Here is a 140053-nt window from a genome sequence, read left to right on the forward strand (position 1 = left end):
TGTGTGTGTGTGTGTGTGTGTGTGTGTGTGTGTGTGTGTGTGTGTGTGTGTGTCTTTCTCAGTCCGCTTTGTGTTGCTGACATGTAATTGTCTGATTCATATTTTGCATCAACGAGCTGCATATACTTCTGTGGACTTTTTGCCTGTTTTTGCACATGCACATTTGCTGTTTTGATTTCAGGAATTCTCTAAAGTTTCAAATAAATCCGCTGCATTTCACTTCTATGTCTGAACTTTTTTCTTAACTTTTTTTTTCTCCACAATAGGCATTTTAAAAAAAATGGTGCCCAAGTCTTAAAACGTTGTTGGTGTTAAAATGTTTTCATTCATTGATCGGAGAGCTGATGTGAAAAGGGTGAGTCTATGTTGTGAAAAATACCTGAGTTATGAAAACTGTTTTGAGAAAAACGTGTCAAGTGATCGAGAAAATGTGTGCGCTGTCTAAAGCTTTTGTTTTGAAAATACAAGTGCGTCTTCCGTTGACGTCGCCTAGGTGTTTTCCAGGTAAATTTGGTCGGTTGTACGCGCTTAGACACATGCCGGAGTAGGAGCTGTTAATGATGTGAGTCCGCTGATATCAGCAGATTTGTGGTGAAATATAAAATATTTTTTATAAGCTCGCAGATGAGAAATTACACGTGTTGTTGTGACAAGTCTGTTTCTCGATGAGGGCAAGTTGACGTTTTATTTGCCTCCTGGGCTCTGAAGAGGAAGTTTAATTTAAATAGTCGCTATCACAGCCTCGAGGTCGGAGCGATGTCTCTGAGCGATGAGTTGACTGTTCTGTTCCTTCTGATCAGCGGGGTTTCTGCTGTGATTGGTATGTAGACCCTTTTAAGTACTTATCTTAGAATCACTGTTTCTTCAAACCTTGGGTTCAATAAAATTGACAAGTTTATACACCGAAGAGTACATACAAAGTTGATCTGTTTTGCGCTGTTTTAAGGGCAATCATTAATCATACGTTCACTTAATAAAGTTTTATTTATGTCACCATGTAATTTAAAGTTCCTGGCATGTGTCTAACGAGCTGAGCACAAAAGGAGAAAAAACTGGTAAAATGTGGACATTGTTGCACGTGACAAAAACATGGTGATAAAAGTAACAATCAAACTGCTACAAATATGTAAAGACTATGACTTAAAAGTTATTACAACACCCAAACGACGTGAAGGTTAATGAAATTGGCATGCTAAAAGCATAGGTAACGTGTTTATGCAGTGTGCTGTCACTTTTCTAATACATTTGAATAATCAAACACTTTATCCTCTTTGAGGTGAGACATTTGACCAAAAATCTAAAGGAAAATCTTTTATTAAATGAATTCAATTTAATTGAACAAAATGTTACACTGGTCTTTAATGTCACCTGTTGGAGTTTTGGACCTCTCCCCCTTGATTTCTAAGATGTTTGAGGGTTTTCTTACGTGTGTTCTCCTTTCCAAATTTCCCCAACAGTGGGACTTGTGTTGACCAGGCCATTCCATAACCCTGAATGTATTTTTTTGTTGTTGTTGGGAAATTAAAATGGGAATTTTGTGCTGTTCTTGAGAGCACCTCATCTATTTGACAGGTGATCTCTCATTATCCTCAAACACTTTCTGACATGATGTATTCATGGTTAAGGGAATGACTGCAAGCTGTCCTGTTCCTAAAACAGAGCATTTACAGCCCTACCTTTGACTCGTCTGTCCATAGCACATTCTGTCACCACACCTGGTCTTTTCCTGTATGGTTGCTGGAACGCTGTAGTTTTCCTCAGAGTTCTTTTTGAATAGCAAATTTTTCTAGTGAAGGTTGGATTCATGCCCCTTTTTTCTGTGTGTACTATTACTCTAACAGTTACAGAGCTACCTGTAGATGTCTTGCTGACATTTGAAGCTCTTAAAGATTTCCATTTCCTTCAAGCATCTGCTGTTCTGATGAGTTTGCTTGAGCAAGCAATGCTGTTCAGACTGGACGTCTTTTTTTGTCGTTGTTGTTGTTGCCACGCACCCTTTCTCTGGAAGACTGCTCCAGCCATTATCTATAGGCAGTACAGTGTCCGTGAGATGTCGTTATTATTATTTCAAATCACTGTTTCTGGGAACTCATCTCCAGACCTGCTAATTTTGATAGCAGAAGCTAAGTTGATAGTGATTTGTTAATGATTTAAGGAAAAGGTGGGTGTGGGTGTGTTTGGGAATGTTATGTGTTTTTAGACTTTGTGATACTATGAAAATATAAAGTTATAAATGTGATCAAGGTCCAGGCTGCTGCTGAGGTGATGTTCATATAATTGTGGCCATTTTACAATCAGTTTAATTAGTAATCAGGTAGCTCTGTCCCTGCTTGCTTCGAATCTTTTCACAGAAACTTTTAAGAACAGTTTCATTTAGTGGAAAACCTTTTGCTTAAGTTGTCATTTCCCTCTCAGATGCTTTGTCGTTCTATTTATAGGAACACAGCTAACCGGTCCTGTTGTGGCGCACTGACATTCTTCAATGCTGAACCACATATCAGCTAATTTTGATCAACTGCAACACTAAACTTCCCTTATAAAACAAAGGTCAACTATGGGCACTGTGAGTGTTTGCAAACTGTACTGTGAAAGAGGGTGAGGTCTTGATAAACCTGCTCTGTCTGATAAAGGACGGTACCAGCTACAGTGCGTATTCCACAGAACTGTTCAAGTCAGTTGATGACACTCCTCTGATGTCCTTGTCCTCAAACTTTAATTCATCAAATCAAATACGTGTATGTTTGTTTGTGGTTGGTTTGGTGGCGTTCATTGGAATTTCAAACATTATAACTATTATATGACCAACCCAGGTCCATCAAGAAAAATGTTTTCTCTGAAAGTTGACCTGCACAAACAATCTGACCTCCACCACATCCTACACATTTGAGATGAGGTTGTTTGGCTGTGAACTGCAGTCATTAACTTTCAGTGTGTTCACATCAACATCACTTTATTGTTTTTCTTTTTCAAAGAGGTCTCAAATATCACCTGAAATGACAAACAGCAATGTGGCAAATTCTTTGATTTAACCTTGTGTTGGGCCAAGTCATCATCAATGATGACCGCAAAAAATACCCCCTAACCCTCTGACCCTATGGTATCAGAATATGTTTGTTTGTGTTGTTTTTTTTAGCTTTTAAAAGGTTTAGATGTAAGGTTTACAGCTGCACTTTAGGGCAGTAGTATGAATCAAGCAACAGACAGCAGACAATCTTTAAAACTGATCATTTCTATAGTCGTCCAACTTTCTTAAACACGGGACCGTCTCATGTTTCCACCATCCGTCAGACACATGAACTCTGTGCAGGATTATTAAATAACATCTAATGGGATCGGAAGTGGCAGGTTAATTCTTGCCCTTTTGGAATGATTCATTCATTTAACTTTAGCTGTAACAACTCATATTCCTAGATGTACAGTAATTTCCCATAATAGCATGACAGAGTTCTACTACTTTTAATAGGAAATAAGACAGCCCCCAACAAGAACTCTAACTATGATCTAACTAACAGTTCAATCCTTGGAGAGAAATAGTAAAGCTCTATTACTTTTGGATTGTTCTTTAGCCTTCTACACAGTTTCACCTCAGACGTCTCTCACAACATTTAAAGATTTAGAATAACAATCTCAAGGCCTGGATTCTTGACTTTCTAACTAACAGGAATCTGAGTCCAGATTAATAGAACTCGTTTCAATCAACTGGTTCCCCACAGGGATGTGTGCTATTGCTATTATTTATCCTGTACATAGCTATGTGCCACAGCAGGTATGGCAACAGGATCATGTTAAAAGTATGCAGATGACCCTGTTGTTAGCTGACTCTAGGACAAAGCGATCAGCTGCTGCAGAGTCCGTGATGACTTTGTGAATGGTGTGATGAGTTGTACGTTCAGGTAAACATATTCATGACAAAAGATGCCGTTAAATTTAGAAAATCTACAGAACAGGTCAAGTTAACTGAAGGTCAACTGCACACTTAACTTTGAAGCAAACGCTGCAGCCGTGTGTGTATTTATTCTTTTTTACGGCGCCTGACACCTTTGATTGTTGTCTGTGGCTGTTTTGAAAATGAGCATTTGAAGATGGATGGCTCATCTACTGCAGATGGAGTCAAGGAGCTTGAACCTGAGCTGTTGTCCTGAGAAGCACACACTCGCGATATCTTTCAACAAAGATTATATGATTTTGCAAAACGTTCAAAGACTGATAAGTTGTTAATACCAGCAGTGAACACAATAAGCTCTAAAGATTTAGCAGTTTATACATTTTGGTTGGAACCTGATGTGGAAGTGTTTGATACTGGCTGTAGTTCTCCAGTCGCTAAACACTTTCTGCAGTGTGTGTTTCCTCTGGACTGTAGTGCCGTTTATCTAACTAAATTACTGTTGTGTGAAATTTGTATAAAAACGCATAGAGATGATCTTTTCTTGAATATAATTAGAAAGCCCAAAAAAAAAAAATGTAAAAGTTTCTGTAGTGCCTACTTTCTGTGGTCCACACAGTGTCATTGTTTTGGTTGGTAGTTATGGACAGCATCATGTTCCTGGTGTAATTAACTTTCACTATTTCTGCTTTAAAGTTATCTTTGCTTTCCGAGTTTGGTTTTCATTTTGCATGGATCAGTAAAGGCTTTAATGTAGCTTTTCCGCCCACACCAAACGTTTTTGACAATTACCTTTGGATCCTTGTTTTGCTTAAATGTTGATGTTCACGCCCTTTAAGACTCAAAACAGGTGAGACAGATACTGAGTAACAACGTGAAATGCTGGAGAGAAACCAGAAAAACAACAGCTACATCTGCCACTGTAAGTTTACCTTGAGACAGAGTATGTGTTAACACTCCCTCTCTTGTGAAATCCGACACAGGAGCAGCGGCACGGTAACTGCGTAGACTGTTCGTGTCTGTGCAGAACTGATTGGCTCCAATGATAAATGTGTTTATCCAGCTCTGACAGCACGTATGAAAGTTGAAATTTTAACAAATGTTTTCTTTGGTGTAAAACTAACAAAAAAACCCAACTACATCCACCCCGCTAACAACATCCACCCCGCTAACAACATCCACCCCGCTAACAACATCCACCCCGCTAACAACACGCAGCAAGCAGAGGTGTGGATATGATGAAACTTCAGTTCCTGTGTGCAAATTTCCCAGAAGAATTTCCCAAACAAAACAAAACAACATTGTAGGTGGCAGATTTTTTTTTTTTCTTATGTCCCCTCAGCTCTGAGGGTGTAACCAGGCAACCCTATAATGAGGCTCGATTACATGATTCAACCATGTAATCAGTGGGAGGGCCACTGATGCAGTCAGGTGTTTCTATTATTGTGTCCACCCCATTTATAGTAATGATGGTAAGCTGAATATTTCTGTCCTTCATTTCTTCGAATTTCTGAAAAGTTCCCAAAGAAAAATAAAGTCTGACTTCTGGTGGAAAATGCTCTGAACAGGATATATGAAATAAATGTCTCTTTCCTCTTTTTCTTATTTGCAGTTTTACCTCCAACAAATGTAAGAGTGAGCTGCCAAAATGTAAAGGTCTCTGTCCGCTGGGATTACAGAACCCAACCACAAATCTTTAGAGGAACCCTTCATCCATGGTAAGAATGAGCTTTTATAATACATTATGTTCAAACTTATTTGGATTTTACTTTGTGTGATACAGGTGCCTAAATGCACTGCTGTGCTTGTTCTGTTGCTTTGTGCGCTCCCGTTTGTCAGCATTAGACTCTGGAAAGACTTTTATTTTTGAGAAACTTGAACTTTCCTCCACTATATTTAAAGTATTATTCATGGGATTAATCTGTCTTTGTTCTTTTGTTTTTTATTTAGGAATTGTACATTTGAAACCACAGATCACGAGTATGACCTGAGCAACTGTATCTGGAAATCTGGGGATGAGAGATATCTCAAGTTCATGTATGTCAGTGTAGCAGCTGTACAGGGAGGCATCAAGTCTGAAGCTGAGAAGTCAAATACTTTCTCCTTTAACAGTTTCGTCACAGTCGACACAAAATGTAAGCAATGCTGCTAGTAAACATTTGCAGAGCCTGGTTTAAGTGAGAGAGATGGAGATTAAGCTTGGATATCTCTTCTCTTCTTCTTAGGTTCTTTAGAGTTCCCTCCTGTAGAAATAAAACTGAAGGAGAAGATGTCCACAGTAAGTTTCCAGAATCCCCTCAAGTTCTACAAAGAGATGGCACAGAAGGACACGCGTGAATACCAAATCGACTTTACAGTTAAAAATGAACAGGTAAGGGGTGGCTGGCATATACTGCTGAAAATTGTTGTGTGTTTTTATGTGTTTTGACAAATGAAACCGTGATGATACTTATAAGATGTAGTGATTTCATTTTAAACCTTGCATATTCTTTATGAGGAAGAAAATGAATCAACACATTAATAAACATGAAAGCTGCATGCTGCACGTGTTTATTGGCTATAACAGAATACAGAATTTTAGTTCAATCATTTGATAAATGTGCGATAAATGCAGGCTATCTGCTCTCCAAGTGAAGTGTATGTCAGTATAGCAGCTGTACAGGGAGTGAAGTGAAGTGAAGAAGTCACTTGGATGAGTGACGAAACGTTTCCCCCACAAAACGCTACGTCCAGATGAACAGAATCAACTTTTTGGAGATTTACTTTCCTGGATGATTGAGAATGCATCAAGACCATGATAAGGCTCAAATGTTTCTCTGGGTCTGTACAGATGTTTCTTTTTCTTATTCCTGACCAAAATGAGTCTTGATAGTGAAGATTTTGATCAAATTCACATCCTTGTGCTCTGGGAAGCAGTTATGAGTCTGTAAGATCATTTTCAGGAAGCTTTTTGGGACGCAAAAAATATTTTCGTGTTTTTTATTGCAGACAAAAGTTTGCTGGTTGTAAACTACATCTGAAAAATTTAGAAGTGACAATATTAACTGCCTCCTGGAAATCAAGAATAAAGATGTTGTATATTATATAGTACTTATTTAATACCTGGAGCCAGATATGAGCATGAGCAGTCCACCTGTTGGTAATAACGCACCAATGCGCTACGTGTCACAACCACCATGATCTGCATTATTTCTGTTAATTAACTTGAATAATCAAGACATTAATAAATTCCTCTGTGACTTTCAGGGAGAATTTACAACGTCATGCACAGATGAAAAAATCTGCCAATGTGATAATGTGTCATTCAAAGAGGGTGTGAAGAAGTGCGTCAATGTGAGTGGAACGTTGTTTGTCGGGGTCGGTGCTCAGCAGGTGGAGTTCAAGGAGACAGAGACATGCACGATCTGGCCCTCTGCAGTATCACCTCCCCAACGTAAGTGTTTTTATTTTTTGTTTTTTATTGGCGGTGTGGGACAGAGACGAGTGGTTTTAGGATCAACAAAGTTGAGAAACTAAAGGCACAGGCACATCTGTCAACAGGAAGTAGTTCAGTATTTGCACAGGCCTCATGCAAACTCTGGGTGGGAACTCATTCATTCTATTATTGCAATGTGACTAAAGGTCCAGCTATTCATGAATTATTTTTGTACCCTTAGCGATTTGCATCTCATACAATATTCAGATTGTTGGGATACAAACACTGAAACACTGATGTATGTAAACTATATTATTATGGTGACGCCTAACAGTGTTTACTGCAAATGAATTTCACTGTTTACCAAAGTTTTCATGAAGCAGACCTAGAAGGAATACGTCTAAATGTTGGGGAATATTATACTATATTATATATTTAAGGGCATCAGATTTGCATAAAGAGAACAGGTTGGCTGGTTGGGTCACGTTTTAACTGGTCAAACTTTAATGTAACTGCTGAGATCTGGGGCTTGTTTTTTTGTTTTTGGTGCTGTACTGGTGTGAAAAATGGTCAGAATTTGCTAGCGTGACTACATGTTAAATAGATTTCCAAAGGACAGTAAATTTGTAGATAAAACATTCTTTCAAGTAGTGTCCGAGATATTTGAATGCTCTGCGTCTGTGAAGGTTCTCATGCTCTGCGTTCAGTCATCATAAGGCCATGGTTTCTACATGATTAACTTGATGGGAGGGCATTCAGAAGAGAAACACCACAAAAATCAACATAGAAGCTTGAAAATATCCGCTGAGTACTAGAGTTAGGGGTGCAGAATGTCCTGGCAGAACACGTCTCTAATTTGTGAGTACATGTCCTGAGCATCTGTTGCATGTGATCGCACAGCAAGCATCTCATTGGGGTGGTAGATCTATAGTAACTGCAGGCTGAAGATGTTTAAAAATGCAGCCCTGTATGAGTTTATGGGTTGGATTTGTAAATTAGAACCAACTGATGTCGTTTTTGTTTAGTTTGGTTTTAGCTTTACTTTGTGCCTGAATTAACCTTTTGTATGTTTTGTTTTTTTAGCAGGTTCCAATGAGGTGATACTCGCAGCTGTGCTGTCAGCCTTGCTTTTATTTGTTCTCATTGTGGTAACAGCTTGCATCTGTAAGCTAAAGGCATGGACATTTAACCCCTCAGATACTCTACCATCATCTCTGGTAAGGTGTCAAATAAAAAACTAAACTAAAATAAGCAGATTATGATGTTGCTTTAGCTGTTTTTTGTTTTTTTTAACCTTGTGCCAAATGCTTTTTCTGTTCCTGTACCTTGCAGAAGGACAGTGCAGGGAATCAGAGCAAGCATCCAACCAACCCAACCAGACCACACATTAGTCGAATCTCTGTCAAAAGCTTAGGCAGCAGTCAGGACGACCCCGAGGAAACTGTTCTTCTCAAGGACACCGGTCAGTCTGCAGACAACAGCAGTGCTGGCTCTGACTACAACCCTAGCAACTCCTGCTACGCAGAGAGACCGCATTTGGACAGCAGCGATTCTGACAGAAGCGGGACGGATGATGACTCTGGAGATGACTCGGTAAAGACGGAGTGTGTTTCAATTGAAGAAAGGTCTGCTTATGACTGCCCACATGTGATGATGGACATGGGTGGTGGAGACATGGTTACAGGTTACACTGGGAAGTAAGTCATGACTCAGAGGACTGAAGCTGTTTTTTTGTTTAAACTCAGGTCATCAAAGGTTACAGTCTAAGCCCACCTTTGGAATGTGAGTTTATAACAATATGAAATCTTCACTATATTTTTGCCTTTTGAACATATTCGGCCAGTGGTTAACACTGCACTGACAGACTTGGCTGTCTCAGGGAAGCAAGCTGGACATCTTTGTCTTCCAGCTGTTTTCTGTCGGGTTACAGAGGCAGCTAGCTGGATCTCTGCTGGTTTCTGCCCCTGCATCAGATACAAGGATAATAGGCAACTTTTATATACCGTCTTTTAATCTCTGCTTAACATGTATGTCTATATATAAAGTGATCCGCCACAATATTAAAATCACCTGCCTATTATTGTTTCGGGCTCAGCAGTGCTATGTGACAGTGTTTCCTTTCACTGTGGAGTGGAGCTTCTCTGCATTGTGCTTTTTTCGCTACATGCTGCAGAGAAGTGATCAGTTTGGACGTTTTTCAGTGTAGTGAGGTGACTGACTGATGTAGATTAATCCAAAGGAGGTTGTTGGAATATTAACTACTACTTTGATCTATTGAAAGCAGTTGCAGTGAAAGGTGCAAATATCTACTGATTGTCAGGGGCAACCATATTAACTAATCTAAACAAATATAATGTATTTGCATCTTTTTGTATTGTGCTCTACAACAATTGCTTCCATTCATTTTCTAAATTTGTGTTGGGGCTTATCAAAGCAGCGTCATAGCGTGGCTGGAGCCTATACCAGCCGACGGTGTGTGTGAGACATTTGGGACAGGGGCGTCCGTCCATCTGTTCTCTTAACTTTATATCTAAGACAATGGAGCCTGTCTGAGACTCACCCTGGGGGAAAGTCTATCACCAGGCCAGTGGCTCAAATAAAACCCAACTATCTATAACAGGGTAAATAAACATGATTGTTTTTCTGTCTTTTTGTTGTATTGACCCTTAAACACTCTTAAAATGCCTTAGAGCCATTGTAAGGGTTTTGCATGAATAGTCAGAGATAAACCAGCAATTTTCCACACCTGACAGCAGATCTGCAGGTGTCACAGCTACCTTTCAGTGTTGCTGACGGTGCCACACCTATGCAGCCGGCAAAACCTGCTCTGTAGGCCATGGGTTAGTGCCTTTGTTCTGCTTGCCTCAGAAGCACGCAGGTTTGTTGTTTACTTCAGGGTTGATGTTTTGTTTTTTTTCTATGATGTGGGAAGTGTAAAATATTGTTGTATTTTTGTACAGCTTATATGATCACATTCTCTTTAAAGGTCGGACACTGGAATGATTTTTTAAGTTTTTTATGTGCATTGACCAAGAATGTTTGCTTCCAGCATCACTAATAACATGAAAACGTATCAAACATGAGTTTTTCCTCTGACTGAAACATTTAGGCCTGCTCTCAGCACGCGGTCCTTTATTGCATAACAAGAAGGAATGTAAACACATTTTGTCCTGTGGGGATCAGACGGCACGTTAAAATCGGCAGGAACCCGGAAAATTGCTTCTGTCTTGTTTTGATCATTTATTCAGAACTTTTATGATTTTATCGCCAGCAGTGACGACTGTTTATGGCTGGGTGTGACTTGAAGTGTTCCAATACAAATCAAATGTAAGGGGATGCATTACAGGTGAAAAGAAGGAAAGAATTTTCTAATATAACTATTAATCTTCCATTGTGGATTACTTAAAGTAAGAATATTTGTAATATCTATTTTCTGAAATGTAATGATTTTGCATTATCATACATATTTCTTCCACGACACGATCCTGACCAAATACAGTGCTTTTTTCATTTTGCTCATATTTTAGTGTAAATGCTGTCGTCAACAGTTGCCATGCTTTTTAATAAATTGAGTGAAGTGCTGCTGAAGTGGACATTTGAACTGGCCAGAAAATGTGTTTTTGTATTTTTTAGTTTTTGTGAAGCATTATTTAAGTTTATATAATATCACATTGAAACTTGCCAAGATAACTTCTTCGATTATGATCCAACCAACAAAAGTAAGAAATACTGGTGTTAAAGGCAACGTGTAGATACATCAGTATTAGGCTTTTGGTTGCTGTCATGTTTTATTTTACCTCAAGTCATATATTTGGATAAAAACAACAAGGTTCTTACTTGCTCACTAAGTTACAGGCATAAATTGCAGGGTACAATCAAAGATGGTAGAAAACACATAATCCTGCTAATTAATAGACTAATAAAAAAATTGAACTACTACTCCAAACTGAAGCAAAAATGTCTTGAACAGCAAGCAATCATTTCTTTATATGTTTAAAATTCTTCAGACTCATGTATTTTAGATCATGGTTCATTAAAGCCTTAAAAAGGCAACACTATTCAAACAACTTGGCAAAGAAACCATTTAAAACGTTGTCTAGGCACTAGTAAGATACTTTTTTTGCACCACTCAGGTGATTTCCTAAGAGCCAATAACTTGCCATATTTCAGCATGATGTGTTCTTGGAAAAAAAAAAAATACCCGCTCCTTTTGAGAAAACTGAACAAGTTTTTCTCAGTAGCAGGCCTGAAAAGCTTATCTGCAGATCAGCAGATGAACTCATGTAAAAGTGATGTGGTAGTTCAGAGCAGGTTAAACTGGTTTGCAGTTCAGTGGTGACGTTTACAGTAACAGTGCTGCGTGGTGTTCACTATCAGTGTAACAGGGAACATGTAAATTTTAACTGATTATTCAGTCGCCTTTATGTATAAAGACAGCATGATACATGATCTGCTCTAATCCTGTTGAAGTCAATTAAATCTGGATGTCAGAGCAGCACAGCTCAGCTGATCACAGCCTGCACTGGCCCTGTAGAAATAGAATCAATAGAAATTACTGCAACTTAAATTAAGTGATTGTTTTCTTCCCCATACCCACTTTAACTCCTGACTTTAGTCATTTTTCTGTTTAAGTATGAAGGCAGAGACACACATCTACAAAGAGCCTTTTTTTAATTTCCTGTTATTCTCTGCTTGTGCTTCACAAAACTTTACTTCAGGCTCAATCTCACATTCCACCAGTAAAGATGTGAAATCAACGTAGCGTGGAGAGAAGCGCGTTTCCTTTATTGTTGCAGGTTAGGTGTTTAAAGTGACCCTCTAAATTGTTCTTGTTTGTACTCCACCTCGTTATCCTTATTTGTTGCTCACAGCTCAGTTTAGACACGTGGCTAGCAAACAAGTTGCCATAGCAATGTTAGTAAAATTTGTGCTGGAGCTGATCCCTGGTTTGCTTGATGGGCAGGCCGCCTCCAGCTGCCTGCGTCAGAGCTCATCTCTGTTTGAAGAGGAGGACAGCACTTTCTCCTGTTTCAACTACAGAGCTTCATCAGCCCCTGCTGGTGATTAGTTGGATCTACAACAGCACAGAAGGACTTAAGTCTTGTGTAGCAATCAGTTTAATTCAATTGTATTGATGTTGTTTTTTCTTTTAATTATGCTAAATGTGTTGATATCTCAGCCCTTCAGTGAACACCAATGAATTAGTACAAAATGTAAAGTTTATGAAATGCACAAAAGATAAACATCTTGTATTTACAGTAATAGTTTAGAGATGTTATTAAATGTGTATCTTAAGTTTGTGCACAGACACATAAGCTTTATCAATGTAAGCTTATTTCATAACATCATATAGTGACCAAATTACAATTATAATCATAAAAATGCTCAAACTACTCGTACAAACTCGGCTCTTCAGACCGGACGCATCTCATTCACTATGAGACAAACAGGCCCATAAGAAAGTAAGTGTACAACTAAAATGCAGACCTGTTAAACATTATATACAGTGAGTTTTTTTTAAATTGCTGATAATAACCATAATAAAATTAATATTGCTGCTTAGATATGATTAACACAGAATCAGCCACTGAGTCATCCACCTTATCACCTGTGGTAAAAGTACAGCATGACAAGACTTACAGAAAGAATCTCAGAAACCTGGATTAAAGTACTTTTAATAAAGGCGCAAAATTCATATTTGACAGGCATGACTGAAGCGTGACAGCCTGTCCTTCAGTATTCCTTCGACAGCACGATATCCTGAGCCGGATTACTGGAGATGAAATTCAATTTTTGCTCTTTCCTGAATGAATTGGATGATTTGGGGAAACCAATACTTCCCAACATCCCCTCAGACCTCTCATTTGCCATGATTTCCTGTTCTGGCAGCTCCACTGAGGTGAAGAGCAACATGTGACCAGTTGAAAAGTCAGTGTCGGCACAGGCCTGGCAGGCAGCTGCTAAAGCTTCAGGCCTTGAACATTTGTCCTCAGGTTCAACATCTGCTTCTCCTGTCGGGCTTTTTCCTCCTTGAATGCCATTTTATTGGCTTTCTTTTCAACTCTTCTTTCCTAAAGAAAAAAAAAAATACAATAAAATCAAAAATATCAGGAATCAAAATGTAAAACTGATATTCTACAAATCTCTTCATGGCATAATCACAGCTTCCTTTCTGTGGGAAGGCTTTGTAACATCACATATTTCATCATTAAAATAAATAAATAACTGAGCCTAGTCAGCACAGGATACCAAAGTATTTACCCCAGTTTGCACTTGGATTAGACTCCTTTCAATGACTTCTTCAGCTCGTTAATCTTAGGCTGGGTTAAAGAATTAGACCTTTGTCATTCTGACTGTCAACAAATTCCAAGAAAAGAACAAAACCAACATTGACTTGGTCCTCAATAATCTGTCTCCCCAAACAGGCTCCTCGCTCTCAATTTTTACAAACACTTCATAAACACTTGGTCTAAAAAACAGCTGGTCAGTGTCATTTTATTCTGTTAAAAGGAGAATATTTTCAGCAGTGTACTAATCCACATTTGGGGCTCAGCAGTACAGAGAGACTAGGTCAAAATTAACTCGTGCTGATGATGGAGACAGACAGCTGATTTTAGATGGTGCTGAGAGGAGTCGTCTCTGATCCACTGTCACAGCAGTGACTTCAGATACAGCCCGCTGACCTGCTCGTGTCAGGTCACAGGTGCTGTGACTTCATCATTTGGTTCTAAACAGAGGCCGGGACAGACTTCCTCACCTTACGTTCTTCCTTGATAGCCTGTTTCCTGGCCTTCCTCTCTCCTTTGCTCTCCTCTTTGCTTCGAGGCTGAGCGGAGACACGAGGCAGGTCTGTGTCGTTAATTCTCGTCATGCGCTCTGCCTGCTTGGCTGTGAGGCCTCTGGCTGGGAGCACATCTAGAGGGATGCCCGTCTTACTGGAAACACGGATCGGCTTTGGCTAAAGAGAGAGACAATTCAATTCAGACCACACGTGAATAAACATGAATAATAAACCTTAAAAAAAAATGACACATTTTCTAAGCGTTTTATAAGAGCCTATCCCAGCTGTCTTAGAGCGAGACAGCTGGGATAGGCTCCAGCACCCCCTACGACCCTGAAAAGGATAAGCAGAAGCAAATGGATGGATTCATAAGTCACATTACTGACAACAACAACAGGATTAAAATGAAATAGATTCAAGAGCTTTTCAGAATTTTGAAGGTCTGACTCTGATTCTGGACGAAGCGTTTTCAGTGGAGAGACCACTAAACGTTTCTCGCTACGTCCAGATGAACCGAATCCACTTAATAATCAGGAAGATCGAGCATGCATGGCTATATTCTTTAACATTTGTAAAAACAAAATCCAGTCTTTGTTTTTTACCTTTTGAGGTTCTTCGATGACTTTGGGTCTGTTATACATGTTGGAGTATGTACCTGGAGGAGAAAAGAAATGGATCATCTGTAGAATAAAGATATTTTACACTTCCCACCACTACTGAACAATAAATTAAACCAACACCATAAAGTAATCTCAACAGTCTCAGTTTGTTGGAGCTGCACTCATCCATAAAGGATACAGCAAGACTTCCAAAATAATTGTTTTATACTATTTTGCACAAGTCTGTAGATTCTCACTGTTGTACCATCTCAGACCTCCTGCCAGTGATCTGAGCCAAAGGTCTCATATTAAGACCTGCCACTGATTTTCAGTCCAGTTCTTGTGTACTTTGGCTTTTCTTCACATTTTTTGACAGCCATCCTTCCACTGAATCCAGTTCTAATGAGGCTAAAAACTAGATGCTTCAACATAGGAGCCAGATGCATCATTCAGGCCTTTGTTGTGCTGTTGTTTCCTTTGTTGTCCACATGTCCTTTTCCCTTAACATATTAAAGGCACTGCTCACCACACTGTGTCATACCAAGTTTTGGCTGATAATGCTTTGAAAATCACGCTGCCGGTACAATAAATATTATTTTATGCCTGTCAAACTTATCTATGGCATTTTTGTAAATGCAGCTAAAGAAATGGGAAGTTGTTTCTTTGAAAAGGCTTGTAGTGATTATATCTTTAGGCAAGAGGCAACATGCCTAAAGAGATCATCTGAAGCAGTTTTGTCATTTCATTCCTTCAGTTAGAGGGATTTTATAGCCTTCAATGCTTCACAGGTCAGTGTTAAATTTTCTTTATTTTAAACCACCGGCACGTCAGCAGGGCCATTTCACAGCTCCTTTTAAATGAGTGTAACTCTGTTACAGGCAACATTGAAACGTGTCAGTAAGAACAGAAGCTGAGCTTTACAGGCATATTTGGTTTGTCATGGTAGCACAAAGCATTCACAAGGTAGTGCTGTCTGAAGACAGATTGATTTTGTCACTTTACAGCCAAACTTCCAGGTGGATTGCATCACCTGGGTGATAAAGGGTTCAGAGGCTAAACACAAAAAAGACATTCCTATGAAAATGCTCATGTATGAAAAACTAAAGAAACACTTTGAAAAAACCATCAGAGAATCAGGAGAACTTGAAAAATTACATTAAAAAAGTGGACGTGAAATACAAAGAAATGAGGGCTCAAGACTTTTACGCAGTAACATTCTGCATTTAAATATCTCTGGAAAGACGAATGTGTTTGTTTGTTCTCCCGAACGATGTCACAGATCAAGAAATCTGTTTACAATGTCAAAAACTTGGATGAATAAAAGAGCTCAGAATAAAACTCAGTGATGAGATAAAAATAGAACTTTACATAACATGATATAAAAACTCACTGATGATTGTTTCACAGTCCCACTTCTCTTCTGGAGCTTCAACAACAACGGTTTCCATCTCTTCTTCTTCATCCTCATCTTCCTCCTCCTCCCTCACAACAGGAAGCTCTTTGGGACCTAAATCTTCCGGCCTCAGAAACCTGATCCACAAAACAGAGGGGAAAAACCCCACACACAATACAGGGAGTGCAGAATTATTAGGCAAATGAGTATTTTGTCCACATCATCCTCTTCATGCATGTTGTCTTACTCCAAGCTGTATAGGCTCGAAAGCCTACTACCAATTAAGCATATTAGGTGATGTGCATCTCTGTAATGAGAAGGGGTGTGGTCTAATGACATCAACACCCTATATCAGGTGTGCATAATTATTAGGCAACGTCCTTTCCTTTGGCAAAATGGGTCAAAAGAAGGACTTGACAGGCTCAGAAAAGTCAAAAATAGTGAGATATCTTGCAGAGGGATGCAGCAGTCTCAAAATTGCAAAGCTTCTGAAGCATGATCATCGAACAATCAAGCGTTTCATTCAAAATAGTCAACAGGGTCGCAAGAAGCGTGTGGAAAAACCAAGGCGCAAAATAACTGCCCATGAACTGAGAAAAGTCAAGCGTGCAGCTGCCAAGATGCCACTTGCCACCAGTTTGGCCATATTTCAGAGCTGCAACATCACTGGAGTGCCCAAAAGCACAAGGTGTGCAATACTCAGAGACATGGCCAAGGTAAGAAAGGCTGAAAGACGACCACCACTGAACAAGACACACAAGCTGAAACGTCAAGACTGGGCCAAGAAATATCTCAAGACTGGTTTTTCTAAGGTTTTATGGACTGATGAAATGAGAGTGAGTCTTGATGGGCCAGATGGATGGGCCCATGGCTGGATTGGTAAAGGGCAGAGAGCTCCAGTCCCACTCAGACGCCAGCAAGGTGGAGGTGGAGTACTGGTTTGGGCTGGTATCATCAAAGATGAGCTTGTGGGGCCTTTTCGGGTTGAGGATGGAGTCAAGCTCAACTCCCAGTCCTACTGCCAGTTTCTGGAAGACACCTTCTTCAAGCAGTGGTACAGGAAGAAGTCTGCATCCTTCAAGAAAAACATGATTTTCATGCAGGACAATGCTCCATCACACGCGTCCAAGTACTCCACAGCGTGGCTGGCAAGAAAGGGTATAAAAGAAGAAAAACTAATGACATGGCCACCTTGTTCACCTGATCTGAACCCCATTGAGAACCTGTGGTCCATCATCAACTGTGAGATTTACAAGGAGGGAAAACAGTACACCTCTCTGAACAGTGTCTGGGAGGCTGTGGTTGCTGCTGCACGCAATGTTGATGGTGAACAGATCAAAACACTGACAGAATCCATGGATGGCAGGCTTTTGAGTGTCCTTGCAAAGAAAGGTGGCTATATTGGTCGCTGATTTGTTTTTGTTTTGTTTTTGAATGTCAGAAATGTATATTTGTGAATGTGGAGATGTTATATTGGTGTCACTGGTAAAAATAAATCATTGAAATGGGAATATATTTGTTTTTTGCCTAATAATTATGCACAGTAATAGTCACCTGCACACACAGATATCCCCCTAAAATAGCTAAAACTAAAAACAAACTAAAAACTACTTCCAAAAACATTCAGCTTTGATATTAATGAGTTTTTTGGGTTCATTGAGAACATGGTTGTTGTTCAATAATAAAATTATTCCTCAAAAATACAACTTGCCTAATAATTCTGCACTCCCTGTAATCAAATAGATCATTTAAAGCCACACCACTAAAAGAATGAAATATCACTCACTCCTTCTCTTTCTGTTTGAAGTAGTCTTTGAGGACTTCATCCAGACGAACACTGTCTGGTTCGATGAACCCTTCCAGCTCAGCGTTGTCCAGCGGACCGATCTCAACATCATCAAATTGTTCATAAAACTGAAACGGCACCATACAGGAAGTGTGAGCTCTGTTTTATCTCAGGTGCTTCATTTGTCACTGTACTTTTACATGAAGATGGGGAGAGTTCCTGACAGAGAAAAGACTCCATACGAATGCAAAAATGTTCACCTTTTCAAAGCGGTCGTCCAGCAGGGTGAGCTGCTCGTTCCTCCTCATCACAGACGAAGTCAGCGAGTACTCAGTGAAGCGACTCTTCGTCTCCTCGTCCATGAACAGAAACTCTCGACCTCGGCCGTCCCCTTCCGCGTCCTCGTTGCTGGAAAAACCGCCTTCAGAGTCAAAGTCGCCTTCCTCATCTGTGTCCTCCCACTCGTCATCATCATCGTGACCGTTTCCTCTATCACAGGTTACACAAATACAAACAATTACAACAGGATATGACAGAATTTTTGCAGCCCCGGGGCTGAGATAGATTTTGGTCGCCCGACCGGAGATATCGCTAGCACCGGGACGTTGGGCTAGCGATTTTGCGAGCCCTGGAACAAAATGCGTTTTAGCAGTAAGGAACAGTGAGTCTCTGTCTTCCTGTTTTATTCAAAATGAATTGAGATACAGCTCAAGTTTTAGAGGTGTTTTGATGATCAGAAAATACTTTTCTGATTGTGTTATAAAAGTTAAGGCACCAAAAGTCACATTTAAACAATGTTGCTGTAGCGAAAATGAATTTTTAGGCATAGAAATCAGCCTTGCAGTTACAGTTTCATTCGGGCTTTACAAAAGTCTCTAAATGTCTAGAATCACAAATCTGGAATAATCTCGTTTTTTAAAAGATACAAAAATAACCTTTGAGGAATAAAAAGAAAATTTTGACTATTGAAATTCTTACTCCACAGCTCCAGTCCCACTGTTTGCTCTGATGATGAAATCATCATCCAGGATGTTGTTGGGGTTCTGAAAATCAAAGTCATCGTCGAGCGCAGCTACAATGTCCGGATCCATGTCGAGCCGGGGTCCTGGAGGAAAGTGTATAAGACAGTTTCACTGTGACGTCAGGAGCCGAAGGTTGGCTTTAGGTTGCATCACATGTTAGAATTAACACATTATCTTTAATATGAAACAAAGTATATTTATGTAAATGTTTATATTATTATAGTGAAACAAAATTTTGCACAAAATATCGATGTATTGAGCTCTACGCTGTGCTCACTTTACTGCAGAAGCAGAAACGGGTCACGGAGAGGGGTTTGTGTTGGTGTGTGGGAGCTGCAGCCTGTAGGTTTCTACTGTTAACTGAAGTTATGAGACTGTGTGTTTCAGATCAGTTTACAGAGTAAAATAAAAGTAAAGTAACGAGTAGTATAACGACCGTCTTTCTCCAGGGAGTAATTAAGTAACATACTGCATTACCTTAAAGTATTCCATGTGTTAGAACTTTATTTTTATCAATGACCAGAACAAAGAGGGGAAACAGCAGACAACATGTAATTAATTTGCATGAATGTAATGTCTTTCATATGTTGCTTAGAGATGGCGGCGACTCTCAAAGTGGAGCCAACGAGAATCGATAAGAGATATCGATAACGGAATCGGAATCGCTAAATTCTTATCAATTCCCGTCTCTAGATATGACACCACAAACTGACTCCCACCACATGACTCATTTTTGCATATTGTGTTGTAATTTGCATGTTTGACAAGCACGGCTCTAAAACCTGCTGTTCTGCTGCAGGACCCAAATCTGCTGATGAGACGCAAAATTTCAGTTTTGTTTGGTTTTAGAAAAATCTTCTAAATCGGGTCACACAGTAATTAGTGTGGCAAATCTTGAGCGACAACATTCAGACAGTATTTAATGATGATTTATATCCAAGTTATTAAGATAACTATTATTTTAGAAGCTTGATAAAGGTCCTAAAACACATTTAAGTGATGGGCTGTTTACCTGAAATGGGAGCAGCTTTGTTCAAAAGTCCCACCTTCTCTTCAAACTCTGAGGCGAACACTGAAGAAGGCAGGTTGATGGAGGCGGCCTGCTCGTTGAACAACACAGGGATCATTTTAGATCAATTCCTCAGAGTAACTAGATGGTGCACAAGTCTGTTAAAAATGTTTCACAGCAACTCACAGGATTGTCCTTGTGCACGGTTTTTTCCCCCTCATTCTCCTCCTCTTCACCTTGGAGGGAAAGAGGCTGTCTGTCAGAGTACACCAGCTCAGATGGGCCCGACGCCTCCTTCAGGTGCTGAAGGTAGTTATAATCATCATCAAAGAATACGCCAAATTTCCGCTGCTCCTCACGCCTCTTCTCCGTTTCCACCTAAGCAACAACAAACACATGATCACAGCATCACATTAACGCGGCATTTCTGAAATGAAGTGAAATATTAGCCACCGGGTTGTAGCCCCTTTAGTTTGACCAAAGGAAATCAGAGCAGAAGAACGTGATTGGACAAATACAGAAGAAGAAATAACAACTCTAATTATGACAAATGACTTTGCTGATTCCTTTTTCATTGTGAAGTCCTGAACAGTTTAACCCCCTTTAGGGTTCTTAAAAACCAACAAAAGCTAAAATCAGCTATAAAATCATTAAACACACATCCTGTGAACATGAGTAAAAAGACTTATGATCAGAACAGCAAGGTTGTACCTTTGTGGCAGGCAAGAGGACATGCTGTGGCGCTTTCTCATCTGCAGCCAGAGGGTCCTTTTGACTCCTGTGGACGAGGTGAAAGGTCACAGCCTTCTTCTTGTCAATAAATGCCTTCTTCTTTCGATGGGGCTGAAAGAAACAGAAAATAAGCCAGAGAGAAACTTTGAAAGACTTCTGAAAGCCTAAATGCGCATTACTCAAGACCACTTTCAACAATACAACAAAGTCTGGCTGATTGGAAACAAAATATAAATAAACTAGAGCTGATTCAATGCTCAGTACTGTATTACAATACAAATACAACACCGTGGGGATCGTCACGCAATAGTGTTCTCAATAAGCAAACGTAACACGGATTCCTTATGGCTGACGCCATGGCAAACTTGGTTAAATTGTCAAAAATCAAAACTTAAGCCATTTCCTTTGTTTGTTTGTTTTAAAGAATAGTTTTTACTTCAGTCAACTAATATGTTTCCCCCCACCTACCTACCTACGTTAAGTTTTTAATCCTGCTGTAGTAAACACCTATAACAACTTCGTTTTGTAATGTAGTTGCTAATGCTGTGTGAGATGCCACTTTACTACTTACGTCCAACTGTTTGAGCAGGGTACAACAAACGCTGACAATGATTTTAGAGACTCTTTGAGATCATTTGAGTTCATGGGTAAACTCTCTAGCTCACATGAATAGGATTAACAAGACACTTTTCATTTAACTTACTTTTAAGTTTTCAATGTCTACTTCTAATTATAAAGCTATCACAACCTCTCGCTCACCAATTTTTTTTACCAGTTTCTTGGGGAATTGGCACGTTAGCCACTGTTAGCTAACAACATTAGCTGCCGTAGCCTGGCAATATCTTACCATTGTGTTATAGAGTCTCTCCTGTTTTCCGACGGGTCAAGCGAAAAGGTCTTCAAATCTCGATTCACGGGTAGCTGTTACAACATGTAACCGTTTAAGTGCTCACTCCTTCTCCGTTGTTTATACACGCTGCCTTCACCTTCACCACGCTGATGCTACCATTACTGGAAAGAACCATTAGCAAGACTAAGGGGGTTATAGGCATCGATATGAAAGCATTGATATGCTACGATGAGGTTTTCTTTCCCACAAAAAATAAATAATGTTGTAAAATATTTAAAACTATGTTTATATTTATAATATTATTCGTGATTCCTGCGTGTCATGTATGTGTAATTTAATTCCACGACATTATGGAGTTAGTATATTCCAACAATTTTTTCCCCATGCAACTTTATTTATATAGTGCCGAAAAACAAAAATATTTTTCGGTCCTTTAGGGGTCGCCACACCGTATTATGTGTTAGTGATGGGCAAAGGAAGCTTTTATGATACACTGAAACGTTCGAAGCAGAATTGTATCAAGGTTTCAAAACAGTTTCACGTGTCTCCACAGTGACATCTGCTGGACACAATGTGCAGACAGGCGTTCTAAGTGCACTTACATCAACAATTATGATTAACACTTGTTCTGGAGAAACCACCGTACAAGCAAAAAAAGAAAGAAAGACAGAAAAGAAAAGAAAAATGCTGTTATCGTTGAACAATTCGTTTCAGCAAATACTATTAAATTCTCATGTTAAAATACAAAAGGCTTTTTCATGTACTAAATAATTCAGTGCAACGCAGGACAAACCAATTTATAAAGAACTTTTTTTTCAAAAAAAGATGGCTATATCTATTGATGAACAGGTTTTCAGCTGTTTTGAGGCTGAGCTGTGCTCCATCCTTTGTTCAGTATTTGAATAATCTCCACCTTGCCTCGGCTCCAAACCATACATTAGGTTTCACTACCGTTAAGTAAACCTGCTTTTTCACTCTTGCTGCTGTCCTTCTGTAACCAGTCAGCCTTGGCATTATTTTCTACCTGTACTCTCTTCTTCAGTGTCTGTTGCTTTGTGTGGTTGCGACTCTGTCTCGCATACTTTCACATACGCAGGTATGCTTCCATCTTTTCCACTACAGATCACAAAGCTGTCAAACATCGTTGTCAAGCTGCCTGACCTCGTCTGTCAGCCTGTTCATCACCACTGCAAACAAGAAGTAGCTCACAGCACAGATCCCCTTACCAACCTAGCGGTCACTTCTACTGTCTCGCTGTCATCATACATGTCTTGCACCATCCTCACATACTTCCATACATCCTCATGCCACTGCTGACTTCCTAAAGCAGCTGATTTTCAAATGAAGGCACAGATATGCCCTCAGTATGTCTTTAAATTTCTTTATTTCTTTCTTGTGTATAAAATTATTGAGGAAACATGAATGAGACACATTGTATGCATTCTCCACAGCTCCACTGTAGTTAATACTATAAAGTAATATTTTTTATTGTATGTGTGTGTGTGTGTGTGTTTCAGCTGAGTCATATTTCAGTGACTGTTTGGTTGGTGTGACCACACCTTCATTCAGTTCTACACGTACAGTTTGAGTCGTTGCGAAAGAATCCAAACAACACAAGAACTGAAAGCTGTCACTCCACTGTCACAATATCTCACACAAAAGAAGTAATGTCTACTTTTTAGTAGAAAAAAAAGAAAATGTCTCATGTAAGCACTTAACATCACAGAGCACGGAGTGTTTTGCAGTTTTCTTTTTTGTTTGGTGTCTTTAAGAAAAGACAGAGAAACCTTGGCTAGATCCAGTCTCTGTGCACCAGGAGGTGATATTCCACTTCCCCGGAAATTGTTTTGATACAAGAATCGCAGTGCAAACATTTTTGTTTTAGATCACTCTGATATTTTTCCATGTCTTATGTTAAACATTACTGGTTGTCAATCAGCAATTTTTGTCTTTCAAAACTTATCTCTACCCAATTTACACTCCAGGCATTTTTTACAGTGATTTTCTTGTATTAAGTCTTTATTATATTGATCAGTTTGGTGGTTCTCTCTTCAGTGTTAAAGTAAAAAACAAGCACATTTTGTGTCCTGAATAAAATGTTGGAATGTTTTAATTTGAAAACTAAATGATCAGTGTGTATGTTTAATTGTAGTTTTCCATGTGACGTCATAGAACAAGCTTGCCACGTAATCCTGCACTAAATATCAACAGCTATTTGTATAAATCTATTTTATCAAATTACTAATGCAACAAGTCCACAAAAACAAGTAGGCCCAAAATCTGGCTTGAGTAGTCCTCCAAAGAAATTCATGAAAGAGAAAACACAAAAACCAAGTTTTATTTTAAAATGATTCCCACTCAAGCAGGGAGCAATAAACCAACAGAAAATAAACCAATACTTTGTCCAAAAGCTTAAGTCAACAAAATTTAGTTCAAGCACTATGACAAAGCATGCTGCAAATGCAAGTTTCTGCTTTTGCTATCCGTGAAGTCATTCATGTGCAAATTACATTCTGCTGATGTGAACCGATCTGATTCATTACATTTTTTCAGGGGTGGAACCCAGTGATGGCCTTCCTGTAACAGCTAATTTTCAAGTTTAGGCACAGACAGGTTCATTCATTAATAGCTGCAGTTAGCCTTTTTCACTTTTTATCATAATTAAGATAAGATGCAATCAGCTAACAGAAAAAGGGCCTTAAAAAATCTTCAAATTTTTAAGATTTCTTCGGTGTCACAGCAAAAGGGAACTGACAGTAAATTTGAGTTTTTTTATGTAAACAAAAACAGGACGCATGTATAAAGGCACTCATGTTGCTGCCACAGTGAAGTGAAGTTGTTAGTCAAGACAACTTCACGTGATTGCCTTGAAAGTGAGTGTAAGAGGATCAGTTGCTCCTTTAATTTTTTAGTTTTCTCAAAACTACTAAAAGTCAGACTGATTTGCACAAGCAGAATTCGACTAGACGAGTGTGAGATTGATGCAGACTTGCCAGGCAAACACTCTCGTGCACTTGGCTGCTTTACAGACCCAGCTGTTAAAGTCCTACATTTGAGCTCACAGACTCGTACCATGTCAGAGGCAGTGAATACCTACAGATGGACCCATGACCAAAATTATAAACCACTCCCATTCAAAAACATTTGAGCTCAGACAGTGTTTTCACATTACATTTCAAATAATAATAATAGCACAGAATCTGAATCATGGCGAAGTTTAATATTCACAACATTGCTCTTAAAGATGATCTGCTGCGTTTTGTTCCTCCGCTGGTATCCGTTTCAGTTCCTCCTCATACGTTCATCGACAACATCAGGAACTGTGAGGCAAAGAGGAAAAATTGTAGTCAATGTTCACACGACCGGCAAAAGCATGAAGGCTGTGAATGCTGCATCCTAAATCTGGTTAGTTATTGGGAGATAAAGGAAGCATAAAATGTCTGACAGCCTGACTGTCACGGACCTGGATAAACAGACGCATCAGGTATGTGAGGTACAGTACAGTAGAAGATACAGTAGAAAAGAACTCAGGATTCACGTTTGGCGTGTTTGTGTTTACCTGCATGATGTTCATTTGCACTCGTCCCCTGTTGAATTTGTCCAGAGCCTGGAAAACTCCTGGATAAAAAACACAGCAAGAAGTCTTCTCTCTGATCTTTATGTATTTTTGTACTTATTGTGATCCTTGTTTCCCAAAATGTAAAGCGATCTTTTAACATAGTGTTTTGTACATACTGAACATGTTCTCCAGACGGACAATGCAGGTGAGGTAGTCATCAAAGTCAATTTCGTAGTTCTCGTCAGCAAACCTCAGCCCCACCAGCTGCAGGAGCGGGTTGTTCAGTTGCATGCCTGCATTGGCGGAAAAGCAGCAGTTATCTATGAAACTTTGATGTTCAGATAAAAAAGATTTAGACTCAACTTACCAGAGACTCAGGACAGGCATTCTTATTAGATGTAGTGTTAATATTCATTAAAATCATTATTGTAATGTTTGCAGTGTTATAATTACTGCTTTGATTAAGAACACACTAAAAATATACTGCTATACTATATCTACTAACATTTTTAATAATATTATTATAAATAATAGTTACAGGAAATGTAGCTGGTGATATTACATGTACATCTTATGAAACAACTTTATTTGAAGTGCAAATTCAATGAGTATTAAAATAGGACAAAGGTTTGTTCAGTCACAGAAACTAACAGGTGAAAACTGAATTCGTCAAACAGAGTTTTATACATACATGTATACACACGATTAATGTGTCTTGAATCGTCTTGAAAAGCTGAACACATTTAACTGGCACGTCACTAATCCCCCTCAGAGATATTTACACTGGCAGATTTCAGCAGAAAGCCAGTATCATCAATAAGGACCACTCACACCCTCGACACTCGTTTTTTCCCTTCCCTCTGGTAAACACTACAGGTCCATCAGGTGAGAGAGAGAGAGAAAGACGGGCTTGGGAACTCTCACCTGCGGCTTTGAGAGCGCCACGAAGCTCATAAGATGACATCTTTCCTGACCGGTCCGTGTCAAAGGATAGAAAGAGCATCTGTAGCAACGGACGTTTGTGGTTAATAGTCTGAGCAACAAAGAAAAGTGCTCCTCCAACATTTCATTTACAGTTTTTCAATATAAATCAACACCTACAATCCACTTCTTCAATTTTTCCCAGAAGACCTTAAACTCTTGGAACTCTATCTTTCCCGTGTTGTCCACCTGGTTTACTGTGTCAAGAAAAAACCTAAGAAGCATTGTGGAAAATAGCTTACCAACAAAACCTTCTTTCTATCACATATAAACAAACACACACAAAATATCAACAAAAAATATTCGATAACTTTGTCTTGTGATGGAATATGGACATGCTGGCATAAGTATCACTATTTTAGTAAAGCACCCATTAGGGCAAACAAAGTACGCATGGCTTAATGCGACAACTTATGTAACACAATGACAAGCATAGAATGAGTCAGTAACTTGAAAGGATACATCCATAAGATTGATGATACTGTGACAGGTGCTGAGACTCAGGCCATCAAATTTGATCTCTTTTCCTGAAGATAAAGGATTAAAGTGGTAGTGATGCAAAAAGCATGGCTACATGTAATAATGCAACACAAAATCCGAAGTTTATGAATCATCTCTGACCATTAATATAAGGCATCAAGATGTGAGGAGAAAATGTATACACTACACAAAAGATAAAGTATTTTGCTATGTGATACTGACCTCAGGTGTTTTAAATGTATTTAGTTCAGTCTTCAAATGATGTTTAACATATTTACAACAGTGTGGCTTGTTATTGTGTTGTTTTTGAAAGTTTTTTAGTTGCTATTAAGCCACTAAAACCTAACAACAACATAAAAGTTATTTATTTTTGCCACAGTATGTAATCTTACTTGTGACACTTTGATTCTTGTGTTGGAAAAATCAAATGTAGGCTGATCAACCTCTCCTTTAGATATCGCCCTAAAACAATCTGTAGGAAGGAAATTGGCTTTTTCTGCTTGCTTTTCTTAAATAAAAAACTCTTAGTATTAGCTTCACATGGTCATGGTTCTGGGTCATTTGACACAGCCTTTTGAGTTTATGGTGTTTTGTGATTTCTTTGTATTATAATGCTTTAGTTTGCTATTTAGTATTGAATAAGTCCTGGTCTGCTCTGTTTAATATTTATGTAATATTTCTCTTTTCCCGTCACTGTCTCATCCCTGTGTCTCCTGTCATGTTCTCTACGGATGTTTCCTTGGTTATGTCTTCGTCTCCCCTTCCTGTTTACATGTTTCCCTCCTTGTGTTTCGTTACATGTCTCCCTGTCTGCCAGGTGCGTTCATGTGTGTTGTCCATAGCTGTCATATGCTCTGGATTTGCTCCTCACTTATGTCTGTGTCTCGCCTCCTGCTTCTACTTCTCTGTCCCCATGTCAAGTCCACACGCTTAGTCTCTATGTTTCCTGTTTTATTTTGATAGTCTCATGTTCCATGTTCAGTGTGTTTAGTTTTGCTTCCCCTGTGGCATCATGTTCATTTGTATCAGCTGTGTTCCCCATGTGTTGGTTTTTTATGTCTTGTGTTCCAGGAATCGATGCATCTCAAGTCTAGGTTTCAAGTTCAGTGTGTTTTCATGTTTAATGTTAACTTTCTTTGCCCTTTGTTTTGTGTTTTTCTACCGGCCCTATTAAATGACTATCTGTTAAAATGAAGTTCTGTTCCACGCGTCTGCTTTTGGGTCCACACCTCATCTCCATACAGTCTGCATCCGCGGACTGTGACACACATTCTAGGAGAAATTACCTGTACGTCTGACTTTTAACAAATATCAGGCGAAGAAGTTAAGCTGCAAACATCACACATGTAGAACTTAATTGCAGGAGATATGATGACTGCATGAAATGCAGAAAATGGACTGAAAAGTAAACAAAAACCAGAAACTTTCATTCACTTACTTCTGCTGAGAACACCATTCAGCATCTCCTGAAGCTCTCTGACAGAAATGGCCTGATCCTGTAAAAATTACAAAGTGGAAGAGATCAGTGAATTCTGACTAAAGAAAATTGCAAAAAATAAATAAATAAATGAATGAATAAATACCATGATGGATGCAGAAACAGAAATAATCATCATTTGCAGATCTGAGCTTCTTGTCACGAATATAACCAGCTCTTTTCCAGTATGTTTATATTGTTATCTTAATATGTAATTCTTTCATTAAAAATAGATGTTGATAAATAAATCAAGTAAAGCTCATAAAATTGTTATAATTTAGGTTTTTTGTTGTTTTTCTGCAACATTCATACTGCAGAAAAATCATCATTATTCTTCTTTCTTTTTAAGCAGCTGGCCTTTAATTGTGGTTTGGAGCTACGCATATTGTTTATTGTGGGTATTTTTTCACAACAGCTGTGCACTTAGTGTACTGTAAAACTAAAACAACGAAGGCTCAAAATTTCATTTCAAAATTCCAGAAATGGTAAAAATATTTGTGGAATCATAACAACTTGAAGCACTTTAATTATTTAATTAACCGCTTGCGATAAACCCAATACAAAATCATACATCGCCTTTATATAGCTCCTAATGTCTTGCATAAGATTGCACCTCATATTTCCCATCTTTGTAGTAAATGTCAAAAAGAAACTGGCACTTTTTTTCATTACTTTTGGGAATGTAAATTAATCAAAAGATTTTGGAGCTTCATTTCTCAAGAACTAAGTAATATTTTTAACAACCTGATTCAAAGGGACCCCGGGTACTTTCTTCTTGGCCTACCCTCAAAACAATTAACATTGAATCACTTGCAGCGCAAATTATGTCACAAACTATTGCTGGTAGCTAGGAAATGTATTCTCATTAATTGGGTTAAGGACAAACCTCCCTCTGTGACGTTGTGGTACAGAGAATTATTTAAAGTTATTCCTGCTGCTATTTTAGGAGGAAATGAGGGTCTCTTTCTCAATGTTTGGTCCCCTTTGCTTTCTTATTTGCCAAATGATTTGTCCCAACTGTTGAGGGGGGGGGGGGGGGGGGGGGGTTAAGATGTTCTCAGTTAAATAGGAAGCAAGTGTAAAGGACAATTCATTCTTGGAGTTTATCTTTTTCTCTTTCTATATCTGTGGGTAATTGAGTGAAAATATGTTTTTTTGTGTGTCTGTGTGGATGTGGTTTTTTTTTTGGGGTGTTTTTTTTTGGGGGGGGGGTTCTTTCTTCTTCTCTGTTTGGTTGTGTTGTTTTATGCTATTCTTGATAAACGAATAAAAATTGTATATCAAAATTTTTTTTATTTAATTAGTTTTCATTGTAAAAAGGTGAAACTTGATTTGAAAATGTACAAACTAGACAAACTTGCTCTTACAAAAACACTACTCATCTGTACAAATGAAGGATGCTGTAAACACTGTTACCCCAAAGCCGAAGATGCTTTTCTTACCGAGCCAGCCAGCTGTTCAAACAGCCTTCTGAGGCCTTTCTCCTCCTTTGTCTCCTCCTCTGGAGGGCTGGGCATGGGTGGCTGATGGAAACAACACAGGCTCAGTATAAACACATTCAGCTGCTTGATTGACTGAACAGGTAATTGGGCTTCTGGTTATCTACTTACGTCTGGCAGGTCGGCATCAACTTTGCTTCCCATCTCTCTGTGAAGAAAAGGCATAGTGTAACAGTTAGTGTAAGGGTTGAAATGAAATGAAACCCCCCAAATTTTGTTTAATCAGGTTATTAAATAACTATTCCTTGATACCCAAAAGTTTTCTTTAGGTTTGATATTGCTTTAACTTTTTGTTTGCTCTTTTAGTTTCGCTCCAGAACCAGAGCTGCACACTCACAAAGCTTCAGCCTTTGTCTCAGAGAAGACACGAATAAGAAAGTCAGCCTCGTGGTGGGGCTGGAAAGTGGTGGGAACCAGCAGGTAGTTTCCAGGAGGCAGCGTGAAGCGTTCTGCCACCTCCCGCATGTTGATGTAGGTTCTGCTGCGTGCCTTGGATCCATTGTAACGGAAGAAGTCTTTCCCCACATGGTCCTCGCCCTCTGGAGCCTGAACAAATCGGGAGAAAAGACATTAAATTAAATTTGTAAGTAAATTTGTAACAAAAGAAGAAAGTAAGTAAATACGAAGGAGCGAGACAGAAGTGCAAGGCTGACCTTTTAAAAATATAACATATTTTGAAATGCAAAGAAACTATATCACTAATAAAAAAAAACACATCCGTTTTACCAATGTCCCCAAACTTTTTATCACTAAGAACTTCTTTAGCAGATGGTGCTCATCCAGTGAGTTTGTGTCCGAATGGTCATTTCTGGTGCATTTTTAAGGCTGTGCCTTCTCTTCATTGTCTCGTAACTCTATCTTCTTGTGAAGAGATATGAAATGCTTAAACACATTTATATTGGACAGAAGAAATACATTACTGTAATATTTAACATGTGCTGAAAAAAGTCTGAAGTTTTTGCTAATATTATTGCTCATCTACAAATATCTGTTTCTTTGACTCAGTTTATGGCTCCTTTAAACTAATGCCAAGACTCAGTCTTTCAGAAAGGGGCTAGTAAATGTGTTCTGCAAGGACCAGCACTACGCCCCATGCTATTTATGATAACATAAAAAATGGTTAAAGTGCACAGTCTACAGTGTTTTTCCAGACCTCATACACAGCAAAGCCAATGGTCTCCAGGTCCAGGCCTTCTTTTCGCAGTTTTCGTCTGTTCTTTTGCATCAGCGCGATGACCACACTGCAAGTATTATCACCATCAGCATCGTTCAGCAAAAGCTTGAACTGAGGGTTGGTCCAAAATGTGTCTGCAGATTAGAAATGTAGAACTTTTTGAGAGAGCAGTTTGAGATAGAAATGCCAACTGAATCCTGCATTTAAACCAGTTCATGTCAAAATATAAATACCAAAAAAGGAAAATCCAATGAAATCTCTAAGTATGCCTGACGCTTTGCTGAATTTGTTTGTCTGAAAATTTTTGATTTGTAGATGTATTGATCTCACCAATGTAGTTCCTGCAGCCTCCAGCAGTGGAACCCCGAATCCAGTTTCCCTCAAACACATTGACTGCCCACTGATGTTTTGTGTCCTCAGTCAGGGAGTCAGGACTCATGTTGCAAATCTCCACTTTGTCATAGTTCCTCTTGAAGTCCTCAAATTCCATCCTGGAGTTGCAAACAGCAACAACATTGTCACTCCTAAACTAGCACAGCTGTACTGTGTGTGAATTTTGGAAAAATTCATCCATCTAATCATTAGCAAGGCTTAAAGTTAAGACCACGGACTCTTTAACTGGGCGACAACAAAGTCTGTAGCTGATAGCTGGAATCGGCAGAGATTAGCTGGCTCAGCCTAAGAACAGGTAAACTTGATACAGCGAGGCGGCAACCGGGATTTGAGCCAAAAACATTCTTGCTGTGAAGTAATAGTGCTAACTATTGCACAAGAGTGTGAAATTTTATAGTTTAAAAAAAAGCCTGGCTGAAGTTTGTCAACAATGCCTGAAACTCATTTACGTTAATTTACTATTTTGTCCAAGTCAGAGAAACATGAAAATCTATGGCAGTTCATTTTTGCCATTTTGTTTCGTTCCACTGCTACATTCATATACTACATATGCAAAAATATTACACGACAATGTGAAGAACAATTTGGAGACTGCTAAGCATACTACACATCTTAATCTGTAGTTTGAAATTTATTATGTGGACTCACCAGAATTCACCATCATCTGCTGAATTCTGCATTATGCGATTTTTTTCTGCACTGTCGATATAATCCCACTCTCTGGAACTGAAAAAAAACAGAGGATCTGTTACAACGTTAATCAGAGAAAAAGTCCCACAATCAAAATGAAAACTATTCAATTTTCTTTGGACAATTATTTTCCCTTAAATCTGTTGAAGATCAAACGTGGAGTTACTGAAATTGTCTAAATGTGAAATCTGGGAAAGTTTCAGATATTTGAATAATATTATTATGTCTGTTCTCTTCCTGCTACAACTAGTCTTAAGAGCTTCCAATGGCCCTTTGGCACCTGAGCGTCTCAGGGGTAATTACCGCTTTTTGGTGGCCAAGTCAATGATGATTGCATAACTTGGAACACAGAAGGACTGAATGAATATGAAAACAGAAACCAAACATGTAAAACATCTGCATATAGACACAACTTTTTTTTACTGTTCAATAATAGGCTGCAGCGGTCGAACTGTGAACCGTATTCAAAGTAACAAATATATGGTTTGACTATAGACTAGAGATAAACTACGAGGACGACTCTCACGCACAGACTCTTCAAGGAGACCTGCTTTTCACGTGGAAGAATGAACTTTAGACAATATGTGTAGTTTCAAGGTCAAAATAAAGTTTTCTTTATTCTTACTTATCACTCCAGGCACCGTTCCACTCAACCTGTCCCCAGGGGTTTCTAATCCGGACCAACTTCACCTTCTGACCTCTGGCATTCACCTAAAAATCCAAAAACAATATTCTGTGACTACATTGTTGAAAAGTATATGTTCTACCGTTTTTAAGTCTGGCTTTTTATTTAGATTTAAACTTAAATGTAATTAATGTGTCTTTGTAGGATTTTAGTTGTTGTTTTTATTTTTTTAAAGCCATTATGTTTAAGGTAAAGGTAATTTTTTAAAGATCGAAGTTTCATATTTACAGATGTACAGTTGCATCTTTTAACAAGTATTACAATTACCTGAGTCTGTAAACTTCTAATTACGATTATTCAGCAACAAGTGGCTTCCCCTCATTATTCTTACATCTGCTGCTGAGACTGTTACTGAGACTTTTACCTCTTCTACACCTGTGATGGAGTATGCATGTCCTTTCACCAGGCCTGTGGAAGTCTTGGCCTCTGACTCTGCAGAGCTAGTGATCTGAAGAAAACCAAAGCATGCAGAGAGAGTTAAAACACAGCAACTGAGCTGATATGTTGAGTAAACCTCGTGGGCAAAAATTAAAAATTAGATTGTTTATTTTACATCAATAGAGCATCCCATCATTGAGCCTCGGTCCAGGGCTTTCTTCATGATATTGAACAGGTCTCCTGGAGCAGCCTTGGTCTCATACATTTCACCCACGCCACCAGTAAAATCCTCCATGGCCTCCATTGTGCTGCCACCCTTCAGGGATTCATAGCTGCCGTTCAATCTAAAATAAACGAGAGAAAAAAATGTCCTAGTGTTTCAGTGCATATAATTATATATAATTGTATTTATACAATGTTTCTTTAAATAACCTCTTGTCACATGTTTAACATGCATGTGACAAGACGAATGGAAAGATAAAATATTAAGAGGAAGTAAGTGATGTTACTTGGCGTAGGCTTTCTCCAGCAGCGCACTCCAGAACTCGTTGCTGGAGGCCGAGTGGAGCATGATGAGTTGATTTCTCACTGTTGGCAGTCTGTCGTCCACAACCACATCGAGCCATTTGTTGTGGTTCCAGAACTGAGGGACCATCAGAGAACATGTTACAGTGTAACTAACAGAGGAACCGGTGAGTTTACTGCCTACACCGACTTCACACAAAGTGAAGACAATGTGTGATTACTTAAAATAATCTCACTTGTAAATCTGTTTCTGTTTGACTGAAATGTGTTTTTTGCTTGCAACACAGTATAAAATGTAAAAAAGACATAAACATTTTACTCTTCCATGAATAATATGAGCTCGTTTTGCATCTGACTGTTGGGGTTGGGACTGAGGCAACAAAAGGCTTGAAGAGTAACGGTACTGAAAAAAGACATCTGGAGGAACATGGTGGAACCCATTCTTTTGAACGGGTTGGGCACTGCATCTTTTTTCCAATACACCCGCCTGCTTAAAATGTACTGCAAATACACTACAGGCTGTGTTTTAACACATTATTGACTGAACATTTTGCCAAATGATCAACCAGTCAAAAAGTGTTTAACTTTATGTTTTCTGGCGTTCTTTTAATGTCATCGGCCTTTTGTTGCAAGTTCTGGAGTCGCTGAAACAACAATTTTTAAAAGAACATTCAAATGCATGACGCTTCTTTAAACGTGCTGTCATCCTGGTTCTTTTTATCCCTTATGTGTTTGCTTATTCCAGGAAATACTGCAGTGTGTAAACATCTTTGTACAGTCTGTTATTATGATCAGAGAATCCTACCTGGAAGTGAAAGATACCAGCATATCTCTGATTAAATTCCTGGTCAGGTGGGACAACTCGGGCCAGGGCTTCTTTTTTCATAGTCAACGAAGCAACGGCTGCCAGGAGCCAGCAGTCCCCTGTGGAAATAAACAAGTGCCACATTAATAAAACCGTGACATATGTGAATATTCAAGATTTAAAAGTAGTTAAGTAACTTGAATACCAACCGAGCTGTCCTTGGCAAATGTCTGTTCTGTCTGCGCCATCTAAGATGAACTTTGGGTTTTTGCATATCTCCTGTTGAAGGGTCACAAAACAGGAAAACAAACTGGTCGGTTTATTTTTTAAATGACAGGGGAGACCGGTGTGTTTGATAGGCGTGTTCACATTCCAAACATATTAATCGGCTGGTATCCCAGTCAGTGCGCACAAAATACACAGCACACAAAGCACACACCCAGGACAGAAATGTGTAGTAACTGTAACGAGCATGAGCTGTGAGTTCGACAGGTTGCTTAAATCGGGTCAGCTCTGTAGGCGTGTTAACAGGTAAAGATTTTGGAGCTGAAGTGTACGATAAGAAACAGTACCCCAAAAAATGAACGAGAACATGACATAGTTTGAAGCCAAAAACTCATAAATGTCTCAACATTAAGTTTATCAGCAAAAGCAAACCTCTCACACGCCGTTGGAGCAGCTGCAAACCAGCCCACTCCACTTTTACTTCAGAAAAGTTGGCTCAGAGTGGTACAAACGCCTGCTGCACTCAGCTATATTTACACAGCTCACCTGCAGAACTGGTTTTGCTGCTATAACTACAAGTATTTCATGACTTGGTTTAGGTTCAGAGTAATAAAAACAGAGTTTTGATCAACTTTCACTTTTTGAATGGAATCATTTCAGTAATTTGTCGTCTAATGTCTTCAGTGCCTTTGCAGTCACATGGACGGCTGTGGACATGCAGTTCGTGTAGTTAATGTAGATGTATTTGAATAGTAAACATGCACTTTTTAAGGGTATGAAAAAATCACCAGATAATCGTTAGATGAAACATACTGAAGTCACTCAGTATTTTGAAATTCATGAACAGCACATGTGCATCTAACAGATTTCAAGAGCTCTTTTGAGTATAAGAATGCTCAGTGCTCACATACCGTGGGCCTCTTCCATTCAATGTGGACAGGAACTTTCTCGCTGAAGAAGAGAGAGGAGTCCTTGGCAGGGAAATCTGGATCCTCAAACAGGACTCCCTTCATGAGACATTCATGTCTCAGCTGCTCAAAGGATTTCCCATCTGACTGCGTGTTCTCCGCCTGGCTTGTGGACATCTTCTCTTTTGGGAAGAATCTCGGCGAGTGGAGGAGAAGCAGGTGAGGTGACGCGTGATGGAGTGCTGCTGAGTGTTTGATGCAGAGACAAGTCTGACAGGTGGGTAGGGCTGGAAGGTCCACACCCTCCAGACGGAAACTGGTTTGTCCTCCTGCAGCAGTGAACCTCACCCCTCGTGGCTCACACTGTGCCGTCTGTTCTCTTTATCTATTTCTCTTTTTTAAGAATTGGCCTGCCAAACACTGGGAGAAGTTATTCTTGACTATTTTGCTGGAACTGATAGCAATGATCTTTGCCTAGCATCTAACTGGGATCTGTTAGACTTGTAGAACCAAACAGAGGGAAACTGCTTATTTTGCAGTGTTGAAAAATCAATCAACTTAAATCAAATTTGTGTCTGCTGGGACTTTTATAAGGAAATTACTTGGCCTGGATGTACTAGTGCAACATGGCTTTCACGTGGAAACAGAGAGAGAAATATTTTTTTAAGTGGGCAGGGCTGAGAGCACAACTGATGCCTGTGGTGTTTTTTTTTCTGTGACAAATCATTGAAGGACAAATGGTCACCCCTATCATTTATTTACGCCTAACAAGCTTTTTATGGGTTCTCAACTGAAAAAATTAACTACAATTCAACTAAATTGTTGATAATGCTCGAATGTCACACCACAGATTCCAAGTAAAGCAAAAGAAATAATTAAATAATGCGGAGCAACCACTGAGTGATCGACAGTCGGTATCAGCCTCAGTGTCTTGTCATTTCGTGTCTCTGGCCACTGTAACAGGTTTAGAGATCAAGGATCTATCTGTCCCTCCCTTTTTCTCTGAGCAGTGCAGACAGATTTAGGGTGTGCCAGCATAGTATCTGCACCACCCTGACCCACAGCAGTGACACTTCACACTGTCAGGTATGACATCCACATTCCTGTCCCACAGTCACAGGATTCCTCTCATAGCTGAAGAAGAACTTGCACTGAGCTGTACTCTTTTGGGTTACTATTTAATCAATGTACTTGTGACCTTAATTACACAAATAAAATTATGGGTGATGTAGTTTTGCAGCATCCTCTACCTTCTCTTTGTCTAACTCCATCAGCTGTACTTGGTTGTATTACTTCAAAAAAGTAGCAGTAAGAGGTACAGTTGCTATTTAGGCCAAGATTTACAAGAACAGAAGCATCAAACATATGTAGTAAACCGTCGTAAGAAAAAGTAGAATATTGGTCATTGTTAATATCTTTTAGTGGGGTCTGACTTCTCTTCTCTGAATAATGTAAATTTAATGTCAGAATATTTCAGGACTTGCTCTGCCCTCTGCTGTCATCCTTACATTCACCTGTAGCTCAGGCGGCAGAGCAGGTCAGCTGCTAGTCAGAAGGTTGGCAGTTTGATCACTGGCTGCTCCAGTCTGCATGGGCCTTGGGCAAGATACTGACCCCAAGTTGCTCTCCAGTGTATTGGAGTGCGAATGTGTGTAAAGCAATGAAGCATAAAAAATTGTGGTTGTGTGGATGAGACACATTAGCATGCTTTGACTGCTAGACTGTAGAAAAGTGCTCTATAAGAACCAGTCCACCTGGCGTTTACCCAGTTTTGGTGCACAAGTTAATTCACCTTTTATCACAGTAGCTATGACAAATATAAGCGAGCCAGTGTAGGTTTCATGTGCATCTACACATACATATGTGTAGATCAGGGGTGGCCAACTCCAGGCCTCGAGGGCCGGTGTCCCTGCAGGTTTTAGATGTGTCCTTGATCCATCACAGCTGATTTAAATGGCTAAATGACCTCCTCAACATTTCTTGAAGTTCTCCAGAGGCCTGGTAACGAACTAATCATTTGATTCAGGTGTGGTGAACCAGGGTGTTATCTAAAACCTGCAGGACAGCAGCTCTCGAGGCCTGGAGTTGGCCACCCCTGGTGTAGATGCACGTTTGTATGTGCATGTGGATATGTGTGAGATATGTGCCTTCGCTTGTTTTTGTTATGTGGATTTCTCCTAAATGAAGCACGGTGCATTTTAAAATGTGCTATACAAATCAAATTAGCATTTCTATCGTAGTGTGCAGCCTTCGCACCAATACAGAAACATGTGAAATGTTTAAATACAGCTATTAACGCAGCCAGTAAAATAGAAAGGATCAGCACTTTATAAATTTCAGTTGTCAGGTGATCAAGGATGACTGGGATGATGCTAATTGAACTGGAATTCTGAGGTTTTTATAATAAAGTATAATATGTGCTTAAGTACTCAGAAAGCTAAGGATTATGGTTGGATTCTTATATGACGTATTACTTTTCAGTGTCCTTCATTGTTCATCAACATGATACAACAAAAAAGGAATGAAATCTGACATTGTTAAAAAGAAATTGTTATTTCTTGTTTTGGACTACAAAGGGAAACAGAAAGCTTGGTGACCACCAAAAGAAAAGTTCCAGGCTGGATTTATGAATAACACATCAAACCCTAACCAGACTTTATATGAAATAACACAGGCATGTGTGTATTACCAGGAAGGCCCCCCAAAACTTACAAAAATAATGTCTATTTATAGTTTTTATGAATTGCACAGTTAGAATTTTTTTTTTTTTTCAAAAAATAAACAAACCAAAAAAACAGCCTTCAATGCTTAGAAATGAGAGTTTTTACACCCACAGCTACAGCGGGCACTCAGACACGACCTGCTGCTGTAGAACAAGAAAGAAGTTTTTCTGCTGTTAATTCACAATAACTTGCTTCTCCCTGAAGAACCTTTAAAACGTAACAATTTTTAAACTTGATAGGATTTATAAATGTCTACCAGCAGTCCAAAAGCCAAACACGATATCAGTTCCATATCTCATTTCACAACTGAACAGTGGAAACAAAAACAAATATAACAGTTATTCCAGCAACATAGTTACCAACCAGTGATGGACGTGTGAGCCAAACAGAACACTGAACGATGTGCTGGAGACGACCTTTAACAGTCCACAATCAGTCCAGTCTCTGCTGCCAACAAGGAGCAATATTAGGTGATTATGTTGAGTGGCTTCAGGATGGTGACATCAAATCTCTTTAACCTAATACATCTTAGAAGCAATAGTTGCCCTCAGTGTAGATAGACCTAGATTAGTTAGGAAAGTTATTAGCAGGAGGCCTGATAGTTATTTACTGGAAGCATCTACCTACATGTTAAAACACACCGAGCAACATTATCTTTGTAACGTTCATTTTGTCAATATTGAGCACATCAGCACAAATAAATCAGCAGACTTCTCATCTTCCTAAATCAGGTAATGAGACAGTTGTGAGAGGACATGAACACAGGTTAGTTTCCTTTAAAAAAAAAAAAAATACTACAATTACTGTGGACATTAAACTTTCTGAATTAAGACAAAAATGCAGAACAAAACTACCATCTGAAAAGAACTACACTCTGTGAGCATGTGCAAATAAATTTCACTGTCACCTATGGTGCAAGGCGCTTTATAGCCAGCTACCCCAACTTATTTTGGTCCCATGTATGCACCTCAGTATACCAGACTCTATATACTAAGTGCATGCCTGTGTAAAAAAAGCTTTAATACCTTCAAAGACACTGATACAGTTACTGCACTGAAGACAAACTTGGCAGGAGGTGGTTCTATTCAATGCTCTTCTGATGACCATTTACTTGAATTACAACGTGGATTCGACTGAACTGAAATCCATTTTACTGAACGAAGGTACGCTATGATGAGTGTAAAGAATCTGTGCCAAATGGCCATGTGAAGTAACATGGATTCAATTAGTGATAAAGAAAATGTGGATATATATATACTTTTGTTTGGTCCTCATCTTCACTAAATTTTACACATTCATTTTCATTTCTGGTTGTCAGAGTATTCAGTCACTGCATTTAATTTTGTCAAAGATCTTCAGCAATTTCCACATCGCCCTCAGACCTGAATGCTCTTCTTAAAAAATGTAATTAATTTGGTTTAAAATGTAACAAATGCACAGCTGCACTGAGACCACACAGAGTGGTTTTCTTCTTCTTATTTGCAGTAACAGCATTTTGCTTTGTATATTCTTTACAAATAAATAATATCTGCCCTATTCCTTTTGACTAAAGAAGGTAGCATTTGGTTCATTGTGTGAAGAGTCAAAATACACGTCAAACACCAGAAGCAGAGCTTGAATTAGCAGCGAAAGCTGATAAAGAATTGTGACAGATGGGGTTTGGGTTTAGGCTTCATCTCGCTGCCTAACCCAAAGAAAGCCGGGCAATGTTGAACGCACTTTATTGTACACGTCTCAGGTTTGAAATATTAAAGTTTCCTTTTGGGATAAAGCTGCCTGATAGTGTCAGTTATTCCAACAGTAACAATATTTCCTGAATTTACATCACAACAGAAAAACAGAACTTAACAATTTTTAGATCATCAGTTAAACAAGAAACTGGGAGATTCTTCAATATTGACATACCGTGAATTCACTTTGGTAATTTATTTCTTTATTTCCAAAAAAAAAAAAAAAAGCCAGTTCATGAAGAATGAAATTTGAAGGAAAGAGAACAAAAACATGTATCTCAGGATTTGGCTCCTGAGTTTCAGACACAGGGAAACATTCAGCTCTCGCCCAAAAGAGCTCCAGATGTGACGGCTACATCTACTGCTCTGCTTTCTCTTGTGCGGTTCCCGTCACCAGCAGCAAGTTGCAGGCCATAAACTGGACATTGAGCACGTTGCTGGTGTTTCCAGTGTACATTCCCACCAATTCGCTGGACGAGCTGTCAGCTGACGTCCCACCGTGTGAGTTGCGGATGTCCCACACCCGCACTGAGTTGTCCATAGATGAAGATGCCACTAGGCTGCTGTCCGGACTGAAGGACAGGCTGGTGACACTATCTGTGTGTCCCCTTAGGTCTTTGAACAAAGTCCCAGATGCCAAATCCCACAGCTTCACCCGCTGGTCTTCACCAGCCGACGCCAAGTACTTGCCATTCGGTGAGAAAGCGAGTGACAGCACAGGGCCACGGTGGCCCGTGAAAAGGCGAACAGACGCCCCCTGCTGGGTGCTCCAGAGTCGCACAGTCTTGTCTGTGGAACCGGTGGCTAAATAGTTGGAGTTCGGGTGGAATTTCACACAGTCAACATCAGAAAGATGCCCTGCATAGAGCCTCAGTGGGTATGTCCGGGAGAACGTCCAGAGACGGGCGGTGCGATCGTGAGAGCAACTGGCAAAGTAAAGGCTGCAGGGGCTGACGTCCACATCCCATACTGGGTAGACGTGCCCCTGGTAGAGCACCGTGTTGGTGAAGCTGCCCAGGTCCCAGTAGCGGATGGTTGTGTCTTCAGAGCACGAGAGCAAGCCGGAGCTGTCTGTGAGGAAGGCGGTACGAAATACTGGGCCACTGTGACCTCGCAGCGTCTTTATCTCACTGCCTGAGCTGTCCTCTTCATCTACCTTGGAAGAAATGATGAAAGATTACATGATTATACCTGATTTTGTTCCTCTGCAGCTTAATCTAAAAATAACATACAGCATTTATTTTTACATTAAAAATCTAAATTTGCTAAACAATTTAATCGTTAACTCTGCAGGTCTTTTTAAATCAGAGCCACCATCTACAAATGAGACCCATCTCATTGCTAGAGATCGGAATTGGATCATTTTCAGTGCACCCCACCACAACAATGTTTCTAAAAACAAACCTAATCAGACAGTGACATCACCGTCGCCCAGATAAACGTGGACATTTTAAAAGGAGCTGAAGTGGCTAAAGTTAAAGCTATCCAGTGCGTAGAGGCCGCCATAGGCTAGCAACCTTTGTATGTGCCAGCAAAGGAAAAAAACAAACAAATTCAAAGCAGTTATGAGTTCAGTTAAAAAGAAAGAAAAACAAAAGGTCCCTGTTGTCTAATGAATTTATAAATATACTGAAAAATAAACTATATAAAGCTGTTGCTCCTCCTTTTGTTTGGCAAGGTAAAACTCATTTTAGCATTTCTACCTCCTTCCAGTAGCAAAGCACTTGGTTTCAGATGTTTCAGTGAAAGAAGATCTAACTAACTCCAGCTTTGGAGAATAATATTTGGGACAATAATTTCTTCTGATATAATATTTGTCAAGCATTTGCATTGAAGACAAACTAAATTGTTTGTATCTGCTGTGATTTATGGTTCATAGAAAGAAAATCAATAACAGCAGGTTACACATTTTAACTTAGCAAATTGCAATTGGTTCAGCTCTGCTCACTACATCTTCCCTTACACACCTTTGACATACCTGCTCCACCCTGCCTCTTTTCTTCACCTCTCGTGTCTGTTGCTTTGGAAGGTTGCCCTCAGATATTTAAACTCATGTACTCATGTCAACGTCCACTCCTTGTGCTTTCCAACATCTTCCTCTCATTCACATACATGTAATTTTATTTGCAACTCTTCCATCTGCACCCTACTCTCACTACAGATCATAATGTCATCTGCAAACATCATAGCCTGTCCATCACCACTATAAACAAGACTTCACCACCGTGTCTCTGTTCTCATGACAACCTTTGTCTTGTCCTCAGGATTATTTTCTCAGATTTTGTACACCAAAAGAAACACATGCAAATTTTAAAAAAAGAAAAAGAAGATATGGAAACAATTAAGGTGAAGACTTCTCATAACAATGTCTACTTACTTCCTCCTCCAGTACGTCACATGCCAGGTGGATGTGTGACACATCAGCCTGATGGGGTCTGGCCTTGAGTTTTCTGGCACGGAGGCTCCACAGCTTTACCGTGGAGGTGTCAAATCCACCGGCCAGCAACCGACTGTCAGCCGAGACCTCAGCAGTGTTCAGCATCTGCTCCGTGTGGTGGAAGGCGTAAAAACAGACAGTGGTGAGTGACGGTGGTCCCTCGCGGACTTTCTTGACGCAGTCCTGCAGAGCCTCAAGGGCTGCCTCATTCTGTGGGATCCCTGCTGGGACCTCCACCCCGTCACCACTCTCTGTTCCATCCACTCCGGCCCAGGAGGAGGTGGAGTTTGGAGCAGCTGTCGACCCGCCAGCAGCTCCATAGAGCTGGTAATCTGTCCGCCTCAAGGCACTGACCTCCAGCTGCAGGTGTGTACTGAGGATCCTACAGAGGGCGCTGTTGTCCTCACTCTGCAGGTAACGCAGCAGGTAGCCGTAGGCTGGCTCCGTCAGGTGAACCACATATTTGTGCTCTAAGAAAGCATTCAGCTTGGGGTTGGTCACAATGTCTTGTGCACTGAGGACATGGCGGAGCTGCTCTATGATGGTACGCTGCTCACTGTCCTGAAGAAAGGCGCCATGAAAACGACTGTAAAAACCATCCACAGCCCCTTTCAGTCCAAAGCGCACCATGTCCAGGTGGAGGTAGACGAAGAGTGGATAGAGGACACTGCTCACCTCTTTAGCCCAGGATATGTCTGCTTCTATTTAGTAGAAAAAAAATGTATATTTTTTAGGCTTTTGTAATCAATAACAACAAAGGTTAACAATATCGTAACAGTTCCATCATCTCATTCTCGATATCCATGTGGAGCTGTTTGTATAAGCCAATAATAATCCATTTTGTTATTCATGCCCTTTCAAAAAATAAATACGAACATAAATGTATGAAAGACAAATGTTAAACCCAGTTTGTAATCCATGTTTCTCTCTTAACAGTCAGGACAAAACAATGTGGACTCGCACAAAAACAGCTTAAGAAATGTTGACAAAATGAAAAAATATCAGCCCTGGATGGTCAATAATACAAAAGCACAATTGTCAGAGAAAATAAAAATATTTAAAACTGCAGCAATATGTCATCTTTCAGAAAGAAGCCCCAGTCGTCCACAACCTTTGTCTCTTTCTGCTGTTTAGGATGCAGCTTTACCACTACCTAAAAAACGTGGAGCCGAGGCATAAACTTTGGGAACAAATACAATTATAGATGTGCAAGTCTAGACTCAGTGATGTAGAGCTCATACCTGACAGGAAGGCGCGGAGCTTGGAATACTGAATCTCATACTGCTGTGGGTCATACTGGCATGGTGCAGCAGAAACGACATTGGAACATCCTGACTCCGTCTGCACTGCTCAGACATAGAGAAAGAAGATAAAGAAGAAACCAGGAAAACTGTTAATTACAGAGAATATTGCCAGTCAAAGGGTCAAATACATTACACTGCATTATGAAAATAGATTATTTATCTTAACCAATTATCCTAGGGACACAGGTGAGCTGGAACCTATCCCAGCTGTCTTATGGTACACCTTAGAAAGGTCACGAGTTTAACAAAGGTTAAAACAAAACAAACAAACCAAGACAAAAAACACAGTCTCACAATCACTTAGAATCACCAGTTACCTAACACGTGTCTCTGCACTGTGGAATTAAACCCAAGCAGGCCCATGGAGAGCATGGAAACTCCATATAGACAGCTCTAGGCTCTACAAGGTTCAAGCCCAAAACCAAATCCATGTTGCACTGAGGCGGCAGTGCTAATTTTTGCAGTGAAGCCAATCCTGTGGTGTATGTGTGGTGTTTTCGTGTGATCAGTCTTTTCTCATAACTATGTGGCTGTGCGATCTATTAATTAGGCTGGAATCATCATCATCATCATCATCTTACCCGTGAGACTTGCAGCCATTTCTTCGGGGGACTGGTAGAGCTTGGCTCCTTTCAGGGAGCCGTCAGTGTCCACATACTGCCTCCTCTTCAGGTACTGAGCCACGGCATACTGGATCTGCTCAGTGCGAATCCGCTTCATGACCTTACGAGCACAAGCTACAGTGTCAGACACCTGGCACTTTTCACAGCACCTTCTCTCGCTCATCCACCCAACAAGTCGGAAGCATATAGTAACTGTTTTCGTGCTCACAACGGACTACAAAATACGATACATGTCTGTGACTACTAAAAATTCTCATTCATCATCTCCGTGGTCAAATTAAACTTCTTGAGCACAGCATCACCTAGTAGCTAATTACATAGCAAAGCAACGCTGGCGTGTTTACGTTACAAGCATTACAAAGGGTACGTGCCAATAAAGATACGTGCCAACTAACGTGAAAGTCAGCAAAGAACTAGGCATGCAGTGTAAAGCTGTCAAGTTTCGATAGTAGAGGAGGATGCTTACACCAAGCTAACTAGCTAACTTCCTGATGCTAGAAGTGGGCCTGGCCGCTAAACTTTTAGCGGGATTAATGCCTTACCATCATTATTTGGACATTGCTACTTACTGCATAACGTGTTGCTGTCCGCCTTCAGTTACTGTGTCCAAAACGACCGCTTTTAACGCATCACTGTATCTGGCTATAACTACTATATCAACGTCGTTCGCTGCCGCTCTATCGTGGTTATCCAACCCTGTCAGACTCCATCAAATCATGCTAGCTAAAGCAGCTAAGCTAGCTGGCCGCTCTCATCTTTAATCAGCAATTCTAGGTGTCGTTAATCTACTGCTTTCGCCTGGCTCCCGTTTCAAGCTCAAGGCTAAATCTATAGATAACAGATTTCCTGAGAAGAAAAAAAATCTTAGAACACAGTTATTAGGTTGATATAATTTTTGTAGTTGATAAAAGTCAGCTACTATGACGAGATGCACTGAATAGTTTGGAGTCTCCTAAAGATCTGATGTCATCTTGATGACATAAATTTGTGTTTGTTTTATTTTATAAATTTATATGTAAGCTTAAATTTACTGACCCAGAGGCAGAATTGTCTCTGCCAATCCCTGCTGTACAGAAATCTGTGTGAAAGTGCACTATTAAGTCACTAAATTAACTGTGAGTTAAGTATTTAGCGTACTTAACTCACCTTTTAAGCCCCTTAAAAACGTAGAATCAGCAGAGCGGAGTAATTTAAATTTTTAATTTTAATTGGATGAATGTGGCCTACATGAAAAAGTGTGTGTGTGGTTTTTTTCATATAGTCTGACTGACTTACCCACACAATAAGACTTTCCTCTGTGAAAGTGTTGCAGTTGTAAAATCTCGTTTTCGAGTTGTAAATAAAGTTTTACAAAATAGGCGGATGATGACGTTTTAATCCAGCGACTGCACCGCGCGCTGTTTGGAGAGTTGTATTTGGTGGATCTTTCGTGTGAGCGCGCTTTTCAGGCAGGGTTGTAGTTATCACTGTTGAACAGTTCGGGGTACCACCGCAGGCATGTTTAGCCCTCGAACCGCCCCGGGCTCCGGCCGTAGGCAGCCGGCCAGGACCCCCGGGAGGAAGAGTGTCTCCGGTGCGGTCCCTGGCCTCCTGTTCTCCCCGCGCAGGACGCCGTTGTCGGCGAGGTGAGTGTTGTCGGATCAGATTTACTCAATCGGAAGGCTCCATATATATGGCAAATAAAGACAATTTTACAGATTTATAGATGATGTTCTTTCGTGCTGAGTCGTCAGTGCAGTCTTGGGTTAACTGGGCCCATCAGACTGTAGCTACAGCTGATTGTTCTGAGTTTGTGTCATCCCCAGATCAACACCTACCCGAGTGCAGAGCCATGCAGGGGCAGAAACTGTTAACTATGATGTGCAGACCTTTGGCTCATCCCTCCCCGTCAAAGTTATGGAGGCACTGACGATGGCTGACGGTAAGAGAAACCTTGTCTTCTTTCTGAGAATGAAAGGTGTGCGTGTGTAATTTTATGAGCTTCAAACTAACATATTCATTTTCTATTTTCTTATATAGTTGCTCTCTCTTCTCTTTATGTTTCTGGTTGTGGGAGAGTTAGTAGTTTCCACTAAACATTTGTTTTTCATGTTCTTATTGGTTACTCTAGCTGATGATCAGATCTCAGTGAAGGTGTGTGAGAGCGGCTGGGCCTGGATGGTTTGTGGAGAGAGTCTGATCATCTGGAAGATCTGCCAAACTGCTGTAGCTAAGGTATGATCAGGGCAGACATTCTGCCTGAGTTTAAAATTCACTTTAAAACTACATTTAGACTAAAATTACAATCTAAAAATCATTAAAGAGTTATTTTAACATGTTCTCCAAAATAATGCAAGCGGCGTGAGGCCTTTTTTCCATCTGTAGGATCGACAAAGCAAATAATTATTCACTGATCATTTATTTCATGTGTCTTAGTTTTGTTTAAAGAGACTGGGTACAGTAACATGTGGTAAATGTTTCAGCGATAGAAAGATGGACTTTTTCTTCTCTCACAAAACCTGCTTTCTTATTCCGATATTAGATGGAGTAAACGATGAATCAAAACAGACTGAAAGTTCACAACGTGCTAAGCTGGCAGCTTTAAATTCACAAACTAAACTGTGTTTTCCTGCAGGTCTCAGTTTGTAAGGAGTTGCAACTGCCCAGCAGTGAGTACAACTACACTGCTGACCTTGTGGCTGTGACTTCCACTGCTCCCCTGGAGATGGCTGCTGTTCAGTCCATCTCTGTCTTGGCGGTGGCTGCAGAAGGAGCGGTTCGCTACTGGCCCAGCCTCTCCCAGGAGGGCAACTACACAGAGACCGATGTGGACCTGGGAGATCTGTGCAACTTTGTTGTTGCTGTCAGAGTAAGTAGGGTTCTTCAGTTGAAAATAGACGGTTTTGCTAACGAATTTGTTCCAAAAAAATCTCACCACTGACTCTGCCAAATCCAAAATACTCAAATATTTTTGAAAAGGGTCCCAAAGTACAATCACATCAAACAGTATCGCTCCAGAAATCACTGAGGAGTAATGCTGCTGTCCACGGTTTATTCACTGCATACCTTGAGATATCTTGAAACATTTAAACACACGTAATAAAGCTGGCATTGCACTTTATTTTGTGTAGATTTGTAAGGAACAGGATTAAATCAACAACATATAATTTGACCTCTTTGTTTCTCACTTCCTTCTCCTTTCTCAGGGTGGAAGCTTTGTCTTGTCCTCAGTAAAGAATCAGCTCTTGAGAGCAAGTGCAGATTCTTCTGGGAAGCTGCAGTGCCGAGCTCTGCAGCAGGGTCAGGGCATGCTCTCTGGCATCGGACGTCGTGTCTCCAGCCTGTTTGGCATCCTCTCGACACCATCCAATGACACGGTGAGTCCTGTTAGGAGAGTCCACTGCAGAGTTTCATTTATTCTATCTGTACAACTCTTTTCTATCTTATGCATTTTTAATAATTAAGACTAGTCTGTGTACAGTGTTATTATTTTTCATCTATTGGTGATGACCTTTAAATACATCGAATAGTGTTGCTCTGAGCTTGACTCTTTCCCCATTTTTTACTGTCACTCATAGATAATCTGATTATAACCTGCTAATTACTTCCTCCATGTGTTATTTGTTTGTGTTTTATATTAATCAAGTTTTTTTAATCAATTTTAGCCACAGAGAGAAATGAGTGATTGCTTTTGATTCCGATTCACAAATTTCTTAAACACCCTTTATGTTTTAAGTCTATCAGGCTGAATAGTGAGGGCAGTTCTTCTCCAGTGTCAGTTTAGTTATCTTCAGTGTTCAGAGTTCTGACTCTATTACTGCTGCAGCTCTGCAGTGTGCTGTGGGTGGGGGAAAGCAGCTCCCTGTACACACTCACTGATTCCAGTCTGAGTAAATGGGAGGTCGACGACAGCTCGGAGCACCAGATCCTCAACTGGGACGCGCGCAGAGTTCTGAACGAGAGCATCACAGACGCTATATGGGTCAGTATAAGCAAACATGTGACCTTATTTATTACAGATGAAGGGTTTTTTCCTGTTCTGCACTGTAGCAAAGAAAACTAAATAAATAAGATCCAAATGAAAAAGATTTCCTTTCCTCCAGGGGTCAGAGAGCAACTATGAGGAGATGAAGGAGGGAGCAAATGTGGCATACCTGGACATGAAGCTCAGCCAGTGAGTGTGTGATTAAAAGCAGCTTGTCTTTGGATTCACAAAAACCTGAATCATTTTTGTTTCCTTCTTCTTCTTCTTCTTCTTCTTCTTCTTCTTCTTCTTCTCCTTCTTCTTCTTCTTCTTCTTCACTAAAACATGCCGCATGTAGGATTGCATGTGCTAAAGCATGGTAAAGTGTTAGAGTGACCAACCGGCCTCTTGTTTTGCACTTGTTGACTTGTAAAAGTCTATATGACATTTTTTATTTCACGATTCATTAACCACACAGAGAAGCCATCGTTTGAATGTGTTAACGTTTTCTTGAAGCAAACAGTATTATTAAAGTTCTTCATGACTGGACCGAGTGTCCTCTTTTTTTGGAGACCAAAATATGGTCACTCTAGCGTTAGCATACTACGGCCAAACTGAGCTAGCCACCCTGTGTCGCTCTGCACTTCAAAGATTAATCTCAGAATTTAAAAAATTATATTCAATATATAAATATTAAATGAAAGATGGATTTTATCCATTCAGTCAATAAAAAGACTTGTTTTACACTTGACCTGATGAATGCAAAAACAAAGAATTACCAGATTAAAAAAATAAAAAATTTAACGGATTTTTGTTCCCAAGGAAAATGAGAGCCACATATGAGGATATTCGTTTAAAATTTTGATAGAAGAGTAGCAGTATAATGTCCTCGTAAGTGGACATCAGGCCCTTGCAGTATTTTGGTCTAAATAACCCAAGATGTGATGTCCACATATGTGGACGCCAGGTCCTTGGAGGTTAAGGGGCGGAGAGGAGGACGCTGCTAATAAAGTTACACAATTACACAGTGAATTCGCGTTTATTATGTTATTTACAAAATGCCACCATTTTTGTCTTGGTCGTATGATTTTATTTTGTTGTATTTATCCGCGACACCTTAAACCGGTCTGTGGTGTAAAAACGTTTGGGGACCACTGTCTTAGTCGACAGGTTATCTTGTGTTTATTTGTTGCCTCCATGTTCCTCTATTATTCGCTATTCCTCTTGAACTTACTGCACCCCTGGCTGCACTGAGCTACACTCTGTGTGCTTTCAGAGCCGGGTTGGTGGTTTTGGCTGCAGCCTGGCACCCGTCCGACACTCCCTGCCTGGCCTACTTCTGCCTGGTCACCCTGCAGGACAACGGAGCCACCATCTCTGACCAGTTCACCGTGGAGGTCACAAAGTACAGCTCTCCCTTCCAGGTCAGACCTGAAGCTGCTACTGCAGCAGTGGTGTTTTTGTGATTTGATCTATTGGAGGATCAGTCTGGTCATTCTCTTCTTGTGTAAAAGCCTGCTCATCAAGAAGAGCCTGATAATTACAATCCTCGATTATAATTATTAAAACATTAACCACTTTGAGCAACGCAGAAGAGTGGAACTGTCCAAACAAGTGACAGTGAAACTACAGGACATTGTAAAATAAAGTCCAGCATTTACAGTTCCTATTATAAGAGTGAAGATATTTATGCTTTTATTTTGAAAGTCTTCAGTTATTCTGTTATTTCCTCAGAACAAGGAGACGCTGCAGGCCACTCGGCTGGTGTTGCCTCGTTCCCCTGGCTCCACAGCCTTTCTGTACACTGAGGACGTAGTGTTCGCCTGCTCAACAGGAACCAACAGGGTCGCAGTTCCTGATGAGAAAATCAGCTTTAACTCACCAGGTGGGAAAGTTGGAGCGTTAGAGCAAGAACGCCTTCATTTTGTCACTATTACTGCATGTAATAGTCAACGAAATTAATACTGTGGTCAGTGAATAGTTTGTTTTTCAATTAAGTTAAATGAAATTCCTGATTCTGTGGGATAAACGTCTTTTGTCGTTGGTCTGAAATTCAGTTACACAGAAGTATTGAATGTGTTTCAAAAAATTAATTAAAATCTGTAACATCACTGAACAAAGTTCTTTTTCATAATACAAACAAATTTCACCTGCATCTCATTGCCTCCCAAAAATCTATAACTGATCAAATTCATGTTGCTTGAATAAGTTAACTTTATCATATTTAACAGGTTTTTGTCCACTGTGTTGGTGTAAGAGGATTAAACTGTACGTTGCTTCAAAGACTCAGATATTCCTAAAAGATAAAATTGTTCGAGAATGTTTTGGTCAGGGATGAATTAAGAAAAACATATAATAAAGTATTTGTAAAGGAATAAATAATTCACTCGACTTGTTCAATAGGCCAATAAATGCTTTCAGTTTAGATCAAATCCAGGTGAGTCTGTTTATGTTGGTGGCCTCTGTCTGTGCAGGTGATGGTGTACGTGGAGCAGGCTGCTGTGCCAACCTGCCGGTCTTTTTCTCGCAAAACAGCGGTCTGGTGGCGGTGGTGGCCAGAGAGAGTGCCTCCATCCTGCCAGAGACCATGGAGGACTCGCTGTGCTCCTCGCTGGCTGCGGCCCCGGAAGTAAGTTTCAAAGAGAGCCGTCTGAGCGATGAGACTAAGAACTTTCTTTTTATGCCAGTTTGTGAGACTTCGATCTTTCTCATGATTTCTGCGTCTCATAATTATTGACACAAGAAATCCTGAGAAGGAAAATTATAACTAAACTAACGTGATTATCGTGATTGTGGGTGTTGCAGTCATGCATTTCTAATGTTGAATTTGCATCAAAGGTGTCGGCCATGGAGACGCCAACCCGAGCCGAGCCTGTAGCTCAGGAGGACAAAACCAAACTCCTGAAGGCGGCCTTCCTGCAGTTCTGTCGGTACGTCTTAAATACAGCTCACATCTCCTTTGAAAAATATTTTAAAGAATAAAAATAATAAAGTGCCTTCATAATATTAGAAAAAAACAAGCTGTGGAAGAGAGCCAGAGATTAATAATAACAAATAATTAAATGCAGAGATATAAACAGAATCCCCCAGCAGCCTGGACCTATTGCAGCACAACTAAGGAAAGATTAGAGGTCACCTGATTCAACCCAAACTATATGCTTTATCAAAAAGGGCGTTTTTAGGCCAAATCTTAAAGGTAGAAACAGTGTCTGTCTGCCAAATCCAAACTGACAGGTGGTTCCACAGAGCAGGAGTCTAAAGGCTGAAGGCTCTGTCTCCTATTCTACTTTTAAATACTCTAGGAACAACAAGGAAGCACGCAGACCAAGAGCAAAGATTTTTATTGGTGTGATACGGTACTAAGATAACTAAGATAAGATGAGGCCTGATCATTCAAAACCTGCACATGAGGAGCAGGATTCTAAATAAATATACCCTGTCAGTACTCTTGCTGAGTGCTGAGTACAATAAGCTCTTTTCTGAATTTAGAAGCAGAAAATTAGGTATTGAGGCAACTAATTGGTGTGTGTTATCTGACTTCATGGATAAATGAAGTTGGGCGTCATCTGCATAGCTTTTCTACGCTCCTGGAGTCCTCAAAGCGCTCTATACAACACGCCACATTCACCCATACACACAAGCAGCTTTGTCAGCGCTTTAACTAACATACACTCAAACATCAGAGTGAGCAGGAAAGTGCAGGAGGGAGAGGCGAAGAGGCCATGCTGCTAGCAGGTCGGCTGCGAGTTCATTTAAGCTTGCGAATGCCTAAAGCAGTGAGTGAATACTGAAAAAATAATCAGCGTGTGAATCAACAGAGAGTGTGCTTTAGATAAAACGTGACGATTCCACCGTGGCATACAACATTATCTGTAAGTACAGACTTACAGATAATGACACAGATAAACTCCACATAATCACCACTGTGTGCTGGAACAGGAAGAGCCAGCACCAAGTTCACTTATATATTCTGTATCAGGTAAATACAGAAGTGACTAAATCACTCTACTTTTGGAGAATATTGTTTTTGTGAGTCTCTGGCCAACATGTTTGTTGTTTATCAAGTAAAAACATCAAAGCTGCGTTTCTCTGCATCATGTTGTGTTGAGTGACTTGGCTGTTGTAAGCTTCTGATGAATGTTGAAGTCTTATATTGAAGCTCAGGGTCTTTAATATGGGCAAAAGGAGTTATCATTCACACTTTCTAGCCATAATGACCGGTCATCTGTAAGTGAGTAAGAGAAAAACAACACATTTGCTTTTCTTTATAGTTTGTTTCTGTGTGTGTATAACCTGGTCTGTCTGTTGCTATTTGCTGGCTGTTTGGGGGCAGGAGCTGTGTTTCCAGACTCTGTGATGGGATTGTCTGTGCTTCCTCATTTCTCTCTGAGCCCTTAAAAAGCACTGAGAGGACAAGTTTCCTGTAACGTCCCAAACTCTTCTTCTCTCCTCTGTCAGTAATGACCTGGTCGGGGCTCAGACCGTCATAGATGAGCTGTTCCCAGCTGACGGCGATGGGGAGGAGGGAGCTGAGCTGGACACCATGGTGACTCAAATCAACCTTGATTTGGTGGACGATTACCCGGCCTCTGACCCTCGCTGGGCCGAGTCTGTCCCCGATGGTGAGCTGAGACGAGAGGAAACAAAACACAAAAAGTTATTAACCAACCAATGAAAAGCTGTATTGTATGAAACTAGTGCTTGTAAGGTTTCGTCCTCTCTGCAGTCACTGTACAGTTCTCACGTAGCTGATCGGACTTTGCATTTAATGTGTGTGTTGGAAAAAGACTTGAACTGTTTTGTTTTTTTTCTTCTCTCTCTGGGATTTGAAGAGAGCGCTGGTTTTCCTCTCACTTCCCTCATCATCCTTCACCAACTGGAGGATAAGATGAAGGCCCATGGCTGCTTCATGGAGTTTTTGCTGCAGGTAAAGAAACCTGCACTTTTGCATGTGTGCACACACTCAGAGTTCACTTTATAAGGCACACTTTAAGCTTGTTGGTGGAAAATTATTAAATTAAACTAGATTAAGATCAACTTGTACATTAGATTGCAAAGGTACTTTTACTAACATACAAACAGGGCTGAAAATAAAAATGTGATACAAATCAAAACTCAAAGGCTGAATTTAGAAATGCATCAGTCCAGTTGCCTCTCAAAAGCCGCCATCATCCTCTGTTGCCAGGTTGGACTGCTGGACCGACTCACTCAGGTGACTGTACGTTCATCTCCCATGGCAACACGCCTGCTGCTGTGTGAACATGCGGAGAAGTTGCAAGCAGCCATGGTGCTGAAAAATCACCACACCAAACACTCTGAACTAGTGAACCGGGCCATCAGCACGGCGCTGCAGAGGAACAACACCGCCGTGCCGCAAAGCCTCACCGCTGCTGACGTCTTCTTCAGAGAGGTTTGAGTCTCTGGCAGCGAGAAGGTATCACAGTTTGTTTGTGTAATAGATGGTCATTGGACTGTTGTTGTGCTCTCACAGGTCTCTCAGATCTCCTTGGTGTTCGACTGTCTGCTGGAGGAGGAGGAGCGGAGTCTGAAGGAGAGTCCAGTGGACTCGGTGCAGTGGGCCGAAGTGGTCCTCACAGTCAACAACATCATCAAGGTAAATGTGTGCTGTTTTCTTTTTTATTTACTGCGGTCACGTTAAAACTTAGGCTTCATTTTTAAGTGTATGGGTAGTCTTCCAAATGTAGTGTGTGTGTGTGTGTGTGTGTGTGTGTGTGTGTGTGTGTGTGTGTGTGTGTGTGTGTGTGTGTGTGTGTGTGTGTGTGTGTGTGTGTGTAGGACATGCTTCAAGCTGCTGGTCAGTACAGAGACATGAAGGCCTCCATGTACAGAGCGTCTGAAAATGCTGCTGCAGAGCCTGAGTACATCCCATGGACAGGTGACAACATGAAGCTTCTTAGATTCACTTGGTGTCAAATGTATTTTGATGGACACTCCAGTCACGTGCAAAAGCAGACTGAGCACAGAACCGTGGCTCTCACAGGCCTGAATGTGCGCTTAAGGTCATTTATAATTTTAAACTTGTTTGATCTGCTGCTCAAACAACCACCAGCATAAATTTTGTATTTTATTATTTATTTGTTTTTGTATTTTTGTAAGTTTTACAGCTTTTCTTACTAAACAGTTAAATGACAGAAAAGCACAGAGGAAGTTTCAGTGGTCCGACCCACTTAAGATCAAAGTGGATGTAATATGACACCATGCTTTAGTCTAATGTCATCGAAATACTGCAAAACCTACCATACAAACTCATGGCAGTAAATTTGGGCACTAATACCACAAAGTTTACAGAGTGGGTATGGACAGGAAAGCTCAGTTCTGAAAGTTTTCTGTTGGGAAATAAAACTTTGCTGTTTAAATTTACCAGCTACAAACTAAGAAAAAAATAAGAGCCGAATATGATAAATGTCCTTATGTATTCACAGTGAAATGTAATTATTCTACATATGACCCTATTAGTGTATGTTGTTGTTCAGTGTTTGTAACTAAATCACTTTAGCACTTCATCCAAATATGCATTTATGCTTATGTAAACATCGTGACTTAAAATCCCCTCTTAAACTGAAGAAGTTTGGTATCTTTCTATTTCAGTGCTGTAAGAAACTGAATGTTTGAATGGCTCCGTGTCTGCACTGTGTGTTGGAGCAGAACTGATTATTAACCCTGTTTTCTTTCCACCTGACCTTGCTTATGCAGCATCAGGTGGCGTTGGCGGCGTTCGAACAGTCCTCTCGCGCCAGCACGAGATCATACTGCGCACAGTGTACCCACATGCTGACTCAGAGCTGCGCAATGCCCTTTGTGAGCAGCTGGTGGCGCTGTTGGATATCTACTTGGGCAGTTTTGTGGCCCAGCTAAACTCCCTGCAGCAGCAGAGGACCCAACAGGAGCGCTACAACAGCTTGGAGATGGAGTACAGCCAGCGGCGCTCCGAGCTGCTCGCACCGCTCTGTAAGTGGAGGATTAAAATGTGATGGCTGTGAATGATCGAGTCTTATAGATTCACAGAGTAAGATTTAAATCTTTAACATTAAAGGGGATTGTTGTGACATTTAGAAATTTTGATTTTTTTGTTAAGAGTTTTGTTAGATGAGTAAAAATGCTGTAATAAAGTATTCCTTTGGTAATTCCTCTTTTGTATGAAGAAATAAATTTTCTTTATTACAGAAAAAAAGCTTTGAGTGCTCAAACTGAGTAGAAAGCTGGTATATTATTAGCTGTCCAATTACAGGTTGTTGCAGTAAACAAACTATCCATCACGCAAAGCTCACACACAGGCATGTTGTAATCAGACACGTGGACACTGCAAACTGAAGTGTAACGTCCATGTCTCAATGTTTATGTTTCTTCTGTAGGTTTTTCCTTTCTGTTTATTTTTTTTTTTTTTTTTGCGTTGCAGTGGAGCTCGGTCAGTACCAGTGGGTGGCAGCGTTGGCTGAGAAGTACTGTGACTTTGACATCCTGGTTCAGATGTGTGAGCAGACAGACAACCAGAGCCGCCTGCAGCACTACATGGCCAAGTTTGCAGATCAGGTACACAAAAACTCAAAGATTCCTCAGCTGCTCTGCACGAGTTTCCCTACATGTTATTTACCTTTTTTATTTTTTTATTTAGGATGTAAGGACACAGTGTTTTACGTTGTACAGGATTGTAAAGGCACTTTGAGGCCATTTTACATTTTAACCCAATAAAAACTAGGCTCCTCTGACATCTGGGCATCCAAAAAGCTAACCCTGACTCCCAAGGTCCAACTGTCCGACTCCAACATGAAGTCAGTACTGCTGTACAGGGCTGAAACCTGGAGCACACACAAAACCTCAAACAGAAAAACCCAGACATTCCTAAACAGCTGTCTGAGAAGGATTCTCCACATTCGCTGGCCAGACACCATCAGTAACGTCAACCTATGGGAAAGAACCTGTCAACTCCCAGTAGACGAAGAAAAGATGGTGCTGGGTAGGGTACACTCTACGCAAACCACCAACCTACATCACCAGGCAGGTTCAGGTGGAACCCTCAAGGCAAGCGAAGGAGGCGCCGCCCAACAAGCACCCGGCGACGACACCTCGAGGCAGAAGTGACAAAGACGGGCTACACCTGGAGCCAACTAGAAAGAATGGCTCAGGACGGTATTTAGCCCGGCCCCTACCCTGGAAGGGGTGACGGGCAGCAGTAGTAGTTGACTGTATCTTTTATTTAGGCTTAAAAATATGCAGCCATCTGCTAGTTTGTTTGTTTTTAAGTTGATTTCATTGACTATGAATGTAGCCTAGTTGTTGGCACCAGACCTGTCACACAATCCTCTCCAGAGAATGCTCCAAAAAAGAGAAAAATCCCTAACAAAGGATGTATAACCAGTACTATGTTTAATTTTATGTTTATTTTTTCTATATTGGAGAACTAATGGCTCCTTTAGTGTGTTGTGACGTACTGACAAGGGCTACAGTCCTAGTGTAGCAAAGGACCAGATACACACAGGCTTGTCAGGCTTAGGAAATGCTTTTATTTTGCTTATTCTTTTCAGTTCAGCGCAGGTGACTCCAGCAGCTCCTTCTCCAGCTTCACACACACTCCTCTCCCGTCTGTCTCCGCTGTCGCTACATATAAAAGGGGAGAGAGTCATGTCTCTCGAGGTGTCTCCTCTGCCACCTCGGCGCCCTGAGAGCTCACTGTACCGCCCCTCCACTGCAGCGGGCCAGAGACCACGCCCCTGCCACACATATGATGATTGACTAAATTGGCATGTTATCAAATTCTGTCTGGTTATCATGAACTGCAAATTTAAGAAATGTTATTAACATCATCCCAAAAGAATAATAACAATCTCTCGGGCTTTCTTTTAACCTGGATAACTTTGGGTACATTTACAGATACATCACCTTTCATCAGCACTTAAAGAAAGGTGACGCACATACCTGGAAGGAGCAGGTGTCTGCACAAATACCGGATTCTATTGAGAACTCAGACCAGAGTATATCAGTAAACACTTTAACGTTCTCTTTGTACCTTTACTTTTGCAGAACTTTTCCGACTTCCTGTTTCGTTGGTACATGGAGAAAGGCAAGAGAGGGAAGCTGCTGTCCCAGCCGGCCGCTCAGCACCAGCAACTCGCCAGCTTCCTGCAGGCTCATCAGCATCTCAGCTGGCTGCATCACATCCACATCCACGACTACCAAAGTGTATGTTTAAAAATAAAAACGCACACACACATTTACAATTCTGCTTCACAAAACCAGCACAATACAATTTTCTATGAATTTTTAATATCCCAACTAAATCCTAATCTGAACCCAAACGTTTTTTGGAGGGGGGGGAGGGGGGGTAACCATTTCAAACCTATCAGGACCAGTCAAAATCTGGCCAACATTGTAGCAACATGATTTTCTCAGTCTAACTCTGTCACACATTAATAAACACATCCGCCTTGCTCTATTCAAGCTCATGTAACCACACGGCTTCCTAGTGTCCTTACCTCCTTTCCTCTTTCCTTCCTTTTTTTTTTTTTTTTTTGTACTTTTAACCTTTTCATATTTTTTCTTCTGCTGTTCGTTCATCGCTTGTGCACTTCAGTCTTTTCACTACCTCTGGAAATAGCATTTTTCAAAAATACTGCAGTTTTGCAACGAACAAAAATATAGGGTCATTGTTTCCTTCCTTCCTTCCTTCCTTTCCTAACCGTCCTGCTGTCTTTCCTGTTAAACACACAGTGTGTGGCTGTTACAGTGTGATCTACGATGGAAACACAAATTCAGTTTCCTTCCGTTTTCATTTGAAACCGTTGCTCATAGAAGACAAAGCACAGAAGAAAGCATCCTGTAACATATCTGTTACACACTCACACTTTCTAAAGTTTCCTTCCTGTTTGCAGTTAACAAACACAAAGTGAAACCACGGGCACACATATATCTAAACTGAAGAAGACTTCCTCTTTTGGCCTCACTTGTCAGTAGAAATCCACTTTGACAAAGACGCGTTCGAGGCTGTAAACTTCACTGTGTTATCCTGGTTGATACTGTTTTGGTTCCTCTTTTCCATTTTAACTGTGATAATGAATGTGCCTGGTAAGGTATTTAGCAGACAGGGATCTGTTATTCTCATTTCAACTCAGTTTTATTATTGAATTCTTTTAGAACAGCTTTTCATGGTTCACAGTTCTGAACAATTCTTATGTATCTCATGCTGGGCCTTCATGCAGCTTCTCCGTTCATCCTCTGACTGAGATGAGCAGTTTTAGCTCCTCCCTTTTTTTAGTCAACAAAGTATTGATCACGTCACCCGATTGTTTAAGTAAATATAATTCTAAAGGTGCTGGTGACGTGAAATTCTCACCACATGTCAGTAACAACCCACGCAAAGAAATCAATGCATAGATGTCCATAAATTATGTATAATAATGAAAAGTGACATTACTCTGTTTATTTGAATCAAGCTGTATCAAAGTCTTAGTTACACAGATCGATATATTTTTGGTGTGACGATGTCGTGGCTAACGTGGTATTTCACGTCTGCAGGCCCACAGAACTCTCTACAGCCAAGCCAACATGGAAACACGTTACTTTGTGAAAAAGAAGACACTGCTGGCTCTCAGTAAGCTGACTGCACTAGCGTCTGACCTGCCGGAGGACCAGCTCTCCAAACAAATTGATGGTAAAAAAGCGCACACATTGCTGTATGCATGCAGACCTCCCTGCACCTCATAAACTTCGTTATCCGTGGAATTTTACTGAATCGAACCAGCATTTTAGATCATTTTATTGACACAGATTCTTAGATTGTCAGTGAATAAAAGTTACTTAGCTGCTACAACAGTGGTTGCCTTGATCTCATAGTAATTCAGAGAAAAGTTCAGAGTGTAAACTCATTCATCTTTTTCTTACTAATGAAAGGGCATGATAAAATCGCCATATAAAGGTACATGTATTTGTGGAATGGCAGGTGCTTTGTAATATGTCTTGTAAGTAGACTTGACACTGTCATTCATCTGCCAATCAGACATTGTGGAGCAGGAGCGCTTCCTGCTGCATCAGGAGACTCTGCCTCGACAGCTGCTGGAGGAGAAGCAGCAGAACCCCGACACCATGCCTCTGCTCAGTGCTCACAACCTCATACAGGTGAAAACACGTGCTGCTTGTTTGTGGATAATTTTCCCGAGTGAACGAAAACTGCTTGTTAACTTAGGTACAATATTTAAACAAGATCATTTCAGTTGCTTAAATGTTTTTTATGATAACTGTATTGGTGTCTGCGGTTCCAAATAAAGAACCTGTTATTGGATGGATTAATGAAAGTAGATAAAAGTAGTATAGAAGGACCTCACCTTAAGACAAAGTGATAATCATAGGTATGCAGAAAAGATCAGATCACATTTAGAGAGGGTCAGAAGAAAATGATTCAAACACTGAGACTGAACAGCTTCGGTGCATTTCCTTTTTAACTCTCGTCCTCTCCAGCTGTACATCTGTGATGACAACAGGCGAGCCAACGAGTACGATTTCAAAAAGGCTCTGGATCTGCTGGAGTACATCGATGAGGTAGCCGCTAGCGTTTGTTTACAGCACTGGTGCGTTTGAGGCTCAGTTAGTCGGTCTCTCAACTTTAGCAACTTTAGCGGTTTTCTTGCTTTTCTGTTGTAGGACGATGCTGTGGACATCGACGCACTCAAATGTGAGATTTTCGGCAAAGCGCTTAGGAGAGACGAGTAAGATCCGTCATGGTTTTTTGTATACATTCAACTGGGACTTTGCTTAAATTAAAACTTTTTCGCCTGGTATTTCTCTAATAACATGCAAATAGTTTTCTAGTAGTGAGTAACCTATGATTAGCTGAATATACGTTGTTTTGTTTTTTTATTAATCCTTTATTTATCCAGGTAAAAAATCTCATTGAGATTAAAAATCTCATTTCCAAGAGAGACCTGGCATCATAGCAACAAAAGTCACAGTTAAAAGTTAGAGCCTTTCAGCCAGTTTCAGGTCACTGTTTAGCTTTAAAGCCACAAATCGAGTGTTTGGATTCATTCTCAGTTTTCTAGTTTTCAGCAATAAGACCGTGTGCACATAAAGAGCCAGACATTTCCCCCTGAAGCTGGTAGGGGCCAAAAACAGAGCAAAAAAGTAATTAATATTGGACTCTGCCAGATGATCAGAAACACGACTCTAAATGATAAAAAGCTATTCTGTTATTTCACAACTGATAATATTGTTTACAGCTTGATTCCTCCACCGCCTGCTGTTAAAAACACGATGTTCATGTGAAATACCATTAGTAGTTAGTAGAATAATCAAAAAATACAATCTTTGGAATTATATACCAGCTGTAAAGGATATAAGTGTTTTATTGATATGCCAGGAAAGATGGAGTGTCAGTGATTACAGTTAGTTTGGATCAGTAAAGGAATCTGGAAAAAAAACAGAAGTCAGTACTTCTGTGTGTGTTGGATTTGTAATGGTTGATTTAAATGCTGTGGGTATCTTTATTGTTTTTTTTGTTTGTTTGTTTGTTTGTTTTTCCACCTCCAGCTGGTCTTCTGCAGATGGGAACGACGACCCTCTGGAAGCAACAAAAGACAGCATCTTTGTCAAGATCCTCCTCAAACTCATTCAGGAAGGTGAGAAACATTGATGAAGACTTGGTGGATTAAAGAAATATGGGGAGGGGGTTCAAGCGTATTGATGGGAAAAATGGGTTTAAATGACACGCAAGTTATCCCTATTATGTCATGAGAGCCCCTTGTTCAACTTAAATAGCTGCGTAGGCTAATTCCACATAGAACTAGTTTATCAAAAACTGTGCACAATACAACTGAACACTTCTGTACATGTGATTGTCAAAGTTAGCAAACATTTGGTTCTGGCTGGAGGGAGTCGGGCTCAGCCAGTAATCCCAGCCGGCTTAGTTTTTACTCTTCTACACGTTCTGTTGACGGCTCTTCTAAACAGTGGACCACTCAAGCCCTCCCTTTTTTTGAGTATATTATGAACAGTCATGAGCCGAAAGAATTCAGTTTTCTTTATCTGTATGGTCATCAAATCATATTTATCCTTATATGAAAAATACACTTGTAATTACTAAACAGATGAACTCTTTCTTCTGTATTTTCCAGGCGTCTCTCTGCAGACCTATCTGCCCGACATCAAAGACCTCCTGGAGCTGGATGAGCTCAGCAGTTTGAAATCAAAGCCATATTTTGAATTTGTCCTTCGAGCTAATTATGAACATTACCTTCAAGCCCAGATGTAACAACCACCAAACCCACCAGTGAAACATTGTGCGATTCAGCTTTTCTTTGCATTCTACTCACTTTTCTTTAAATTGTGCTCTTTTCTAAATAAATGTGTTGATTTTGTGTACTTTTCTGTATGGTTTCACTCTCCTACTATTCCTCAAAGACGCACAGCTGTGACACATTTCACTGGCTTCTGTACATATTTGGAAAAAGAAGTGCTGCTGTAAAGAAAATAGTTGTTTGTTAACAGGAGAGACAAGAAATCCATATCGTGAAGCAAGACATGATTTCAGTTCTTTGCATCAAAGTTGTTTTGCTTTTAGAGAGAATGTATGACGGCTTTATTAACATTCACCACGTTTAGAACACATTTGTCTTATGACAATGAATCAAATTTGCTCTAATGTGTGTGTTTTGATTCTTAGTGGATACATACAAAAGACACGTTTGCATGCTGTAAGTTTGCACCTCCTTTTTCTAAGGAAGCCGTCATTTATAAGGACACTCGTGCAGAGTACAGAGAGATCCTCCTGAATGCAGCCATGTTTAGTGTGACATACCAAGTAAGATCAGGGTAGGACAACCTACCACAAACAACTTAAATAACCTTCCAAGTAAGAAAACAATATGACAACAGTTCCACAAAAGTAAAGCTTTCACTTCCTGCCTCTTTTTGTTTTTGTTTGTTTTTTTACTTAAAAAGTGACACAGACCTGAGCCTCTGAGATACTGGCTCGAGAAGCTGCCCTGTACTCATCAGGGCTTCCTCCTGTTGGGCGACAAAGAGCAGATGTTTGTTATAAATAGATCTGAGCTCCTCTAGCTGGTTGACTGCCACGCTGACAGAGATCCTCCGCAGTGATCCACTTTCACGGCTACACAGGCTACAGGCAGCTTTCAGGATCCAGCGCTGCTAAATATAGTCACAGTAGATTAGATTGGCGCTAGAGCTGTACATAACTGTCAATTTAGTTTGTATGACTCTAATCTTTCCAATGTTATAGGTAATTTACTTTTTATATTTTCAAATGGAGAATGATAATCCCAGAATAATTTACAAATGACTTCATTTTATTATGGATTTCAAATGGTTGATAAAAGAAAAATGTATTTATTATTGTAAGAGAAGAAAACAGGCACTATATGTTTAAGGCTTAAAAAAGGAAGATGGTAAATTCAATTCAGTTTTATTTATACAGCACCAAATCACAACAACAGTCACCTCCAGGTGCTTCATACTGTAAGGTACATCCTACATACAATCATATGACTCCCGATGAGCAAGTATTTTGGCGACAGTGGGAAGGAAGAAACCTCCAGAAAGAGAAATGGGAAAAAATAGTATAAGAAAACTGAAAGAACAATGTAGTTACATTGTATTCTACTTTCAACTGCTGTAGATACTGGTTCCATTGGACATTTGCATATTTGAATATAAAAGGTTCAAACTGTATGTAGTATGAAACAGGGTGAACTATTCCCTCGCCACCAGCTGCTGTCTTGCACACATGCTGATGCGTCATTAACAATAATCTGTTCACCTTAATGATGCCTTTTCTACATTGTTCCCCTACATACATGTAAAAACTGAAGGATGTGCCCTAAATATGTTTTGGACTTTGCTTTTAAGGGTCAATGTTTGTCCCATCACTGGACACTATCAGCCTTAATATTTTTAAATAATCAGTGTTATGTCATATAACATTCAATCTGACTGCTGTTTTCTGGGAATGTACGTCTATGGAATAATTTCTCCTGAGTTTTCAGCTCCCAGCATTAAGTGTTTGTACTTCAGCTCCTTTCATTTTTTCAGATGACTTCCTTCTATGCATGTTATTTACCTGCTGTTTCTGATTTGATGTACCAACTTAAACATTTCAGTTGCAACTGTTCGCTTCAGCTGCTTTCAAGCCATTTGGTGCATCTTTGTGTCCTCATTTTTAATGTCAGCCATTACTGTAATAGCAGTAGTATTTGAAAATAAAGACATTTACAATATGCTTCATCAAAATTACTTTATTTTTTATGATTACTATATATTCTTATTTATCCCCTACAGTATGGGGTCAGCACTCATATTCTCATTTAAGCGCTAATGTGATTCCCTTAATTTCAGTAAACGACTAAAGTAACACTTCGAATGATTTTAAAGGACTTTTCCACAAATCCAAGCAGTTTTTTGGAGATTATGTATCTGAATTTCAGGAGCGGGACCACGCCTCCAAACACGCTCCTTCCAGTTATCATCTATACAGGTTCCCCCCAGTTCTGCAACTGTTCATTCTCGTTTACGTGCCCCACCCTCCCTCCCTCCTTGTTCTCAATTCTTTAACTTCTTCACTTCTATTTAGTACATGGGGATCTGCCCGGCCCGGGAGCCGTCGCCAGTCCCCTTCGAGGCCTTCCCCGAACCGCAGCTCAATTCATGTCCAAGCATCACCTTTACCTACTAAAATGCTGTCAATCCTAAAATGAGGACGTGGGCCCAGCTAGTGAAATGAATTTTTTGGTCTTTAGGTGTTCTACTTTCCGGTCTTATTAACTTGTTCAGTTTATCATCGGGCTCTTTTTAAGAAGTAGAAAGCAGGCAGTTGCTATCAGCTCTGTGGTTGTATTAACCATATTATATTTATTAAAGGCAAAACCATTGCTCCATATTTTGATAGCATCTCCTATAGAGGAGTGAAGGTTTCTCATAAAGTGTCAAGAGGCTGGTTTTGCTCAACTGGTTTTGACCTTTTGCCTGCTGCTGAGGCAAGTCAGAAAATAACTTTCTCAAAGAATAGAACAATATTAACCGTATTAAAGAGAGGCATGTCTGTCTGAATATTGTCTGTAAGAGTGAAGGCATTTTAACACCAAATGTTTGAGTGACGTCGTCTTCACATTTGGACTCATGATTACAGTCTTGTGTCAAGTCATCGTCGATTTAAAAACTGGCCTCACTCCCATGAATCTTGACACCTCAGCGGAGCTCACTTAACAGTTGGATAAACACAGCCGGGACTATTGGCTCAGTTTTTGTCCCTCTGAGGATTTTTGTCTCAGTTTGCAGCTGTCCAGAGAGTTGGAGGTCCCGGCCTTTCTTGTTTTAAAAAGCAGAGCATGAATGTCTGCTGCTTGTACATAGAAGTTCAAACTGAAAAACACACCTCGGAACAAACTCGGACAAATCTCAGGCAAAAGCTGAAAATAAATCTCTAATCGTAATGACAATGATAAAGTTTTTTTTTCTAATATGAATTGTCCTGAGTTGTCCTGTTAAACTTTCATTTGGGAGCATCTCCAGAGGTAGAATGGGTCACCGGCTAATCCCCAGCTTCTGCAATCTGTGAAGTGTCCTCAGATGACATACTGAACCCCATATTGCCCCTGATGCGCTCATCAGTGTGTGCATGATAGCTAAAAAGTGCTTTAAGTGCTTAGAGTGGCGTGTGAATGGGTATCAGAGCATTATGTAAGTGTAAAAGTGCTGTGAGTGCTCAGTAAAAGTAGAAAGTATTACACTTCTCATTTAATGTGCTGTTTGTTTTCTGTTTTTTTTAACTGTCACTTTCGTTATGCCTTCACTTAAAACACAAAAAAGTCATTCCTCGGTTAAAATACTAATAAGACATGAAACACTAAAAAATGAAAAGGCTTTGAAGTACTGAATGGTTTGTGTGCGTGTACTGTGCGTGTAAGTAGCAGCAGTTATTCTACAGGTGACGGTCGGTGCGTCGCTCTGGTCTAGCTCCATACACGGGCTCGTGCGCTCCGCGGCAGCCTCGCGGGGACTTCCTCTCCATATATGGCCCAGCTGGCCCGCGAGGCTCTACATGCATGCATGCGACGACCCTCGCGCGCGACCAAATATGGACGAAGGGCCAGTTGAATTCCTATCGAATACTCGGACATTCCAAACTACTGTCTGCTGAGGAGGAAAAAAGCTCTCCGGGTGGTATGGAGCAGAAGGCGTATATAAGGACCGTGGTGGTCGTAGCCTGTCACCCCAACACCAGCTGGAGCAAGCAGCCAACAAGGTTCCCTCAGTGACAGCCTGAGACACGCAGAGGTAAGCGGCTTGGAGGAGAGAGGTTCCCTGGTGGAGAGAGGGTTAATAATTGTAGCAGTAGTTAGGTGGAGTTACTGTTAATGGAGACTGCCTTCTTGCTAGGTTAAGTGAATGAGACAGATGGAGAATAATCTGGATTTAATGGTTAAGTGAAGGGAGCTGGCAGTGAACCACAGTCTGCTTAAGCTCAGCTTTTGTTGCGACAGGTAGTTAATGGAAAGACTGGGTTGTGTTCAAATGCTGTTAGAGATTTGTAACCCTTGTAACTTTCGCTTGGAATACAATGTGTATTTTAACATTTTATGATGAAAAGTGATAATAACAAATGCTGTAATGAAACTGACATGTCTATTCGTTTACTAATATTTATCATAATTAGTTACAAGTACGTTAGTTGACACTTATCAGCACATCAGTGCTTTTTGCTTTAGTTTCAGTGTTTACTAGTGAATAGAAAACACTGAATCCAGCAACAATACATATACTTTTTAAAGCAGCTTTTGAAGGATGATTCCTTTACAAGGGCACTATAATGCATATCAAGAAAAGACAACACCACATTTTGAAGTTTATGGGGAACATTTGAAGGCATCATTAAACTAATGGGGATTTAATAGCGTTTCTGTTTGCAGCTTAATGACTTTGTGTCCTGGCAGGTTGTGTAAATTGTTATGACACAATCTAAACACTGGAGGCCTGAGAGAGGAGACGAGGAGAAGTTATAGTTATTAGCATGTGATTATTTATGAAACAGAACAGGGGAGTCAGTGGTAGTAAAGCACAGTGTCATACACTTTTTTGGTCATTTAGTTTATTGTAGTGTAATAATTTGTTTATTATATAACGAAAGAAAGAAACCAAAACGTTATTACAATTAAAAAACTGCTTGGAAATAACATCAACCTAAAGCTTTCAGATTAAAAACAGCAGGCTGTTGAGTTTTAGTCCAAATTAAAAAAGGCAACAAAACATACTCAACAAAGTGACACTAGTATTAGCGTTAAAATAATTTGTCTATTAAGAGAAAATTAAATGAATATCTAACATGCAACTGGTGCTTTGTTCAGTGTGTTAAGTGCTGCTGAGTAATCCTGCTGTACAGAAATTCATCACATTTGACTTTCCTCCTCCAGAATCCGCAGACATGTGTGACGACGATGAGACCACCGCCCTTGTGTGCGACAATGGCTCCGGCCTGGTGAAGGCTGGCTTTGCTGGAGATGATGCTCCCAGGGCTGTGTTCCCCTCTATTGTTGGTCGCCCCCGTCACCAGGTATGCAAGGGCAATAAATTTCACAAAAAAAGGAAACTCATTCTTGCTTTTCTTTTTCTTACGTGCCTTGCAGTGTATCTTAGACCTAGTTCTTTACAGAGTAATTGCTGTTTGAAACTCTTGGACTCATATTACAACAAATTAAATACAGACATCAATAAATATACATTTCAGACCTAACTTGCTTTCCTCCCCTCCTCAGGGTGTGATGGTCGGTATGGGTCAGAAGGACTCCTATGTGGGTGATGAGGCCCAGAGCAAGAGGGGCATCCTGACTCTGAAATATCCCATTGAGCACGGCATCATCACCAACTGGGACGACATGGAGAAGATCTGGCACCACACCTTCTACAACGAGCTGCGCGTAGCTCCTGAGGAACACCCCACCCTGCTGACTGAGGCCCCCCTGAACCCCAAAGCCAACAGGGAGAAGATGACCCAGATCATGTTTGAGACCTTCAATGTCCCTGCCATGTATGTGGCCATCCAGGCTGTGCTGTCCCTTTATGCTTCCGGCCGTACCACTGGTGAGTCTGAGCTTCACAGAAATACAAGTTTCCTTGTCTTCAAGACAGTATTTCTTTCTCATTTAAAAAAAAACTTAAGGTCTATAATGTTTTGGAACAAAGCCACAGTTTTTTGTAGTTTTGCATCGCTACATCGCCACAGTGCATTGTAAATAAAACAATCAATATGTCATTGCAGTGCACACTTTTAGCTTTAATTCAAGAAGTTTTCCAAAGTTTGACATGAACACTGTTTATGCACAGTGCCCCATTTTCAGAGGTTCAACATTAATGACACAAACTAACATTAATTTAAGTATAAAGACACTTTTTATTACCTAATATTGCAACAACTATCTACCTGAAGTCCAGAACCTACGGACATCACCAAATGTTGTGCTTCCTCCCTTGAGTTCCTCTGCTAGACCTTTACTGCAGATGCTTTCAGTTGCTCCCTGTTTGGGTTTCTCTGCATTCAGTTTTGTATTTTATAACAGAAAAGCCTGCTCTGTTGAAATCAGGTGACTGAGTTGGCCATTGAAGAATATCTAATTTCTTTAGCTTAAGTAACTGTTGGCTTGCTTTTGCAGCGTGCTTTGAGTCATTATCCATTTGCTCTGTGTCTGTCTGACCAGCATTTAGCTGAATATGAGCAGCGATTATAGCCTTGTAAACGCCATCATTTATTCTGCTTCTTCTATCAGCAGTCATATCATCAATAAACACTAGTGGCCCGTTTCCACTGGCAGCCATACATATCCATGCCACAACGCTGCCTCCACCATGCTTGGGATCATCATTAGTTTCCCTCCTATCATGCTGTCTCTATGACAGGTATATTTCAGTGGTATAATGGCTTTACTCACTTATATGAGGATCATATTTAAAATTACATTAAAATTACACTGAAAAGCTATAAAATACAAATTCAACACTTTGAAATAGCTTCCGATGTTATGAATTCTTCATTTGTGCCAAGGGAGCAGGCCTCAACTTGCCATGAAGCTGCTTGTCAGTCAAATTTCCTATTAAATCTGCATCTCTGAAAATTGGAGACTGTGTATAAAATGGCAGTAATACTTCAACAGTTCACAGAAAATCTTTGTAAAACCCCTTGAACTAAAGCTGAATGTCTGCACTTCAGTCCCAAATGAATTGCAGAATGTTTGTCCCAAACATTGTGGAATGCACTGTATTGTTGAAACAAATAAATGATTACTACGCTGCTTTTTTTCATTTTGTTTAGTTTCGGGTTGATTTTTGGGACAAAAAAGATACATAAAAAAACTGTCTTTTAAGCCTTCCAGTGAAAAAAACAAATGTGGACATTAGAAAGAAGCAGTGACTGTTAGCACTCTGCGCCTTTTCATGTGACTCATCACATGCGTCAGGTAGAAACCTGTCAGCTTCTCCATAACTCTTCTGTTTCTGCTCTCAGGTATCGTGCTGGACTCTGGTGACGGTGTGACCCACAATGTACCCATCTATGAGGGTTACGCTCTGCCTCATGCCATCATGCGTCTGGATCTGGCTGGTCGGGATCTCACAGACTACCTTATGAAGATCCTGACTGAGCGCGGCTACTCCTTTGTCACAACTGGTAAAATAGCACAAAATAAAACCAAAATGGTTAAAACTCAGGACATTACGTCCTTTCGCTCACTTGGATAAAATTATTTTATTCATCTTTCATTTATTTATTATTCTACTCTGCAGCAGCTTGAATTATGACCTTTGCCCTCTGTTTGTAGCTGAACGTGAGATTGTGCGTGACATCAAGGAGAAACTTTGTTACGTTGCTCTGGACTTTGAGAATGAGATGGCAACCGCAGCCTCCTCCTCCTCTTTGGAGAAAAGCTATGAACTGCCTGACGGTCAGGTCATCACCATTGGCAATGAGCGTTTCCGCTGCCCCGAGACCCTCTTCCAGCCCTCCTTTATCGGTGCGTAGCATCAACACTATTCATCTGAGACAGTGTAACAACTTTCCTTTGAAAGATCACATTGTGATTTCATTGTGTTTAACCTGAACCTCTCTGCTGTACATCTACACAGGTATGGAGTCCGCTGGTATCCATGAGACAGCTTACAACAGTATTATGAAGTGCGACATTGACATTCGTAAGGACCTCTATGCCAACAACGTGCTGTCTGGCGGGACCACCATGTACCCTGGTATCGCTGACCGCATGCAGAAGGAGATCACAGCTCTGGCTCCCAGCACCATGAAGATTAAGGTACAAAAGCAACACTGACTGGCACAAGATCACTCACCTTACATAATATGACAATGATATCTGAGGTGCTAGCAGGCAATAAAATTTGTCTCATTTTCTTCTACTTGTGCAGATCATTGCTCCTCCTGAGCGTAAATACTCAGTCTGGATCGGCGGCTCCATCCTGGCCTCTCTATCCACCTTCCAGCAGATGTGGATCAGCAAGCAGGAATACGATGAGGCCGGCCCCAGCATCGTCCACCGCAAGTGCTTCTAAACATGATGCGTCCAAAGCATCAGGTTCAGGATCCAGAGCAGTAAGATGCTGCTGTCCTAGAACTGTGAAACTTCATCCTCTCATAGAGAGACCTTTGACTTCCACCAGCGAGGATCATGTCACATCTAACCTGTACATAAGTTATTTATTTTTTCTTTTATGTATGTCCTGTTTCAAATGTAAATGAAGATTGGTGTGCATATATGAGAGTTGGCTTCGAGGTATGACACACACCAGCTCGGACCAACTACATTTAAAAAAATCAAAGAAACAAGAACAAAAAGACCAAAAAAGAAACAACCCATCAAAGCAAATAAAAGCCAAAGATTTTTTCCAAGTGTGACTGTGTTGTCTGCTCATTCTGATTCAGAACATTTGTGGATGTTTGTTCATTTTATTTTACTGGTCTTTTGGATTTTTCCATTATATTCTGAACATTATGACTCTCACACAAGAGACTGCACATAAACTTTGTTTGAATAAAATCTGTAAACAATAATTTATTACCACATGTATCAACCCTAACCTAGTCTACAATTTACATACATGTATGCGGCAGCATACCAAAAAAAATTAAATAAATTTAAGTCATCCAGCTCCAAACACAGCACTGAAACATCACTGATAGTAGTCTTTATGAGGTGTTTAAAGCCTTGAGACAAACACAGAGTTCAAGTTCAAGAGCTGAAATAAATCCAGTAGTTAACCAGGCTAAACAATACGCTGACTTTCTTCTCACCCCAAAACAAAGAGAATAAATATTGTCTTGGATACTGAGTGACATATTGTAGTTTCTACAAGGTGGTAAAATAGAATTACATTCCCAAGTTCCTATTTGTAAAAGCGAAAACCCAAACATCACTGGTTAGGCTGTGGTCCTGGCCCTACAAGAGACCATTTGTAAATAACCTTTTATTTAATTTATTTAGGGGTTTGTTGTTGTCATTGTTTTCTCCTCATATCTTGACTGCTCTGATGGAGACAGAACACGCATGCGCGGTCTGGTGGAAGCGTCTTAATGTAAAACCACATTTCATTTCATATCAGTCTAGTACTGTTATACTTTAATCCAGACAGGGATAAATAATAGACGAGCTCCGGATGTCCAGGATATATATTTCAAAATAAAGCTTCCGACCATCTAAACTGAATGGTTTTTGCCTGAAATCAGCCTGAAAGCTATAACATGAGCAAAGTAGAAGATTTTATCTTGAATATCCTCTTGATTAATCACGTCCCTGGGATGTTTTAAAGCACTTGTTTGAAAACCAAAGCCGGAAGTTGTATGTGCTATTGCTGCTAGCTTTCTAACTGAGCTGGGCGTTTGGTGCCAGTAAGCAGAGCGATGCTCGCCTGCTGAGAGACGGGGTTTAAATCAAACGGAGTCCCCCTGGTACACAGACTTGGTGAGTACATATATTCCTGACTTTAATGCCCAATCAGACTTTAGTCGTCAGCCTGAGCATTTACAAACGAAGCTGACCGCAGCGGGCAGGTGAGGCGAACGGCTGTGAACATGGCTGTAGCCTGCTTTCACTCGGTTTGGCATTTCAAACCTCAGGTTTACACACTTCATTGCGTTTATTAACTTCAAAATACGTCGGAGCTGCAACGTTTTGCTCTGCTGTGTGTTTACAGACTAAAATCTTTAAAAATGCTGCGAGCTGGGGTGTGACTGACAGAGTGAAAGGCTTTATAACAAGACAGTGTGTTTCAGTTACAGAAAAACACATCGGGAGAAATGCAGTAATCAGACAGTGACAGGATAATATACACTGAACAGGTTTTGTCCTCAGATCGGATACAGGCTTAAAAAAATCAAATATTGGCTTATTTTTACTTTGAGTAACAACAAGTGTTAATGTATAGAAAGAAAAGGAAAGTGCATGTAGGCGTGTAGACTGAAATAGACTGGATGTTACTGGTCGTGTGGTGTGAGTGAGTAATGGCTGTAGTACAGCTAGTTGTAAAGCTGTAGTAAGCCTCAATCCTCCCTGCTCTCAGGGTAATCTGATGTGGCGGGAGGTGGGCGGGGCTTACAGGTAGACTACACCTGGCAGAGGTACGTCACCAGGTTTTGCAGGTGAATCTCGAAAAAAAACCAAACAGAAAATGTAAACATTTAATAGGTTTTATGTTATGTTACGTTATCGATATATTTTTACTGAATATGGCCAGAGCTTTAGATGAAATCAAGCGGTAAAGCGTTTCCTGTGTTATAAATCTTTTGTTTGCATATGATGCATTAAAAAGAAGTCCCAGGAAGAATGTCAGTGTTTGCATTCATGATTATTAAAGGTCCAGTCAGATTTAGTGCTAATAACCTCCAATGGTTTTCCCTGATCTGTGGCTAACAGCAGCTGCAGACGTGGATGGGTGGATGATGGTATCATGGCTGTTTTGCAGTTTTTGACAGGAAAAAAAATGCTTTGATGCATGAAAGACAATATTATTATTGTACGTTCATTTTGTTGGACTCAATTATTTTATGTGTTAATGCATTCAAGCCAAACTGCTGCCTGTCCTGAGTCATTACCAGTCCCACAGGAGGCTCTCCGAGGTTCATTCCACCTGGGTTGAACTGAGCATCAAGTATCTGGTGCTGACTGTTTGGCATCGCTACTTGAATTCAATTCTGAATGTATTACGTACATGGTATCACACATTGTATATCCATGTATAATGGCTGTTGTAAATTTAAGTCTCTTTGTCATTAAAGCAAATGTTTATAGTCGTCCCTCTGTCCTTCTGCTAAGGGGCAGTATTCAGAAAACACAGTGACAGCTTTGTTAATGTAGCAGCAGAAGAACAGACTGATCAAACCCTCTCAATGGAAATCTGAACCACAGTGAAATGCGACACTGTGTGTTGTGCTGGATGCAGCACAGGGTTAATATCCACCAGAGCTCTGAGCTGACGTGGAAAGTAAAAGAAAAAAATGGCAAATAGATAATTGGGATGCAGCTTTTAATTTACCTTTTAGTGAAGTGGATTAAAACATTATTATTCCATTAACAGTGGAATAATCCTTAAAGGTACTTTTTGTAATTGCCTTCTGCAAAATTCAACTCAATGTTTTTGGATGCTTGTTGGTGTTCCTACTGTCCACATGCTTGTAAATAAAAATGTGTTCAGGGTTACTTGCCTGGTAAACAGAGGTTCCCTTTACTCTAATCAGCCTCTTCTGCTACACATTTGATATTGTTTAGAAAGTACAGCCAAGCAAATAATGCACATTTGGGATATAAAGTTAGTGTTTTTGCATCTTTACAGTCTGTTGTTAGCTGCAGGGCTGCAATGATTCATCGAGTAATTCGAATAGTTTGCATAAATGTTTTGCTTTGATGCTTCGTTCAGTGCCTGGCTCTGTAGTGCACAGATGTGTTAAAATGTGTTAAACAATGTAAACGTGAGTGTTTTAATGTGGATCGTACTACAATACGCAGATGAACTGTTTACTTATAATTTAACCAGTCTGGTATGAGACTGGTATTACAAAGCCTGCCATCACATTTTACATGGAAGCATACCTGCAGCAAACACGGGTGAGTCTAAAGAGGGGTAAATACAGTCGATGGTTTAAAACTAGTTATTTTGCAATCATGTTTTTTGTATCGAGCCTTAAAAGTTTCATGGACTTGATCTCTCAATCAAGATAAAGCCTCCCACTCTCAACAGCACTTCTCATTCCACTTCATCTTCACCCAGGTTTTGTTCTGTTTACCATTCAGTCACCACTAACCATCTGCGGTGGCTGTAGCTCAGGAGGTGGAGCAGATCATCTACTAATCGCCAGGTTGGTCCGGTCGGCATTCCAAATATCCTTTGGGAAGATACTAACCCCAAGTTAATCTCCGATACATCCATCGGAGTATGAATTTGTGTGAATGTTAGAAAGCACTTTCAGCATAGAAGTGCTTCTATGAAGTGAATGAGGTATGTTATATAAAGGTCCATTTACTATTACACCACCTAGAAACTAGCAGGACTTTGTAGAGCAGCCCAGATATTTCTGTATGTTCCCCAGGAAAGGAACTTTCCCGACAGGATGTCTGTTTGAGGGCAGAGAAAAAACTCAGTGTAGCTGCTTCTGAAAACTGGGGCATGGCTCTTGATGCTCATTGGTTAAATTCTTGTCAGTAACTGTTTCTTTGAAAGTGCAGCCACGTAGAAGAACAACAAACAGCAGACTTTTAACATTAGTATGAACACTGCAAAAGTTAAAGAATGCTTTGCAGCAGAGTTGCTTTTTATTTTTATTTTTTTTGTAGTGTGAAAAATCATCATTTATTATGCTTTAAATAATTTTATGACATATTTATTCAGGAGTGACCAGGATTCATGTTCTCTTTTTTGATTTTTCTTTCTCATCTTCTTCATCTGCCTCCTCCACCACTAATCTCTCCTGGTCATCTCTCTCCATCCCTTCCTCTTCCTCCTTCAGCAGTTTGATTTCATTCTCACGTCGCAGGAGTTTATTTGCTCAGTGTGAGTCTGCCCACGTTAGGTCCACTTGAAACAAAGTTTCACTAACAGCCCGTGAATAGTGGTGAACAGGAGCTAACAGCAGTGCTTATTGACAGAAAATCGCAGCTCACCTCAGTATCACTGACGTTGACTCGCTGACAGTGTAAGGGATAATATTCAGGCCGAGTCAATATCAAAATGTAATAAAAATCAGGTAAATACCAAAATTTTGTAGGGCTTCAGCTCTCGTCCAGTATAATGTGAGAGGTTGTTGACAAGATGATGATATAAATCGCATGAATGTCAGGATTACACGTCACAGCATCAGTAAACAAGTAAAGGGAAAGTGTTTTACTTCCTCTGATAGAGAATATACCCTGTTTGTTTACTCGTGGTTGCCATAGTTAACTGCCTCTTCATAATGTTTAGTGGATTTTTAGGCTTATTAACAACAACAACAAATGTTGAATATGAAGCTGCCAGGCAGGAAAAGAGGAAAACCAAAGAAAAGATTCATAGATGTAGCGAAGAACATGCAGAGGATTAGTGTGAAAGCAGAGGAGGCTACTGATAGGAAGAGACTCTCAGTGGTGACTTCTAATGGGAGCAACAAGAAGAAGACGACCAAAGAAAAGATTGCAAATTTGTTTCAAACTGAATTTTGTCTCCTTGCAGTGATTGGCACCAGGCAATAACAAGAACCATGGTGACCAAGAAAGTGAGGACAGAATATATGAAGAAGTTCAGGGACCCCAAATGGGAGACGTTTTCTAAATGCTATGAGGACTCTGTGAAGTACCGTCTGACTCGCCGGGTGATAGAACACTCCCACAAGCCCTGGTTCTGGGAGGGCTGGGACAGCGGCTCTGACTCCAGCGGCTGGTCAACACCAAGGCTGACCAGGAACAAAGTGGTTCCTCTGTCTCTCCCGCTGCCGCCCACATCCTTGGAGGTCAAGCAGAGGTTGTTGGAGTCAAAGACCAGTCCTGTGCAAAAGCCAGCGTGCGAGGATGGAGAGACTGACGTGGGGGACCGGGACGCTGCGGTTGTAGATGCGGCACAAACCACAGGTAAGAGAACGGGTCACCAAGCAGAAGTTCTAAACATATGCTTGATTAAGTTTCTTAAATGTGATTAGGCGCCGCTTCTCTCCCTGGTAAATGTTTTAAACATATCGTAAAAATTTCTGCTTTGGACAAGACATCAATTTGGTTTCCGAGACTTTGTGTCATAGCAAGGGTACATTTTCCAGAGAACTGCAGTTTCTGATTAATATTCTTTCAATTAACTAACCAAATAAACTAGAAGTAGCTCTGATAATAACCATGTCAATCATGATGTGGCAAAAACTGCAGTTCCAGAAGTGGCCACTTGAGGCTGGCTCCAAAAGTGAGTTAGTGTCTATACTTGTGATAAAATGTTAAAACTTCACAGCTCTCAAATGATTTTTTACTCCATGGTCCATTGATCAGTTTTTTTCAACTACACAGTAGGGAAACTTTTTTTAGATAGATAATTCTTTTGAACAATGGCTGAAATGTAGGCGTGGCCATTTGACCTTGCCATGGAAGTTTCAGTTACATGTCTTGTCTCTGCATCATAACTGTACAAGTTAGGCTCAGTTTCCTAGTCAAGCCTTCTAGCATTAACACATAACAGCATTCCCAGTCTCTCATACAAACATGGTCTCTTCTCAAAATAAGAAACCCAAACCCATCAGGTGGCATCACCCACGTCCCTCTCAGGTACTGCTGTACCACGAGGGCTCAACATTGTTTGATCCTCGGCTGTTCTTTGTGTTAGCTTGTCAGCAAGCAGCATGATGCTTATGGTGCACATTAGACCTGCTAAACATGAGCTGCTTAGCTTCGTTGTTGCAAGGATGTTGACATGTGGGTCAAAGCCCTGCTCAGTGCAGCCTCACAGAGCTAACCTTGTTTTACTCTTCTGACAGTTGATGATGATGATGATACTACATTAACTCAAATACAGTGTATTTTGTCCTGAAATGCACAAAACTAACTGTAGGAGAAGAAAGTGACCATGTTTGCATTTGTGCTTCAATTTCACCTTTTCTTTTTTAGTCTTCAGAAACAGTTTGTAAAGATCTAACAGATGGTGTTTTTTGTGAACCCTTTGTAAGCGTCACTCTGACAGTACGAGGCACAGAGGCTGGTTTACCTCAGGAGACAGCAGTGCTATAAACGTTTGGACTGAAAGTTCAGCAGTCAGATGGGACTGTTGTTGCTGAGACACTGAGCTTAAAGATAAAGGATCCATTGTGTGCCTTTGACATTTGTGATGTCTGCATTTCAGACAGGAGAGTGCCAGGAAGCCTGCTTATCTCTGAATTTCACAGTCACAAATAATTTCATATAGATTGAGTCACAGCAGCGCTCTGCAGGGTCACTGTGGAGCCATCCAGCTCCATCGAGTGGTTGATTGGTGTATTGGTTTAGTTAGTTAATCTGTTTGTTCAGTCAGCAGAGCTCAGTGGATATTTAAACGATTTCACTGTTTCCTGTGTTCTTGTGAAGCAGCAGTTGTAGAAAATGGTGTGAATGAGGCCGGTGGCAGTTCTGTGGCGGTGGCTCCAACAAACAGCGCACCCTCAGACGACACACCGACAGACAACGGGCCAGCCGACTCGGCGTCTTCTGATGCGGAGCCAGTAAAGCCAGTATCCCGACGGCAACGCCGCCGCCACACGCCACGCTCTGAGCAGCCGCACCGAGACAGTTCCCAGGATGACAAACCAGCCGTGATCCGTAAACCGCCGAGAGCAAAGAGCACGCCGGTGATCAGCACCAAGGAGAAGGAGAACCAGAGACCGTCCAGCCGGCTGGACTGGAGCGAGAGACAAATGGAGGTCAAGAGGACAACCAATGATGTGAGCGCTGATCTCAGTTGGGATACTGCAGCACTTTTAGAGCCTTTAAAGCTCAGGGCTCATGGCAACAACAAATATACTTTACTCTTATGACCACTAGCAACTTTTCAGAATTACAATCAATAATTTGACTGTTTTTAAGTTATACGTTCAGATTTTAAACACCATTATATCTCAAGAGACAGACTTGCTAACTAGAAAAAAACACGTAGCACATTACCAGCCTTTTTCTTTCTCGGCCCGTCCTTGGTAGTGCAGGGGTCCTGCAGCTCGACCTCATTCACAGGACAGCAGAGAAGTGAAACGTGTCACCGAACACGCAGCAAACATGAATAATAAAACACCGGTGTAGCTTTGGGAAATGACTCCTCTCTCTGGTTTCTCCTCACAGAGTCACACTACTGATGCCTGCGTTCAGACCCGCAGGGAGTCTGACAAGCGGAGCTCCAGGCTGGACCGCCGGCGGGCTCGATCGGCTGACCTGGAGAAGATAAGACGCTCGCAGCTGATGGTGGTGGACGACCGCTGGATGACAGAGTACATGCGCTGTTTCTCCGCCCGGCTTAGGTAGAGATGGGATCCACCTAGAATCCCTAAATACCAAGTTTCCTTACGTGCAAATATCAGGAGGAAATCATTTCTCATTTTAATTAACAATCCAGACAGAGAACCGTGTTGCCACAAGACAACACCGCTCGCTGCGTTGTCTCCTTAGTTGACAAAGAAATAAGAAATAAAGTGAAGAAGTGGGACGAGCTACTGTTTTCGATCCAGTTGATAAAGTTCTAAATAGTTTATGAACATCAAGTTTACAATTTTACCTTTCTGTACATGGGTCGTTACAAAAAGTACCTTTTTTATAATAAAGATCAGAGATTAGATTCTTTTAACAGATTTGGGACTATTTTACGTATATCTTTGGGATTTCAGTAACGAAATGACACGAAACAAATCGAATTAACTTAAAATTCATTTAATTCGCTTCTCTCTGGGATCTTAGATAACTTCTCTCAGTTACTGGGTGAATTAGCGCTTGAGCCAGGAGGGTGTCACTGCTCATATGAGAAAGGGACAGTGTTACACGAGTGTGTCTGATCACTGAGCAGCGGAGTTATCAGCTAGACTGCAGCGTCCTTTGGAAGATGTTTGATGTAAGATGTGCCCTTACATCAGCGTTTATCTGCATTCACGACCTTGCTGCTTTGGCTTCCTGATGGAGACAAAAAGCTCTTAAAAGCAGCTGTAGCAGAGGACGGACACAGCTCGCAGCTGTTTATGGCGCCCCCAAGTGGTCAGAAGCTGCAGCTTTAAGCGCTAAAATGCTCCAACGCTCTTTTTTTAATTCAAGATATTTTTATTGAGTATTTGTGGATATAGTTTACAAAGAAAACAAAGAAGGCGGAAAACACAAACTGTTTACAATGAATACAAAACAGACATGTTGGAACATTGTTTTCCTCTCTTATTATTTACCAAACAAGCAAAAAAAAAAACCAGAAACAGAAAAATAAAAAATAACAAAATAACAAAAGCCACAACCCGGGAGGGATTATGAGCTTCACGTTCCCGTTAAGACATCCGACCACTCTGGAGAAGCAAATCCGTTAGTCAGCTGGAACATCCTTAAGTTGAAGTTTAGAGAAGTTTTCCAGAAAGAGACCCCAAATTTTATCAAATGTGCCCTTTTGGTTCTGGGTGGAGCAGTGGATCTTTTCCAGACTGAGACACGACATGAGATCAGCACACATCAAAATAGCACGCCTATCCAAGAGGGAACCAAAGGACAGCACCCTGCGCTTTGCTCTGGGAATATACTTATCATCCTCTCCCGCTTTACCACAGAGAGCAAGTAGGGGTTGAGAGCTAGTTTCAGGCCGGCAGCCTTGTTCAAAGTGCAGAAAACCTCCCAAAAGTTTGCCAGGGCAGGTCCACCGATGCTCTTTGTAGTTAATTTCATCTATGCAATAGGTGTACAGAACATTTATTATGACTTGTGATGGTATGCTATAGCCTTTCCCACGTCTTCACTTGATGCCACATTACACGGGATTATTTATGACGAACTAACGAGACAACAGGAACAGTGTTGTTTTGCTGCAGCATCCTGTCAGAGCGAATCGCTGCTGTCGAGAGAGAAAGAAAAATACTGTCCTTAGATTTCAGACTAAAGACCATTCATGCAAAAGTTGTTAACCATCACCTTTTGTTGTTGTTTTCCCTACGACAGTAACGATCGGCTCTGCAGGAACAGTTCAGATTTCTCTTTCTGAACACTTTCAGATGAAATTGGCTGAACTGTGTTTCTCTGGTGTTGTTTTTTGTATGAGAATGAACAATAAAATGACTCGTTCTTAGATTTTCTATACATGTATCTACAAAAAAACACACCCACGTCTCTTTTGAATGTATTTAGTTTCTGCTCTTCTTTCATTTAGAGCTCATGTTAAACACACATTCTGTTTTCAGCTCTCTCTCATGAAGCCAGCTGTGTGTTTACACCTCAGAGTTTGATCGGAGAAAGGCCCAAACTGGAACTTTTGATATCTGTGTATTTTGGATATGAGGACTCGAGCTTAGATTAAAAGAAGTTAGAAACACATGATATGTCAAATAAAGCTCAAATCGAAGGTATTTTTACAGAAAAGGTTAGTTTATTAAATTGTAATCATTGTAATTATTTAGATCAGGTAACTGTTAAGCATACAGTATATTTATTGCAGAGTGTAGTTGGTGTGTTTTCACCTGGGGCAGCTTCTTTTTTTTAAATTGATTTTTAATCAGAAATAACCTGAGTGTAGTGAGTGTAGTGAATACTCCACAGGAAAAAAGCTTTTAGGGTAATTACGCAAAACTAGATGCTTCTAAAACTTTTACGTGAAATGAGGAGCAGCCATCATCGCCGTACTGCTGTCTCTCTTATTTTTTTAAAGACAGCCAGAACGTATCAGAATTCCAGTTTAAAGTTTCTGCGGCGTCCTGGTCCACCAGGCCTGAAACAGACCTACATGTTTCCATCAGCGTGAAGAAAAGCACACGTGTTAAAGCGTTCTGAGTTTGTGGCGTCTGTTATTTGTTGATTTTAACTCAAGATTGTAAACACACTGTGAGGTCATGGCTGCGTCTCGTGACTCAAACTGAGGGCTAATCGTCCTTATGTACCAAGTTTACAGCTTTGCACTCAAAGAATGTTTGTCGTTTTCACACCAACCGAACCTCTTCACTCTGAATGTTCACAGCCCTTCGTGTTTGTCCTGACACCACAGGAACTTTAAAAACCAGTGTTTGTGCTGTAGGTGGCGACGGAGATGTCCACACGCTTTACTGAAGTAAAAGCACTAATGGTTAAAAAAAAGACTCAGTCGTGACTAAATGTTTTGTTGTGTAAGAGTAGCGAGTATGGTTTCGCAATTAATATGTTTGCCTATTGACTAACTCTGTTAGAGCTGTGAGTGTATGAGTGCTCAGGGTTCAGAAAGTTGTAAAGCTTCATCCATGTGCTCAAAACATGTTGTATCTAAAGTGCACGAGCGTTTGTTTCTGCGTTGCTTCAACCTGAATGTGTTCTCACTGTCGGTCAGCGTGAACAGTCAACATCACTGACAACAGCAGCTATCAAGTATAACCCGAGGCATAACGTGATGTTGTAACTGAGGGCCCTCAGAAACCGAGTGAGTGCAAACACAGCTGTTAAAGACCTCGGAGTGAGAGTGGGTAAACGTACCTGTAGAGCTGCTGTGGATGCAAAGGTCCTGCTTTGGTTATTTATCTTCATAACGCATTTTAAACGTATGAATGTCGAGACAATCACTAGAAATGATTTGAAAGTGGAAAAAACTAAATATGTAACACTTAAGATAAGCTGTCGAACAGAGTGGACGTGGGTGGAGAAAATGTTGCTTTGTCTGGTTTACCAGCAACAGATGAGAAGGAATGTGCATCACATGTCGGAGTATTTAATGCTGTCGACATATTTCGCCCACTGTATTTGTACTTAAAAACATGCACAGGCTATATTTTCATTCACTTTAATGCATTGCTGTGAATAAATTATTTGAACAAAACCTGATTTGAAGAGTTGATCTTTGAGCCTTCGTGCTTTGTTAACCATGTCTTGTAATTTCACCTGCATTTCTCCAGGTCGCACGGCTGAAAACGCTGCTTATCTTTGATTTCACTTGTTTTACAACTTAATATTCGCTGAGTAAAATTACACAGATATCTTTTAAGCATCGGTGTATTCAGGGGCTCCACAGCTTTGAGCTTTATTCTGCTGATTGGTGGACAAAGATGTAAAGTCTCAGTGAAAACTAACAGCATCGTTAAGGAAATCTGTGCAGACAGAATCAGAATCCCGTTCTTCATGTTTACGCTGGAAGTATATGCAATATTCCACGATATAAATGGAAGTATGAAATCAATAAAATCTTGTTCTGCAGATTCTACACATCACATTATTTAACTTCTTACACCCGAGCTGAGTAACTTTACCTAAAACCTTTCAAAGTGCCTTTGGAACAACATCTACAGACTCAGCTGATTTCAGTGAATGAACATTTGTCCTCAGTTACCAGCTCAAATATAGTGCGAGCATTTCAATGCACCGGTGACACAAGCAACAGCAGCTAAAACAGCTTCACTTTTATTCAAAGCTTAAAGAGGTTTCAAAACTGAAACGATTCATTTGATGTAAGCTCAACATTCTGAACTCAACTGAGCGTCATTAAAACTACAAATTCCCAGCAAAAATGAGAACCAAAAAATGTCTTTGAAGAAAAAACAAAACAAAAAACCCCCACAGAACATTGGCTCATTGTGCAACCTTAAAAATGAGTCTTTAAAAGAGGAACGATCACAAGATCACGAGGGGAGTCCTGCAGCGAGGATGCTGCCCAGCAGCGTTCGATCCTTCAGAGCGTTTTCGACATCTTTCTCCTCGATCTTCAGGAACACCTGCAGAAACAGACGCTTTAATCAGCCACGTTCCACTCGGTGTCTTGTTCCCTGATAACCCCTCGAGTTTCATTTTTAAGCAACAGAGGTCGAACACTGCACTGCAGAGCATTTCCTCGTGAAGCGTCGGGTACCTTAGTGAGACGAGCCTCTTTGGCCTTCTTCAGGGCAACGATCCCTCGACTCTCCAGCAGACTGCAGAGCGACAAACACTCGCCCTGACCCACTCCAGACACCTGCCTCTGAGCGCACAGGCGGCTGTAAACCTCATGGAGCTGAAACACAAACGCCCACGGGTCAGGAAACACCACCAGTCTAGAAACAGATTTGTATTTTCTCTGGCAGAGACGGAATAATTACGCATTAATGCAACAAGTTTCCTGATTTGCCACGACAACACGCCGCTAAAATCCTTTAGCAAACTAATATCAGCACCTCACCTTTCCCAAGCCGATCTCTTTGCTCTTCCCATAGCGGATGAGCAGCAGCAGGCAGCACACCAGCAGCTTCTGCTGCAGGGGGAAACTCTCTCCCTCTGAACCGCTGCTCTGAGACGCCATGCGGTCGCCGTAGACCTCCGACAGCACTCTCGCAACCTGCGGCAGGCTGACCCGGGACGCTGCAGAACACACAGTACAGGAAGTTTCCACCAATCAGCTGCCGTGTGACTTCCACCATCATCAGTTTTAACTCAAGAAAACATTTCACAACTCACCTTTACTTTCACCCTTTGGATCACTTGCTTTTTTCCTCTCATCAGACTCCACAATCTCAACTGCTCTCCTGAAATCAGCAACCAGAAAATCGTTTGAATGACATTTCACAGAAACATCAACTCAAAGAATCTGCACGAGGTCTCCCGAGAGCAGAAACAACTAAAATGCCTAAACGAGTGCAGAATCTAAATGCAAACACAGAGACATGATTCCCTAAAAGGTTAAAGAAAAAACAAGTCCAAGCATTCACCTGCAGATGTCCAAAGCTTTCCTGGCGTCTCCCGACACAGCTGAAACTTTCCTGGCACAGAACTGAACTGCAGAAGCGTCGAGGAGCCCTTCAGCCGAGGCCTGAGGAGAAGAAGACGCGGCGCTGATTAAATAAAAGTGATCTGTAAGGTTCCAGCTTAAGCTCTGAGTCACACAGACCACATTTACCTGTACAAGCCTGTCCTGTACAATGGCCGTGAGCTCCTCCCGGCTGTAGGGAGGGAAGTGCAGCAGCAGAGGGCGACACTGGGGACGAGCCTGCAGTCTGGGCAGGATACGGTCAGTCAGATCCAGAGCGTTTGCAATACCTGCAAAGACATCAGTGGTCAGCATGTAGAACAGGTAGGATTTTTGTCAGAACACTCTGCTTTCTGTCTACAGGACACAAAGATGTGAGATCTGGTGAATTTGGGATATTTGTTGAGTCGAGTACTTACCGATGAGACAGAGGCGAGACTTTGGCAGGTACGGCCATTCAAAGATTGTGTAGAGGACATCCTGGGCTTTGCTGTCCAGCTGATCCATCTCATCCAGAACAAGAAGCCTTAAAGGGGAAAAACAAACAAACAGACCCAATCAGTATCTCAGCAGGCAGTAATCACAGCTATACTTTCAAAACATCCCAAAAAGGACTTTCAACCAGCAACTTTTTTAAAAGAATACCTTTAGTGGATAGTTTGCTCGAAAGTTCTAAAAAGCCACACCCTTTAGTCATCTATCATATACTTCCTTTTTCAAGTAAATGTGTGATAAGATAATGATAATTGATTTCATCTATATAGCGCTTTTCAGGGCCCTCAAAGCGCTTTACAATTCCACTATACAGTCACACACTGGTGGAAGCAGCTACAGTTGTAGCCACAGCTGCCCTGGCGCAGACTGACAGAGGCGAGGCTGCCATATCGGCCCCTCTGGCCGTCACCAGTAGGTGGCAGGTGAAGTGTCTTGCCCAAGGACACAACGACCGAGACTGTCCGAGCCGGGGCTCGAACCGGCAACCTTCCAGTTACAAGACAAGCTGCCAACTCTGAGCCATGATCGCCCCAAAGGATTGAGGATTTGTTGACTCACACAGTGGGCCCCGGGGCTGTCAGGAACCTCTGCAGTCCGTTCTGGCCACCAGATGCCTTCAGTTTGTCAGCCAGCAGTGGGAAGACTGCATGGGAGCTCCTCAGACTCATGCAGTTCACCATCACCGTCTGTACTGACGACAGCTCAGCCTGAAGGCACACAAAACGCAACCAGTTACTGACAAAACTTCAACCCTGGCTGTTACATAGACAATCAGGGGACAGGTTATTAGCCTGCACTCAGACTTTAAACTTGCACTTTAAGACCCTCAAACTCTGGAAATGAAGCCTGTGGGGTGCTGCTCAAACTCGAATCTTACTGCAGTAACTGAAAGTCGCCAGCAGGTGTCCTAAAGCACTAAACATGACAGACTACAGACTCCTTCACGCTCACCTTCATCTCCTGCAGCACACAGTTGAGGCAGGCTGTCTTGCCTGTTCCCGGGGCTCCAGAGATGTAGAGGCTGCCGGGAACATGCTGAAGCACTTTGTCCTCCAGGAAGGACCGGATGGACGCCCGCTCGGCCTCTCTGGACATAAGGCGCTCGGGGATGGCAGTGTGGAGTGCCTGCTTCACACTCTGAAGCCTCATCTCTGGAGAAGAAATGGTGATAATGTAGTGTAATATAATATAATGTAATATAATATAAGTGGGGAACAAAAAAAGAAGAAGAAAAAAAAACTAGAGTTCTTACTTTCTCCAAACAGTCGAGCAACGGGTGGCTTCTTGTTCAGATTTTTATGGATGGGGCTCCCTGTAGGCGTTTCTTCTCGTTTCGGAGATGATTTGGCGGTGGAAGGGGGCGTCTGTTGCCCCGAGGATGGGATCAGCTGACGACGAGCCTGCACCGGTGAGTTCTCATCAAAGCCGAGTTTTCGTGGTGAGGCCAGGCTCAGCTTCCTCTGTTTTGTAGGTGAGCACTGCAGGGAGGTGCCAAGGTTGCAGACATTGTCATCACCTTGATGGAGAAAAATGAGAAGTGCTGTTATTTGTTATGACTCGAGGCTGGCTTTTTAGGATCTGAAATTTTAATCCTGAAGATTCGCCATTTAAATTCAATTCACATTTTTTTTAGTCTAGAGGCACTGAAGGTTATTAGTACACAGAGCTGCATGAAGTAGTGGAACAACTGAAGCTTTTGAATTCACCGTTCAATACCTGTGCGCTTTCGAGGGCTGAGGGGGATCCGGCTTTGGAGACGAGGGGAGGAAGGTGCTGGCGGCTGGGCTGATGTGCGTCTGGGTGAAAGAGGGGACGAGAGGGCGACTGGCCGCGTTGGGGAGAGAGGAGTGGGCTGGTCTGTGTAGCGTCTGGGGGACAGTGGGGTGGACAAGTTAATGGGACGTCTCGGGGAGAGGGGTCCGATCCGCGTCAGCCCCGGGGCCTGAGGTTCAGGCTTGATTGGTGACACAGCTGGGGACTTCTGGGGCTCCGGCTTCTTGGAGCGGGAGGAAACTCTGGAGGATTTACGTCGAGGGAACTGAAGTGTGGGCTGAGCTCGTCCCTGGGAGCGTGTGCTGGGCATTTTGGATTAACCTAAACGAAGACAACATGTTTAAGCACCTAAATATGACACATGATTCAGACATCATTTAATTGTTAAAAAATAATAAGAACCAATGTTTTGTTTGGCTTTTTTATATATTTATATATGTATGAACAGAGCCGTAGCCAGAATAATATGATCAGAAATATATGTGAAGATTAAACACTGATGGGATTTACGATGAAGTGCGTGTTCCTATTTGGAAATACATAAACATGCACTTTTGTGTAAGGACCACCAAAAAACAAGAAGACTTTCGACTGATTCACAGGCAAATTATTACTAAGCCCAAATTTCACGACTGTAGTTTTTGAGTGGAAATGTCTGCTGTGGGTCTTGAAAAACGGGCAAAGGCATTTCAGAAACAATCGTGTCCCCAAATAAACCTTGCGTTCATTGGTTGTACAAATCTTTTCGCATCCCTCCACGATTTGCTGTCCTATCAAAGTCGTTTAGCTCAGTTGCTCCAACATGCTACTCAAACACGAGCCATTAATCGCGTAACTTCATGTTAAAATTCAAAATCGCAAATAAAATCGTAGCACTGCGCCTAGTACTACACTAACAGCGCAAATTACATTTGTTATATCGCGTGATTCCTGAGCTAACAGTTACCTATAAACAGGAAATAATACAGTGTGCTCCACTAATGGCGCCAAACAAAGGCCTCGGCCTTTAAATAGCCGAGTTTCCACTTTGACCGGACAGGTTTTTAATCTAAAATATATCTGGAAGACTAAAATTGACTCCGAATGCATTTGTTTGCAAATACAAGCAAGCGTGTAAAGTTAACAGATATTTTTAAGAGTAGTGGCAAACCTACGCTGAAGAGTAGACTACAGTAAGTCAGCTCTCTTCCGCCCGTCCAGTATCAAATGTATTTTTCTTTTACGAGTTAAATGAGCGTGTTGGTAACAAACGTACCTCTTAAATTAAGTTGATAGAAGTCCTCTCGGTACAACGCAAAACGTGTTTTCTTTTCTCTCTGGCCGCCCGAAACCAAAGTTGCGCCGAATCTCCCGCAACTCTTTCTAGATCAGCTGTCTTTCCCGCCGCTGCCCTCTGATTGGCTTAGCTGAGTGAAGCTCATTGGCTAAAGCGTTACGGAGGATGTTACGTCAATGTTACGTGCCCCAGTCGGTGGCGGGAGTTTGAACACAGAGTACTTTTTTGGCGCAAAGTTCCCGGGAACTTATACGTGTCCAAATCTGGCATATTTACCTGTTTCTCCAAAATAATTTACGTTATGGAAATAATCAGAGTAAACTATTTTAACTACCATGTCACTGCACTAAAACAATGACACAAAGCATTAATAATATATAAAGCATATAAATATATATTTAATACATAAAATATTTTTGGGACATTACTACAAAGACACATTTTGCTCCCGATTTGCCATGGGCATTTTATTGTTGCCTTATTCAGAACTGAAGATAAGTGTTGATTATCTTATATCCTTTCGTTAAAGTGGGGAATGGTGGTTAGCACTATTTTCTTACAAGGAGGTTGGGTTTGAATCCAAGCAGGGGCCTTTCTTTGTGGAGTTGGCATGTTGTCCCTGTGTCTGCAGGTTTTTTGTGTTTTTTTAAATACACTCACCTCTTTTTACTGCCCGTGTGTTTATATACCTCTGGAATATGTTGTTCGATTTTGTCTTCTCTCTCCCATTGCTACTTTATCATCCCTGCTCGCCCCTTTTTTATGTCTTTGCCTTCACTCTTAACTGGTTATGGCAGATAAAATCATCCCCGAGTCTGGTTTTGCTGGATGCCAAATACCTTCCGATTGTCATTTTCCCTCAACTGGACTCTTTACCTCACAGTAAAACAAACCCCAAAGCAGCTTTTGTTGTGAAATTAAAAACAAAAAAAACCACCAAATAGAAAAGCCCGATAAAATGAATACAACATGAAGCCACAAACAGCTCCATAAGAGCAAAAAGACAAATTGTACACATTTAAAATAAAGGAAAAGGGTTAATAAAATAACGAGCTCAGTGAGCTCAGGTGTTTATCTAAATAAACACCAGTACCGTGGGACGAGGTTCTGTTAGACTGAAGATTAGCAACAATTCATTTGTTTTTGAAGAATGCTGACATTGTTACAAGTCTCGCTTATAAAGCACAAATAAAACAAACACACACCAACAATTTCTCTAAGACTTTAAATGGATTAGAGAAACAGATGAAGGAGGCCAGTGCTCGACTTTCACTAGACTGTAGGACTGATGGAAACTGCCTGGTTTTACCGCAGCTTTTAGCCATCGGTGAACAACTCCAGTAATTGGGCAACAGAACTGTTTTGCTTTCAGTCTTGTCAACAAAAGATAACTGCACCCATGCCAAACATTTAGCATGCTTACTCATCAAAAGACTCGGGGCCCCTCATTCAATAAAAAGTCATACATGTATATGCAGCGAGCAGTGCTTATACTGAAAATAACCAGACATAAATGTGTGAGTAGCGTCATTGATTTTCCCCAATCTTGAGCGAGTGAAGTGACGTTCAGGAGGTTTCATCAGCAAGTCAAGTTGTGTCACATTCAGTATCATGTTTATTGATTTAATCATCACAGTCACCTCTCTCTCTCTCACTCACACACACATTCATCTGTTTCTGTGTTAATGCTTTACAGAGCGATGAAAGGTAACATTTATAAAACATTCATAAATACAAACTTATTCATTCACATTTTCTTTACATTATTGCTCTAGGAAAGGTCATCTCTCTCTCTCACACACTCACATAGAGCTGGGCGATATAAGATTTTTTCATATCACAATATGTTTTTTTCATTTCAGGCGATAACGATATCTATCACGATATAAGCCAAATAACTATATTTGTAAGATTTAAATGGGCTGTTGCTCACAAGTAAAATAATCAGCAGCTTGTTTTTATTTAAATATTTATTTCCCATAATAAGTTCAACAGGGTAGATGTACTTCAGGAACATGAGACTTTTTCAGATAAATAAAGGCAAATATTGCAAACTACACAAAAGGCAGCCGCTAAAGCGTTTAAGTTTCAAAATAGAACAAACGAAACAGACTAAATTGTCAATTCCACTTAGAAACAAAATATTAATTCTAAAAATAAATCTTAGTTTGTTTTACAGAAGAACAGACAAAACTGACTAACTTTTGTCAATATCAAATAAACTGAGAACTAAAAGGAAATTCTCAATCTCTCCTTGTTGTATAGCTGAGCTTTTCAAACAGTTTTAACAGTTACTTTAGTCTGACAAAAGCCGAATGACGAATTAGCGCTTCCAGTCAGAGACTGAGGCTACGTCCACACGTACACGGGTATTTTTGAAAACGGAGATTTTCCGTTTTCGTTTAAAAAAAATAATCCCGTCCACACATAAAGGCAGAAATGAAGGAAAACGCTGCTATGAACATGCCAAAGCAGCAGGTGGCGCTAGATTCCTAACCGTGCAGAAATGTTGGCCAATCAGAAGTCTAGAAGCCTCGGTGGGAAAAAGTAAACAAAGCTGGGGCATAGAAGCAGAACCGAGTCGTATGTGTGGAGGGACAGTAACTGTGTGTATATGTAAGCATTTAAACACTGCAGAGAGTAGAATTAACAGTATTGTAGAAATTCATTTCACCGAAACAATAACGTGGCGCACAGTGTGACGCATGCACCAGTTTATTGTATTTCCAGACTTGCTTTCGGCACAATTTACAGTGCACGCTACTCTGTTTTTGTCAGACTTGAAATAGCCGAAATACCTTCACACTGCGGAACTTCTCTGGCTTTTCCGTTCGACAATCTCTCCGGCGTTGGAACCATCATCTGTTTTCTCTTCGGTCACGCTCGGTTGATTTTTCTAGTCGGCACACTCATTTCCTCCATTACCCGCTGGCTGCTTCCCAAACAAACACACGTGCGGCTTGGCACTTGTGCTGTACGTAACAAGTCACGCGACGTGACGCTGCGGCTGTGATTGGTTCGGCTCTGCGCTGCTTAATTTGGATTGGCTGACCTTTTTTTTTTTTTTTTTTTTAAGAGGACAAGAGCGGCGAGGTCTATCGCGATAGCTTAATTTCTCTATCGAGTAAAAGTTATATCGCGATACATATCGTTATCGTTCTATCGCCCAACTCCCCCCCCCCCCCCCACACACACACACACACTAGGCCAGCCTCGCAAAGTTTCAATGTACAAAATATATGTGCAAATCCAATGAACCCACATTACATTCACAGCAGAACACAAACAGAAGTTTAAACTGAGAAAGTGTCATTTTCAGAACATTAGCTCATTTTGACTTTGATGGAAGCAGCAAAATGTAGGACAGATAGATGTGATAGCAATATGAAAATCATAGGTGACATGTGAGTTCAAGTTTTCAGAAAATTTGAACTCTGACCTTAACCTCCCACATATGTGAACATGATTATTTTGGGTCGTCTAGGCTACAGTTCCTCAATTTTGCTGTACAAAGCCTGATATCAGATTCTCAGAAACTACATCAGGTTTGTTTTTACATTCACCAGGTCTCAGTCCAAATAACAAAGACAAATTACAAATTCATCAAATGAGAGTTTGGGTCTTAGGAGGTTAAGGACAAGGTCAGAGATTCAAACTCATCTGAGAGGCACCTCTGGCATCACTTTGTCGTCGTGTTCTAGACTCATTGTGTTCACATGTAAAACCTCATTTACAGCTAAGAGCTTGTGTTTTCCTTACACACAAAACAATTTTTTAAAGTTTAAACATTTGACACACATTCTATAATAAACCCACATCTTATGGACAGCACATGAGATTTGTTAATCACTGCATTCTGCTAAATTTCATAAGATGGTTTAATTTTCAGTGCGATCATCATTTGGTGGCTGGATCCATCCTCTGCACCGTCTCACAAAGCCCTCTGCAAAAAACAAATACTTTTTATGGTAGAATATGAAGCTGATTGAGGGTTTTTTTCCTCCAAAACTTGATTCTGTTCATCTGGACGTAGTGTTTTGTGGGAGAAACGTTTCGTCACTCATGCGAGTGACGTCTTCAGTCTCAGCTGACTGCAGGTTTCCACAAATCTTATCAACAGCACATTTGCATAATGACTGAAACCAGCCCACTGAGGGAACAATGGGCTGGGAGGTCAGGTCCTTAATCTTAATTATGCAAATTCTCATGACCACTGATCAACAACCACTGACCAGAACCAACTGATCAATGGCCATGGGTACCATTCACAGAGAGTTGGGGAATGGCTGCAATCACAGCATTGTGAGATGGTGACAGATAAACCCTCCTCGATTCAGAGATGGTCTTTCCACGTACTGTTTATGAGATTGGGGAAACCTGCAGTCAGCTGAGACCGTTTCTCCCACTGAAAACGCTACGTCCAGATGAACACAATCAACTTTTGGAGATTTACTTTCCTGGAATATTGAGAATGCATCAAGACAAAGTTTGTTTGTTTGTTTTAAATTAAGAAACCTAAACAAAAGTTTTACTAGACGAAAAAAAAAAAACACTACATCAATTACTTTCATGGTGAAAATGTAAATATACAGTAATGATTATAACACAGTCTACATTTTTACATTGATGAGAATGTAGGATGTGAGGATCCTACACTGAAAAAGACGGCAGAGATAAAGTCTGGATCCAAAAACAAGCAAGCAGGAACATTTATATGACCTTTGATTTAAGAGATGCATCAAGTTTCATCATCATCCAGCTTGCTGACAAAAGCAATGCCTAACTGAGAGGTTAACCGTTAGACTGACCACCAACTTACCGAGCTTTCCAAGCAATCCCAGAACAATCAAGAGAAGAGCGACGCCGCAAGAAAGAGCAATCCCAATGATAAGCATCATGTCACCACCTAGAAGTCAGAGATTGAAAACAAGGGTCAGTTTATTCCAACATCATTCTTTAATATATCCACATGACACACAAGTCACTCAAGTCCTGCGGTGAAGGGAAGGTCAAACCACAGATGCTCTCATTGGTCAGGATTTGAGATTTCTGTCACTTCTGCCTTGACTGTAAGAGTTCAGATTACCACGCGGGATGTGGACACCTCAATTTAAATGAGGTCATTCTTAACCGACTATCAAATGCAGCAACTAACGCAGCAGTTTTTTTTTTATGCACTTAACTCAATTATGCTGCATTTTGGACCTGGTTTAATCAACCACACGAATTTCATGTTCAGGTATTTTTCTAACCATCTGATGTTTGAAGTTTAAAAATCAGCCACAAGTTATAATGCTTGTGTTTACAGCAAGGGTGGGAACTCCAGGCCTGTCCTGCAGGTTTTAGATGCGTCCTTGATCCATCACAGGGGATTCAAATGGCCAAAATGCCTCCTCAACATGTCTTCACGTTCTCTAGAGGCCTGGGAATGAACTAATCGTTTGATTCAGGTGTGTTGACCCAGGGTGATCTCAAACCTGCATGAGGCCAGAAGGTCCCCACCCCTGGTTTAGAGCAAAAAGTGAGAAAACCTAAGAGCGTTGTTCATTTTCACCCAGTACTGGATTGCCTAGACCACAGAAATCTAAGTGAATACTTGTTTTCAAACCTCAGGCAGTCCAGATAGGTTACAAACTGACATAATGCACAGCAGCCTAAAATCTAAACAGAACAGGTCATTTTAAGGATACCCCACAGATCAGGCATGAATGAACCTGAACTTCATGGCCTTGCTGGGCAAAAATATCAGTAACACAAATATTCACACTAAGCAAGGCAAGTTTATTTATATAGCACAATTCAAGGTGATCCAAAGTGCTTTATAAAGACGTTAAAAAACAAAAACAAATAAAAAGCACGATTTAAAATGAAAAAAAGGAACAGTAGATAAAATCAAAACAGATAAAATCAGTAGTTAAAATGTTAGTTTTGAAATTTAAGCTTAAAGTGTGGATTTGGTGCTTTATTCAAATGCAGCTGAGAACAGGTGAGTCTTCAACCTGGATTTAAATAAACTGAGTGTTTCAGCTGATCTGAGGCTTTCTGGGAGTTTGTTCCAGATATAAGGAGCATAAAAGCTGAATGCAGCTTCTCCGTGTCTGGTTCTGACTCTGGGAACTGATAAAAGACCAGATCCAGATGACCTGAGGGATCTGGAAGGTTCATACTGGGTCAGGAGGTCACTGATGTATTTTGGTCCTAAACCATTCAGAGCTTTATAGGCCAGCATCAGAACTTTAAAGTCTATCCTCTGACGGACAGGCACCCAGTGTAAGGACCTCAGAGCTGGACTGATGTGGTCCACTTTTTTGGTCTTAGTGAGGACTCGAGCAGCAGAGTTCTGAATGAGCTGTAGTTGTCTGACTGATTTTTTAGGTAGACCTGTAAAGATGCTGTTACAGTAATCAAGCCTACTAAAGATGAATGCATGGACTAGTTTTTCCAGGTCCTGTTGAGACATCAGATCTTTTATCCTTGATATATTCTTGAGGTGATAGTAAGCTGACTTTGTTATTGTCTTAATGTGTTTTTCTATGTTTAGGTCTGCATCCATCACTACACCCAAATCTCTCGCCTGGTTTGTGGTTTTTAGATGTATAGATTGAAGTTCTCTGGTGACCTGTAATCGTTTTTCTTTGGCGCCAAAGACTATTACCTCAGTTTTGTTTAGCTGGAGAAAATTTTGGCACAACCAGTCATTGATTTCCTTAATGCACTCAAGCAATCTCACATTTTGTGAAATCACATGAGGAAAAAGAACAGCTTCATCACTGATGTGTGTATGCAGAGCCTGCTATTATGCATACTGTTTCACTGTCATGATTTAATGGATACTTAAAAGAAGTGAGCAGTCATTCAAAGGTTTTGAAGGTTGTGTCTCAACCAAAATCCTCTGGAGAAGAGCTCAGAGTAACTTACGTGGACCGACTTTCTCCACCGTCGTGTTGAGAGGAGCTCCAGTTGTGCTGAAACCATCCTGCCCCTTTTGCTTTTTCAGTTTGTCTTTGGTTACTGTTTAAAATAAATAAATAAAGAAATAAATAAAGAAATAAATAAAAAAAGAGAGAGAGACGTTCTCGTTAGCAGTGGTCTCCAACCTTTTGTGCGTCATGGACCGGTTTATGTCCGGCCTTTAAGGTGTTGCAGAGAAATACAACAAAAATAAAACCAGTACCAAAAAAAGGACGATTTATTCATAACACACGGGAAAAGACCCAGTTAAGTTAAAAAACAAAAAACCCACCAACACCAAGCCTCAACTCTCACAGACCGGTACCAAACGAGTCACGGACGAGTACTGGTCTGTGATTGTTGACCGCTGGTCATTAGGATTCACACCACTAAGAAATAACCACAGTCACACATCTGGAGCTGTGCTGTGTCCAGGTTCAAGTCTTATATGTTGGGGTCGGGCATGAAACAACTTGTTCAGGCCTGTCTATGACCTGCATGGTCACTCACTGCCTGCTGTCCCATTTTAGACATGCACCCCTTTTGTGAGATTTGGATGCATCCCATTACTAACATGTACTCTAGCCTCAGGCTAGCCTCAACAGGTTTGCATTACAGACAAATCCACAATTAGACTACTTTCATGTTCACACACACACACACACACACACACACACACACACACACACACACACACACACACACACACACACTTTTCAGTTTTAAATCATGTTATTCTATGTTTGCGTTTCCCCAAGTGGAAGATCATTTTATATCATTAAGTAGATTTCTTCATTACATTCATATCAAGTACATCAGACAACACAAACTATTACTCAGGTCCTTACCATTAAGTTGAACACTACACTTGATCCCGAGGTCCATAACGAAGCCTGTGTATTCTCCACTGTGGGACATCTGCACTGAGGGGATCCACAGTGTCAGACTTCCTCTGTTCAGGTCTTCACGTCTGACTGTTGCATCCATCTCTGCATCATGCGACTCCTGTTGGTGTCGATAGGAGTAGACGACCACACTCGGGTTGGTTCTTGACCAGTCCACGGTGAACGCAGACAGGTTGACAGGGGGGACCACATAAAACGGGAGGATGACATCATCACCTTCCTTTGCTTCAATTTCCGTAACCGGGCAAATGGCTCGAGGTTCTTCTGGAGAGAAACAACAACTTGAGTACCTTTGAATTAAGGTCACGATCTCATACCTTAAAACAGCAGCTGTTTCAGCTGAACACTGCTCCTGGACCCGTTTTATACTTGAACATAGAAGTTATGTGCTGTCCCCCGAGAATAATCAGCGAGTTTGCTCAGGTCACACACGCCAAACGGCTTTTCCTAAAAACAACAAGTGAAGAGCCCGCCCTGCTAATGCCACCCACGAGCTAAACAGCCAGCAAAGTGCAAGTCAAGTTACCCTTCAGAGCTCCATCAGATGACGGAAAACACACAGCTATGCATGACATGAGTAGGAGGTCGCGTGGGGCACAAAGACGAACAGACGATCTCATCTTGTTTCACAAACCGGTTTAGCGCGCGCGACTTCATTCAAGATCGCGCAGCCTGAAAGGGAAGTTACGCCAGCAGCCGGCGAAACCTACGTCAGTCTTCCACGACGTGCCGTTTTCACACTGACCCATCAGCCCTCTCCAAAAAGATAACCGGACCAATAACTGACCCCGCCTCAGCCGCTTACTTCCAACACCCCGCTTTTGGTCCGGTGTGTAGGAGTCTTTCAGAAAGTATACACCCTACTGTACAAAAGTCTCGAGCCACCGATCATTTCTGTTTTGAACGTCAGCTGCCGATCGTGTGGTTGTCCTGCACTGCTCGTGTGTCTGGGATCACTGCCATGCTGAAGTCAGATGGGTCCAAATCAGTCAGCGCCTTTCTGCCACTCCTTTTGTTCTGCATTTGTCCAGTTGCAAGGACACACTGCACAGCATGATGGGATGATGGCACTGGTCTTGGTCTAATAAGTCTTTGAGAATGGCCTCGTCGGTACAATCACGCCTGGTCAAGAATCCAGCGTCCAAAATGTTTTTTGAAAGACCTTAAAATAAAACTATTGCTCAAGATGACTTAATACAGTTACAACAACATCCAGATACTTGGGGGCAAAAGAATCCAAAACTTGTGGAGTGGTTCGTGACTTTCTGCACAATGCTATGCAACAGTGCAAAAACCAAACAATCTGTTCTCAGCTGAGTAAAGTATATTCAAAAGACCAATATTATCTTCTGACCTGATCCACTCGATATCCCAAACCTTTAGAGAATACTTACTGAATAACCTGGAGTCTTCACTGTCATCATTACTGGGAAGCTACCACACGAGGCTTTGATAACAGTTTAAAATGTTGACCGCAAAAGTTCACAAATTAAGAAACTCTGATTTCCTCGCAAATATTTATTTGTCTCCTCGCCATCAAAATATGTTTTGAACAAAAAAATTCAAGCAATACATGCAACCAATTAAACACAAGCATGCAGGAACATTGCAGACTTACATTTACAAAGATAACTCACACATTTAGGTGGAAAACAATTAAAAACACGTTACCCAGTGCACGCAGAAGAACAACTCTCCCTCCATGTTACACGAACACATGACAACGCTCCTCCCCCGACTTCCTCGTCCTAGCTGAATTTCGCGCCTTTTAGAAAGACTCCGAACGCTTATTGGCTGACTGTGGCGCGTACTTACGTCGTGGACGTACTTTTTGGCGGAATTTTTTTTCAAAGAACTTTATTTAAAACACGATTGGACAAACTGCTTCTTTAAGAAGTTTCCCGTTCACGGAAAAAAAAAAACATTACGTAAATCCACCGTGCTCGTGTACAGAGAAAAAAATACAATCTTAAAAACATTATGGAGGACGCTGTATATTCAACCAGCACATCATGATTTTTAGCAGATTGTTTGTTCTGCCTCTCAGAGTCCCAATTCATTTTTGGAATTTAAAACATAACCAGTAAGTCACTCAGTGATTGTTCCCAGATCTGTAACCATTAATTTACTTAAAAGACATCAAGGCCAAATTGTTGAACAGAGGGACAATGTAGTTAAAACAAAAGAAAGAATAAAATGAGTTAAAATGTTACAAGACATCCATAAAATAAAGTAAGCATACGCTTATATAGAATAGAATGCCTTTGTTGTCACTATACAGATGTACAATGAGATACAGAGCATCTACTCAGTGCAAACATGTAGAAGGAAGGGGGGGGGGCACAGTTTATGCATATACTTATATACATAAATGGCTATACAAGCATATATGTGCAACAGACACACACACACACACACTGCAAAGTGCTACATACACTAAACAAAAGCACACACTATTCCAATATGAAATACAATAACACAGATCAAATACGAGTCTCTAAATGGGAACAAGGATGAGCTTTTAGAAACGCTTAAAACGATCCAACGTAATTAATTTGAATTAAGTTGTACTTAAATCAGCTGTAACGTAATGAGAGCAGCTTGAGAATCTAAAATCATTTTGATCACTCAGCCAATCAAAGACAAGCACAACATTGTACTTCACTCATTTCTCAAGAAGCCTTGTTCGTGTCGTATTTCATTGTTGAATTCTCCAAAGACTGAAGTTCAACGTGGCTTGAACGGTCCACTCCTCGTTTCTGCCCTGTCAGCTTCCCCACGCATTGCCCTTGATAAACACGCAAACATGGAAAGACAAAATGGAGTAAAAATGAGAAAAAAAAAAAGCATAAAAGAAACTTAAGTTGTCTTCAGACATTTCAAGTTGAACAATAAAAGTTTGTGTTTGGCTTATGTGTTTTATTTACATTTAATACCAGTGTAATGTATAATTTTGCTGTTATTCTCTGCTTCCTGTTTCAGTGCGTTTTCCTCTGGTATCCATGACAGATTTTCATCCTAATCAAACACCAGACTTGCCAGTAATCTCTAATCAAAGGTTTAACTATTAAAGCACACATTCTTGCACTAAAGTTGATCAACTTACGGATCTTTACGCGTTTCTTCAGACAAAATCCAACGACAGCCAGGAGAAAGACGATACCAACAGGAAGGAGAACGGCAAGACGTTTATCTGAAAGAATCAGAAATTAAAAGGCAAATTAATGTGATGCCATTCATGAATTATTATTACATTTAGATCATTTTTAATTCAAATTTATTTTATAAAACCTTGTAATTACAAATTTAGCACAGTTGTTGGCTGGAGGGAAGCTGAAATGGGTCAAGCACAGACGGCTGTGTCAGGATCTGAGACTTCTCTTCCCAATATTACTGCCTGCACACTAACAGAACTAACAGATATGCAAAGAAATTAAAAATAAATAAAATAAATAAGTAAAGCAGTTGGAACAGGACACCAAAAAATCTGCTGGTGAGGAATTTTTCAAATATCATGTATCAGTGTTGAAGCCAGTTCCTTTCACTTTAATTGTGTTGAACTCTGATAAGTAATGGAAAAAGTATTGCAACAATGTGACTGACAGAAGATGAGTTGTGCAGTCTGGTGACTGGTGGCATGCTGACAACAGCAGTTTTTGTGAATTTTAACGCAACCTTTAAAGCTTAGGTACTTTCAAACCTTGACTTCACAAAGAGGAAGCTAGCCCTCTACACGACTTCACGTGTAACCCACTTCTCTAGCTCATACACGAGTTTTCACAGGAACTGCATGCAGCCAACAATGCAAAAGTGAGTCATTTTTCAGAATATAAAAATCAAACCACAAGTTTGCAGTATGAATGAAGAGTTCTTTTATTTTTAAAGATGTTTATCATTGCAGAAAGCTGATTCCTAGTAAAACACTGGGGATGGCTGCAGTGGACTCTGCTATTGCGCTTGATGCATCACTTTCATGACTTAATGGGACACTTAAAAAGAAACGATTCGTCATCAGCTCAAAATGTCTGCTGTGAAGAAAAAAAAAATAGGTCATTCAACATCTTTTCTCTGTGTTGTGGTGAGGTCTGCATTAAGGTCTCTACTGGTAATACAAAGCAGCCTGAGCTGAATGCTGTTGTGATTTCACACTATAAATAAAACTAAATTGAACTTAATTAAGCGAAAAGAAGAAAAGTTCAAAGTCACTTGCCTGGATCATTTGGCTTCAGCGTTGTGGTTGTGCTGTGGAGATTTGGAGATGTGGTTGTGCTGGACCTGACATTAATCTCTTTGGTTACTGTAAAAATAAATAAATTCTCAGAATTTGAAATATATGAGACTGTCTAAACAAAAGAAAATTTTTATTTTTTTTAAAAGATAGCATGTCTGATAGTGTCCTCCAAGTCCATGTTAAATTACTTTGGATAAAACAAAACAGAATAAAGTGCTATTTTAATTTTATTGTGTTCCACTTCTCTTCCGCTTATCCTTGTTAGGGTTACAAGGAGGAGCTGGAACCTATCCCAGCTACCATAGGGCAACCGGCAGGGCGCACCCTGGACATGGTGCACCCTGGACATGTGCCCCGTGGGCAGGTGCCCAGTCTGACACAGGACTAACAAATAAAGACCACACTCACATTCACACCTGTGGGAAAGTTATAATGATAAGTGGAAAACTAGATTGCTGTGAAACTGAACATCAACACAGAAAAGTACTAAACAACACAGCACAACATCAGCCAGATTCAGTCACATTCATGCCGTTCAAGCTTCCTTTGTGACAAAATCAAAATATACAAGGACACAACGGTTCACTCGGTGTTATCAAAGCTATAACTGTTAACATGAAATAAAGCCCTCACATCTTTTGCATATTATTTGGGACTGTTTACATTTAAAGGGAAAGTCACTTTTCTGCTCTTTCTTTAACCAAATTCCAAAACCAAATATAAAGGTACGTTTGACAAAACTTAGTATCAAACTAAACTTGGTTATTTAGAGTGTTTACCATTAAGATGAACGATGCAAAAGGCTTTCAGTTTTGGCACAAAACACCTGTAACGCCCACTATCAGACAGGCGTGCTGAGAAGATCTGCAGGGTTAGATTTCCTCTGCTAAGGTCTCCAGAGTCGATACTTGCTCTGCTTCTATAGCTCGCCGCCTGTGCACCATGATTTTCCTGCCCGTGTCGCCACGAGAAGACTACATCATTCAAGTCAGTGTGTTTCCAGTCCACGGTATAAGCAGACAGGTCAACTGAGGGATCCACATAACATGGTAATGAGACATTACGACCTTCTTCTGCCTGAATCAGTGGGGATGGGCAATAGCTTTGAGGAGTTTCTGGGGAGGGAAAAAAAGCAACATTTATATAATTTGACAGTCTCCAAATTACATTTGAATTCTCAACGAAATGTGTTAGTTTATTGTTCAGTAGCAGGACTTCAAGCATTCTGAGCCCACAGTCAGATATTTTTTACCCTAAGAAATTCCAAAGGACCCAGAGCAGGAAGTTTATAGACCATCTGCTCAGATGGAAATACCACCTTCCATCTAAAGTGTAACCATAACTGCACTCTTATTAACCGCATCGGTTCGCCATAAAGCCAACAATGATGCAAACAAAAACCACTCCGACAAAATAAGCTGATGATCACGATTTCTGTTCGCAGCCAAAGAAAATGCCGGTGCCGACTCTGGCGGCAGAGCACTACAAATGCTCTACTGCCGATAACCTGTTCGTTGACTGATTAAAAGTATCATCATGCCATTAACGGCTTTGGAAATCTTCCTCTCCCTGCTTTCTTATCAGTGTTGCGCCAAAAATTGATTTAGTGTTTCCGCTGTAAACTTCAAGAGTTGAGAAGCCACAGAATTGCATCACACAACAGAAGCCATTAGGTTTTTAACACCGGTAAAATCATACAGGCTTACAAATACACGAACAGCCTGTAGTTATCCTGGTGATGTAAACGTACAAACTTGCCATTTAAATAAGTTCGAGTTACCTGCTGAAGAAAAAACCCCAAGAAAGCACAGCGCGATGATCGGAGCGGGTGTGTCCATCAGGGAAGCCAAAACATTTACGCGGCCAGTTAAGCGCAGGTTCGTTTAAGCTAGCTGTAAACGAGCTAGCGCTTAACGACGAACCACCTCCTCCCGTCCGCAGACATCGTTTACCCGTCTACACTGTAAATGTCACTAAATGCCGCTGTTAGCACAAGTTTAGGCACGTTTTTGTTTTTTCAGATTACATGTTCTTTATAGGAAAAATGTCCGTTTACAGGGAATGTAATGAATCATCAGAAATTCCCTGATTGCACTGCTCAAAAGAAATTGTTTTAAATGCTCTGAAATTCTCCTTTTTATATCAGCTACAAACCTCAGGATAAAGCAGCCAAAATGTACAGTTGCACTGCCGCATTTAGACGCTGATCGCACACGGTTCTTCCAACTTTGACTCACTGTGCAAACTCCCACATGGTTTTACGTCGTGTGTGTATATCAAGTATTGCCAAGCATAAGAACCACGATTCAAATAATTTTCCTAATGGTATAAAAGGATACTTCATATTTCCATGGTCTAGGTACAGTATACACCCTCACAGTGGCACTCTGTCAATATCAACTCTGATATCTGTCTAAATAGTGATAGCGGGTCAGGGGAGGGTATCCAATAACCTTCTTACTATTAGGCAACAGTCCAACAAAGTTCAGTTAAACTGCAAGAGTCACTATAACATACAGTCTGCTTCTAAATTGAAACTAAATGAAGTTCCTGGAATAAGACGTCAGAAACAGGGTGTCTGACCGGATAAGTCCTCTGGAGAGCATTACATTGGCCCCTAATATCACTGTCTGGAATGTTGTGGGCATTTTTCTATCAGAGTTCTTCAGCATCCAACAAATCTCTAGAAACACAGTACTCTCAAAACTCGCAATATCCTGTGTCAGAGCGATTCTGGAAAAGTAGTATACTACTAGTAGTACACTAGGCTGGACGGCTCAAGCAGACTTACCATCCGGAAATCCTACTCAAAAGATTTTGGCTAAAGGTACAAATCTCAGCTAGAATGATTACTCATATGATAGATTATATTCTTCTAGTAGTAAAGTTTAAAAAAACAAAACAAACCATGTTCAGTGTGTTCTCACCAATCCAGCTTCAGAATCCTCCACAGAGGAGCCGTCCTGGTTGGATTATTCATTGTTTCTGGTGTCACCAGCAGACCTCAGCACCGTACTCATTTGAACTGAGGGAAAGAACATCTCTATAATTTTGCTGCACATTACAGGGTCTCCACTTTTTCCACAAAATAGAGGCTGCTCAGCCCCTTTTGTGTGTAGAGGCTCTTTGTTGGTCTTCTGCTTCAGGTACCTGTGCTCCACCAGATCAACATGCTGTCCCAGGATGGACCGTCTTATAGGCATCGTCCTCAAACTGAACTCACTTTCTCTGGTCTTGTTCTTATTCAGAAGTAGATCACTTCTCCCACTGTGCATTTCGAAAGGCTGATTTTATATTTCACAATGCAAGAGTTAATTTAGAGTGGCCGAGTAACTGTAGGGTGAGATACTATGAAGCTGAAGTTGATAGTGCCTCCATGTTTCCCTATGTCGTCATTCAGAATTAAGAAAGATAAATAAAATAATTAAACAAACCTGATGAGATTTTGGAGCACCAAAGACATTTCCAAGGGCTTTTACTTTGAAATCCAGTCAGACTGACTTGAAATTAAGGTAAGGTAGGTCAAACTGGGAGGGTCTTACATAATACTTAACACACACACAGAAAATTACGTTTTTCTCCTTAAAAATGTAATACATTTAGAAAGAAAGAAACAATTTAGAGAGCACACGTAGCACAATTGTAGCAAAATAACATTTCAACACAACGGAGCAAACATTCAACACAATTAATTGTAGATACTTTATTTATATAGCACTCTTAACAGAATAAGAACCACAAAGTGCTTCACAATAATATAAAACATACATAAAACAGCACAATCGAACAAACTGCACAATTCTAGTTAAAAGCCAATCTAAATGAAAGAGTCTTAAGCTGCTGTTTAAAAGAATAAATGCAATCAAGGCAATGTAAAGATGGAGGCAAAGCACTCCACAACCTGGGGGCCACCGCTCTAAAACATCTCCTCTGGTCTTAAAACGACCAACAGCTTTTGATTAGAGGATCTCAGGCTGCGAGAGGGAGCGTGCGGTTGTAAAAGATCAGAGATGTGGGCAGGAGCCTCGTGATTCAGAGCTGGTGAAAGCTTAACGAGTGTCAGTATAAGTGTATAAGTATACTCTTTGAGACGATCATAACCTCATGCTTGGAGTAATAGGGTTTGGCCAGAGCACGTCTGGAACTGGTGCAGAATGTTGCGGCACGGTTTTTAACTGGTAAAAGAACATTTAAGCATATTACTCCGGTTCTGGCCTCCTTACACTGGCTTCCAATTAAATTTAGGATCAATTTTAAAATCCTTTTACTGGTTTTTAAATCCTTAAATGGTCTGGTACCTGAATATATATGCTGCCCCTCATTCACTCCGGTCAGCTGAGCAGGTGTTGCTCAGAGTCCCTAAATGATGGATGAAACTTGGAGGAGACCGAGCGTTCTATATTGTGGCCCCAAAGCTTTGGAACGATCTTCCTCTTCACATCAGGAACTCTACATCAGTGCTGGTTTTTAAATCCAGATTAAAAACTCATTTTTATTTACTCGCCTTTGGTCGGCCATGTGTTGTTTTTAAAGTGCTATATAAATAAATTATGGTAAGATAAAATCGTTTAATGTGCAAACACGTGACAGGGGTTTCAAATGCAACTGCAAAATTAGCCACTTGGGGATTGTTTGCTAGCTAGAATGACAAAATTAGTGAAAGGTAAGTTTTGCTTAACCTTGTAAGCCCATCATAGAACAAGTCTTTACATTTTTCGATGCTATAGTGTCAGTTTTTGGAGGATTTCAAGTTGCTAAACATACAATACATACATTACAATCACTGTATCGCAAATTTTAATAATATGTATGCATTAAGTCCATAGTAACGACTTAAATTGCTAAAAAGGTGCAAAAAACTACAAATAAATTAAAAATTATATTTTTTAACACATTTTTCTAATAAAAGAGATTTCAGAGGTGAAAACTGTTGCAAAATAGTTCCGAACCACAGGAAATTTATTTTGTATCCTCAGAATTTCATTTCTAACAAACACTAATTTTTATAAACTGCTGCAAAAACAAAAATCGATCTTGTGCACAATCTGCAACAGCATGTGCCTCAAAAATAAACTATTTCCAACTGTGTCACAGAGACTATACAGAAAGTCAAAGATGAACTTTCTGAAAAAAAAACAAAACAAAACAAAAAACTACATTTCCCACAAAATGAGGCGATAGTTCCTGCTGACAACATGATAAAGTTTATTCAAACGCAGGAAGTGCTGTGAACAGCTGATCAGATCAGCAAAATTTGTCTGGATAATAATAAATTTTTTGTTGTTTCTTGCACTTTTTGCAAAGCCATTAGTGGAAGGAAACTGCAACCTGGGACAAGTTAAATACTGATATGGAAGTACAACTCCTCTGTTTTAATATGCAAAAAATTATTGCTCTAGCTTATTTGGTTGCACTTCCACCAGGATTTTAAAATAGTTAATGGGATCGTGAACACTTTCATGGGCTTAGAAGGCTTTTAAATCCCTGCTACAAATTGCTATTAAGTAGGGCTGCCACAAATGATTATTCTGATAGTCGACTAGTCACCGATTATCTTTGCGATTAGTCGACTAATCAGATCATGCATCCAGCTTATTGCACCAGCTAATGCTATAACTATCATTAGCTTACAGCTTTAAGTGTTTAAGCTTTGTGCTAACTAACAATAAAGACAAGATGATAGTTTATTAAATGTTAATGAAGTTTGCAGATTGTTTTGGTGAAGTTTAATAAACTCCTTGCTATCTAAGATATAACAGGACACCGGAGTAAATTCTCACACTTCTGATAATCAGCTGTCTGCTTGACGTTTATTCAGCTGTGTAAAAACTATAACTTTAATCTCAGCCAAACCGATTTACTCAGGAACAAATAAAATGCTAAAAAAAGCCAAACAATAACATTTTTAAGTTATCTAAGTGACTCATATATCATGTTTAACCTGAGTAGCGAAAGACGGCGGTGAGTTTGAAAACGATTTGCCGGGAGTCCGGTGTTCTCACGGCTCTAGTGAGCCTTGAACCCCGGCTAGCTATCGAGCTGGTCGGAGTGCTTTTGAAAATATGCGGTGTCCTGATAAACTGAGCAGATATTTGAGGTTTACACAGCTACATTCTCACCTGAAAATATGTTAAACGTTTATTTTGTGACCCAGAAAGAATAATAAGAGTAACATTAAAACTAACTACCTGCCGCCATTGTTGGAAACTGAGCAGGGCCGCGCTATGAATTCTGGGATAGGTTGGGCCACGACCCATCCCGACCCATCCTTCAAATCTGGGGAAATGAAGGACGCATTTCTGGGCCGCATTTGTCGGAGTGTTCGAGTTTGGACAGTCTTCGTCGTGTGGCTGTAACGTAATCGGCCTACAAATGCGGGCACAGGAGGATGCAGTTCCTGAATTTGGAAACAGCTTCTTCTTCGGGGTTTAATGGCAGCTGGCATCCTTGTACATGCAGTGCTGCCATCTTCTGTTTCAGTCCGTTATTACACTCTTAAATCCTGCTACTTATTCCTGCGTATTTTGGAATCTTACAAAGCATCAAACGACGCGTCGACTATTAAATCAGCCGTCGATGATTTTGATAGTCGACGTAATCGTGACTAGTCGACTGATCGTGGCAGCCCTACTATTAAGTAATTTGATTTTCCAAATAATTCATAAAACAATCTTACTTTTTTCTACGTTTCCAGGAAATATTTAGTTGCACCTGAGCAACTGACAGAAGGATCAGATGAATGGCCCAAATGGTGGATATTCAAAAAAGCTTCTTTTCTCTGGCCGTGATGATGAGATTATCCTTTCAGTCCGTCAGTTCCTCTTGCTGATGGTTTCTTGAGCTGTTCCTCTTCATCTCCTTTCTTTGCTCTGTTACCTTGGGTTTCCAGCTCAGAGTCTTTCTCTTCAGTCTTCCAAATCCCTGTGAGAACAAGAAAACCAGTTAGAAACTGAAATAATGCTGTACTATCCAAAAGCACTAAACCGAGGGCTGAATTAAAAAGCAAGGTTTCGTCTTATCCAGGTAAAAAATAGCTTCACCATTTCAGTCGGCAGCAAATAATTTCATTGTTCTACAAGCATTAACATGTGGTTCTAAAACATGTGGTTCTAAAACATGTGATTCTAAAACATCCAAACTGTACGTGCAGAAAACTTGACCTCTGACTTCAAGGTCAAGTCAAGGTCACTGGGAGAAACTCCAGGCCTCGAGAGCCGGTGTCCTGCAGGTTTTAGATGCATCCTTGATCCAACACAGCTCATTCAAATGGCTAAATTGCCTCCTCAACATGTCTTCAAGTTCTCTGGAGGCCTGGGAATCAACTAATCATTTGATTCAGGTGTTGACCCAGGGTGATATCTTAAATCTGCAGGACACTGGCCCTTGAGGCCTGCAGTTCCCCACCCCTAGTTTACAGGTTCCTACAATGTGAATGCTAATGTTCGGTGGTTGCTGGAATACTGTTCTAAGCTGTGGTATGCTGGCGGAGCAGCACAGCAAAGAAGGACACATCCAGGCTGGAAAAACTGATCAGGAAGGCTAGCTCTGTGGTCGGCATGAAGCTGGACACTCTGGTGACAGTGGCAGAGAAAAGGACATTAAAGAAACTGCTGGACATTATGGACAATGCTGGGCATCCTCTGCACACGGCCATTAACAACCAGAGGAGCCTGTTCAGTGACAGGTTGCTTCTCCAAAAGTCAAGAACCAACAGACTTAAAAAACTCCTTGTTCCACACGCCAAACTGTTTAACTCCTCTCTGGAGGGGAGAGGGAGGGGAAACAGGAGGACAAAGGAGGAGGGAACAGCTGTAGTGCCTCTTCACTGTGCAATACTTAATATCCAACGGAGCAATAGACTCACAATACTTGAAATGTGCAAATCCCTTGCATTCTTATTCCTATTTATTTTATTTATCCCTTGTGTATACTCTGTATTTATATATATGGTATATTTCTGCTCACATTCTGTAACTTCTGTCGGTGCTGTGCTATTGGAAACCGAATTTCCCGGAGGAACCAACCCGAGGGATTAATAAAGTTTTATCTAATCTAATCGACTGGAAAAGTTAGTGTTCATCCTTCAGCTTTACTGTGCTAATGTTTATATTATACTAACCATAGCTGTGTAGCTGGCACCACCAAGCACATCATTACATACCAGCTAGCTCAACTTCAGTAACCCTACAAACGTCACACTGCTGTTTAGCTTTTTATCTTTATTTGTGTGGGAAGTGACAGCAGAGGTGCACGTTTGAATTTTTCAGAAATCTCTCAGTCAGAACGTGGTATATTATATTTAACCAAAAAACAAACAAACAGTTTATCTGAAGATGGTCAGGTATAGGGACAGGCCTGAAAAATGAGTGAAAAAGCAGCCAATGATCAGACAAAAAAGTAAAGAACTGGTGCTCAAGACCACAAAAAAAATAAATAAAAAAAAGATAATAAAATTAACTAAACACATAAGTAAGAAGGCAAGAAAGTCTGTCTCATTGGAACTAACGTACAAATAAATATGAGTGATTCAAGACTTTGTAGAGTCACTTTAAACGGAAGCTGCAACATAACCAGCCGAACCATCTGGAAAGTTAACCAGACGCACCCACCTGGAGACCAACAACACTTCACATGGGTGGATTTTCAGAAAGCCCGGCTGATGGCCAAAGTGCCATTTATGTGTTGAGCTGAATGTGCAATTTAGAAAACACTAGCTCCCATCTGTTTTATATCCATGTCGTCTAATGTTTAACAGTATATGCTTATTATGGATAGCAATAGTGTTTGATTAAAGGTACAGTGCGAAATTTGGAACTTCAAAGAGATTAAAAAAATCTAATTAATTTTAAACAAAATGAAAGTAAACTATGAGCACTCAGAAAATGAGCACAATTTAGCATACTATAATTTTATAAGAGATGGAAATTAGAAATGGTATCAGTGAGGGGGTACAACCTTAATGTGAACGATATTTATCTCATCATGCGCAGAACTCACAAAGAAGCCATCGCACACGCAAGAGCGTCTGGTTTGAATGTGCTGCTACAGTTTCACAGCGCAGAGAGCTTCCTGCGCTCGGAGAGAAATCCTGCTTATGCTTTTAAACTTACTTTTGCTGTCTGGAGGCAGACAAAGGTAGACGGGGTCCTAATGTGATTGGTCACTTTGATCGACACTTGAGGTTACTGCGTTAAACTGAGTTACACTGTGACAGGGACAGAAAAGCTGTTTTAAACTGCATTTGTTTAGAAGTTGAAAAATAAAGGCTGCTGAATTAATCATCAGCAGTTACTGTTTGTTGTTCATCAGTGGAAACACTGACAACTGTCACTGGATTATTTAATGTTAATTTTATTCTAAGGTTAGTTCTGAAGCCTCTGCACTGCTGCCCCATTAATCTGTTGTACAGTATTACACAGCTTTTAAAAATCACAATGAGAAGCACACATCATTGCTATTAAAAAAAACAACAACAACAGGAAAAAGTCGAGTAAACGAATTTTATAAAATGTGTTTATGTTGCTGCCGGTGAGTGTACTTCACTCAGTGAAACAGCTGTACACATCTGGCTCCAGAGCTCCACACACCGTGACCACAGACAGTCTGTGGGGTGGACAGCAGAGCAGGATGTGACACACTGTCTTTGGTAAGTAGCTCATTGGGCTGAACTAGTGTCTGATGAACAGTTCAGGTTGTTGCCATCATGCTGTATGAATCTAAAAGGTCATATAACTATAACACACTATGCTTGTAGCTGCTGCATGCCAGGTGTTATCTGCTGTTTACAGCTGTGGAAGAAGTACCCATCCTAAATCCTATACTTATATGAAAAAGTAATACTACAGTACATGTGTAGTCTGTAAAAATACATTTTTACTGAAGTAAAAGTACAAATATTCTGCATTAAAATATACTTCAAACTCCATATAAGTGTTCAGTCATTAAAGTGTACACCACTGATGGGACTAATACACTGAAGCTAAAAATCACACCACAATTAATTAGTTGATGTATATTTTATATGAATCTAATTCTGCGACATATGATTAGAGAAGTATTTGAATTTTTATAGTTATATTTTTTGAATAAAGCAAAGAGTTGATCTGTGCTACATATCAGTTGTGAGGATGTGTTGATGTTTTGAAAGCGCAGTTTGCTAGTTTAGCTACAGCAGTTACTTCTGTTGTACTGATTTATGACGGGCTTCACTTTAATGCTGAAACTCATCTTAAAGACTTATTAAAGACTTCAAGGGCACGTTTTGAAACGTGCCGTTACATGTGTTTCCTGCAGACTGAGCAACTTTATGTTGATTGGTTTAAACATCTTTATTTTAGCCAAACTTATAGTTGCCACATTCTGATGCACACTTTCTTTCCTGGTCCTCGTTATAAGTTTTAAGCTATGTAATACTGTACAAGAGAACTTACTTTTGAATCCTCTGCTTTCTTCAGCATTAAAGTAATACAGTGACAGTTTTGCCACTGCTATGTTTTCAAAATGTTAACAAGTACGGTTTAAAACAGCGTTTCTGTCGCTGCCACAGCGTACCTCAGTTTAACACAGTAACCTGAAGTGTGCATCAAAGTGACCAATCACATTAGCACTGTGTGCTACATTGGTCTCCGCCTCCAGACGGTAAAAGTACATTTATTCGTTTGAGCAGGATTTGCCTCTGAGTGCAGGGAGCTACTGGCTGAGTGTGAAACTATAGCAGTGTGTGCAATGCAGACTGTCTGCACGGTTTGTTGAATTTACATGCGTGGAATTTAAATGCGCTTGTGCATTTGTTATGACGTAAATATCATTCCACACCTTTACATCACTTTTTGTGACTTGTCGTTCAGTAGCTGTTTGTTAGGGGTGCATTTATTAGGGGAAACAAACGAGTGCTGGTTGTTTAAAATAGCTTTGCACCATAACGGAGCTCAGCCTGTACAGCCTGTGCTGAAAAACAAATAATGAATCCTCCTGTGGTCCTCGTTTGATCAATGGACTTCAGCTGAGAAACCAGATCTATGAATCAACTTGACTGAGCGTACCAATTCAAAAGCCTGAATGCAAAAGTCGGTGATGGCTAAATTAAAAATGTAATGCTGTTTAACTCACTGTTCTTGAAGAGCATCAGGAAAACAGGAGCTATGAAAAGAGCAAAGATGGGAATGAGGGCATAATAATGATGACGGTTCTCTGGTGCAGGATCTAAAGGGAAAAGCAAAGTGTTTGTAAGGTATACGTCTTGATTTTCTGTTTTTTTTCAAACAAACCGATGACCTCATTGTGCCAGTCTTACCTGTATCTGGCATTTCCTCTGTTGCTGTTGTGCTGGTGTCATTCTCCTTAGTAAGGTTTTGCTTCTCTGTCACTGTTTCAAATGAGGTAAAAACCATCAAGTTGTTTTAATTCTGTTTCTTACTTACCTAACCATATACAATTCCAACATTTATTAAGTAATACCAGTGATATCAAATAATGAACAAGCTCATGAACCAACTTACCAACAACATCAAAAAAACAGGCGTATTTTGAATTTGGGATAAACCATTTGTACTTTCCGCTATCAGACTGCTGGACTGATCGGATCCATACAGTCATCAATCCTCTCCTCATGTCCTCATTGATGAACTTCACCCGGTTTCTGTATTGTGAATCAAGATCTTCCTTTCCATTTCGACAGGTGTAGATGACACTTGTGGGGTAACTTGTGGGGTAACTTGTATTTCCATCGACTCGTTTCAGAACCAGAGAGGGGCACTTCAAGTTGGTTCTCGGGGGGATTTCACACTGAAAAGGGAGATCATCACCGTTTGATACTTCGATTTTCTGAGTAGAGCTCGAAGTTTGAAGTTTTCCTGGAGAAACAAACAGTTTTAACATGAACAAAGACTGCACATACATTGTCTCCACTTTCAAGTTCATGCAGGTACATATGGTTAAAGCGGGGGTCACCAAGCTAAACAAGAAACATACAGCTATCTGTTAATCTGTTTACCCAGACAGTGCAAGTTGTACATACCAAGCATTTCGTTTAAACACACTATTGGATTCGTTCAGGAAGTCATGCAAACTGTAAGAATAGGGACTGTAAAAATGTAACTTTTCCCTTTTAAAAAAAGGGGGGAAAAAGAGATTCTGGCATTTTCAGTAAGCTAACCGAAGTCAGGGCTGCACATTGTGACAGCTTTCACCATTAGTTCATTTGATTATTGTGTTACTGCAGGGGTGTCAAACTCAAATACACAGTGGGCCAAAATTCAAAACTGGAACAAAGTCGCGGGCTAACGCTAATAATTATTATTTAAAAAAAAAATAAATAAAAAAATCTTCCTCCAGATATAAGAATGAATCTTTTCTTATGGACTCAAACAAGTTTGGCTGAAAAACTGAATATGGAACAAGCAAAGCTTAATACTAAACAATATATATATTAGCTGTATAATACCAGTAGGCCAGCTCTGATAGGAATTTGGTATGGCTTCGCGGGCCAAATGTAATAGACTATGTGCACGTTAGCATATGCTGCTTCCGGTGCGGAAACTCCTGTGGGGAGCTTTGTTTCCGGTGTCCTATTCGCGCCTGGTTTACGGTCCAAAACAAGTAAAGCAAATGAATGAATCAAGCCGCGATTTACATTTCTATAGATGTCTCGGGCATTTACCCAATATATCTGTAAATGACGTTCATCGACTTGTTGATATTTTTCCCCCGCGCCTCAGAGCAAAAGAGAAAAGGGATTCAAATGTTATATTTCTCAGCTGTCCCTCGTGTATTGCGGGTGTTATGTCCTAAAAATAACCAGGATAGGTGAAATCAAGTAGCCAATTTTATTTTTTGACGGTGCAAAACGTTTCGTGGACATCGTGGACATACAGCGCTGCACTTCAGAGTCACACTGCCAGAGATCGATGCAGCGATTCTGTACTGTACAGGAGAGACGTCACGGAGGAGATCGTCTGCAGCGATCAGGACGCAGGACGCAATGTGATGTAAAAAAAAAAAAATAACCATGCAAACTTGCACTAAAAAAATCTGCGAAACAGCGAGGTGAAAGGTGAACCGTGTTATAGCGAGGGACCGCTGTAATTTTGAAGGTAAGTCACAACATAACCTTCGTAAATACTAATGTATAGAAACCGTTACCAGCAATCATTCATTTTTTGTGTGGCTTTTTTCAGGGTTTGTTAACATGCTGTGTAGGTGTGTACTTGACTAGCTGATATCGACATAACGGGAAACATCTGGTTTGACTGTTCTTCACCTGTAGTTTGAATGCTGAACATTTGCCTGTTTAAATCATGAGACCAGTCACTACACAGAGATGTGCTTCTGAATGTGGACGATGCGTCTTCTGCAGTGATGCAGTTCTGCTTGTGTTGAGTGATGTAAACAACTGATCGATCTAAACTCTTTAAACGTCAAAATTGATCATTAGATTTTTTATGACACAACAGTGGTGAGTGTTCCCACCTTCTGCTCTTTGTAACTTAACGCCATCTTTCCGTTTTCGAGTTCTGGACATGATTTTGGAGGATATCTTCGCAGTAGTGATTGACCGCAAAGTAAAGCTACCGAAAATGTACAACCCCACATCCGGTCTCAAACCAGGAAGTCAGCATTTTCTCGTGCAGAGGGTCTATTAGGCTGCGGGCTAAATTGGCGCGTGGGCCCGAGTTTGACACCTGTGTGTTATTTGATTATACAAGTTGTCAAAAGCAATATTTTGAATCACAGCCCAAGACCTCAAATAGCTTTTTTGTTGACAGAGTTTACAAACTTCCTAACAGTTTTCTATCATTGTACACAGCACGTTCCTCATAATCTTTTTCTTTTCTAAACGAGGATCATTTCAGAGACTTTTGTTTGTTTTGTGCCAGACTCTTTATATCACGATTATTTCACACACTTGTGAGTAAACCATACAAATGACAGACCTGCGGCAGTTCACTCATGAAATGTGAGGAATGCAAAACAATCAAGAACTTGCTTACTTGGGTATTTATTGCACTGTGTACCACATGAAATATACAATTAGTATAAAATCTTCCAAGTTAAAAGAGAGAAGCTAGACAAAGATTTCACCAAATTTGGAAAGAAGAGTTTCTAAATCCTAAACTGGTAATACAAGCAACCTAGGTAGCCACAACACAATAACAACAATCGTTTAGCGTTTGCTAAACAATTGCTTAGCGCCTTAAAATTGACATTTGTGGCGTTATGCTGGGTTTACTACACTGTATATACACATCAGGTCTCAGTTCAAAAGAAAAACTAAGTTCAAAACTGTAAAAGCAGTTAGCTAAACAGAGCACAGGTACCTGTTGCTCTGTTAGCCTTAGCTTTCAACGAGTCGAGTGAGGTGGGAGAGTTTGAATAGCACACAGATCAATTAAAACGCAGTAACCTCTTTTAAAGGGTTCGTGAAACCCAAAGTAGTGTTGCCACATTGGGCTCAAAGCAGAAAAATAACCGTGTCCGTGTAGCTTCCAAAGTGGCGTACTCTTAAATGCACTTACCGGTGTGAAGCAACGCGAAAGTTAAAGCCAAAAAGAGCGTTTTTTCGAACATAGTTAAATTTGTTCAACCAGGATACGAAAACTTTACTTCAATACGGGCTCAGTTGGACTGATATCCAGAACCTTCTCACGAGAACAGATTAGGTTATTTCACGTCTTCAATGTTCCCGCGAAACATTTACATCTAATGGAGGCGGATCAGTTGAGAGGACCAATGGGCGGCTGTCAAATGGTTGACAGGGAAGTGTGTGTTTGCTACGCATGCGTAAGAACGCAGTGACGTTTCATGTGTATATCTTCGTTGCGAATATACAGAGTGAGTGCCACTGTGTCTTGAGCACATTCTGGTTTATGATATCAAACACCTTCTAGTAGGAAGTCCTTTCTGCAGTCGCTTTGAAGTGCTAGGACACATGTTTATACTTTTTTGGGTGGAGGTTCGTCCTCTCGGGAAACAACCATCACGTGTCACTGTTGCCGTGAATATTGGTATAATTGTAACGCAATCCGTAAGAATTACTGGTCCAATGTTATTAGAGTAGCCTGTTCCTCTGCGAAAGGCGGTTCCATACAGTCCACATTACAAACGCCATTAGCAGCTACTCTCTTTAATCGTTTGTATGACATGGTTCCCACACAGTATACTGTCCATGTTAGTTGCAAGTGAAGTCTCATTAAAGAATTTAAGGTAAAAGTTTAAGGTATTTTATATTTCCTCACACAGCTCTATTATGTGGGATATTTTGATAATAAGAAAAAAATATCTTCAAACCTTCACCTGACTGATTTTGTTTCTTGAAGCCACAGTTTACCCAACAGATGGGATAGCTGCACTACAAGAAACTTGAGCTGTTGTATGACACGCTACAAAATATCTGCACATTCAGGCTTTGGTAGGTCGAGCCCAGCTGCACTGACAGTTACGAGCTAGATATGAATAGAAAGGCACATTAAAGTATCCCAGACACCTCAAGGTTTACTCATAAGATTCAACCCAAATTTGTTTTTAACGAAAACAAATCACTGACAATAAAGACTTACCTGGAATGAAAATGTCAGCTTAAAACAGTCCTCTTATTCATCCTCTTAGCTGCCTCTGTACGTCTTACCTTCGCGCCGTTCGCTAAAGTGGGTGGGACTAACAGATCACGTTATACCAGGTTTCCCGCCATTGCGAGGACGCGGGCGTCACATTAGGTCTGAGAGTGGAAGCAAGTGCAAGCGGAGTATACTCAGATTTTGACAGGCTCTAAGAACACATAAATACTCTGGAGAACAACAGGACTTTAGGACAAAGCCTCATAGACATTGGAGGACCTCAGAAGGTGGCAGTGTAACGTCAAGGACTAACTACAACTATGTTCACAACAAATATTCCACTTTCAAGTCTCAAACAGTTTAATGTTACACGTTCTTCATAAGCCTTAGTAGGTTCGTGGTGGCAAAGTTACTCTTCACAAAACCATACGCTTAATAACTGCACAGTTAATTATTGCTCTTGAAATCTAGAAATCTATCTAAATGAGATTTAAGCTGTGTTAATGTTTAGAGAAACGATACCAGCCAAGCATCCACTACATGAAATGGCAGAACTCGGTACTGACAGCTAATTTAGTAAAACATTGTGCAAGTGGAAGAAAAGCTACAAATACAGAAACTGAGCATAAAGAAACAGACAATGAATCAGGTACCCTTTCCCAACAGGAATATATTTATTTGAAATTATTTCAAATGATAAAAACATGGCTGATAACGTGAATGACCACAGGGTTTTTGCTTTTCAGAGTGGACAAGGTGAGAACATGAGATAAGTAGAGGGGTCATCTGTGTATCAAGGTGAACATGATCCAGAAAAAGAAGCAGAGGTGCATCACTTATCACCTTCACTAAATTACCTGCCGATCTGATTTTTTGAAAACCAGACCCCAAAAATGTTGGCTCATTGGTAAAACCTCGCATACATCAATTCAGCTCATTCACCTTTATGGCCAAATGTCCAGAGAAGTGCAACAAGAATCCAGTCTGTCAGACCAAAGCTCACCCACTGGAACATTGTTAGAACTCTTAATCATGTCTTTTCCTATAGTACAAGCTTTTTACAACATAAAAATAGATCAATAACTATGATTACCATATTCCTTAAAGTAAATATACAATATTTATTGCATTTTCAAATAGACTTGTTTCTTATTTACTCCGTTGTCATCATCTTCCCCCAATATATGTCGTCGTCATCATCATCAAAAAACTAATCACTGGTACCGATGAGTGACAACAGATTTGTGTAAGGCAAATACCAGCAGGAGGCGCTGCATCACTGAGAATGGACAGTCTGACCTGAGCCAGGATCTTTTTGTTCACTTTTTGTGCTGTGCACTGTAGAAAATGATGTCATTAGTGTTTTAAGTGAAGCTTGATGCTTTCAAAGGGAGAAAAGAGAGGACCTCCATATATATTCCAACAATTCTCTGGCACTTAAGTGTTCCTGCATTTTTTTTTTTTTTTTAAGATTTTTGTTTTTGGTTAGCTGCTACCATCTACAATCTCTACAAACTGCTGCTTGCATAGCAATTCAACAACACATTATCTTTCTCTGGCTATGAGGTCCTTCTTCGAAAGGGCCACCAGCAGCAAATCATGAATCAGAGCAGAGCTGAGCTTTCAGACCAACTTCCCTTGAAGAAGATTCCTGCGAAAACAGAGATGATCCCTTGTAAACTCCTCCAAAAATGGTCTGCAAACCTTGGTCCAGTAAACAAATAATTAGTGTTGGACTAAAATGTGGCCCACACAGAACCCACAGTGAGCCTGAAGAAATATGCTGGCTATGTGAAGGAAACCTGTCAGAACCATCAGGGGCAAATCAGTTTTATGTTGCATCAACATGATGTAGTCCTGATGTTGAAGGTGCGTATGTCAGGGTCATGCACAGTGTCTCGGTTAAGCAGTTTAGCTGCTGTGCAACATCATCTGAAGATGCAAATATGAACAACCCCAGATACAGGACAGAGTTACAAAAACAGGCAAGACTACAATCAAAGAATTATAAATGTCAGAACAAGTGTGTGGCGACTGCTGTCATGGTGAACCGTTCGTGAGACTCCACCTGCATTTGGCACACCGACTCAAGCACACCTTTACCTGGCACTGATGGAATGGCTATTCAAGACAAATACTAATTAACAAACCGACAATAAGCCCCACATGTGTGGCAGTACAAATTTTTAGGGAAAAACCTGAGTTTATCTGCTCATATTCCCTACAAATTAATGCTGACACCAAAAAGCAATAACATAACAGAAAAAAGAAAATATGTTATTCTGAAAAATCACAACTATTCTTATTATTATTCTGAATAAGCATAAAAAAAGATGGAATGCAGAGATTTGGAAGTGTTCGGAGTTTGGTCCCGATATGTCAAACAGAAGCCTCTGCATTCAGTCAGCAGAGTCGTCATCAAAGTGGTCCCAGGCAGTGGTTTTTGTTCTCTCGTGCAAAGACTGAAAGTGACCGCTGAGTAGTGTCAAACCTGCGTGGTGTAGTAGTGTTTCCTTTGTGTTCACCTTGATGCTTCCAGCTGGTGGCTCAATGTTAGTGTATGTTTGTGATGTAGTGTGTTTATGATTCGAGTGCTTCACCGCTTCCTCCTCAACGACACAGTTCAAGTCCCGAACTGAGGTCTGTTCACCTGCCCACTGGCGGCGCTGGAGGAGCTCCTCTTACGGCTGAGGAAAGAAGGTGGAGAGACAAAGTTAACTACAGCTCAGTCCTCACACTGGTCTAAAGGGCATAAATTGTACATTTTGAGAAGAAAGCTGGAAAAGTGACAGAAGTTCAAAACCAAAAAACAGTTCAATGAATAAATCTTTAAAACCTTAAGCCCTGACAGAAGGTCCGCTATTATTTTACAACTCACAGAGAACCATTTTCAACCACAGTAGACTAGAAATTTCAAAATTTTGAGTTAATAAGCTGTAATTTTCGAGATCAAAATCTTAAGTTAGCGCTGTCAACCAGGGAGCTCTGTGAAGGTACTTCTTTTCCTTGTTACCCAGAAGCCAAAGGTGGAAGGCATCATCTACAGCTGTACTTTTGACATGGTTTTACAAATGACATCCTTGTGTTACTAACTGAACTGCATGGCGTTATCAACAGCAGTTTGCTAATGTTTATTATACACTGGTAGGTCACTGAAGAAGCTAAAACTGTTGCCCTCGTTTCCATTTTCATGAAATTGATTTGTGAATTCAGCGTTGATAACTTTAGAAATGCAAAGACTGTCTCCAATAAATCTCTTAGCTGAGATGATAATCCTGCGTTTGATTCAACCTGGAAACATCATGGCTCCTAAGACTTAAACTCCCCCCTCACCAACTCAACAGGTTAATATTTAGTTTCACAAAACTCAAGTAGTCATTATAAGGAAGTAGGTAAGCTGTGATTAAGTTGGTGGTAAACCTTTACTGTGAAACAAAGGTCAACGTTGCGTTATACCTTTCTCTTTTGGCATGTTGTAAAAAAACAGAAGAATACGTTTGCAGCTTGTGTGAGTCACTGAATATGTGTATAATATAATGTTAGCATTTCTATTTGTGGCAGGATACTACCATCATAAAGATATCACATCAATATTTTAAGAAGACAATTTGTTTCCTACACTGCAAATTACCATTGCCTGTTAATTAGTGCTTTTACACTTAGGTGTGTGCATAATATATACTTATTTTATAGGCAGAGAAGAAGAACTAGTTTCTAGTAATTATTAATTATGTTAATGCTGCTATAATAACACTGAATTTATAGGGAAGACACTTTCCAGAGCAACTCCATAGCATGTGGAGCACGTGCCAACAGCTCTAAAAGACGCATGTAAACCAAACTGTTAGGATAGTGTCTAAACAACACACACACAGCAGCTCAGGGTAATTTTTCATGAAACCCAGCTTCCCCTATGGCTGCATCCTGACACATAACACAAACAGAGCAGTTTATATGGCAATAAAACAATTGTCCACGACTTAACTGAATCTTAAGGGGAGCTGGCATTGTGTTACATTTACACTGTGGGTCATGCTTCAGTCATACCACACAGATCATAACCTTTTCTTCTTGTTTATTCCTTGTTGTTTTACTGCTGTTCTAAGTGTTTAGCACATGAGATCTGGGTAAATAAAGTGACCGTGTCTGACAATAACACTATATTCTCCATGAGAATGCAGTGTCTTATTATTCCTGACAAAACAAGTCAAGTGGAGGGAGAGAGCAATGTGCTTCATAGTGTTACTCATACCCGTGTTGGTCTTGCTGGGGTAGACCTTGTTGATAGGCCTGTACTCCTCTGGAGGTGGAAGGTCTTCAATAGGGTGGAAGTTGAACTTGGATTCAAAATCATCTGTAGGAGGAAGGAGAATAAACATAAACGTTTTAAAATGTGCAGACACATCAAGTCACAAGTTTTAAATATTAATTGCATTTGTTTTACAAAGAAAAGGCAATGGACAGTTTAAATTGCTTAATAACTTATGACTACTACAAACGCAAAATGAAAAAGTTAAATCTCAAACTTCTGTGGCTAAGAGATCATGTCCTAACCAAAGTGTAGTAACAAATGCTTTAATGGATTTTTTTACTGCTTGCATACTCATTTGCAACAGTACTGATACACCCAGAGTAACATCATCTTCTCCTTCAGCTGACACACAACATAACAGATGTGAATAACAGCATAACAGACTTAGTGAAGCATGTTAAAGGCTGACACCCCGGTGTTTATGAGAACTTTTGCGAGGTCAGTAAAGCTCTTATATTAAAAATACTGAGGTATTAAACAGCCATCATCATGAAATTTTAACCTGATCATCATAAACGTTATTGTTAATGAATTAAGATTATTTCATTCTTAGCAATTACCCACAGACGGCAGCTATGTTTTTTAAACCTTTAAACATGTGAAACAGCAAAACATAGCACTGAAACAGAGATAAGCACAGTGCAAAAGAATAAAAGACAAACATGTTTTTCACGTGAGTTTCATCTATATAAGAGCGTTTCTAAATCTATGTACCGTCTTTTCTCTCTTTTAAAAGTTAACATTAATTAGCCAAAGCCACTAACTATCATTAATGCTGGCACTAGGCAGCAAAGATCATCAGTCCTGCTTGTTTTTACTGTTAATATACAGTGTTCATTTAACAGGATAATACAATAATTTGTGTCTAAACTATTGAAATTATTGTTATGTTTCTCGTAATGTTTCTCCTAGAAAAACCCATGCCATGTTATTTTAAAGAAGGGGCTTTATTATGCCTTCTAGACCACTCACACTTGTTGTCTTTTTCTAACTGCATGTTCATGAACTTTAACATTTTGTAGCTCTGAGGCTTGTAGCGTCTGACGTGTCGCTCTCGGATTTGTTGCAATTTTGTCCACTCATGTCCACTCCTGGGAAGACTGGTACTGGTGTTGAATGTATCCCAAGCTTGTTCACTGTAGAATTATGGACTTCAAATGATTTATAACCATTGCCAGACATTTCGAGGCAGCAACATTTGTTCCTCAATCATTATTTACGTCTTTCCTCCTTGGCCTTGTGTCACCACATACCTGAATGCTGCAGGCAAGCAAGCTGCAAAACATTTGCTTCTACTGGTGAGCTCACACTGGCTGGTGATCAGTTAATGAAGTACATTTGATAAGCCTTACCCTTTTCATTCCTACAGAATTATTAGGGGTACACTTAGTTTAAAAAAAACAGACAAAAAAAACAACACTGCTTCTGCAATATGGCTTAGTTTTTGTTACATAAATAATGACATTATGTAACCTTTGAGGTTATATTCACATCATATTAAGCTCTGCTAAGGAACAGATTACCACTACATACATTGACAGAGGGAGTACTTTAAACCACCAGGCAGAAGTTTGCTTTTGTTTTTTTAATATCAAAAAATAAATAAAAACAAAACCAAAAAAATCTTTCAACCCCTCTTTCAAACAATTAGCTGATGAGCATGAAAGTTTTTACCCTATTCCTTCTTCTCAGTCTGTAGTCACTGGTCCCTGCCTTTGTATTATGAACAGAGCTCAGTCACAGCTCAGTTTTTAGATTCCAGCCACTACAGATCACCCGTACAACATCTTTGCCTTCCCTACAGCCACAAACTCCAACCATCAAGCCTAGACAACAAAAATAAATGGTATTCTTTGGTTTGTCAAATAATAAAATAAGTCGTACAGGTTGCTTACTTTGTCTCAGCCCCCAGTTCTGTCAACCTGTGCACAAAAAAAAAGTCTTTCCTACAGGTTGATGATTTACTTCTTGTAGTGGTTGGCATGTCGAGAATTTACATTTATTCCCTAATCACCTGACATGCAAGCAATGACTGTTTATGCTCTCTTATGACATTTATTACTCAGTTTGAAAGAGTTGCTGAGGGACAGGATGACAAACTATCTTAGGCTATAAATCCCATGGTCTGCAGCCTCAAGTCTCCCTTTATACAAACCACATAAATAGTGATTTGGTTTTATCATCATTTTTAATTCTTAAGTTTGACACAGTAAAATGGTAAATGGTAAATGGCCTGTATTTGTATAGCGCTTTTCTAGTCCCTAAGGACCCCAAAGCGCTTTACACAACCTGTCATCCACCCATTCACACACACATTCACACACTGGTGATGGCAAGCTACATTGTAAGTACACAAAGCCTCAGTAGTAATCTAGGAACCACCCATAACTACCTTTTTGGTTTCCTGATGTGTGGACAAATCAGGAAACCAAAAAGGTAGTTTGCATAGTGTCAGTGGAGATTTGACTATCAACGGCGATTCGTCACCGTCACCTCCATCGCATCAAGATCATAAACAAATTTGAGTAGTTAAGCAGCAGAAAAAGTGGTAGCTATTTATATAAGCCTCAGCATTTCATCTCCTGTTTAAAAGAGCAGTCAGATCGAACCCCACATTCAGATAGGTACCAACACTTGGGGATGTAGTGTTGACACTCAGAGTTCAGTTTACTCACTGCACAGATGTACTGGTGGTGCCCAAAGTTACTGAAATTAAGAGAGATGTTTTTTTCAAACATTATCCGAGCTTTTCAGGGATCAAAGGAAAGGGTAAACATCCAAAGTCCACTTAAAAGCCATTTATGGAGCAATAAGACAATTTAACATTCTCTCCTCTTCCTCTCCATCTCCGACTGCCTGCATAAGGACACCATCTCAAGAGAAATCATCGGCACCTCCCTCGACAAAAACCATACAGTGCCTCAGATAAGGAACTTTGGTCCTCATCTGCCTCACTATCAACCGTTCCATTAAAACAGAATGGGGATGAAATGGGAGTTACACAGTTACTGTAATTAAGTATCATTTAAATTTAATTACCAAAAAGTTATCATTCACTTTATACTTAACTTTAACAGAAACCACCGTCCTAGTTCAACACTATAGCAGTAGGCCAGACACATTTACACAGGCATAAAACACTAGCGGCTGCCATTCGTCCTCCCGGCAAAAAGAGTCTTTGGCACAAATCCCCTGGAAGTAAGATCTAGTTAGCAGGTTACTAACCCTACCAACCCCGTCACCAGGTGTTCAACATTTCAACCATACTGTTGATTATAAATGAGTTTTTGAGTGCATGTGGCAAAACTGTCCTTCCAACCCCATAAGGATATGAACACTTTTATTTTACTAGGCCTCACAAAATCTTTTCTTCTAGTGACTCTGGTGAGTTTCAGACTTCCAGCCTTAATTTCTTATTGGAAAAACCAACTTCACAATCCCTTACAAGGCCACATTTTGTGTTGCGGCAGCCACGTAAGACCGTGAGATAAACATAAACTGGCTTTGTAGTTATGCTCTCTTAATCACAATGTATTCCTACCAACATTGTCGTAACACCATGGATAACCAATTTACTTATAACAGGTTGGGCTTGTTTATCCAAGATTAGTACTAGATTATCAGCAGTATGATAATCTGGTTCAGCCTCCTGTTCATCCATCTTCATTTCTGCTTATCTCACAGTGCATTTTGTTGCACTAGCCTTCATTGGCCATTTCCTGTGTTTGTGTGGGTCTGCAGTAGTGGCAAGTGTGGATTCATGTAAACTCTTTCTTTGTGATCACAGTTTGGTTTAAACAGCAAGCACTGGGCTGTTGTCCACTGTGCTCCAGTTATGGTTGATTTTCTGAAGCATGTACAGCACCCTCTCTGTGTTCTTAGCTGATTTACAAATGGAGCACTGGGTTTTCCACTCCTGCCTAACAGAACACACACATTGTCTGTGTGCACCAGTGCTGCTATGCAAAGAGACTGTAGCAGAAAATTCAAAGAGAGAGGATGGGTGTGGATGGAGGTGTCAGGGTCCAATTTGAATACCTCCACACATACAAAACCAGGCAAAAAGGTAATGAGCTACATTTAAGCCATTTTAGGTCTAACCTGTGAGCAAAGTCATGTAAATAAGATCTCACACGTAACACTACAATGGTTATAGCTCATCTTTTTAGGATTTAAACAATGTCTGGAGAGAGACATTTATACATAACAGTTTTGAAGTCACAATTTTAGGGATGTTATCCTTTTCTTATCATTTTGCTAAGTTCATTATAAATATTTTAACTTGATAAATGGTGAAATCCTGTATCCCTTTGTTTCTGCCTGCTGTGAACTGTGGCACCATTTGATCTAATTGAACTAGATTCAGTAGGATTTTAAAAACTGATGTTATTTAGCAGTTGTCAACAGTGGAATATGAAGGAGATGTTGCCGAAGCAGTCTTTTCGCACTCACCTATGATGGACTTGGAGGAGGAGCTGGAGGAGTAACCATTCCGGACTGGCGGGGGTGGAGGAGGGGGTCCAGCTGGGGTTCGTGAGGAGGAAGATGAGATGGAGGAAGAGGAAGGAGGAGGTGGTGGTTTATTGCCTCTGGAGTCTGAGCTATGGCCACGGTAAGGGGGTGGGGGAGGAGGGGCATCCCGATTGCCATTACGAGACCCAGGGGTGGGCGCCTGGGGAGCTGCATGGACAACATACACACACAAACAAGTGATCACGAATTCATACTGAGGGTCAGATGAACGGCAGTGATCTTAATGAATCTGGTCAAGTCTGTGTGTGTCTAATGTATCAGTTGCCAGGGTCCCCCCACCATGATAAAACTTGTAAGGGTACAAAGTTTGTACACACGGGCTAAAACAGAAATATGAAATGAAAGTACTGACCATGACTGTTTTACATTTAGTACAGACTTATATAGTCAAGTGTTACTCAGCAGTCAGTAAAAACGTGCATGCATGTTGTGCAGAACAGAGCGAAACATCACGTTACAAGCATCTTTCTTCCAGCTGGTTTCATAACCAATCATGAAACCAGATATGATATAGTTTCTTAAAAATGCTACTGTTTGTAACAAAGCAACTTAGAATATGCCACATGACACATTTCGAGTTCCTGTCACTGCATCAGTGGGAAAAAAAAACCCCAAACATCTGTTCTCATACTGACTTTTAAAATATAGAGACTTCAGTACCAGCGAACAGTGAGATTGAAACAAGTCTGTGCAACTTAATATTAAGAGTGCGTGTGGGGGAAAACAAGGTGAGCAGGAATGCTGGAATATTCCACAGGGCTACAGGAATGCAGAGAAACCAGGAGACCTTGTAGCAAATCGTTTCACCGTTCAATCACAAGACAGAACTCAAGCTAACAAGTGCCTTCCTGTTTCGTGTATTTGCTTTGAATTCAAATTATGACTGTTCCCAGTGTGCCATAAATCTTTTCTGAAGCGGAAACAAAATCATCATTTGACACGTCAGACGTGGAGAACTTCATCTGTAACTAGGGCACTTTGTAGGTGTGGCTGTCCTAAATCCCCCAGTTTTTTTAAGTTTTGTTTTGTAAACATCAGAAGCATCTAAGATGTGTCATCCACATGGCATCCACCCAACTTAGCATACTTACAAATACCAAAAAACAGCATATCTGCTCCGCATATTAAAATATCCTCATGTTGTCACTTGTTGACAAAATAAGGGGGGGAAAAAAGGTCATTCTCCCAAATGCAAAAGCAGCTGTAATTATAAGAAATATTATACTACTGTCAAGAATCGATGCAGGAACTTGATGAAATGCTGCAGCCAAAAGAAAGATTTATACATCACACAGAACAAGACGAAGCACATTTTTTGTATCGTTCTGCACTACTCTCAGATTCAGAGGATAGAAGCCCGTCATGTGTAGAAAACGTTGCAGCGTTATCCTGGATTGTACCTTAAAGGTTCAGAGATAATGAGCCAAGGCTTGCTTTGCCTTCATTATAAACATTTCTCCTCAAAATAAAGAATAATGAGGTCTTCTTCAACGTTCACAATCAGGAGTTTGCACTCAGCCATATCTTTATTGTTTATATGAAGTAAATCTGGGCATTCAAACGATGAGCTGATTAAGGGATTACGTTAACAATGGAGGTTAGGTTTCATGAAGGTCAAATTAGAGATGATTGAGAATGAACGAGAGAATTTCAATCACAGGATAAAAATAAAGAAAAAATTGTGGTGAGTGGCAATATTGCACTTTTGACAGATTTCTGGGACGTACCTGTTCTGCGTCCAGGTGGATCTCTGACAGGTGGAGGTGGTCTGTTAGACTGCTGAGAAGAGGATGACGATGATAATGATGGAGGTGGTGGTGGGGCATGGCTGCGTCCTTGGTTGCTGCCTCCTGATGTGTGTTTTTTATGAAGGGAGTTATTCCTCTGGGGAAGCTCTGGAGCTCCACCTCCATCGCCGTGGGATGGCCCATTAGAGACACCACCAGATGTGTGTGGTCTGTATGGCGGGGGAGGAGGAGGAGCAGAAGAGCCTCCAGTAGGTGGTCTGCTGGAGGACAGAGGTTTTACGTTGCTGGGCGGGGCTGGGCCTCTTCCAGGTGTTGGTGGAAGGGGTTTCTCTCTGCTGTAAGAGGATGAGGAAGGTGCAAGAGATGCTTTCTGGCTTGGGGTAGGTGGGGCATTTCCACGGCCACCTCTGTTAAAGGGTGGTGGAGGCGGTGGTGCAGAGGTGCTGTGCTTCATCCCACTGCTACCGCTGGAGGAGTGGGATATGTCAGGCAGCGAGGGGCGGTGTGAGCGTGAATGTTCTGGTGGAGAGGGCTTGTTGGGGGGTGACGGTGAGGTGGACCGGCCTGTGGGAGGACGAGGAGCCGCTGACCGGGACCCCGGGGGCCGTAGCGCAGATCTGCCCAGTGAACCACCAGCAGGACCGTCTGTGTGGAAGACAGAGAGGCAGTGTTTAAGTGCACTGGGAAAAAAATACAACAAAAACCAACTCTGGTTTCTTGGAAGCAAGTATTATTGTTTTGGAAGCAAAATAATAAGGAATTGGGAATGACTTAACACTCCCAGTGAGTCTCATACTCTCGCTCTGAAACTCGCGCTGTCACCATATTTTCCTCTATCAGGTAATATATAAACACGCACGCTCCATGCAGTGTGCCAGCTAGAAATTTTTCCTGGTTGGGGATTAATGGTGCATTCGCAGCATGTGGGAAAAAAATAACTCGGAGTGAATTACACGCAGACAGCTTAATATTTCCATGGTAACTTATACTTGATGGTTACAATAAAGCCATTTTAACCAACATGCGTGGGAAAATCTCACGATACATTGAATATATTTGATATATCGCCGAGCCCTATGTGGACGAGTTAAATACTACAATCAGATGATTTTTGCACAAATCAGTCACATGTCAGACCTGTTGCTGACTGATTCGTCGATAATACTGCTTTATATACCAACCTCTTGCTAAACTGTACAGTACAGTCTTGTGGTGTTGTTGCTGTATATTATTGCTTAATTAGTGAAGGGGTGGGTAACCAAGTTTGACCAGCTTATGGTTACATTAACACTAGTTGGAAACTTTCGTTTCTCCACGGAGCTACACCTTTGACTGCTAAGATCTTCCATTATAAAAATATCAAACAAGCAGCAGGAGAAGTTAAAGGTTGAAGCTATTTGCTGCATATGAAGTGTAACAGTTCAATAATTTAACATTCAACTAAAATAGTACGTTTTAGACTTTCATTCATTATTAATGGTCCAAGCATTGTGAATTTGTAGCAGTGTAAATTATTTATTTCTATAACCACAAAATGATGGACAGAAAAATAAAAAGTACAAGCTCGGGAGAAAGGCCAAAGGAGCTTTATTCTCTCTCTTTATGTGCCGTTTCTTATTCTGGAATCATCTGCTGACAGATGTTATGTGTACGAGAGGACTGACTTCAGGTGTCCTCTCTTCTCCTTGTTATTTACTCACACTAATGATAACGGCTCTTTGACAAAATGATCCAAATACAGTAAACTGGGGCAAACACGTATGTGCTAAATAGCATAAATGTTTTACCTCCAATTGGTCGTAACTTTGGCACACCTCCTTGGAAAAGGCCGCCCATTCCCTTTGGGGCTCCACCTCCAAAACCGCCACCTCCACCACCTCCACCACCTCCTCCAGATTCTGGGGGGGCAAACAGAAATACATTTTAATATTCAAATATTTAGAGAACCTGGGACTTTATCATGGAAAACTGATGGGAATAAGCTGTTCCACTGCAGAGTAAGAAAAAAAACTGTTCTTTAATTTAACATTTTAAAGGTCAAGTTCAGTTTCCTTTTTCCACTTAAACATATTTTACATAAATTTCTGAAACATATACCGCTCAACAATGGAAAAAATTAAAGGGAACTCTTAAACCACACATCATTACTGACATACAGCAAGACGACTTATTGAAAACAAACATGCGCTGTCATTCACCTTTTCCCCCCAACATCTATTTGTTTATACCCTACTTTGCATTTCCACAATGTGTCTTTTGTCCTGTGCCCCCCACCCCCACTTCCACCACCCCACCTTATTGTAGCAGATGGCAGAGTTTTCTTCCTGTCACGGAGTTTTTTCTGCCCACTGTCAGCGAGTGTTTGGTACAATATTAAGCACCCCGAGGTGACTATTGTTGTGATTTGGCAGTATATAAATACAAGATAATTTTAGGACATCCATCCTGGTGTCAGGATTTTGAATCAACTCACAGGGAGTACATCAGTTGGGATTTGAGTTTGTGTATAAAACAAACTTACTCTCTATAACAGGAGCACTCCGGTCATTGACCTGGCCGACCTTCTTTAGCTTGGCGCCTTTGTGGATGTCTGACAGCAGTGCTCCTCTGCCTTTTGCCTCAGATGAGCTCAGTTTGGGAGGAGCTGTGTTTGCCTGTGGAGACAGTTAAAAACTTTACAAGCAAACTTCCGGCTCCTTTAGTTAGAACAAAAAAGTTTGAGCTCGCAATGCAGACTTAAAACAAAGATATAGTTTAGTAGCAGCTTTTGGTAATTTAGCTTCTATATCTGACTTTGCCCATGGCTTAACAATTCAAAAACGTTTCAGGGACAAGCACGTCTTGTGCACATTTGCACCATGTTTTAATATAAACAAATTTCTCACAGCACATATAAACATCTCAGGTCAAATTAGAGATCTGCTACAAGGAAGTGTATAACTTGTCAGTTTTCAGTGCAGTGTGTTGTGATGAATATTTGATCGGGTCACTGACCTCATGGAAGGTTGGAGGGGGTGGGGGTCCTGGAGGAGGAGGAGGGGGAGGAATAGGCATCCTGACTCTGCGTTGGCACCGTTCTGTGTGGGGTAAAGGCCGGTGACTTCACCGTCTCTGGAACAATACACTGGCTCCTGAAAATGACAGAATATCTCAACTGATAAAACTGAAAGCCAAATTCGGTTGTTAAGTGATGACGTATGAGCCCTGCTTCTACTCTGCATTTATTAAGGCTTTTCTGTTTTAAAACACACGTTTTGTATCTTGTTCTATTTAATCTGAACACGCCCCTAAAAAAAGTCAGTGATCACTGTCGGTCTCTCTCGGTTTTTATTACCACTACTCATCAGCACAACGTTTTAAAGCTCACGGTGTAACTGCAGCCCAGCCCGTGCAGACTAACTTGGTATGGTGGATGGATTATCTCAGTTGTTCTCCTGACTGAAATTTGGTCCATTTACAGCATCCTTTGACCCTAACTGTCAGGAACCCTTACATTAACTTTTATTGAGTGGAAAAATTTGCGTTCATCCTCCAGCTTCACTGTGTTCACATTATACTAGCCACAGCTGTGTAGTTTTGTCTGATGAAGCAAAGGTTTACTAGCAGTAAGGGTAAAACTGCACATACTGTTGTACCAGTGTAGTAGTAGTAAAAAAAAAGAAAAAAAAAAAAAAGGTCCAGTCTAGAATATGATGTAACCCTAGTTTCAAGAAATTAAGAGCGCGCACACACACACAGACACACAGACACACACACACACACACACACACACACACACACACACACGGACCAAGAACCTTTTAACCTTCTGTACCCTTTAACAGCAACAGCTGGATATGCCGTATTTCCCCATAACAGCCATGGATTACTGGAAACCTTCTACTGCTGTCCGTGTATATAAGATATTGTTGTATATACATTGTATTTTTATGCATTTAATTAATATTAACACTTAAAAATAAATTAGGAATTAAAAATATGTCTAATATTTTATAAAATGTTAAAACTTCATTGTGTATGAAGTGTCCTTGTCTGCTTGTCTTTTCAAATAAAGTCCAATATGGGCCAGCAAAGCTCACTTATGAGACGAGTTGTTGAGGATGCCCCGAACTTGCCTGTGAGTAAAAACTGCCGGTTTTGTTCAGTGCTAGTGAATTTTGTTTTTTGAAGTAAGTGACTGTGAGCTGTCTGGAGACAAGAGGCTTGCATGTCTAATGGCATAGGAGGCAGATGTAGATGAGGAGGAGACAAATGATGAAAATGTAAATGTAATGTAAATTTGTTGGTATATCAGCGCTGTTAGGGGAGGAGAAACAGCCGAAGCAAAGAAATTATAACTTTTCCCCCCAAAAGTTTCTTCCACAAACTGTTGCAACATTTCCCTCTGTATAATCTGTTCATTACTTTACTGATATATCATTAAATGGCTCTAAAACCAATGCAATCATATACAAATATCTTCAACCCACCTGTAGCAGATCCGGCACATGTTGTAGGCTACAAAAATCTAGAGGTGCGTAACCGGCAGAAATGGCGGCTAGCAACAGCAGGTGTAATGTTAATGTTATGCCGTTCATGAGGCACTGCACAGTGGGTGTAATGATCCCACAGACTTTAACTCAAACCAACTTTTAAATCAAAGAATATGTGCTTAATAAAATAAAATAAAAAAAGCCACAAGGAACACTCACCATGATTGCAGTGGATAATTTTACCTGTTTTGAACACCACTGCATTTTAGTTCGTTGTATGTTAAACATCCTATGTTCTTAGCACAGCAGGAGCTATGCTAGTGGACCAAGAACAGCACAAACACAAACAAGAGGAGCCCACATTACTGGCTGTTACATTTCGACACTGCTCCCGATGACACTAAACAACTACATTATGTAGATGTCTGTATGAAAAGCTCTGCTAAACAACGACAGCCTGCCAACCCACAACCCTTCCAGGCATTTTGGTTCCTCTATCTGAACAATGAACCAGACTTTAAAACAAGTTTACAGTTTGTAAACCCCAAAGTTTCACTAAAATCCTCTCAACAGCTGCAGCAACTCTTAACGGGTTTGGCTAAGTGGTGCTGAATGTGTTTCTTTCAGTTCAAAACTGAAAGCTAATCAAATATCAAAAAGGAGAGAAGCGCAAGCACCAGATCCTCAGAACAATCTTTAATCCAAAGAATAATTAAACATTTAATCAATCCTGTGTTTTTGTTTTTCCTTCTACTGATCAGCTACTTGTTTCACATCCAAAATAAGAACAATGCATTTAACCAGCATCCAGGCAGAGCTAACAACAGGAGAATGTTCATTTTAATGTGAAGAGCTGAGTGTTTTCATATGGTTTCCTTTCAATGTTCTACACTTTGTGCCTGTGTCACTGTTAAATGCAACTGCGACCTGGATTACTCCCATGGGAATTGGGACAGTTTGCACAGTACAGTTGACGAGACTGTTATGAAGCATGATGCTTGAGATAAAGGATGAAATGACAAGAGTTGTTCTGTCTTTCAAATTTCACTTGCAATCTTTTGTAAATCCTTAACTGTGCAACAATGGAGGGTGCCCTCGGGTAAATCCAATATGAAGTGTCACAACATGATGATTACTCATTTTAAAGCGTCATCAATTTTATAAGGCTTAAGGTGATGAAACTGACTCCACCTATTTGTAGGACAGAACTGAACCAGTTGTAGGATTTTTCTGATTATATGACACACACACACACACACACACACACACACACACACACACACACACCTACACACACACACACACACACACACACACACACACACACACACACACACACACACACACACACACCTAATTGTAACGAAACAGAACTTCTCATGTTGGTAATACACAACTTTCTATTAGTGTAGACTGGACAATTTCTGCGTTTCCAATTCTATAGTTAGGATGAAGAAAGCCAAGACACAGCAAACGGCATCACTGAACAAAGCATCTTCCGTCTTGTTGTCATGACTGTAGTTGACGTTATGCCAACAAGCAGCTGGTGAATGTGTTGTGTTACTGCGAATAGATAAAAGCCCCTGAAGCTAGTTGCTCTTAGGGATGATGCTCAGTAGGCAGTTTCCTAAGAGGGTCCCTCGAACTCGGTAGGTAGACTCGCTTTAGACGCGTCTCTACAGAAAGAATCCAACGCCTCAACTTTACTCTGAATATTACCCTAAAAAACAAAAACAAAAAAAATCTCATCTCAGGGCTTACTCCACCCACAGACCAAAAAGGTTTTCAGCTGTGGGTCTAAAGTAGGGGTGTCAAACTCCAGACCTCGAGGGCTGGTGTCCTAAAACTCAAATGTGTCCCTGCTGCAACACACCTGTATAAAATTAGTAGGTCATTAGCAAGACTCTATAGAACTTGACTGCATGCTGAGGTGGCAACCCCCAACCCTACTCAAGTAATTTTAAATAAATCAGATCAGAATCAGAATCAGAATGGGGTTTATTGCCAAATGTTGAGCAGGTTTACAACATTAGGAAATTGCTGCGGTGCTTCAGTGCAAACATGCTGTCATAAATAGCACTTAAATAGACATGGAAAAAAATAAAAGTAGGGATAAGAATTAAAAGTGCTACGTGGAAAGATATGTGCATGAGATATACATGAGATATATACATGAGAATAAGTGCAAGTAATGCAAGTAAAGGTAAATGTTTGGAAATATGTACTTCTAAAATAACTTTCATTGCACCATGTTTATTCAGTCATGAGCTCTGTAACATGAACCAAATGGCTGCGTTGCAACCTCAGCATGACTTGGGTACTTTTGTGAAATCTAATGATCTCCCCTGAACTTAATTTGGAACTATGTCCCTTTGGTGGAAAAAGGGTAAGAGAATCAAGTTAATCAAAACGTCCTGTTCCCTGCACAGATTTCCTGCAGAGGGAACTAGAGATGTCAACGGCTGACTGGAATAGGCCCGTTTGGGTTTTTAGCTGATCAGCCATGACAGATGACTGATAAATTTCACATATTTTTTTCTTGGACTTGTCCGTCTCCAGAAACATGGCTTCAGGTAGCTATAATGCAGACAATGACTAAGTTATTGATTTGGTCATAGACAATACCCCTGTGAAACAAAATCTAACAAGTAATAAGTGTATCTAGGTGTCTCAAATGCTAATGAAATAGCCAGTTTAACCACTGCCACTTCCCGTTAGTGCACAGACTCAGTTGGTTTCAAAGTCTTCCCTCTATTTTCTATTGCAGTAATTTCAGCTGAAATAAAAGTTGTTCAATGTTTAGTGGCTCCAACTTCAACATCTGTTCAGTCTCATCTCCCAATACAGTGGCACTGAAATCCAACTAGGAACTAGTTGGTGTAAATACAGGGTGACGCAAGTCTGTAACACAATGGAATACACTGGAGTTTTTATCTATACAATAAGCTCTGGCCACTAACTTAAATCACATTGGTCACTTGACATTTGTTTGAATTAGACTGACTCCTGACACAAGTCTTGTAATCTGGGGCCGTTTTAGAGTAAAAAGGTTGATTACTTAATAATTTAGCCGTTTCGAGGTTATTCAAGGCATTATTGATCAATAATGACCTGAAGAAATACAGGACAGTGCGTTTTCATCCACTATGAAATTAGAATAGCACTTTGCCCATCTTTGCGAGAAGGTGCACTAAATATAAAACTTGTTATACAGTCAGTTTAGCGAGATAAGTACAGCTCTGTTTGACCCCTGTTCATTTATATAAATTTTTTTTTTTTAAATCCTGTAATCACACATGAATTTATATGATGGACATCATTTTCCAGTATTGGAAAGTTTTGATTTGAAAAGACTACCAAAATATTTGTACTGAATTTACATTATAGCTAATTATATTATATTAAACTGTGTCCATCCTGCATATAATACACCTGTACTGAAACTGCTCTAAATGTCAAAGCTTTTCACACAAAGAGTGTCTGAGGTCATTGGATCTCCCCAAACCAGTTAGCTGTCTGGGCTCATTGTTGCCTCATGCAGGCAGTTGGCTCCTCGCCCCGCCCTCACCTCTTTTATGCTCCAGTCCTCGGGCAGCATGGTTTAGAGCTGAGACAGGTTTTCACCGAGGGAAACCAAAGGAATCTTACCTAGCAAGCTCGCTAGTCAGGCAGTGACGTGGGTTAAAGCGAACCGCACAGCAGCAGATTTACAAAAACTGAGAGTAGGGGGTCAGCAAATATTTCAAGACCTGTCTGGTGTGTAGAGTAACTGTAGTCTCAAATAGACCTATTTCAGTGACAGTGATTTAATTAAACCAGCAAGAAAGGTGTGCAAATGGCTATTACACAACTCAAGGATCCATCGTCACATCATATTTACTTTATTATGAGATATCACAAAATCTCTGATTTAATCTTTATATCTTAAATCTCTGATTTAAGAAACTGGAACTAGTAACTGTTGTTTATGCTTTTAACAATTCTTTGCAGTTCTTTAAGTGACAACCCACTGTATAGAGCCAAGAAGACCTCAGATTGTTGGTATAAGACTTCAGAAATACTAAAAAGGCTGTGGTTTAAATAAGATATGATAATCAAATATTACCCAGGCAGTAAAAATGCTCATATGGTTGGCAGTCATGCCCTGACCTTTGACCCCATAATCTAACTAATCCTGTCCATTCAAGATCCAAGTAAAAATGAGCTCTTAAGTAGGTCATGAGGCTGAGATTTGCTCACCATTAAACTGTTCACCCAAACAGTTGGTAAACAGCCATTTGATGGCAAGAAGTTTCCCCACATCAACAGTCTGGCGATGTACAGAGAAACAGAGCCAGAGAGGGAGGGCTGTATGAGGAAGTAGGATGCTTTTGTGGTTAAGGAAGTACGCTGAGCTTACAGGCCTGTAACACTGTGTGTGTTTCTAGGCTTTAGGGGGGTGGAGATGGCCCCATATAACTAAAACAGAACCTCAATTGTGTGCTCAAGACATTCTTTAGAATAAAAAACAACATTTTCTACTGTCAGCTTTTTTCAACATGTAGAGACCAGATAACTACCATGAAACCAGGGATGGAAGACACATTTGTACACTATGTAGAAATTTAAATTTTTATTGCGTTGAGCTTAATGAATACACGAGGCAGAAACTAATAATCGATTAGTCGAAAACTGGCATCTATTTTGGTTTGCAAATAACCATTTATATTTCCGTGTACCGGATAGTTCCATTACTTACAGTGTTTGAGAGATGTTTACCCTACTTGGGTATGAAATGACAAAAGTCGTCTATTTAAATACCGATATAGTGATGATTTTTTTTATAGTGTGACATTTGATGCCTTCGCATATGTACATAATTCCTTATACCTCTGCACACCACTGCATGAACATAGTTTTTGTTGGACAGACCTCCAGCTAAGAGAAACATGAAAACAGTGACATAAACGTTCGTCACACACATGATCCAAAGGCCTAGGCAGGTTGTGTAGCCGCTCCCAGGTAAAGGGAGAGTGAGCATACATACCTGGCAGAGGCTAACTTAAACTTGGTTAGCATTACGAATTTACTCACCCTGGCTCGAACAAGCGGATGTTTGCTAGTCTCGTCCTCCTAAACAACATGAATGGGAAGTGTCGATGTAGAAATCCTTCGTAGGGGAGAGTCTAACCCCCCTTCCAAAAAAATGATGGGAGGGTGCTGGTGAGCTGTGCTGGCGTAAGTTACCAGCGACACTAGCAGGTTAGCTAGCTAGCTGTCGATGGTTTCAACAGATCGGCTAGCGGCGGGTTCACTGGAGCTAGCCGCAGTTAGCTGCTTTGCACCGAGCTGTTTACTTTCCAGCTGTCAATGTCAGCGCAGTCCGGCTGCCTGCAAACTCTGTCCGCAAGAGGTCTTTGAGATAAATAGTGCATTAAACAAAGTGCTGGGCGCGTCTGAGAACCACTTTTTATCAGTTTTGGGTAGCTATAGAAAACTTTACCTGCCCTCCTGACCTGCCAGCAGAGCCATACTCCCTGCTGACACCGTTTTATCGCTCTCTTCTCGGAAACCCGGAAACAAGCAGAGCGACACAAAATGGAGCACAACAGCGGTGCATTAATGCGCTGCCGTAAATTCCAGCTTTAACAAGGTCATATGTGTACTAACAAAACTCAGTCCTGAAACGTGTTTGATTTAATGGGACGTGTAATGTTTAGACTACGTCAATGTCACGATTTACATTTTCAGTTCAGTTGATCTAATTTTCATATTTCGTAAGATGTAGAGCATTGGATATATTTCGTGTTTGATGAAAATTTTCTTTCACTGTATGAAATAATTGTTATGGTTCCTTTGGTGCTAGAAGTTGAGGTAAACGGTTACTTTTTCATATATTTAGAGTTTCCCTCTAGTCTAAGCAGTTAACAGCAGTTAAAAATTATAAACGGTGATGTGGAGTCTTTTTTTTTCTTATTTCTTATTCTTATTTTCTTATTATGAAATATGTGGGAAAGGTGAGAACAGAGAAACAAATAAACGTGTAATCTTTCTAAAACATGATGCATAAAAGGGCAAGACAATGAATTAATTGTCTTGAGGGGTCTGTTTGGTAAAATACGAGGTACGCGGAAACCAAATCTTTCTATAATAGAATTAATTAGCGTCCATCTGAAAATTGTTTAAAGTGATTATCAAATTAAATTAATAATATGAAAAATATAGCGTTAAGCTATGTTTGTCTCTGGGCCAGAAAAGTTTCCTTTTTCCAGTTTTTAAAGGATGCTTTTGAAGGCAGAAGTGTCAGGTGACTGTAACGTGACGCTTGCGCAGTTGGAACCAGACGACTTCCTGTCAAGATGTCGGCGAGCATGGCGTACGCCGGATTGTGGAGGACATGCAGAATGTTACTACCCAGACACCATGTCCTGTCCCCCGCTGCCATCCGAACACAGAGCTCTGCTAGTGGAGACTTGATGCCCTGGACCTCGCTCTCCAGGCCTCCGTGGCCGGAGCAGCCGAGCCCGTACTCGGCGGAAGAAGAGCAGAGCCGACACGCTGCTGTGGTGAGCACCGTAAACCAGCGGATCAACCTTCGGGACTTCGGCCGGCTCTTCGCGGTGGTGCACTTCGCCGGACGCCAGTGGAAGGTCACCGGTGAAGACTTGATCCTGATCGAGAACCACATCGAGGCGGAGTGCGGGGAGCGTATCCGCATGGAGAAGGTGCTTTTGGTTGGAGCTGAGGACTTCACCCTGATTGGTAGGCCTCTTCTGGGGAAGGAGCTGGTCAGAGTCGAGGCCACCGTAATCGAAAAGACCGAGTCCTGGCCCAAAGTCCACATGCGTTTCTGGAAGAGACACCGGTTCCAGCGCAAAAGGATCATTATCCAGCCGCAGACGGTGCTAAGGATCAACGGCATCGAGCTGGCCCCCAGACTCACATGAAGCTGATGACACAGGACTGGAAGACTCTACTCTCTGACCCGCGGTTTATTTTTTCTTATTGGTTTCAAACATGTAAACAAACTTGTGGCGGTCAGCTTATATGCTCATGACTCTGACTGGTTTGAAACGAGGAGCTGAACATTTGAGTAATACGCTGAGCAGCTGTTCACTGGGTTGTACTCCTGTAAATATATAGTGCAGACCTGTGAGGAGATGTATTAAAGCTTTGTTTCCAACATGTACTGAGGGTTTGGATTAAATCTGAGTTTACAACACAAAACTTTACAAAGGGTTGAAGTTAGTGTAGCTGCAATGGGGGAAAATCCCCTCTATTTCCTCAAGGACCCACAGAATAACCAGAGTAAGTCCACCGTTAGCCTAGATCGTGATTTATAGAGAGAAGATAAAGTGGGTCTGCCCACACTGACCAGAATGTCTGTGAACCTATGTCATCCTTTTGAGACTCAGCTGATACAAACATTTAATTTAATAAAACCAATCCCCTAAATGCAGGGTTCCCAACCTGAGGTGATATGTGTACCTATGTTAAAGTAGCTTATGCTATAAAACAATTACTGGTATTTCTGATGTAAAAGTTAGAATAAATAAAACATAAAACATGTTTCAATGACTTAAGAAACACAGTCATGTGACAAGTTTTTAAAACAATTTCTAATTTTATTGTGAAACCTGACTAGATCGCCTCTGGGAACAAGAAAGCTCCACAGATGTTCAGAGGATCGATCTGAAGGCACTGTTGAACATTTCTGCTCAGAGGGTAACAAAGTTCTACTCAGAACTGAACTCCAGCGCTGGAGGTGATGTTTAAATGAGGAGTTTGTCCAACAGGCAAAAACAACAAAAGTGAGCGATCAAACTAAATACAATGCTGCTACTCATGTTAACAGATTGGTAGAAATCTCATCACAAACACATGTTCCCTGTGTGAGTCCAAATCAATGAAACATCCTTAAACAGCAAAAAAACGTTGAATGATCTGCTTTAAGGAAAATCTGTTCTGTTCTCAAATTGACTGTATAGCTCAGTATATTTGACCACAGAACTCACATGGTGCTGAGCTGTGTTAAGACAGACAGGTGGTGTTCATTCATTCACAGGCTGAGGGGGGGGCTAGTCGATCATTTCAATCTTGATACAGAAAGGAAACAACAAATGTTGACTTACTGTGTCACTCCTGCAGCTCTACACCAGCTTTGACTACACTTTGAATGTGCACAAATTGTAGTCGTCTTGTAGAGAGAAATGTTAAGCTGAAGCTACTACGAGGCTAACCGATGACTTTGGATGTGTTTAACGTGATCCCTCCACCTTTGAGCAATAAGGAAACAACAACCCTGTGCACAGTGTGACCTCAGTAGACTTCAAATTAAGGGGTTTGGTTTAACACTAATCAAATAAGTATTATTAGCTTGGAAGTCAAGTGTGGTGGATTTTAGGAGAAGCTGCTTAGCTGAAAGATCACTCGTCAGCGAGGTGAAGCCCAGCCAGTTTTTGACCTACGGTTTGAATCTGTGCACAAAAACTAGACATATAGATCATGGTATAAGAATTAGTGACAGCTGGTCAAGTCGGACAATGTAACCACACCAGAGCAGCACATACGCATTTAACTTAACAGTGGCATTAAGTGAAAATTAGGCCTCAAAACTTTGTGATACTGTTGATTATGGTGTTGGGCACAGTTTGGCAGTTTTGGACAAAGATCCTCTGTGCACCGAGGAAAAAAACCAAAAACACACAGAGGTTCTCTCATTTTCCAAAGTCTGCTGCATGTGCGAATGTGGGGGGAAAAAAACTAATTATAATCAAACAGAAAACTTTGCTTTGGGTAAAATTAAGTTTAAAAGAAGAGATCATACAGCTTCAAAGTAGCAGCTAAAGTAAAGATCCTGCAAACTGCTATTAACCATCGAGTTAATTTAGTTCAAACTCCCCCTAAGAATCCTGCGCACACACACCATCATTTTCCTACACGGTGGGAATAACACTGTGTCGGGAACCCTGCTTCTGATTGCTGTGATAAACAATGCTTTGTAACTTCCTAAAAACAGAAATTCTAAGAACATTTTACAAGATCAGACCGACCAGACGTGTGGAGGCATGAAATAAAGGAAGCATTTCAATGTCTCTCCCAAGTGTGACAGTATAAGAGTTAACACTTTCTCTTTGAAGCATAGCATGGGCGTATCCCAAAGTGCTGAAGCCTCAAAGCAGCTCAAATTTAGAACCTATTTGTGTCTTCACTGCAGTTTCTCTCTTTGATATTTTTAATAATTTTATGACTTTGGGCAATGGAAAAGGAAGAATGGTTCTAGCGACTGACTTATGTGCATAAAGAAACTTCTTATTCCATATATACCTTTCAAGACTCCAGAACAAGTCCCCTTGTGTTCTTTTAGTGTAGCTAAAACCAAATACACTTTGTGAAACATTTTCTGACTGGTCAGGCTTCGCTGGTGAATTCCGTGCTGTAAATCTGACTTTGCTGTTTACCAAGTCTGTAGGTTTGATTGTTTAAATGTCAGAACTCTCCCTGGGGTTTGGTGCAACATTTTTTTCACCCTCACAAAATGAAAGGAATCTAATGTACCATGGCAGAATATCCTCCTGCTGTCACAGCAATGAACAGTGATTTTCAAAACAAAATCTCAAGTATAATCTTCAGAAGTCCGATCAGAATAGTCCAAAAGATGGACTCTTCCTCCTGGAAGTCGTCCTCTGTAGCATGAGCAGATTTCTTTTCCTTATGTACACCTTCTGAGTTGTAAGAGCCCTTATCAAATGGGTCTTGGGACACAGTCTGATCGTAGAACACTCGCATTTCAAACTCACTCTCCTGGTGGGACGGGTGGCCATAAATGCCGATGCCCACAGGCCTTGTGAAGTCCCCGGGGACCACCACCACATCTTGTCCGCAGGTGGCTGATTGCAGCTTGTAGGTGTCGAAGCTCGGGTGCAGGGTTTTATCTGACACGTACAGGTCTGCGTCTCCCTTGAGGCTTTGCATGTGGAGGATGATTCTGCCGTCGTGGTTGAGGCGTAGGTAGCTGTAGTTTCCGGCCCCAATGTGGCCCTGAACCACATGGAGCAGCACCCATTCTTCAGGGAAGCTGTCATCCTCTGAGGGGCTCAGGAAGCTTCTGGCCTGGGACAGCAGGAGGGCGACGACCAGCGCGCTGCAACTCAGCTTCATGGTGAAGGCATCTGTCAGTCAGTCATCAGACAGCCTGAAAAAAAATGAACAACACACAGATCAGGAGGCTAAACTGCTGCTCAGAACTACAGAAGTCAGTACAACCAACTCCAACTGCTGTCACAGCCAGCTGTTTGTAAATCAGCAGCAGAGGGGAGCTGAACAGAGAGGAGCTATACAAACCGTCTTCAATAGGCAGGCAGCAGAAACTGACTGAATAAAGGCAGTTTTAATGTAGGCTCAGCGGGAAGAGATCAACAGTGCTTTATGCATGGGTTAACTGATTTACCCATTAGCAAAATGGGGAGGGGGAAGTGAGACCACAAAGCATCATAAAAGAGAGCCCCCATTAGTTAGTTTTGAAAGGATAGGGAAGCAAAAAGTGGACGCATAAGCTGGAGATGTGTGCCATTTAAACAGCTGCCTGAGTCACGAAATTCAAAAAAGAGAAAAACATACATTAAAATATGTAGAATCACAGTGTCTGCAAGTCAGTGTCAAGTAAGGCTTCTCACACACACATACATATAAAGCCCAAAACAGAAAAGTTGTATCCATCACACAATTTAGTCAAGTAAAACACATTATGATTGCAGTTTTGTAATAAGGTTACCACACAGAAAACTGCCTGCTTCAAAAGCCTGAATACGACAACTGCTGGCACAATGGGATGTTTAGTTACAGTCATTTCTCCGCCATGATGAAAGCTGCCTTTACAGCTAAATCAGCCAAAGGTGGTACAGTGGTGAAGTTGTAGGGGACTGCCCAGGATTCAG

The 140053-nt window shown here is 40.6% G+C and overlaps 13 protein-coding genes across 23 annotated transcripts in view; 5 read left to right on the forward strand and 8 right to left on the reverse strand.

Annotated features, from left to right (window-relative positions):
• The first annotated feature begins 510 nt into the window (after positions 1–510).
• Positions 511–10887, forward strand: ifngr1 (interferon gamma receptor 1). 2 transcript variants are annotated; one of them, XM_080879304.1, is made up of 7 exons: positions 511–820; positions 5496–5601; positions 5834–6018; positions 6109–6254; positions 7130–7316; positions 8382–8515; positions 8631–10887. In XM_080879304.1, the coding sequence occupies exons 1-7, from the start codon at positions 757–759 to the stop codon at positions 8997–8999; spliced, it is 1191 nt and encodes a 396-aa protein (XP_080735430.1). In that variant the 5' UTR covers positions 511–756; the 3' UTR covers positions 9000–10887. The 2 variants fall into 2 exon arrangements, with proteins under 2 accessions (XP_080735430.1, XP_080735431.1); XM_080879305.1 differs by having other exon boundaries at positions 8385–8515.
• A 2069-nt stretch (positions 10888–12956) lies between these two features.
• On the reverse strand, positions 12957–21636 carry ltv1 (LTV1 ribosome biogenesis factor). The gene is made up of 11 exons (XM_080880921.1): positions 21468–21636; positions 20600–20731; positions 20075–20266; positions 19892–19979; positions 18836–18962; positions 18118–18346; positions 17858–17985; positions 16069–16208; positions 14682–14734; positions 14056–14256; positions 12957–13369 (listed from the first exon to the last, which is right to left on the reverse strand). Exons 1-11 carry the CDS (start codon positions 21468–21470, stop codon positions 13259–13261), a joined length of 1404 nt encoding a protein of 467 aa, XP_080737047.1. The 5' UTR covers positions 21471–21636; the 3' UTR covers positions 12957–13258.
• Positions 21637–23785: 2149 nt separating this feature from the next.
• Positions 23786–35512, reverse strand: capn9 (calpain 9). The gene is made up of 20 exons (XM_080881358.1): positions 35253–35512; positions 34326–34395; positions 34117–34235; positions 33296–33429; positions 32962–33130; positions 32773–32856; positions 32349–32434; positions 31682–31759; positions 30971–31131; positions 30620–30774; positions 29804–30012; positions 29578–29614; positions 29410–29490; positions 27929–27986; positions 26473–26537; positions 26131–26199; positions 25954–26032; positions 25206–25322; positions 25030–25088; positions 23786–24790 (listed from the first exon to the last, which is right to left on the reverse strand). Exons 1-20 carry the CDS (start codon positions 35424–35426, stop codon positions 24764–24766), a joined length of 2031 nt encoding a protein of 676 aa, XP_080737484.1. The 5' UTR covers positions 35427–35512; the 3' UTR covers positions 23786–24763.
• A 2330-nt stretch (positions 35513–37842) lies between these two features.
• On the reverse strand, positions 37843–45025 carry taf5l (TAF5-like RNA polymerase II, p300/CBP-associated factor (PCAF)-associated factor). The gene is made up of 5 exons (XM_080879238.1): positions 44636–45025; positions 44025–44166; positions 43381–43485; positions 42080–42840; positions 37843–40858 (listed from the first exon to the last, which is right to left on the reverse strand). The coding sequence occupies exons 2-5, from the start codon at positions 44161–44163 to the stop codon at positions 40061–40063; spliced, it is 1803 nt and encodes a 600-aa protein (XP_080735364.1). The 5' UTR covers positions 44164–44166; positions 44636–45025; the 3' UTR covers positions 37843–40060.
• A 399-nt stretch (positions 45026–45424) lies between these two features.
• On the forward strand, positions 45425–61514 carry nup133 (nucleoporin 133). The gene is made up of 25 exons (XM_080879237.1): positions 45425–45691; positions 45872–45987; positions 46177–46280; positions 46681–46914; positions 47252–47422; positions 47872–48027; positions 48149–48219; positions 49286–49433; positions 49744–49894; positions 50484–50638; positions 50848–50939; positions 52468–52631; positions 52842–52936; positions 53195–53419; positions 53501–53623; positions 53806–53905; positions 54724–54978; positions 55427–55560; positions 57049–57207; positions 58540–58675; positions 59021–59139; positions 59479–59559; positions 59662–59726; positions 60547–60635; positions 61131–61514. The coding sequence occupies exons 1-25, from the start codon at positions 45564–45566 to the stop codon at positions 61265–61267; spliced, it is 3408 nt and encodes a 1135-aa protein (XP_080735363.1). The 5' UTR covers positions 45425–45563; the 3' UTR covers positions 61268–61514.
• Positions 61515–65149: 3635 nt separating this feature from the next.
• Positions 65150–69916, forward strand: acta1a (actin alpha 1, skeletal muscle a). Its single transcript, XM_080881362.1, has 7 exons — positions 65150–65307; positions 66441–66580; positions 66783–67107; positions 68525–68686; positions 68838–69029; positions 69142–69323; positions 69436–69916. Exons 2-7 carry the CDS (start codon positions 66452–66454, stop codon positions 69577–69579), a joined length of 1134 nt encoding a protein of 377 aa, XP_080737488.1. The 5' UTR covers positions 65150–65307; positions 66441–66451; the 3' UTR covers positions 69580–69916.
• Positions 69917–70879: 963 nt separating this feature from the next.
• Positions 70880–81079, forward strand: ccsapa (centriole, cilia and spindle-associated protein a). 4 transcript variants are annotated; one of them, XM_080881171.1, is made up of 5 exons: positions 70880–70985; positions 73288–73375; positions 74722–75116; positions 76584–76936; positions 77328–81079. In XM_080881171.1, exons 3-5 carry the CDS (start codon positions 74750–74752, stop codon positions 77505–77507), a joined length of 900 nt encoding a protein of 299 aa, XP_080737297.1. In that variant the 5' UTR covers positions 70880–70985; positions 73288–73375; positions 74722–74749; the 3' UTR covers positions 77508–81079. The 4 variants fall into 4 exon arrangements, with proteins under 4 accessions (XP_080737297.1, XP_080737300.1, XP_080737299.1 ...); XM_080881174.1 differs by having other exon boundaries at positions 76587–76936; XM_080881172.1 differs by having other exon boundaries at positions 70899–70985; positions 73311–73375.
• Positions 81080–81553: 474 nt separating this feature from the next.
• Positions 81554–86570, reverse strand: cdc6 (cell division cycle 6 homolog). Its single transcript, XM_080881164.1, has 12 exons — positions 86414–86570; positions 85102–85479; positions 84638–84901; positions 84337–84536; positions 83944–84092; positions 83310–83416; positions 83041–83180; positions 82853–82953; positions 82602–82669; positions 82327–82505; positions 82021–82161; positions 81554–81886 (listed from the first exon to the last, which is right to left on the reverse strand). The coding sequence occupies exons 2-12, from the start codon at positions 85466–85468 to the stop codon at positions 81794–81796; spliced, it is 1809 nt and encodes a 602-aa protein (XP_080737290.1). The 5' UTR covers positions 85469–85479; positions 86414–86570; the 3' UTR covers positions 81554–81793.
• Positions 86571–89615: 3045 nt separating this feature from the next.
• LOC308396097 (uncharacterized protein) lies at positions 89616–100448 on the reverse strand. Of its 6 annotated transcripts, none has more exons than XR_013971506.1 (9): positions 100302–100448; positions 99301–99636; positions 98501–98587; positions 97397–98315; positions 95962–97078; positions 94234–94554; positions 93353–93445; positions 91254–91340; positions 90335–90377 (listed from the first exon to the last, which is right to left on the reverse strand). XR_013971506.1 is itself a non-coding variant. In XM_080881176.1 (5 exons), the coding sequence occupies exons 1-5, from the start codon at positions 94908–94910 to the stop codon at positions 90313–90315; spliced, it is 657 nt and encodes a 218-aa protein (XP_080737302.1). In that variant the 5' UTR covers positions 94911–95426; the 3' UTR covers positions 89616–90312. The 6 variants fall into 6 exon arrangements, 2 of the variants coding, with proteins under 2 accessions (XP_080737302.1, XP_080737301.1); XR_013971507.1 differs by having other exon boundaries at positions 94234–94551; positions 97397–98318; XR_013971508.1 differs by having other exon boundaries at positions 97397–98318.
• Positions 100449–104301: 3853 nt separating this feature from the next.
• Positions 104302–110189, reverse strand: LOC308395168 (uncharacterized protein). The gene is made up of 4 exons (XM_080879878.1): positions 110020–110189; positions 109815–109886; positions 109631–109723; positions 104302–105442 (listed from the first exon to the last, which is right to left on the reverse strand). Exons 1-4 carry the CDS (start codon positions 110129–110131, stop codon positions 105318–105320), a joined length of 402 nt encoding a protein of 133 aa, XP_080736004.1. The 5' UTR covers positions 110132–110189; the 3' UTR covers positions 104302–105317.
• Positions 110190–114724: 4535 nt separating this feature from the next.
• Positions 114725–134694, reverse strand: wipf2a (WAS/WASL interacting protein family, member 2a). The gene is made up of 8 exons (XM_080881416.1): positions 134211–134694; positions 127660–127796; positions 127187–127319; positions 126453–126563; positions 124645–125310; positions 122837–123064; positions 118325–118426; positions 114725–116759 (listed from the first exon to the last, which is right to left on the reverse strand). The coding sequence occupies exons 2-8, from the start codon at positions 127717–127719 to the stop codon at positions 116719–116721; spliced, it is 1341 nt and encodes a 446-aa protein (XP_080737542.1). The 5' UTR covers positions 127720–127796; positions 134211–134694; the 3' UTR covers positions 114725–116718.
• Positions 134695–135441: 747 nt separating this feature from the next.
• mrpl21 (mitochondrial ribosomal protein L21) lies at positions 135442–136305 on the forward strand. Its single transcript, XM_080881421.1, has one exon. It carries the CDS (start codon positions 135476–135478, stop codon positions 136061–136063), a length of 588 nt encoding a protein of 195 aa, XP_080737547.1. The 5' UTR covers positions 135442–135475; the 3' UTR covers positions 136064–136305.
• A 766-nt stretch (positions 136306–137071) lies between these two features.
• cUnh6orf120 (chromosome Un C6orf120 homolog) overlaps positions 137072–140053 on the reverse strand; it is a 5669-nt gene continuing 2687 nt past the window's right edge. For both annotated transcript variants that reach the window (XM_080881422.1, XM_080881423.1), the window contains exon 2: positions 137072–139311. In XM_080881422.1, coding sequence (XP_080737548.1) covers positions 138720–139277 — 558 coding nt within the window. In that variant the 5' untranslated portion in view covers positions 139278–139311 and the 3' untranslated portion in view covers positions 137072–138719. The remainder of the gene's footprint in view (positions 139312–140053) is intronic.

This window comes from Rhamphochromis sp. 'chilingali' (assembly GCF_963969265.1).
Source record: "Rhamphochromis sp. 'chilingali' genome assembly, chromosome: 4".
Classification (NCBI taxonomy): domain Eukaryota; kingdom Metazoa; phylum Chordata; class Actinopteri; order Cichliformes; family Cichlidae; genus Rhamphochromis; species Rhamphochromis sp. 'chilingali'.

Excerpts from the sequence above, each read along its gene's own strand:
- nup133 (XM_080879237.1), top strand. The coding sequence starts at position 45,564 with ATGTTTAGCCCTCGAACCGCCCCGGGCTCCGGCCGTAGGCAGCCGGCC. Across the intron at positions 48,220-49,285 it reads CTGGACATGAAGCTCAGCCA|AGCCGGGTTGGTGGTTTTGG; the intron begins GTGAGTGTGTGA and ends GTGTGCTTTCAG. Across the intron at positions 54,979-55,426 it reads CGAGCTGCTCGCACCGCTCT|TGGAGCTCGGTCAGTACCAG; the intron begins GTAAGTGGAGGA and ends TTTGCGTTGCAG.
- LOC308395168 (XM_080879878.1), bottom strand. The coding sequence starts at position 110,131 with ATGAGGAGAGGATTGATGACTGTATGGATCCGATCAGTCCAGCAGTCT. Across the intron at positions 109,724-109,814 it reads AGAGGAAATGCCAGATACAG|ATCCTGCACCAGAGAACCGT; the intron begins GTAAGACTGGCA and ends TTTTCCCTTTAG. Across the intron at positions 105,443-109,630 it reads CCTGATGCTCTTCAAGAACA|GGATTTGGAAGACTGAAGAG; the intron begins GTGAGTTAAACA and ends TTGTTCTCACAG.
- mrpl21 (XM_080881421.1), top strand. The coding sequence starts at position 135,476 with ATGTCGGCGAGCATGGCGTACGCCGGATTGTGGAGGACATGCAGAATG.
- wipf2a (XM_080881416.1), bottom strand. The coding sequence starts at position 127,719 with ATGCCTATTCCTCCCCCTCCTCCTCCTCCAGGACCCCCACCCCCTCCA. Across the intron at positions 126,564-127,186 it reads GAGTGCTCCTGTTATAGAGA|AATCTGGAGGAGGTGGTGGA; the intron begins GTAAGTTTGTTT and ends TTGCCCCCCCAG. Across the intron at positions 118,427-122,836 it reads CTCCTCCAAGTCCATCATAG|ATGATTTTGAATCCAAGTTC; the intron begins GTGAGTGCGAAA and ends TTCCTCCTACAG.
- cdc6 (XM_080881164.1), bottom strand. The coding sequence starts at position 85,468 with ATGCCCAGCACACGCTCCCAGGGACGAGCTCAGCCCACACTTCAGTTC. Across the intron at positions 84,093-84,336 it reads GTGTGCTGCAGGAGATGAAG|GCTGAGCTGTCGTCAGTACA; the intron begins GTGAGCGTGAAG and ends GTGTGCCTTCAG. Across the intron at positions 82,162-82,326 it reads AAGAGATCGGCTTGGGAAAG|CTCCATGAGGTTTACAGCCG; the intron begins GTGAGGTGCTGA and ends TTTGTGTTTCAG.
- taf5l (XM_080879238.1), bottom strand. The coding sequence starts at position 44,163 with ATGAAGCGGATTCGCACTGAGCAGATCCAGTATGCCGTGGCTCAGTAC. Across the intron at positions 42,841-43,380 it reads GCTCCGCGCCTTCCTGTCAG|AAGCAGACATATCCTGGGCT; the intron begins GTATGAGCTCTA and ends TCTACTAAATAG. Across the intron at positions 40,859-42,079 it reads GTGACGTACTGGAGGAGGAA|GTAGATGAAGAGGACAGCTC; the intron begins GTAAGTAGACAT and ends ATTTCTTCCAAG.
- capn9 (XM_080881358.1), bottom strand. The coding sequence starts at position 35,426 with ATGTCCACAAGCCAGGCGGAGAACACGCAGTCAGATGGGAAATCCTTT. Across the intron at positions 26,200-26,472 it reads GTATCATCAATCTTATGGAT|GTGGACAACACGGGAAAGAT; the intron begins GTATCCTTTCAA and ends ACAGTAAACCAG. Across the intron at positions 25,089-25,205 it reads CCGTCTGGAGAACATGTTCA|GAGTTTTCCAGGCTCTGGAC; the intron begins GTATGTACAAAA and ends TTTTTTATCCAG.
- LOC308396097 (XM_080881175.1), bottom strand. The coding sequence starts at position 94,910 with ATGAGATCGTCTGTTCGTCTTTGTGCCCCACGCGACCTCCTACTCATG. Across the intron at positions 93,446-94,233 it reads GTGTAGTGTTCAACTTAATG|TAACCAAAGACAAACTGAAA; the intron begins GTAAGGACCTGA and ends TATTTTAAACAG. Across the intron at positions 91,341-93,352 it reads GGTGGAGAAAGTCGGTCCAC|GTGGTGACATGATGCTTATC; the intron begins GTAAGTTACTCT and ends TCTGACTTCTAG.
- acta1a (XM_080881362.1), top strand. The coding sequence starts at position 66,452 with ATGTGTGACGACGATGAGACCACCGCCCTTGTGTGCGACAATGGCTCC. Across the intron at positions 66,581-66,782 it reads TTGGTCGCCCCCGTCACCAG|GGTGTGATGGTCGGTATGGG; the intron begins GTATGCAAGGGC and ends TCCCCTCCTCAG. Across the intron at positions 67,108-68,524 it reads TGCTTCCGGCCGTACCACTG|GTATCGTGCTGGACTCTGGT; the intron begins GTGAGTCTGAGC and ends TTCTGCTCTCAG.
- ltv1 (XM_080880921.1), bottom strand. Across the intron at positions 16,209-17,857 it reads TTCAAACAGAAAGAGAAGGA|GTTTCTGAGGCCGGAAGATT; the intron begins GTGAGTGATATT and ends TTTGTGGATCAG. Across the intron at positions 14,257-14,681 it reads TCATCGAAGAACCTCAAAAG|CCAAAGCCGATCCGTGTTTC; the intron begins GTAAAAAACAAA and ends CTCTCTCTTTAG.
- ccsapa (XM_080881171.1), top strand. The coding sequence starts at position 74,750 with ATGGTGACCAAGAAAGTGAGGACAGAATATATGAAGAAGTTCAGGGAC. Across the intron at positions 75,117-76,583 it reads AGATGCGGCACAAACCACAG|CAGCAGTTGTAGAAAATGGT; the intron begins GTAAGAGAACGG and ends GTTCTTGTGAAG. Across the intron at positions 76,937-77,327 it reads TCAAGAGGACAACCAATGAT|AGTCACACTACTGATGCCTG; the intron begins GTGAGCGCTGAT and ends TTCTCCTCACAG.
- ifngr1 (XM_080879304.1), top strand. The coding sequence starts at position 757 with ATGTCTCTGAGCGATGAGTTGACTGTTCTGTTCCTTCTGATCAGCGGG. Across the intron at positions 7,317-8,381 it reads TGCAGTATCACCTCCCCAAC|CAGGTTCCAATGAGGTGATA; the intron begins GTAAGTGTTTTT and ends TTGTTTTTTTAG. Across the intron at positions 8,516-8,630 it reads ATACTCTACCATCATCTCTG|AAGGACAGTGCAGGGAATCA; the intron begins GTAAGGTGTCAA and ends TGTACCTTGCAG.